General features: G+C 39.2%; 2 protein-coding genes and 1 pseudogene across 2 annotated transcripts; 2 read left to right on the top strand and 1 right to left on the bottom strand.

Annotated features, from left to right (window-relative positions):
* The first annotated feature begins 21,252 nt into the window (after positions 1-21,252).
* Positions 21,253-25,813, top strand: LOC116712234 (serine/threonine-protein kinase pim-1-like). Its single transcript, XM_032552117.1, has 9 exons — positions 21,253-21,307; positions 21,732-22,016; positions 23,153-23,248; positions 23,376-23,470; positions 24,141-24,188; positions 24,624-24,833; positions 25,175-25,352; positions 25,440-25,610; positions 25,722-25,813. The coding sequence occupies exons 1-9, from the start codon at positions 21,253-21,255 to the stop codon at positions 25,811-25,813; spliced, it is 1,230 nt and encodes a 409-aa protein (XP_032408008.1).
* Positions 25,814-36,057: 10,244 nt separating this feature from the next.
* Positions 36,058-60,708, bottom strand: LOC116712236 (uncharacterized; annotated as a pseudogene).
* A 31,022-nt stretch (positions 60,709-91,730) lies between these two features.
* Positions 91,731-96,404, top strand: LOC116711523 (serine/threonine-protein kinase pim-2-like). The gene is made up of 9 exons (XM_032550849.1): positions 91,731-91,785; positions 92,822-93,064; positions 93,922-94,026; positions 94,157-94,251; positions 94,963-95,010; positions 95,102-95,311; positions 95,760-95,937; positions 96,035-96,205; positions 96,313-96,404. The coding sequence occupies exons 1-9, from the start codon at positions 91,731-91,733 to the stop codon at positions 96,402-96,404; spliced, it is 1,197 nt and encodes a 398-aa protein (XP_032406740.1).
* Positions 96,405-144,179: the final 47,775 nt, after the last annotated feature.

Raw genomic sequence — 144,179 nt, forward strand, 5'->3', positions numbered from 1 at the left:
GCTGACAAACCCTGATGAATATTTCTTGCTCCTCGTTTTACCAGGTGACGGCTTCTCAGCTGTTTCCACTGCAAACTCTGATGTTGTGCGTTTGTTTTGACCCTGAATCCCCCCACTTCTCCGTAACGCTAAAGCTGCCATCATCTGGAGCTAATCAGAAAGCAGCTATGCCTATTTGACAAACATCAATAAGGATTGGAGATATTTTTCTATTGACCATTGACATTTTATAATGTACTATCCAGGCAATATGTATGGATGTTTATGCTACTTTATTTAGAAAACAAGAGAAATCGGACCAAATCCCTATTTCTTTCTATGCTTTTCTCTTTTTGTAAGTTTTAGAAATAACTGTTCTAAATTCAAAAATATTCTGTTTAAAAAAAAATTTTTTTAAGCATATATCTTTATCAAAGTGACTTGAAATTGGCAATATTATGTGTTTGCCATTTTATAGCGCAATCAACTTCTGTTGTCATAAAAATTCTACTTTGTATTTTAAGGGCTTGAAATTGGGCTTCTGTCGATTTAAGAAACTCCTGCTCTTTCTGAAACTCCGCCTTCAGGAAGTCATCACAACATGGCTCTTCTATTAACCCTGTAATGGTTTTACCAGTGCTGCACTGAGAAGCAGTAGAAGTATTAAAACCTTAGCAGATGAGCAGTTCCACCAGGTGTTTGCTAATTGCTTCTGGTTAGTCTGAAGGAGCTGAGTAGGGAGTTGCGGGGGACGGCTGCCCTGTGAGGCAGAAACTCAGTAGCTTGGAAACTGCAGCTATGAGGAGGAGCTGTGTTTTCAAGTCAAGGCTGGGTCCATCCAGATGTTTTGCACAGCTGAATGGTTGCCATTGGAGGTTAAAGGATTTCTCAAACATGCATGAATGAATCAAAGCAACACTTCATGTATGTTTTTGATGAGGAATAACTTTATGTAAAGCTCAAAAAGGTCAACTTGACATAATACTACACCTACAAAAGCAGGACACATAACAAACCGTGATTTTAGTGTATTGTTATACCCAAAGTATATGCATAAATAGTAGTGATTAAATAATTCAGTTAAAACTAAGTCTAATCTTCCACGTTTTTCACAAAAACATCTGTCGAACAGAGCATATGTTAGCCCATTTTATGTCGGCGCAGCTTTAGCTTAAGCTAGCAGAACTAGCCAAAGTGTCTGGAGCGAGAGCGCTCTAGCGCCTTAGGCCTACGGTTTGTACTAGTCTAATGGACAAAGCCCCCAATTATTTAAATTAGCTTGATTAATCACAACACATTTATGATATCTTTGTACTTTTATTCACAAACAATTGAATTTAGACAGCAAAATTTACACTCAGTACAAAGTATATGTGTGTCACCCTTTCAAAATGTGTAATGGAGTTTCTTCCCACTGAATAAAGAGCCGGGTGTCAGAATGTCAGGGCAAAGTGGTGTAATTTCCTTCTGAAGACAGATTCTATTCACTTCAGAATCAGAGCTAGAGCTGACAGAGATTAAAGCAGAGCCACAATATGAGTACAAACAAGTTTGACAATTATAGTGGTTGACACTGACATTGTTGCAGTCACAGATAAGAACAATTATGATTTATATTTTACTTAATGAACTATTTAAAGCACTCCCTTTGAGATTTGGTTTTGGGAATGAGGGGGGAAGAGTTACTTTCTCTTATTAACAACAATCACTGTGTAGAACAAGTGATTGCTGTAATCAATATAACAAGCATTAATACAATCAGAATATATTTAACAGTTATCAAAGAAATGCTAAATATTAGACAAAACATTCCTCAGGAAAAAAAAAAGTGAAAATGTTCTGTATTCTCCTTTCTGTATATCCTTGACAATTACAGTGTTTGGCACTTGTACTCACCTGTTCCTCTTACCAGTAAATGCTTCAGGTCTGTTTACTGACCCGAGCCACAGTCGAAACTTTGGAACCCCCAAACAGCCCAGAAAAAGAAAGAGAAAAATAACCTACCTTCGTAAAAAAGCTTTGCTTCAAATTCCTCTCAAGGACGTGGTTATCTTAGCTACTTGTGTACATTTTCTTACCAGACTTCCTCCTGTCACTCAGCTTTCCATTAATATGCTTATGGCAGTCTGGGAAGCCAGGTTCAGTAGGAAATACTTTTTGTGGCTTACCCTCCTGGTGGAGGCTGTCAATGACTGTCAATTGTCAAGGCTATAGGCCATAACATTTCCATAGCATTGCATTTCTGCATTAAAATCCTTTGTGATTTGTCCCATGTGAAATTTCATAATTTTTAACAAACTTATGCATGGAACTTAATTAGCTTGTGAGCCATAATATTCAACATTTAGAGAAATGTTTATTCCATCAGTTAGTGATATTGTAATTTATTAGCTTTGCTATTTGTGGATTCCAAAAGCATAAAAAAATTATGTTTCTGAAATGTGGCTGGGAATTTTTCCTGGCACACAGCAGATACACTCTATTGCCAAAAGTATTGAATCACTCATCCAAAACATTAAATTCAGGTATTTCTCTAACTTCCATGGGCACAGATAAAAACCAGAACCTAGCCAAACTGCGTCAACACACATTTCTGAAAGAATGGGTTGCTCTCAGGAGTTAATCCCAGTACAGCGCTGTGATTGGATGCCACTTAGTCCATCATGAAATATAGGCAACTGTAAGTGGTATTATAAAAAAGGGTAAAGACAGCAAGTCAGTCACAATGTGGGAGGCCGCATAAAATTAGAGTGGGGTTAGTGGATGCTAAGGCACAGAGTAAGCTCACAGAGACCCTCAACTTTCTGTAGAATCAATAGCTACAAACCAAAGTTAATGTGGACCTTATCCCTTTCCTTAAGATTCAAAGTCCTGGATGTCAGATTCAGTGCAGTAAGACACGCCTGCAGTGGACTTAAGACGAGTGGAGATCTATTGTCATGAAAAACAAATCACGGATCTCTGTTTTTTCAATCCAATTGGTGTCGTCTGGGTTAGCCACCTGCCAGGAAAACGGCACTTATTTGACTGCTGTAGCTAAATTGCCAGCCAACTGTCATGTTTAAAATGTGGCAAAAAAGAGAAAATGGGAATTATGCAAATTTCCATCTACTGGTTTGGAGCAAATCAACCTGGCTAAGGAATGTATTTTATCACATGTGCACATACGCATGGATGTAATAAATTTGAAGTAAAGATTACAAACTAGCATGGACCACATATATGAGAAAATGAAGATAGACTTCCTCTCTGAGCTGCAGGTTTGGACCACATATATGAGAAAATGAAGATAGACTTCCTCTCTGAGCTGCAGGTTTGGACTTTATAATCAGAATTTCGTGCCTCTAGTAAGGTATGGACCCACCACTGGATGAGAGCGTTTGCCGACTTTGCCGACTTCTTTGGCAAATGTGTTTCCATCTCCACTTTAGCACATTTACTCTTTTTCAAAAAAGCTTTTCAAAAAAGCCCAAAAAAGCTTGGGCTTTTTTGAAAAAGCCAAAGCTTTTTCCCTCGACATGGCTCAAAAGCCATGTTCAGGGAACGTGAAAACATTTTTGCAAAATTTAGGAAGTTATTTCAAAATGTTGTTTCCACCAACCTTTTCTAATTCGATACGTCGAATTGCACATGAAAAACATTGATGGAAACACACCTAGATTGTGTAAAGTTAGTATAGAGGGGATTATGATGTGGGGCTGTTCAGGAGTTGGACTCATTGGTACCCTAGCTCCAGTGAAAGAACTAACAATGGGACATACCAAGATATTTTGGATAATATGTTTCTAATTTTGAGGGGAACAGTTTGGGAATGGCCTCATTCTGTTCCAACAAGATTACCCAAAACTGCTCAAAGCACAGCTCATGAAGACATCAGCTGCATCTCTATGACAAATGTGTGCAAATCTTATTTAATATTTTGCTAATATTGAAAAAACACAATTTCACAATTGCAGTGTTTCCATTAAATAAGAAATTAAAATAAAATCACATTTGAATAAGCTGCTTCATGCAATAACTCATTAAAATCCATGGCAGCAACAGATGAAAACAGAAGACTTATTCATAATTCAGTCATCATCTATCAGCCAATCAGAGGAGACGTTGGCGTCTTATTCACGCACTGGAGCGACAAACCCCACCTACTTGGGAGGGGCTACGTTTTGGGGAAAGTGTAGTCTGTGTTTTTACAGAAGAGTTATGGATTCAACATATTGGAGCGACACAAATCTTTTTATGAACTGTGATGCTGTAAGAGCTCTGGTGGGGCCAGCTGGACGTTGTCTGAAAAAAACAAGCCATTACCTTCCTATTGCTTCCTGTTGTCTTCTCTGTCATTTCCAGCAGTAGTAACTTCCAGCTGCTGATCATGTGACTTGTGTGATGTGAAAAAATTGTTTCCATTGCAGTCTTATAAAATACATTTATTATCCACCTCATCCTAGTCCAAAAACTTTTAATAGATTTTTTTAAATTGCTGTGTTTCCATTAAGCAAATTTATTTTTATAATTTCAATTTTATAGTTGATGGAATCCAACTGAAGACTTTTGGGACTTTTTAGAGCAGAGACTGTGAGCCAGGCCTTCATGTCCAACATCTGTGTCTAACCTTATAAATGTGTTTCTGAAATAATGATTACAAAGAAATACTTCATGGAATGCCTTCACAGCAAAACAAAAGCTGTTATATCTCTGAAAGGTATCATATAAAACTTAATGAATCAAATGGGGCATCAATCAGGTGTGACAGGTAAATACATTTATGAAAACAGAATAAAACATTTGAACCAGTGTAGAGAAAACACATGCTCTGCCTTATCTGGCTCCAGTATCTTCCAGCCATAGATCCAGCCTCTTAGACCCATGGGCAAATGGCCATCAGGATAACAATTATCAATTCTGCAGTCTCTGCCAATGCTGCTGGAGATAGCTTATTGATGTCCTCACAGCCGAGAAGGTGCTGCTGGGGATTAAATGACAGATTGACAAGATCTTCACAGAATGCTAAGTGGTTTACCATGGCTTATGTTTGTTTATTTGCTGTATTAAAAAAATATGATATCAATTTCAGATGAAATTCAGTGATAATAAAAGAACTTTAAGAGTAGAAAAGGGAAAGGTGGGAATGAGTGCATATGAGTCACACAAACACTTCACCCTGAGTGACTCCAGTGAGATTAAAAAAACTTGACGGAGCATTTCATGTAATATAAAGTCTGGCAGGAAGTTATTTCCTTAACTGTGCTTATTGTAAAGTGAGTCATAGACTATTGTCACGAATCATCCCCGCATGCCCACATGGACAACAAACACATATAATGAGCACTCATCAGACATGAACGTTGAAGTGCCAGTACCAGTTGTTTTAAAGTCGGCATGGTGAGCTGTGTGCTTATTATGCGCTTTCTTGTCAGACTGTCCTTTGTGGCGCTTTGCCGGCATTCAGGCACACAGCAAAGGACGCCCATCTGCAACCTGGGATAATTATCACGGCCAATAAAGCAGTCCGATCCAGAAACAGTGGTGGAGAGTATGTCAGGTTGAGAGTCAGTGTCTGTAGATGTGCTACAACAAATGCAAAATGTTGAGGCTTTGCTTGTGTCAAAGGTTACCATTACAATATGTTGCTTTCTGAAAACTGCAAGGTGCTATTTGAGTGGTGAGTAAAATTCCAGAAAGCTTCAACCCAGCGTTAGGGTTTCTGCTGTCTTAGATTTTCGTTCTTTATGCACAGAGCTTTAGAAGATTGGTTTCTTTAGGTAGTAGATCAACAAAAAGTTGGGAATAATTGTGATGTAGATGGAAAATTATGTTTTGACAAGAAAGTGTTTAACTTTCTCAATTGGATGCAGAACTGGACTTTAACTAAGCAGTTATCCCGTCGCTATGTTTTGTTCTACCATGGGCTCCCAATATTCACAGAGGTTAGGGATCACAGCTCCTTAAAAATAGGTAAAATCTGCAAAAACTGGACACCACTTTTAAAACATCTATAGCTATCTATTTTCATAGTTCAAACACCAAATATACCTTAATATACATCAGTGTGATGTATTGATGTACCTCCAAGAACAGAAATAAGTGTTAAGAAGCTAACACTTATTTAGCGTCTTAATTAAGCTTATTTATTAGCTTATATAAGTTTACAGGCTTAGTTAAGCTAATACGTGTTAGCTTTAGTAAGCTAACACTTATTTAAGAAGTGTTAGCTTTTTAAAAAAGTGTTAAGAAGCTAACGCTTATTTCTGCTCTTGGGGTACAGCCAATCAGTGCCAAGCCTGGATTAGTTGTTTTGCTAATTCTAATCTCAGCTAGCCTTGCACATTGGTATTTCAGCTTCCCAAGCTACATTTTTTATTTTATTATTTTATTTTTTTTCAAAATAGGCTTAGGAATCAACTAATATTTCCATGGGTTCGAGTCTGGATCCAATGGGTCTGGGGAGCATCAGATACAGGTCGCATCAGGGGAAAAAAAATCTGATTTTGGTCACTTCAGGCAACAGTGTGAACATAGCCAAAATCTTCAACTCTTATACCATCTCATCTCAAGTTTTCTCATTTTAAGCAGCTACAAATGTCACTGAGTCCATGCTTTTCACTGTTCAGAGTGCTTGATCTGTCCATTTAAATGGCTAACAAATCTGTAATAAAGATTTTTGTTATATCTGGGGTAATGTCAAGAAATGGTATCATAAAAGCTCTTCTGTTCAGCTTTTCAATATTATTGTCCTTACAGTCTGCCTTTTGTCCATGTTTTGTATATAAAGATAATTTAAATCTCCAACCTGTTTTATGTAAAGCTGAAAAAAGGCACTGAATGAGGACCAAATGTTCCCCAGCTGAACTGACTGTGTTATTACAAGCCGTGGTTCTAGTTGAGTCATATATCTTTATCTCTAGGCCTGAATAAAAGCAGCTCTAAATAGAGCTGTAGACCTCTCCAAGGCCCGCTAATATCATTGCCTAATTTCAAGAGAATGGTTCTGTCATGTTTTAATTAGGCCAAAATGATTACATTCCTATTTAATGCTGCTGTAATATTTGCAGATCCGCGGCCATTAAAATGCTGAACCAATTCATTACTGCAAGGTGAAGCCTTGTACAATTAATGACTTTGGATTGTGCCGAGGCACAACCATAATACTTTCTTTTCTTAATGTAATCATCAAATGTGTCAAAAAAAATCCTTTCTGTTCTGTGTCAGTTGGTAAGGCGGCAATCTTGAGTGTGTGGCATTATGTTTTGATGCAGCAGCAAATGCCACAGAGACATTTGCTAAAGCATAGCTTAATTTTAACAATGACTTATTGATCATTTGGTGACAGATGAAGTAAAGTACAGTCACCAATTAGGTACAGTTGTGTTTGTGTTTTCAGAAGCAGGTCTAACAATGCGTGTTCTGCTCTGATGATCCCTAATGAGAAGTGAAATAATTACCTGTAAGAGCGCATAAAGAAGTGAACATCTTGTAAGTGCAGATATGATTTAAACATGAACACAAAACAAAAGATAATTATGTGGGCCGTGCTCACAAGGAGCAGACGCTAAACTATTGTTCAGAAACAACTCTGCATATTTCTTTTCTCTAAGCCTCTAAACAGTTTCATTTGAAAACATTCTGCAGAATTTGCTTTTATCATTTCACAGATCAAGAAAAGAGCTGAAAGACTGAATTGAATATGAATATGGAAATTTTTGATTTTACACCATTTTTGTCCTTTCCCCCATTTTCTGAAAGACAAAAACCTGACAATGCTTATCATCTGCCTTGTTTTCACATTGATTTATATTGTTTTTATGTATTTTATCTTTGATTTGATGAAATCACACCTTGACTTTAACATTTTGCCTCAGTATTTTGGCTTTTAACTTACCGATATAATAAACACTTCTTGAAAAAATTTCCATTCTGCTACATTTCTTAGTGTCTGGAAAATGTAGGTTGAATTGGACATGTGGTACCTAAACAGGCTTTAACAATACACTAAAACTGCTAGTGTACACATTTCAAAATAAAAGGCACCAAAGTTCACAAACTGCACTTTAAAGTTGAAGACTAATAGATCTTGAATTATAGGTGTTCTCATTTGCTCCATGTGTCACAAAAACAGCAATATGACCCAATATCACAGTAGAAATTCAGAGGCCATTAGCACTGTTGTAGAACCTCCTGATAATGAGAGCCATTTACAGTTCAAGCAGGTTCAGGGTTAATTCTTTGTACTCGGCTCCTCCTGTGCTATTTTTTAGATTTACAAAAAGATAAAGGAGCAACGGATTCAACCAGCTCACTTCAGCCTTTATGTGTGCAGGTTTGATGTGAAGAAAATGGTGAAAATTATGAACATGAAAAAGACAGCATGGAATAAAGTCCAAAATCAGTGCTCAGTGCTAGCCTAAAATATCGGCCCTTAATTTTAAAAATAAAATAGAAAATCCCATATTGACCTCTGGTGTTTATATGGAGTATAACTTTGCCATCCAAATCAAAATTTAGCTTGACATTTTGAATTTGCTATCCAAAGCTGATCACTTTAAAGGCAGAAGTAAACTGCCTTTGAACTGTGTCATCATTTGTCCAATGATGACACATTTTAGTGTTAAAACGTGTCTGTTTGGAGTATTTGTAAAAAAAACCTTTGGATTTGATCAGTATACTTTAATATCGTCAGAGGAAAAATGCAAAATTGTCGGACATGTTGACCAACCTGCTTTAATTAAACCAAAAGCTGTCGAATACCTATTGACACTTTCCTCAGACATTATTTTAATCATACATAAGAGATTGTCTTTGATTGGCTGCTTGCTGAAGTGCATTCTTTGGAGCATTTTGATAGGTTGTGGCACCAGACTCAATAAGGATATGAATTTGCTATTTCAAATGCAAGATAAGCTATTTTCTTAAAAATTCAGGATAATTTTCTTATAATTTTTGATTCATTATGTTTTTCTGAGCAGAGCGATTTTCTACACCTCATGGAAAATCTTTTGTTTTGCATTTAGCAGAAAATATTATTATTATTATTATTATTATTATTATTATTATTATTATTATTATTATTATTATTCCAACAGTAAGGTTCGGCTTTGACCTCAAATCAGTTTTATTAGCAATCACTTCCCAAATCCGATTACAGTTCAAAATGTAGGAAGTCACTGTGACACTTTGCTCAAATGAGACACTGAAATCAGAAGTACAGCAGTCCTCCAATTTCCTGCAGTGACTCTCAAAGCCTGTTCAATAAAACAATCTGCATCATCATCAGAATCATTGTCCTCTTTGGAAACTGTAACCATAACAACAGCAGCTATAATTTATTGTTTCTATAAGATTCTTTTGTACCATCCTTATGTACAGTGTAAAATATGCAAATGTCATAATTCACTATTATTATATTCACTATTATATTCTAATCTGCAGCACATGGGTATGCTGTCCTCTGTGTTTTAAAAATGTCCTGCCTGAGACAGTTTCACGCCAGACAGTCTAAGTGTATTCTGGGTTATGGGTTTTCCTTTGATCAACTGGTGGACTGTTATGGTTCTGCAGTTTGCGCGTGTGTGTGTGTGTGTGTAGGGGTGTGCGGGTGTGTGTGTGTGTGTGTTTATGTTCTTTAGTAAGATGGGTCACTGTCCATGAATTGTGCCAGTATGATAGCAACAGACGCTCATAGCAATCTCAGTTTTTTCTATCTGTTAGTGTTTCTTGCTACAATAGAAACATTTAGCGTGAAATGCAATTGTGTTCCAGCTCTAGAATGTTTCATTACTAAATATACACATTTATGTCGTCGTAATCAATGTGGCATTTCAACAACTGATTAAAGTACTAACGCAGAAAATATATAATTGTACCTCTAATTGAAGCTTTAGTAACAGTGTGGTTCCTGAATTCTATGAAGAGACACAACGAGGACAAACAGGTATAGGATGGAAGGATAATTTCATACAATACCATCATCAGTATGAATACCATTTGAACTGATATCAACTGGATACTTCATGATAGGTTTGTAGCAAACCTTATAGCTTGCTACAGGCATGTTGTTTCTGTTCGCTTTTAGTTGCGTTTGAGTAAATCAGGTAGAACCTCTCACATGTGGCTGTTTGGTGGTGCAGTGATTCGTTCTGTTACCTTATAAATAAGAAAATCCAAGGTTCAATTCAATCAGCTGGAAAACACTAAAATACATTCACTTCAGAAGTCTACAACATTGAGACCCAGTCCAACAAAAGTTTGTAAGTTGGAATCATTTCCATTGCATTATGGAATCCTTCAGCCATCGGGTCTACCTCTGACTTTTACTGTCTACATTTCTTGGTGTTCTTGGGGTGAAACCTGTTCAAATAAATGGTAAATGTCTTGTACAGCAATTTATCAAGTCCAGAGGTCCCCAAAGCGCTTCACACTACATTCAGTGATTCTCACCCTAATGTTGGTGAGCTACTGGATTACTGCTGGCGCCACCCGCAGACAAGGTGGGTGAAGTGTCTTGCCCAAGTACACCCCCACAGATTGATGAACCAGCAATCTATGAATTACAGGATAAACTCCGACCACCAGGTGGCGACGGTAGTAGTCATTGGATCTGAGCTGACCTAACTAATCTGTCAGACCCTATTGTGATGGCTGATAACAAACTTTGTAGAACAATAACAATAAAAGTTTACAAGTTTATGTCATCTCTATTTGATAAGAAACACTAAATGATACCTTTGCCGTCCATGCTGGGAAACTTCTGGGCTCCTTGCTGTCCACAAGGCAGTTAAAATGAGAAAATAGGAAAAATATAATCCAACCCCAACAGATAGGACGCTGCTTTCTTAATGGAATTGTTGATTCATTTTGAGTTGCCACGTAAATTCATATGGCCGTTTTCAGCCGGAGTAGTCAGGAGTCCTACACATGTGGAGAACATGCAGAGATTTTAAACCAGGACCATCTTCACTGCGTGAAGCAGCAGTGCTAACCATTATTCTGTACAATATGTCGATTCAGTCCCTCAACATCAACGTGGCATAGAACATTTTCTGTCAATGCAGAGATGGCAGGATCACTGTAGTGGAGTAGTGATGCTAATTATCTACTGGGATTTTCATAATCTGTTCTAACACTCACAATACACACTTCCACAGCGTAGGCAGGGCGATAGTGATTGAAAATATTCACCATGCTGTGCTAACTTATCCACATGACTGACTTTATATTCAACACCTGCTGTTGGAACGCATGCTCCTCCTCTTCTGTAATTATAGCCATTTCGTCTTTGGAGCTACACAGTGTTCATTCTGGGAGATTTGTCTTCACATGTTTTACCCATAGAGGAAAACAAATGACAGCGATCGCTCCCAGAATTCCTTGCATACTGGGCCACTTCAAGCACTGCTTTAGGGCATCAGAATTCAGATTATTTATTTTGGCTGGTCAGAGTCTTACAACAGCATACCCAATGTGAAAGTCCAACTGAAAGCAGAAGCCTCCTTCAGTTTAAATCATTCAACAAAAGTCAACAAGTCCAGGAGAAGAAAGATCATAATTCATCTGTGAGGAGCTTCCTCTGCAGGTAAAAAACAACTCTGTGCAACACAAATAAACTTACAATCCCAAAGACTTTTTCATTTTCAATTTGAACAGATATTAGATTATAATATCATAATATGAAGTGACAATGAACATTTTCAACTATCACAACCAGATAGATATGGAAATCTCATAGAACCACTTTCAGATGTAGGAAATATGTGTTGAATAATAAATGACTTAAAACTGGAAAATTGTCAAAGAAGCTTCTGATTGCCAAGACAAAATAAAAATCAGTGCCTGGAATAATCTTCATCAATGCTTTCGTCAAGACATTGCTTCAGCATTCACTTTTGTCTGCTTGTACAGTCCTGGTTAAAACTGCATAGTTTCCAAACTATGCATAGTATTTTATTTTAAAAAATGTTATAAAATATATTAAAAGAAACATGGTTTTTATATACTAAGGACTAAAATAATGATCAATTTCTGGTTTTATTTATTAAACAGACCTGGTGGTGCCACCATATTGACACATTGAAAGACAAAATGCACAGAACAGGAGAATTCACAAACAACAGTCATTTACATGACTGTACCTGGTAGAATCACATTTCCTCACAATAATGTGAAGCATCATGTGCTGTGCAGTCTTATAAGTGTCTCACATCATCATCATCATCAATTTATATAGCCACACATTCCCTTGAAAATGACATTGCTTTGTGACAGGATTCTGTTAGCAAATATTTTGGATTCAGACCCAGTGAGTACAGTTCCAAAATGCCCTTTGTCCACACTACACAGTGGTACTCCTCAGGGAGGTTTCCTAAGCCTCCTACTGTTCAACCTGTTCACCCACGACCCTACAGCCAAACACCAATATTACATCACTATATACCACTATAATACTGCAGGAGAGTTCATAATTTAAGAATTTTATTGGAGTGAGGATGCCTTGTTCTTTGCCTTTGTTGTAGTTTTTCCGGATACCCAGGAGTCACCAAACGGAGTGGGTAGCTCAAAGTCTGCCCTGTTTATTTATACAACTGATATTTCCTGCCACATAATTAAAGATAAATAACAACACACACAATCGTTCTATATATATTTTGCAATGCATCCAGTGCCCGACCTAAACAGATGCAGTGTGGCGTCTGCATCTGTTTATCTTATTTGCCAGTTGGGAGCAGTACGACAGACTGTAAAAGCAACAGTGAAATAACAACATGCCGTTAAGTTGATGAGGTAAAGGTGTCAGCAAACCTTTGCACACATGTAGCCAGCTGGTAGCAACATTAGAGATTTAAATCAGCTGTGTCTTCAAATGAGGCCCCTGAGAGCCAGGTTGGCGTGTGTGAGAGTGCGTGAACCCATGTGAGGCAGAATGGACTGCTTTTATGCCGCGGAGCACTTTCCCATTCTTTTCATCCATCACTCAAAACCCACGTTCACACAATGCAGATGCAAAAAGCACCTTTTCCATCACACATAGCAGGTCTGTGTTACAGTGTTCAGAATCTCTCTGCTCAACAGATGTACAATACGATGTGCAGCACGGATCCAATAATCAGCAGGGGTTTAAACGAGATCTTTAAATTTTAATGTGGTGTAATATTTCTCGTCAAATTTAAGTCTGGCTCACAAAGTGCTTCCCAGTTGATGTCAGGATGACTTTGTCTAGTAAATGTTAACTATTTTTATCAGACTTAGATATGTAGTTCTGAACTTTAGCTTAAATTTAGCTGAAGAATCTTACTTTGAAGTAAGAAAGGAAGTAAAGTGAAAGTACATTTGTCCTCTGGTGGGTATATTTTGCTTTTTTGTTGGTTTTCTTAGACACTGTTAAATGTTTCAGATGATCAATGAAAACAATGTATCAGAAAAAAATATGAATGAAAAATATGAATATTCAAGGTAGAAAAATCTATCAAACCAACTAGACCTGTAGAGTCACAGAATCCCTAAACTAAAACTTGTAGGGCAAATTAAAAGATCTCAAAAACGACTCCAAAATTAATCTTGGAAAAGCCACCACCAACACAGATGTTTTTTGTTTTTTTTCTTAGAGCACATTTCACATATTGGAACAAAAATGCAGCTTGGGAAGCTGAAATACCAAGTCACAAAAAAAACTTGTCATGCCAGTGACTAGCAAATAGCATGGCTATTGAGATAAATCAGAGTTAAGTTCTCCATAGTCGAACCTGGACTGAATTATTTTACACTGATTACCAACAACTGAAAACACACTTTGTGGTTTATGACACGCTAAACTACAAGCTTGTCATAAACCACAAACCAGGATTTCCTGGTTTTCCCAAAACAAATACATCATCACCTTTTGTCACTTTTATCGTCACTTTTACCAAAAGTGATATTGGCAACAAAAAAAGAAAAAAAGATTTTTGACATAAAATGACTTAGACCATTATTTTATATCTAAAGTCTTAGATTATTTTGCCATTTAATTTTTTATGTAGAACTGCATATCCTGAGCTTAATGTCTTAGTTGTCTTATACCGGCAGCATATGCTGCTAACATTTATCTGTTTGATTAGTAGATGCCCCTACCTCCTGAGCCATGTTCTTTCTGCTGCGACTTGTTTACAGCTGGTATGGTACATGCTTTGGTATAAACAGACTTTGATTAACAAGATTGAACAATGTACTGCAGATTGAGTTCCATATTCAGCATGTGTTTACTCAGCAGAATACTGCTTCAGTCCTGAATCCCTTAGTAAGAACCTGCATTAGTCAACCTCTGTGCTTTCCTCAGACAGACGATATTTGACTTTTTCCAACAAAATATGGAGCAAGTGTTGCACTAGAAGCAAACCTGACCCAAAGACTTAAGGAACAATTCAGTGGGATAAGGAAAGCAGCATGACTGCTGCTCACTGCGGCCTGATTGGCCCCTGGCTGAGCACCCCACCCTTTCCCCCCTCTCTTTTCCTCTTTCCCTGATCTTCCTCATCACTCCCGTCGCTGGACACCTTACAACAGGCCATAAACAATAAGCAGAGAGCTTGTCATTGTGCCCACCAATGCAGCAGCACCCGTCTCAGGGGGTCATCTAATTAATGCAGGAGATTATTGCCGGGCCCATGAGCCGCGGCTGGACCCCGCTGTCTCTGAATGGGGTCATTATGGGAGGTAATGAACAGGGTGAGCAATGGGTTTTGGGCTGACTTGGCGAGAGGCTGTCTCAAATGTCAAAGCCACAGTGTAATCATCACTTTGTCAGAGGCAATGGGGATGCACTTTATTTGTTTTTTTTTGCAGAACTAGTAGTGTGGAAACTGCATAGATGGAGTCATGAATGGACTCATCTGAGACGAGGGAGGATTAGACCCTGGAAAAAATGCTGGACTATAGGCTTTCTCTGCTGTGACTGCTGCACTGTAGCGGAGAGGTTAGCATCCATCTGAGAGGAAACAAGATGCTAAATGCAAGAAACACTGGTAGCTATAGCGACAAGTAAAAATTTCATGTGAACATTTGAAAAAAACATGTTCAGCAGTACAGAATCTCATGATATGAAATATTAGAATACAATGACATAAGATGCGTTTCCATTCACCATATAATTGTGCAATTTGACATTTCTAAAATAATTTTGCCTAATGGAAACACCCCAATTTCACAAAAACATGTTTTTTGATAACGCAAGTGTGTTTTGTTTTACAAAACCTCCATGGAAACACTTGTTTCACATCACGGGTCACATGACCAACAACCGTATGTTGCCACTGGTGCAAACAACGAAGACGAAGACAGAATGTAGCTGGAGAATGATGGCGTGGCGTGTGTTTTAATGACTTGTCACTTGAACAAACTGAGTCATGTGTTACATTTCTTAATCTTTCTAAGAAAAGTTTCTAAAATGTAAAACTTCAACAGACTTCACGCTTCCACAGGAAGAAATAATTTCTGAACAGCCGAGAGCCCAGACCTGTGAAAGAAGCAAACCGTAGATCAACAGGCTGACACGTCTTTATTGGCCTGTTGTCATAATGTGGCAACTCAAGAACTACTTCCTTTTGTAATTCAAAATAAGAGTCTCAAATACAGGGTGTTTCAATATTCAGCACCCAGAGCAGTGGCATGTTCTTACTTCACCAGACAGAGTTGCTGCCATTAACTTGTAAAGAGACACATTTCATTCTGGCCAGAAATACTGTGGCTACTTAAAATCACGACATCTCTTTGGACCCCCTACTGGTGACTGCTGGGATTGACTTCAGATTAAGCAGGAGAAAAAGTTCCAGTGTTTGCACTGGATTCCGCAATTCAGTGCTTCGTTAAAAAAACGATAGCCACTCTGTGAGAATGTTATGTTAACTGGCAACAAACAGCTTCCACAACGTAATAAGTCCAGGAAATGAGACTTTCAGTTCCAATAATGTCCTGAGCTATCTCAGCATATTAAACCAATTTCCAGCTGTTTCTCTACATGCCTCCTCACCTGGATATAACTCCTGGAGCATTTTGTGCTGCTCCAACCGACTGCAGCCGAATAATGTTCTAGATTAAATGAAATTGTTTGCTTTTTTTCCTTCCTGGTGAATTAGGTTTGGATGAAGGACACAAGTGGTCCATTGTTTTTGTTTTATTTTGTTAATTTTGCTGTAAAAAGCAGCAAGCAGTCACACATAGCCTCACTATAGACTACAGAGAAATAAAAATTCATTTAAAAGTTATTCATTGGAATTCTACATTGCATTATCTTTGCTTTACTTATCTTTGCTTTACTTAGCTATTAAACCTCAAGGATGCCTTTGAAGAACCCATCTCTTAGTATGTGTGCAGTAACTGCTGGACGTCAGAATAAGCAAAAATATTTATGCATGTTAAAATATATTTACCCAATGTTTTAGATTCACCACAGGGAGCATGATAAGAGGATGTTTCAGCGCTGCATAGCTCACCTCCTGACAATGAACCAGAAATCATGAACTCTTCACTTTCTTCAGTTCCTGGAAAACATGGAGTCCATTGGAAGATATTTTCCTTTGTCTTTTCTACTGGATTTGTCATGCACACAAGCGTAAAGCCTTTTCTATTAGGGGTTATGAGACCTATCCTGTTCTATAAGTGCTATTTCATTTTATCGCATAATTTTTTTCAATAAAGTACTAGAGTTGCATAAAATAAATCTGTTCAGTGGGATTGCAGAGATGAGGGCTTCATAAAGACAAAAAGAGGCGCTTGTAAAAGGAATCATGTTCTCGATTCGTGACAGTCCTTCTGTTTGGTTTGGCAAACATATACATCATTATACCTTCCTCAGTGTTTGTTGGTTGTGGGTGCAACAATGCAGAGGGTGACTCATTATGTTTTGGAGGACGAAAAGAAAAAGAAATCCTTCACTGTGTTTTTTTTTTTCTTTTTATCTGGGTGTTTTGGAAGAAACGATTCTGCACTGCTAGCAAAAACGCTTCTCAAGTCAAGTTCCTGTTGGAAGAAAATGTGCCTCCTGGAAGCAGCCATGCACTTTCACAGTCTGTCTCTTCGACAGACGTAGCTCAAACATTTTCATGTAGACTCCTTCACTGAGAAAGTTGTTCCTTAGTACAATTTGATTTCAGTTAGGTCTTTCAAATTTAACCTGAAAATCTTTTAGAAGCCTTTAGAAAGGAAATGCTACCTATAAACAGAATGAGGTTCTAGAACTTTAAAGAGCCCCATTACATCTGTCACAGAACATATTGGATTGGAAAATCTTGGCAGTTTTTTTTCCATAAAAGGGTAAATTAAATCTACAGGGGAAAATAGAAATATTACAATATACATGCTAAACTTAAAAATAATAAAGACAGCACAATTAAGTTACTTTAAAACCTCTAATCAGGTTGACTTTACTTTGTAAAACATTTTGTTTTTTAACATTGACTTTTTGATGCGGCTGCCTGGGGTTTTATTCCTGGGTTTGAGACCATTGCTGCATGTCTTCCCCCCTTCCTTTACTGTCCATTTCCTGTCTGGTAATTGTCAATGAATTGCCAAAAACTATCTTTCAAAAATTGTACTCGTCTATATTGGTAGGATCATCTTTTACGGAATGAAAGTTCAGACATTGGCTATGAAGTATTAAATGGTGCACTTCCATAAAGTTCAGATAAAATCAGTCTGAAGAAAACCAGTTCAGAGAGGGATCGGAACCAAACAGAAAACCTTTGTAGCTTTGAAACAGCAGCACAAACCATTCAACTATTAAAGGTCCACTTCTGTTTCTTATGATGTCCTTTCTTGAGATGTGTCCCTTTGTGTAGACCGGAGAAGCGCCTTTCCTCTGCATGTGCATCGTGTTGCAGAGTTATATAACAGTTTCTGTTGTATTCAGTCTGAAGGTTAAAGGCATGTTTGCAAAGTTTATGTAAGCTTATAAAGTACAGAACTTATATAACTGCAGTACTTACTTATTACAGTACCCACAGTAAATGAATTCTGCTGATGCTGATTGAACCAAGAGTTCTGTGCAAAATATATAAATCAATCTTAATTTATCTTCTGTTGACAGTTTGTTCTGAAGGCTTTCTGAAGGATGTCCACAGATTCTCTGTGTATTTTTTCATAGTGCAGTAATGGTGACAAAATTAGGTTTATTACACACCCAACAATAAAGTCAGCTACATATTTGATTATCGATACTAACTAGCAACTAATCATTGGAAAATAAGGAGAGTACTCCTCCCTTGTTAGCATTGGCTAGGCTAACAGCTAGCATGTTTCGGCTAGTCACCCATTGGTTTGTCTTCTGCTTCTGCTGTCTATTACCTTGGATAGGCTAGCATTATTATTGTTAGCTAGGCTAACAACTAGCATGGTGGTCAGGCATGCTAACAGTTTTCTTTTTCTAACAAAACTTCAAGAAAAATGGTTGACATACAGTAGTCTTAATACTGCACAATAGTCTTAATTTCTAAATTAGAACTACAATCAAATAGTGAGTTGTTGTTTTTCAACTTATTTCAGTATTCTTAGATGTATGAGAAGTTCGAGAACAAACGATGAGTCTAAAGCCCAACAAGCAGAAGATGAACAGCATCAGAAAGTCATGTCTTTATGAAATAGGAAGAAATCCTAGAGGACTGACACATAACCTAAGATGTATGTGATCATCAATTAAATGCAAAATTTGAAGTTATTTTAGGATCTTATATTTCTTGTCTATCACACTTGTTGCTTGTCAGTAAGCACTATTAGTGTGTAATGGGTTGTTGTCTTTTACAAGCCTTTCTTTTTAGCTTCATAAACAAACGGTCCTCTGGAAATGTTCTAATATACTGGATGTAAACTGGATCTTGGATTGTATTCAACTGATTATTTTATAAAATGGAGGAGCAAAGACCAAACCATTGGGAAGAAAAAAAAAGATGCCCCTCCAACAGGCCCCACAGGACCCCAGACTCTCCCTTCAGAAATCCCATGTGATCAAAGCAGAAAGCCTTTATCTGTGTGATGTGTGAAAGCCAGAGATGTCATATGAAAGCACTTCTAGTCCAACCCATGAGGAAAGAAAAAGGCAGTTGTAAATTTTTAAATAGTCTTGCACATACTTGTGTATGGCGGCCCTATAGCTCAGCAGAATTAGACATTAAATTCTAATGGTGAAAATTTGTATAGTAAACCTGAACAGATTTGTTAGTCAGCTACACACACTGGTCTGTGTGTAGCTGTTATCTTGTATGTATCCCTGGACTTTATAAGTGAACTTGACTTTCCCCTCCCTGCCTGCCTAATGCCTGCATCTGGGCTAAACGTCCAAAAGGTCTTGATTACGAGACATCAAAACATTTTTGTTTTGGTTTTACTGGGTTTCAGTGCTACATACAACATAGCTGGCCATAACTTCCTGAATGATAAATTAGAAAAGTGGCTGAAATTACTAATGTTCCATTCATTATCATACACCAGTGGTGTTCAAAGTGGATCCTGGAGAGCCGACATCCTGCATGTTTAATTTCTCTCCCTTGTTTAACGCTCATTAGAAGGCCTAAGAAGAACACTGACAACAGATGAAACTGAAAAAGATTGTTACCACCACCAGGGAGAGAACTAATACATGCAGGATGCCGGCCCTCCAGGACCAACTTTGGGCACCACTTATCTTACATGCTTATCCCTGGTGAGGTGAGGAGGGGTGCTGGTGCCTACGGGTCTATGGGTGGGAAGTGGGGTCGCCTGGAGAGGTCGCCAATCCATCTCAGGGCAACACAGAGACAGACAGGATCATGTACACACACACCTAAGGAGAATCTTGAGACCAATCAACCTGGACCATAAAATATTGTAGCTTTTCTTACAATATCTACAAACCTATTCAATTAATTATAATTTTACTAAATAGTTCATGTAGGAAGATTCCTCTCCTTACCGTCTATCAAGTTTCCATGCCTTTGATGAGAGATTCTGTCTTTCTTAGACAAGAGTTATGCCTAAGAAGGTTAAGGTTATTTTACGCTTGATGCAAGTACATTACACGCGCACAGTAGATGTACAGAATAAATGTTTGCAGCATTTCTATTCTGTGCGGATTGTCCGCATTGTGGCCCACATTCTGCTAGACTCTAGGGGGCAGTATGAGGCAACTATGGCAAGAGCACTACACTACTAAACTACATGTTTAGTAGTAAAAAATACAGTTGTCAGCAACATTGTGATACCTGTGAGCATGGCAGGCGTTACTGGCGGAATCATAAAGTCGACTGTCTTTGGGAACCTCCACTAAAACAAGCTCGTCTGCCATGTTTTTCCACATGGAACTGTCCACATAATTACAAAATTCCATAGGCATGCAGTGAGGAAAATTTGCTCCGGGGGGGCATACGGTATTGAGCAATGTTGTTGCTGAAATTACGGAATTTGACCGTGAGCTTCCACGTGGTGCATCAAGTATAAATCAGGCTTTAGAATCCCCTTTTTGGTAGAGTGAATATGAGTAAATATGGCTTGACACAAGGAGTTAGCTAGCTTCTTCATATAGCATGTCTAAAATGCCGCAACAGGATACATAAAAAAACTAAGAGACGCTTAACTGTGGTGGAAATCCTTCATTGACAGATTCCAATCATTAAATCCTTCATATGTGCCTCCCTGGTCAACCTGCTGTCCAGACTGCCACACACTGAACAGTTCTGATAAAATATGAAATAAAAAAATCATTGAACTACAGGCATAAAAAAAAAAAAAATCACAACAGAAGAAGGAGTGAAATAGTATTTTGAAAATCAAATACAATGCTGTGTAATGCTTTGATATAGCCAGATATTACATTCTTCCTAAATCTAATTTTAAAAAGGTTATGAAAAAACTTAGAATCATAATTCAAAATGAGCATAACAATTGTGATTTATTTAGTTTTAAATAAAGTCAAAAACAGTTGTTTAAGCTATTTTTAGTTTTTGCAGCAAATAAAAGATAAATACGATCTCTGTGTGGCTCCAACATTTGGGATTCATTACTCAAAATCTGGCACAGAATATTTGATTTTGGGGATATTTTTTTATTATTTATTTATTTAATTTTTTTTAATTCAGAGGGCTGCTAGGCAACATCACCTCCATTCTAACATTTATGACCAAAATTTGGAATGTTATTTTTGATGTCACACTGGTTGGTGTCAGAACCCAGCAATCAATTTGAGTTCAGTCTGTCTGGAATCTCTAATAGAGTGAGACTACAAGAGATAAAACTGCCAACACTTGTAGGTGAAGATCGACACTGAAGTCTACAAAAGAAAAACAAATGGTCAAAGAACATAAAAGGAAAGGAAAAATGCCGGCCCTCAGGAGACGACGAGGTAACTGAGTTCATGAGTTTCAGTAAAAATGAACAACAAATGGTTCATGTTTCAGTTTAATAGTTTTTATTAAATCCACATTACTTACATCCACATTACTATGTACTTAAAAGATTTAGAGTTTTTATCATAAAGTATTTCTGCTACTGACTTGTTTACTGTTGGGAACATTGGGATATGTGAGTCTGTGATAGTTTCACCCAGAAGCATGCATCTTGGTGAAAATAAGTTAAACATTCAACAGTTTGAATGTTTAACTTATTCAACAGTTTGTGTAATAAACAGTTTGTGTCCTGATCCCTGATCCCTCTGATCACATAAATACCTCACATAGAATTTATGTGAGGTGATATAAATACTAAATTTTTGACTAATTACAAAAAAAGAAAAGCACATTATTTTCCTGAGATCTCTCTCACTTTAGAGAGCAACAGCAGAGTGATGTCACCAAGCACAAAGTCTGCTGAGGACAGCAGACCAAGGAAAAGGAAAAAAGCTGCAGATGAGACCCCCAGAAGACGGATCATGGTCTCTCAGATGGCTGGAGCCTCCACAAGATGCCAGGTCCCAATCAGAACCATGATGAGACTGAGGAGTAATGCCACAAAGGAGGCAGAGGAATCTTCACCACCAGCCAAGAAGAAGAAGAAGGGACTTCTGCAGCGGGTCCTGACCAAAGAGCCTCCATCCTCCTGGGACATCAGCTCAGGTTGGCCGCTATGATGAAGCTATTTTTAGTTCACACCAGATCCTCAGCATGATTATTAGGATTCACACAAATTCAAAATTACTCTATTGATCCCAAAGTGAAATTAAATGTTGTAACTCATGTTAATTCAACATGAATTAACACAAGTTAATTAATGCGATGGCTGTTGGTAGGAAAGATTTACAGTAGCAGCCCGTATCACAGCATATTTAAAGAAGCCTCTGACTAAAGATGACAGTTAACTTCAGCATGTTACAGTTAAAGAGAGTAAAAATATCGCAAAGAATAAACTACAGTATTTTGTAAATGCATTCACACCCATTAAACACGTTTTACATTAGAATAAAAAACTTTGATTTTTTTTAATTGTGATTTTATGTGATATGCAGCTGTACATGAATACACACACCAAACGTCATTTTAAGTTTATGCCCTTCCTTGTATTGTGCATCAGAAGAAAAATCTAATTAGATATATTGAAGTTAGTGATCTTAACATGTCAAGAGGTTCAGCAGGTAAGGATAACTTTCTGAACCTGTTTAAGGGCACGTCCACACCAGCCCTGTTCAGTCTGCTTCAATCCAATTCCAGTTCGATTGCGTACAAAGTCCGGTTAGTTTGGGGAGGTGTGAATGCGTAATCAAACTTTGGTCCACCTACAAACCTTGGTTTGGTTGAAGTGAACTTTGGTGTGGTATGAATGTATATGTGAACACCAAGCAGACCAGAGACCACTCCAAAAGCAGGAAGCAGTGCATTCAACCAATAAAAACTTACGAGTCTAGTGCTGGCAGGAGAAATGACTCGTGGTCTTTTACCGATGACCACGAGAAATCTCAGAGTCAGGGAAATCTGACTCAACTCCAGTTTTGTTTATATTTTGTGAAGAAAAAAGTTGTGTTCAGTGACGTTTCTTTCAGTGGTTCTTGGTGCAGCGCCACCACAGGTGAGGAATGGACAGGTTGCTCAAAGTTAGTTTGACTCAGTACAGTGTGGAAGAGAACCACACTAGCTGAAAATGGAACAAATGTATAAAAAAAAGCCTGAGCCTTATGTTTCAATCTGGACATTGTTCTCTTTTGGTACCTAAATGTTAAAAGGCTAACATTATTTCTTTGGGTTACCCTCATTGTTAGAATCCAGCTCCAGTCCAGTACCGGCAGAGGACTTTGAGAAACTACTGAAGAGGAAGAAGATGAAGATGGAGGAAGAAAGAATGGATTCCCAAAGAGGTCAGAGTTAAGTAGTGATGGATTGGTAACAGACGCATTCACAAGACAGAAGTAAGGTGTGGTAATAATGATATCTGAAGTACCATTAGTGAATAGAGTTTTATTCTGATGCTTTGTGAAACTTTAGGCGAATTTCAGGAAAAGTATGTCGAGCTTCATCAGCTTGGAGATGGAGGTTTTGGATCTGTGTTTGCTGGATATCGGGTCGAGGGTAAATTGCCTGTAAGTGGTACACACAAACACGCAAACACACATTCACAGGTTCACTTGCTTCATATTTTTATTTAAGCCAGTAAGGGTCAACATTTGTAGAGAAGACATAAGGTCCTCAAAGCGGTGGAAGGCTAACAGCTAGTCAGACTGACTGTCTTTTTTAGCTGATTTTAGCCAATAGAAATGACTCAAACTGAAAATGTTCACATGTGTGGGATACAATTTTATTTTTATGGACATTAACCATGTACAGTTTCACGATAGATTGTTATTATGTTCATTATTTTCTCTGCCAAAAAAAGATGGTTGACCATCTTTATCAATCTGCCTGATTGGTTGGGACTCATCAGTCCACAAGGGTGGACTGATTAGTTATTTTTGTTAGATTTTGTTATTTTTAGTGACACAAAGGCATCAAAGTTTGTAGGTTCTGAACTGTTTCTGAGTCTTGCAGTTAGCATCCAGGTAGTCTCAGAGTCAGCTGATACAATTTAGTCACAGCTGAGGTGGATTGACATAGACAACAACCTCAACCAACTTTAACTTCAGTGTTTTAATATGTTGTTTAGAAAACTACTGCTGATAGCTTTACAGAATCTAACATTAGAAAGTACTAAATATCTCTTTAAGAATATTGCCTCTTTAACATGCTAACTAAAGTCTTGTTGCTATCTTATAGGTGGCTATCAAACACATCCCGAAAGACAACGTGGTCATCAAACATAAGGTAAGTGAGCAACAACATATAGCAGTGTTTATTCTTCTTAGTGGATTACAGACGCAAAGGGCAGTTAACATCTCTGTAGATCCCACACATTCTGGACACAGAGTGTTTAGAGTAAACTTTCACCTTGGTTGGTGCTACAGAACACTTTTTGCAATAACCAGACAGCAGAGAGTTTCTTTTCTCCGATGAACACAATGAACACCTTACAAGCCGTACCATGTAAGCAGTTTTTCTCTGTCACATCAAACCATCTGTGTGTTTAACTATCTATCTAAAATGTTGGCTACAAATACATGTACATGATTTATATTTCTCTTAAAGTTTGCTTTGAACACTTGAACATCAAAGTCAGATCATTTATTTATGTGCAGTTTTAGCCAGTAAAGCCACTCTGATTCTGATGGTGGGGTTTTCATGTTTGCTGGGATGTTTCAGGATGAGAACGGCAGAGAGCTGGCCATGGAGGCTGTAATCATGTTGAAGCTGAGGACTGCAACAATGCCGCAGTTGGCCATGGTGTCCCTGCTGGACTGGTACGATCTGGATCAGGAGCTGATTTTAGTGATGGAGCGGCCCATGTTTGCTGAGGACCTTCTGGTCTATCTTAAAGAGTGTGGAGGCTGTCTAAATGAGAAGGAGGCCAAGGTAAGCTGCTGGATGGAATTTTGGTGTACCTTAGAGGGTTGGGCTATAAAATATTTCAACTCTTTGCTCTTTGAACATTTCAAAGAGCAATGTTTGATACATCAGATGCCAAAGAAGAGTAAGCAAAGCGTGGAGTTGCTATTATGCATACACAGGAAGACTTGAAGCTGTTAATGAAGACAATGTTGTCTCCCAGAGAACCATGTACTGTACACTGAATTTTGTAGTTGTAATGAGACAAAATGTGAAGAAAAAACAGACTCAACAGATTCTGAAGACAAGGCACTGTATCTTATACCTGTATCTCTGCTATTCTTGACCATGCGATGTTTTTCCTTTAGATCATACTAAAACAGCTAGTAGAAGCAGCGCTCTACCTTCAGAATGTAAACATCTTCCACAGGGACATTAAGGTGGAAAATACCCTGATTGAGACCACAGCAGAAGGCCTACAAGTCTATCTGATAGACTTTGGTTTAAGCTGCTTTGATGACAGAAGAAAGCATGAACTACTGTGTGGTACGATTGGACCGTAGAACCCGGTCCTTTCTCATTTATTAATGCTGTTTCGTCTTACTGATTGTCTTATTCTTACACTCCTTCAAGGGACTCCTGAACACCTCCCACTGGACTGGTTCATGCACAACAACTACTGTGCTGAACCCACAACAGTGTGGCAGCTGGGTGTGGTGCTTTTTGAGGTGGTTCACATGATGCGGTTCAACAGCCACAGCTTCCTGAAAAACAAGCTTAAGATCAGCAAAAGGCTCTCCAAGAGTGAGACAAACTTAGCATAGCTCACAGCACCAAAAGAAAATCTGTTCTGTGTCGTTCTGTTGTGTTCCTCTGCCTCGGTTCATTGTTGCTGTTTGACCTCTGACCCTCCAGACTGCCAGGATGTTCTGACAAAGTGTCTAATGGTTGATCCTGTGGATCGTCCCACACTGGAACAGCTGCTGGGCCACCCGTGGTTTTCGTAGCTTACACACACACACACGCACACATGTTTATGGACACATACATACATCTACTGAATGCTTCACTTTCAAATTATAACCTTTTTGATGTTGGGGGTGGGTGAGCTAAACAATCCTTCCTTCCTTCCTTCCTTCCTTCCTTCCTTCCTTCCTTCCTTCCTTCCGTCCTTCCTTCCTTCCTTCCTTCCTTCCTTCCTTCCGTCCGTCCGTCCGTCCGTCCGTCCGTCCTTCCTTCCTTCCTTCCTTCCTTCCTTCCTTCCTTCCTTCCTTCCTTCCTTCCTTCCTTCCTTCCTTCCTTCCTTCCTTCCTTCCTTCCTTCCTTCCTTCCTTCCTTCCTTCCTTCCTTCCTTCCTTCCTTCCTTCCTTCTTTCCTTCCTTCCTTCCTTCCTTCCTTCCTTCCTTCCTTCCTTCCTTCCTTCCTTCCTTCCTTCCTTCCTTCCTTCCTTCGTGACTTTTGCTTTTCTCTGGACATTTACTTTGTATTTACTTTGGCTTCCTCCTCAATTCTACAAATCATCCATTCTACAATAGCTTGTAATTTCTGTGGTTTTCTCCGGGTGCACCGGTTTTTTTCCCTCTAATCTAAAAAAACCCCATCCATATTCGGTTACATGAAACTTGTACATCATGCTAGTGTAAGTATGTTTTTCTGGGATTGGTCTCTATGGTGCCTTGATTGTCACGGATGTCCCCATTCTGCACCCATTGCACAGCTCTTTGATATTAAACCGGATTGGGCCGGAACAGAGAATGGATGAATGGTTTGTTCATGGTGGTGTATTAACCTGGTGGACGTCCACATCATATTGGCCATATTGGAAAGATTGCAACACTCAACTTGTTACATGTTTTTAATTGTGCTATCTTTTATCAAAGTTTCATACTGGGTTGAAACTGCTTCCCGTGTTGCTGCTTGAATAGTAGGTGAGGTAGGTCATGTGGGGCTGGAGGAGGGGTCAACATCAATCATGTGGAAGTGGTGGGGGGGTTTGTTGTTGATGTTCACTCACCTCTGGTCCAATTGTCTTATGCTAATAAAATGGCTGAAAGATGGTTAGCTCCTTGTAGCGACACAGGTCAGGGGTCAAAGCCTGCATGCCTTGTCTGTCCGTTTGCAGGTTTCCTAGGTACTGTAGTTCACTTCCATAGTCCAAAAAGTATTTGTGATAGGTTGAGTTAAGTCTTGAATCCTCTCTTCTGTGCACACGCACAAACAAAAAACACGCATTCATACCACCAACATTAATGTAGGCACAATAACTTTTTTATGCATGTTTCAATATATTTGGATGTAATTGGTTTTATATGTGCATGTAAGTTTTTTGATGTATTTGTATGTATGTGTAAGTAGGTAAGTGTAATGATGTAGTTAATAGAAATATGTTTTCTGCTTTATGTCATTGTTGTTCCCATTGTTGTTACTTCCTTGATAACTCTTGTGTCAGCTGACATCCAGCTGAGATCCAGCTGGATGTTAGCTGGATGTTAGTACATCAGCTAACATCATGACTACATCCTCTCAATGTTTTTTTTATTTTTCAGATTGCAGATCTTCCTACCCAGTGTTCATGTTTGTCTCTCTTTCCTGTCCTCTCCAACCCCAGCCAGTCGAGGCAGACGGCTGCCCATCCTGAGCCTGGTTCTGCCAGAGCTTTGTCCTGGTAAAAAGGGCTTTTCTCTCCACTGTCGCCCCGTGCTTGCTCAGGACGGGGGATTGCATTAAAGTGAAGCTTTGATGCAATCTGCTGGTTTCCTCCCCTCCGTAGAATCGCCACCTTAACGTGGTGGAGGGGTTTGAGTTACCCCCATGATCCTGAGCTCTGAGTTGCCTGGGACTTTGACCTTTGGCGTGGTCACCCATGGCAACATGCCTTCAGAATAGGGGTGGGGGGTCACACCAAGAGCGATTCAAATACTTGGATGGAGTAAAGCTGTAGATGTGAACATCTGGAGTCAACCCCCTCTTGAAAGCAAACTTGGAGAGAGAGCCTTAAAACAACAGTAACCCCCTTCCACATGGATCTACCACAAGCAGGAAGGAACATTCAGGTTGGATACCAAATCAGCTGAGTTTAGCAAAAAGCAACAGATTTAACTGAATAATTAGTGTGTGATGATAAATATCATAACCTCCTATTTTAAATGGAACCTAAAGGAGTTTTCATGTTTTTCCTTTCAGTAAGGATCCGGAGGCGCCTGAGATGAAGACAAGGAACTTCTCATCTAATCCAGGTTCTGAAGACTTGCTCTTCTTCCACTCTCATTGGTGCTATGGCCAGCTGTTGGGTTCCCTTGGAGTCCAGATGTTCCTTCTCACCCACCTTTGATTTTGCTGATGTTGCTCAAGTTAATTTGGCCTCCTTATTGTTTAGTTGTATTTATTTTATTCCAAACTATTAAACACGGCTGAAATATTTGTTACTAATAAAGTATAATTTCTTAAGTAAAGCTTATTTAAATTGGTTTTGTAGTTATTTTGGGGGAAAATCCTATTCGGGACAGTAGCCAATCAATGGCTGCTCTCACTCAAAGCTGGTGTTTTAAAGAGTAAAGGTTTTTCTGAAATCTTAGCTTCTGTTTGAGTTTAAGCTCTCACTCCAGGTTTTCCCGTTTCTGGCTCACACATTGCTTCAGTCTTAATTCATGAAGTGCTCACCTAAAAGGCTGATGCACTCATTATCATGGCTTCTAACCTTGAAGATGTTCTTTTTCTTCAAGGGAAGCTGTGAATTTTTTTCCTGTCTTGTTGCTGTATAATGTGCTTTAAGCAGACATTAACCACTTTGCTTCCTTGTAATAACTAATTTGTTTAGGGCTCTTAGTGCTCTTCTGAGTTGAAAGTAAAACTTTAAAGATGGTAATATTTAAAATGAATCAGGAGTCCTGAGTCAAAGAATGGGGCGACATCATCATCACTCTAATAAATACTTATTTGAATTCTGTCAGTAAAACATGTTGGATCGGGTTGGATCATTTTAAAATATGGAATTTTAAAATGTGGAATTAGAAAAGATTGATGGGAATGACAAAACTCAAAATCACATTTTGCAAAACAAAAACTTTTACTCTTGCTTGAGGTGATTTTTGGCTTTTTCTTAAAAAGTTACTGTGCTAATGAAGAGATGGAGCGAAAAGAGTTCTGAAGTACCTCACATGACTGATCATGAATCATTAGAATTGCACTTCTTTCTCTACGTCTTCGGACAACATGTAGCATTGCCACTATTACTTGACAAACAGCAGATTACTGAAAACCTCTCCTCATTTTTCAGATATGTGGGTTTCATTCTAGTTTGCGACTTCTACTTCCTGTTTATTATAGTCATGCAGCATCAATATCTGACAAAGTTACTCTTTTTGTATTCTGTTTAATTGAAACCAGGCCAGTAGAGGAAAACACGGCTAATTCACTTTTTTTGTGACATTTTAAAGGTTTGCTCAAAATTCGCATGAATTGGTTGAAAAAATGTTCAATGTTTGATGTGGTCATGGTAATTAATTCCCAAGACTTTCCTCTGGGTTTTTTTAATTGGTTTTTGGCAATTTTTCTCTCTTTTTTTGCATGTTTTACTCCCTATGCTTGCAAATTTCAGCACATTACAGGACAATACATGGCCTGCAGACAGATGGTCTTTTAAGAAAATAATCCAGCAGAGAGATTCCACTGAGGTAACTCTTGTTCTTAAACTGGTTCTGTTCAGGTGCTTTAAAATTTTGGTGCTTTGAGTGACAACCCCACTTCCACTGCTTTGGGGAACCAATCATGTGTCATCAACAGTGTGTGTTGAGCAATGTGGTAGAGGAGCGTAGTACCAAGGTGGTTGAGTTTTCTGAGCAGAGCCTGTTGCTATTAATTTAACCTTCCACAGACCTGGTACACTGGTTCAGTTCAGTTTCAATATCTTAGCAGGACTTTGATGACTAACACAGAAGATTTGTATTTCAAACCCTGGTGAAAGGTTGAAGAATTATGATTTTACCCAATCACTAACATTTGGCTGTAATATGTAATGTGAAAGCTTCATGAAGCTTACTAGAAAGTGAGTACTGTAAACAACCCTGTAGGTAGCAGGGCTACAACATCTTTACCAGCAATAAAAGGTCTTATATATTCCTCACGCTCTGACTTTAATTGCTCAATATTTGAAAGTGTAATCAACACGGACTGAATGGGTTTGTTCACCTTCTCCATGGACATCACTAAAACTACAGGTAGACTTCTATTTTTAAACAGAGCAGAAACAAAAGTCATCGTTCACAACTCCTTCCTCTGTTCTCTTATTGGCCCAGTTGAAATGCAACTAAAGAGATCAAGTTCAATGGGAGAAATCTCAGACAGAACTGTAAAAAAAACCGCAAAACAGCTAAATGGAAGAAAACTGGACTTAAAAAACAGCAGCTCTTCCCTTAAAAGCCGGCCTGACCAAAAGGTTACATTGCAAAACGTTCAAAAGGGCAGTTAAGCCTTCATATACATATAATGTATCACAGTCAATTAGTCAAAAGTGCAGCTTCGCAGCAGGGCATTGCTAATTAATTGATTGTCTTGACACCTTGAAAGCAGCACCCAATCAACTCTCAAATATAGGACGTTCCTGAAACAGAGCAGAGGACGTTACTTTCATACTGGGGTTGTGTGACCTTGTCATTTCCTGGATTCTCCCAGTTCCTCACAGTCCCCATGATGCTGATTATTCAGTCCTGCAAGGTCTTTTTACAGTATGCCACATTTTGTTTGGTCAAAGTGGGACTCAGGCTTTTCATAACAGTGGCTCTGACAAAGCAGGCAGCTTGACTGACATGTCAGCTACCAGCAGCAGAAGGCCTGCATATGGATGGATCACTCTTAACTGTGAGTGTCTGACAGGCCGGCTGACAGCTACCTCTGATGTATTCAAGCAGCGCTGCCCCGTTACTAAAGCTGACACACTTTCCTCAAAGCTTGTTTCTGTGTTAAGGGCCAAATTGATTACAGTCATTCAAGTTTGCTCTTTTTCTTGTCCTTGAGGAGCAGTGTGTGTGGCGGTGGGTAGCACCGACACCGACAAAGGAACACACTTCCTGTTTGCATGTCGGCTTGGAGTTGTCTATATGTTCTCCTCCACCCTGCAACAGTTTTTACAGCTAATGCTGCTTCCTTGCGCTGTCTAAAACAGTCATTAAACACATATGGAAGGCCATAATATTCTCTTCTTGTTAATGTGTTTACGTTAATGTTGAATCTCATTTTTGTTCCTCTTGCCAATATCTTGAAACAAATACTTGATACCCCCACTAAAGAAATCTTATAAATGCCTGTTTTAATAGTTAAAACATAAAATATACTTGAACCCCTCCAGCATGTACGTAGCGCTGACGATCCAGTCAAATTTGCAGTACCGTAATTCCGCCACACGTTGCGCTATCTGAAAAATTCCAACGGTTTCTGAAAGGGGAGACATTGTGCTTTTCAACCAGTATAGAGTTATTACAGTAATTTCACCCGTGCCGTAGCAGGGAGTGAAATTAATCTGAGGGGCACGCTTTTAATAGACAGTAAATTGTGAAAATAACTTGATATTGAAAGATATTGAAAGTCCTAGTTGTTATGTATAAATGGGCAAATATATATTAAAGAACTGCGTACAATTAAAATAAGCAAAAACAGACATTTGAAACTTAGGTCATCAAGGGTTAAAGTGCATTGATACACACAGTTCAAATGTTCTTCGCATTAGAGAAGAAGCTAGTCTTCCTTATTCTGGCTCCTGCAACAATCAGTGCCTAGGAAAATGAATGGATTCCTGGACTGGCCGGCTAATAGCCTGTCAAGTAGCATTGTGCCTGGACATTTCAGTTTTCCAAGCAGGATTTTCTTTCCAATAAAAAAAATCATAGAACAAAGTTTAGTTATGTTCCACAGAAGAAAATCCATGAATGAATTGTCTGTGAAAGTTTGCTCCACTGCTTATTGTCAGCGGTGAGATCCAAAGCAACCTGAGCCAATGTGAAAAAGTAATTGCCCCTAAACATCATACGTTGTTGTGGCACCCTTAATGGTGGTTATGCGTCTTTTATAGACTTGGAAATAGAAAAATGTTAGTCCATTCTTCTTTATAGAATTGTTATAAAACACTGGGGGTTTTAGGAGATGATTTGTCTGTTTACATTTGTGCCGCAGAATGCCAATAGGATAAACACCTGGATGTTAACCAGGCCTCCCATAACGCTTTCCTGAAGTTAATCCAGTCAGCGGACCTGCTGATGTGCTCTGGAGCCATGCTTTGCTTCAAAACCTCAACATGCTTCTAAGAAAGATCACAAAACGATGGCGGGGATGATGATGAATTATTGCAGATAATGTTTTTTACAGAAGGTGTTGATGATTTCTACATATCTGGCAGTAATCAGACCTAGTTGTGGTGAAATCACTTAAACCAGAAAAATGTAGTTAATCACAGTAAATGTAACATTTAACAATTACAGCTTTTGTCTGGATGACATTTTTTCCCTAAATAAATGAAATCAATATTTGTTGGCAGTGTATAGGACAAAAACAGTGAACGACACAAAGAAATCTGAAAGGGGGCAAATACTTCTCACAACTCGGTAGGTGATCCACTGACTGAGCTTAGTAACAGAATTAGCTCTTCCATTAGCACATTAGCAGATTAGCAGTAAGCGCGCTCAACACTTGGGCTGACGAATCTGCTCTCCTCACCATGCCTTTCCAAATATGGATTCATCATGTAATATTTTCATGAATATGATAAACGTCTGTGATAAGATGAAAACCACCATAAAATATCGAATATCACAAATCTTAAAATGAATTAAAACAATTCTAGCATATGTAAGTAGTGAACCCCACTTTCAGCGGATTTCCCCCTTTTCTACTGGTTATAGAAAAATTACTTCCTCCAACACAACACACACGGTCTGACACATTCTTTCAATGTGCAGGAAATCTCTGCAAACAAATTTAGCATATAATATCGTTTTACATGATTGTTTGCCAGATCACTTCCTGACAAAAGCCATTCATAGCTTCTCTCAATCTCTCCTGCCGCCTCCTTCCCAGTCCACCCAAAGCTGCAGTTATTACCCCACACTGAAAAACGGCGAAGCGCCGTATTTGACTTTCTCCTGCGTTGTGTCTGAGCGGCTCCGGATTTCACACCCGTGTACGCGTCTGCGGAGGGAAGGATGTATATTCATTCGTGCGTCGCCGATTCTGGCAGGCGAAAGGAGAAAAGGAAGATGGAGAGACAGAATTAGGCCAGTTACTGGCAGAGCGCCCCGCAGCCTCAGTCATAGAGGCTGGGTGCCTGAGGAGGGACCGGAGGCCCCCCGACAAACCCTGACATCATCAGCTCCCGTTCCTCACGTCTGCTGAGACACAGTCACGCAGACACTATATTTATGCTGCCACTAATACACATGCTGCAGCCGAGCTCATGAGCTGGGCTGTCTGTTCGCAGCTTTCAACTGTAAAGCCCAGGTAGACTGAACTATCACCTTCAGTTTGTCATCATGAAAGGAAAAGGTGATCTGGTGTGAAATGGAAAAGATAAGACATCACACTGGCAGAAACTGCAGCAGCTGCAGCACATTTAGCTTGAAATGTGCCTGTCGCTCCTTTAAAGGGGGAAGCTTTTCCTTTTATGTTCCAGGTTCTGTCAGATATCAGGCCTCTGAGAGGAATCAAAGGAATGTTTTAGCTAAAATACAAAAATATCACATACGACTCTGAGTAAAACAGCACACACCCTGTTTAATTTTGGGATTTTCTTTATCAAAACATTAAAAGTTACCCAGTCCTCACCAAATTTGATGTGAAAACATGAGGACACCCCATTACAGTGGAGCCCCTTTATATGTTAACTGCCTATTTCAATAGTTTAAACACCAACTATTCCTCAATATGTATTCAACGCACACAGTAGAAATTGTTTTAGAACTACAGCCGAGGCTAACAAATACAGCCTCTCATCTTAGATCTATATGTGTTACGGTCAGAAACAAAGTGAATAATTCAGAGTTTCACAGAAATATCAACCAACACATGAAGGATTCTTCATAAAATTCAGAAAATTACTGATAACGCTGAACATCGTCTTTATGAAACTGTTACACAACAACTGAGTGTCTTCAGTCAGAGGTCACTAGCTGTGTTTCCTCTACAAATGTGAGGAAAACTTTGTCAATATTCCACTAATGTTGAAAAAACACAATTTAATAACTGCCGCCTTTCCATTCACAATTAAAATAATTTGTGAATAGGTTTGTTCATGTGATAATGTATATATGAAACATACGCACACACATCCCTATACATATATATATATATATATATATATATATATATATATATATATATATATATATATATATGCAGGTATATACAGTACAGACCAAAAGTTTGGACACACTTTCTCATTATTGAATTCAGTGAGAAAGTGTGTCCAAACTTTTGGTCTGTACTGTATATATATATATATATACCTGCATTTTTGTAATTTACCTTGCAGACAGACTGTTCCTATTTGATGGTCTAACCCAAACGTACATGGCATGTGGCTCTCCTCCACCCTGCCATCATTGTTCTCTCCGTCTCCCTGACTGGCTTGTTCTGTCACACATGGCCACATATCTAATTTCACATTACAAGTAGCAGCACAGAAAATTCAATTTGTTTTTGTTTCCCTGCCATTTAGTGCTATTTCCATAAAATGAGAGTGGCTGACATCCAAAATCAATGCCTGTTTCCAAACCTCCAAGACTAATGGGGTAGATAGCTAAAACCGCAAGTTAATTGTTCAGCAATGCCCTTGAAAATTGTGTGTCACTCTCTCTCTCCATCTCTCTGTCCCTTACCATCTCTCTTCTATTTACATTGCACTCTTGACTGCCACTTGAGGAATAATTTCATGCGGAATTTCTAATGACATGGACTTGGAATCTTAGCAGTCATGCTTAACTGAGCCCAAACTTGGACCTGGGTATTCCAAAATTCATAATTCATTCATGCTATCATGCAGGTTCTGTGAGTTTTCTGCTAAGAAGAAGAAATGTGACTTTCTGTTTGTCTGTGGAACAGCGTATGTTTTAGCCGTGCCAGGTGTAAGTGCCAGTAGAATGACTCTCAGACGATGTGCTGTAATTTTTCCTCTGCATCACAAATTAGCTTTGAAATAAGTGATCTTGCAGTAGGAATTGAACTGTTAATTACCAATTTGGTAGGATTAAACTAGCTTTATTAGGATATATATTAGCACAGTTATAACTGGAAAAATGAAAGTACTGTACTTTAAGATGTTTGGGTTTTTTGATTACTCATAATCATATCAAGGAGAATGCAGTGAAAATACAGACCGGACATTTCAGTCAGCAAAGTATATCAGACATTAGTGACATTTTGGACGTTTGTTGCTATGGATCATGTTTCGAAGAAGTGTCTCCTCTAGCAGCTAGGTGGATAATGCTAACATGTAAGTTGTAGCACTTCAAACTACAGTCACCCATTCACACACACGTCGGTGGTGGCAAGCTATTGGATAGTAACTTCAGCTGCCCTGGGGCAGTCTGACAAAACGAGTTGAATTGAAATGTCTTTTTATTTTTTGTTAAGTGCCTTGAGATGACATTTGCTGTGAATTGGTGCTTTTTAAATAAACTGAATTGGGATAGTAAGATTATCTTCATAATTTATACATGTATTTCTCACCAATGTGACAAACCTTCACAATAAAACATCTCTCATTATCCTTTCTGCTCATAGAAGCGTTGGGCAGATGGGCTGTGATCGGTCTCTTAATGTAATGACATTAACATTCTGTGATGAAACACATGACAGCTACCACTGCTACTACACTGGTAATAATTCAACCCTCTAGCAGAGCTATGAATGCATTGTTGCATACTCAAATACATATTTTCAAATTTAGCTAAATATTTTGAGACACAGTGTGCTCCCAGTCTCAAGTATCATAAACAAAAACATTGACATAAAATACAAGATTTTAATGTGAGTAAAATACAACAAAAGTTGAACAGATGTGGATGTTTTTCAATCCACTTTAAACCATCAATTTTGAAAAAAAAATATGTTTTTTAACCTTTGACCATTTAATTTTTTTATGTCTTTTCTTGGACGTCACACTGATGCATGAGTATAGCAGTCATTAACTGCTGCGCACCGTCAGCCATTATTCCCGAGCCCATGTATCTTCCCTCGGATAAGGCACGTGTGATTTTAATCAGCGTTTCTATTGGGAAGCTCTCAGAACACTCAGCCCCATCGCAGAGATGCTTCCATCTTCACCGTCTGGAAACACAAACACAACAAACAGAAGAAAAGTGCCACAAACCAGAAAGTTATGTTATTGATTTCATTCTGTCGTACGGTGGAGCTGTGTGGTGAGGTCCGTTTTTCACATAAATGAACAAACTCGACACTAATGTGGTTTTATCATGTTCAAGGTTTTCTCCATTTTAAATGGGAAGGCTTCAATAAGAGTCCATCAGCAGCAGACAGAAAAACAGTGTGTGGAGATGTGTGAATATATCATTCTGTGTAAATAATCCCTCTAAAGGTTCCATTTTTGAATCAAATTACTAAAATAAATAAACTTTTTATTATATTTTAGTTTATTGAGATGCTCCTGGATCAAACGCTAATTTGAGTGAATTAAAACATTTGTCAGATGGTGACAATTTGCTTTCAGCAGTTCTTTTCTTTTTTGGCTGTCTGTCTGTCTGTCACATTAAGATGTTTTGGAGAAGCGGCGCTCAGCCTCTGCTTGGCCGGATCACAGCCACTCTGATGTTTTCTGTTACACTAAAGGGATTTAGGGGGATTCACTGCTGCTAACACAACTTTTCACTTACAATAAATAGCAGTGGACAGCTGTTGCTGGGCAGTGGCCACGGTGCTGTCCTGCTGCTCAGGTTGCAGGACAGTAATCACAGTGGAAGCATGTTCATGGTTTGGTCATGTAATAAAAACATTTGTGCTTTAGTTTATATATATATATATATATATATATATATATATATATATATATATATATATATACATATAAATTTTACAGGTTCAAGTTAAGATAGTTTTACATTTTTCCCAGATACTTTTCTTTTATTGTGGTGTGTTGAATTTAAAAAGTAACTAAGTTGATGAAATGACACCATAACGAGTCTGAAGGGCCAGAATGTGACTTAATGACTCACATCACTGAGGATCCAAAGTTTTACTGTAAAGCTTTCTGTCTCTTGGTGAACCGGGCCATGGAAACGTCCCGTAACCCAGGACAACCTGAAAGCAAAAGCCTCAAAACTGAGAAGAAGAGAAGCAAAAGTGAGTAGGTCCAGTTTTATATATTCACACAACTTTAAAAACAAGTAAATAAGAAATAATCAAGAGAAAAACACTTTGAAAGCTTCTTTAATGAGAAATCCTCATTAATTCACGCAGAAAGCCTTTTAACGTAACAATCTTAGATGTTTTTCTGCTTAGAAAATTAGCAAGTGATAAAAACAAGTACAGTTAATAACGTTTATGTAATTTCTAATGGTGCCTGTGCGTATCATTTTTTATGCTTGTCACTCTTTGTACTTCCATATTGATTCTATTAAATGGACACTGTATCAATTTGAATTGTTTCACAAATAAAGAATTTGACATCTACTCATCCACATGAATGTCATTTTATAGTTGAGGTGTGAGTTCAATTAACACATGATTAACGTTACACACACACGCGCGCGCACAGGCATAACTACATCGGTTTATGTAAAAGTGGTTACAAAAGCATACTTTGTTGTTTCTATCCATCCGTCCATCACCTCATTCTGATTGTATTGTATGTGGATTGAACAAACCAGAAATCAATGTTTTGTCAGCTTGTTGATATTCAAAGAACTACTAAATTAATCTATTAAATATTGTAATAATGAGAATGTTTGGTGGTCTGTTTTCCCCCTCAGGCTTTAGAAACAGGAAAAGCTTTTAGTCGCATTGCATCCTGTCAGTGATTAGCATTTAGCTTCACCTTTTTGCCACAAATCAAATAAACTGCAGTTTTTCTGGATCTAACTTCAGACAGAATTGGTCTACAGAGTCTCTGTGGTGCTGCAGTTTGGAATTTGATCCCTGATCCCGATGTCTGTAAATCCTTACAAAATGCTGCTGCTTAAATAGTGGGAGATAAGCACTTTGGTAAAACAAGACGTTGGCACTAAATCGAGATCCTCTGAAACACCTCAACTCAACTTTTTAATGTTTTCAGTTTCAACAGAAGGTGTTTCTGAGTGATGTACAGAGCAAAGGCAAAGCTTAATATGCAGGTAAGAATTTAAAGTATTAAAATATTGAATATTACTGAAATATAGAGCAAAAAATAAATAAAAACTACATTTTTAATATAACATCTCCGTGTTAAAAAACAAGGTCTGCATAGCTCAACATCCCAACCGCAGTGGAAGAACAATGAATCAGATTAGGTAACTCTACAGAAAATGAGAAAACAGGAATATTGTGCTTTTTAAAAATAGCAGTGTCAGCACTTTCCTTCACAAATTAAAAACATTCCTACATATACTGAAAAAAAAAACCTTCAATCTTTAACTTTCCTAATAATTCCTGGCCTGATATTGAGCTTTCTGACCTCTGAGAACACCTGTGTGTATGCAAACTAAACATGTTCAGTTCACATTCATTCATAACTGCTTTAATTATCCCTGCAAAATGAGATGCCGTAGTGACTCACCTTATGCAGGTGTTGTTGTCAATGCTCATGGGTTTGGGAAGGAAGGAAGGAGCTCCTGTAGCTTCAAGAGGCCAGTTTGTGAGAAAAAAAATCTAAGTGTAATATCTAAGTTACATGAAAATACTTTTTTTCCCTTCCTAATTGTTCTCACAGTAGAAGGATGTTGATATTGAAGTTTGGATGCTGGAATGGTGTAGAAGAACTATTCTGTACAGAGCCCTGACTCAACCCTACAAAACACATTAGAGTCTTCTCAGCCAACATCACTGTCTGACCTTACTTCTGGAAGAGAGGGGACAAATTCCCCAAAGCACACTCCTAAAGCTGCTCTAAAATGTTTAAAACAAGAAGCCGTTACATCATCCCAAATCCTGCAGGTCAGCGGGGTTTGTGACTGTAGATGAGCACACAGCTTTAGTGAAACACTGAATCTAATCATATCTGATATGAGAAGGGGAAATAAACAACCATAGGACAAGAGTAGCAGTCTTGTTTAAGCATCAAAGGTTTTCAGGCTTGAGCCCTCATGCTCTGCAGTTCCATTACTCTGCCCAAAAATATCTTCTCTCACTCTAAACTGCAAAGACTTGGTGAACAGATTGCCATACACACGCTGCGGATTGAACTCTGCAAGACTCCAATAGCTCACTGCCTGAGGACAGAGCCAGAGTTTCAGCCTGGTGTCCTCATCTGTCCCACACAGAGCAAAACCAGCTGCAGAATAAGGAAGACGTCTGTGATGTATGAGGAGTCTAAATACATCATGGTTCTAATGAGAGGCAGGAAGGAACAAAAGAGATTCATTATCTGTTCTGACTGTTGTGTAAGGGCAAAGGTTTTCAACTCCAGTCCCTGACATCTGGAATTTTACATGTGCCTCTGCTTCAACTCACCTGAGTAAAATAATGAGGTTATTAGCAGGACGGTGGAGAACTTGACTGCATGCTGAGGAGGTGATTCAACTGTTTGATTCAGGTGTGTTGGATCAGGGAGACATCTAAAAGAGACATCAAAAGATTCTTGTGCAAGAGTGAAGCTGGAATGATTCTTGATCTGTAACTTATACCAGTAGGATGGTTTCTCTTTTATCCTGAGCGCGGTCAGGAACATGGCATCTGAAAGAGCTTTGCTTTGGGCCAGGAAGGCTACAGGTGCAGGTGCAAGGTTCCAACCTGAAGATCCATTGGTGAACACAGGCAGTAATCCTTAAAGGATTGACTTTCTCTTAGGAGTCGTGAAGCAACGGTTACATAATGGTCAGAAGGATTATATTATTGCAGAAACAGAATCATGGACATAGGAGCAATTCATTGAAGCCAGAAAGGACTTTTGGTAAGCCTCAAGGAGATTCTGGGAAATTAGAAGAGAAAAACATGGTATGAACCGGACAGGACTGTCTGGGTTGGAAACCTCAGGTGTTCAAGTTGACTGTCCAACAGATGTTGGGGTTCAACCTTCAGTACACACCAGAGTTGTTTGCAGCTGAAGTCCCATCGCTATGGAGATGATTTTAAGCGTTTTCAGAAAGTTTTTTTTGTCGTTGAGGCTGTGCATCCACACTCCTGAAGGATCCCGTCTTTGGGAGACCAGAAACGATCATTTTTGAAAAAAGGGTTCTGAAGAGGAAAAATCTCAAACGGAGTGTTTCATGTTCCAGTGAGGCCGTGCCAGCTCCATCTCTTTTGTGTCTCATTGTTACAAACAAACATTTGGTGTTCTGTGTTTTTTGCATCATTCCGTGGCAGTGTTAAAGCTCCCCCAATTGGCCCGGCATACCTATTACAACGTCTTATGTGGCATTGGGTCCACCTTTCTTTTTAGTGAAATTAACCATGTTGTTCTCTGAGAGAGCGGAGCCTCAAGGTGGGGTCGGATTGGCCAGTTACTTCAAGTAACAAGGTGTCTTGTTCATAAATGAAGATAGGATAAACTGAGTTATGAATAGAAGATATTTAATTGAATTATACTGGTATTTACTGACAAACAGTAGTAAAGAATAAAAGTTGATATCACAGGTGTCAAGTTGTGAACCATAATAATACTTCTACCTCAAGTCTAAATTCCATGTATTAAAGTTGGAGGATTCTCAAAATCCCCAACCTCCCGATCCAATGTTGCTGCCCTCCATTTCTCACAATTTAGTAAATTTAAAAAAGTCAAATATGTTTCACTATAATCCTCGTCTTTACAGGCTGCCATGTGGAGTCATGATGAAGAAAGTTGTGTGTAGAAATTCCACTTAAAGACACATTTAATGCATAATTTCAAAAAAGTTCCAGACTTTTCCTTCTGCTAGCTTCTTCATAAAATGATTATTATTACTAAGAGTGATATAAAGCCGACATCAGCACTATGGGTCTTGTCCAGTGAAGTCAAACTGCTGGTTGTTGGCAGTCATTTCACCGCCACATCAATACAGTCTTTTTTAAAGGCATTTGTGTTCTTCTTATATGCAGCAACTGCTCCAAATAACTAATGTTTCACAATGCAAAAGCAGCTCCCCAAAACTGAACTTGAAACTTATAAAAGGGTACATTTGGCAGGGAGCTTGCATATCTAGCAACCTCTGGTAATCAATACAGCGTGCATGTAATTAAAAGACTGCCTCAGCAGGCTTTCCACTCAACTCAGTGGGCATTTTTCAGCTGAGAACTCATTTAAAGACAGCAGAAAGCAATAGAAGGAAAGATATGAATTCTGGCTTCGTTAAAAAAAATGCTTTCCTCCCCCAATGTTTGAAGAGCTGATTAGACAGCACTATCTCTCGCTATAATTAGATATGGAAAAATCAAGCAGTCCATCAAAGCTGGACTCAAGAACTTACCCTCTTATGGAACTTTATGTCAATTTCTAAACTTCAATGACAGAAAGAAAGAGCAGTGATATGTTGTTGCTATATTCTAATGACATAGGAGCATCCTACACACATCCTCTCACACACATAGAAATTTGAGATCTTATATATGTCTATCCATCCATTTTCTATACCTGGTGGTTTCTATCCGGCCTGCTTCCATGTATTCACTTATCATTTTATATGAGAGAAAAATCTTCAAGGTAGTGGGTAATTGTGAGTGGGATGAAAATGATAAATGCTTTTGAAATTTTCACCAGATAAAAATCTGAAAAAGATCAAGTATCCGATACTTTGTGGGTCTATGTGCTCCAGTTGCACTTGGAGGGCAGATCTTTCCAGATCCAGTGGCTGAACTTTCTTCCCTTTCTTTAAGAGAAAGGTTAAGATCAGTTGGATTAGACAGAGACTGTCTGTGAACAGCAACTTTAATTTCCTGCCAAATATTCCCAATCGTAGAGGTGATTAACTCCAGTCCTCATTATCTGCTCACTACGTTCACACAGCAGGGCTTGATACTCAATTCAGATTTTTTTTGCTGAAATACACTTTTTTTGTGGGCGGGGGAGCTGGGAGAGCATTTACAAGGTCATTCATGGTAGTAATTAAATGCTATGGACTCTAAGGTTTATTCAGCAACAGATCAGAACAAGAGAAGTGGTGGGATTGTGATGTGATAAACTTTGATGACACAGACTCTTAATATTATAACTTTCAGTTATTGTTTATGTCATGTCAGTACTTATTGGAATATCTAATAATGACAGGCCTGATTTGTAGAATATAGTTCATTACATTTTAGAGAAAAAACATTTTAGTGGCCGAAACACAAAGACAACACATGAACAATGGCTAATATTATCACACTGCATGTAACTTTTGTATTTGATAAGTTTTGCAGCTTCCACTGAAAGTACATTTGTAGTGTTTTTAGCTGAGGGAGATGATGTTGACTACCTGAGTTCGTGGGTGATGAAGGCGTCCAGAGAGCGGCAGCGTCTACTGTAGAGGTGCTGAGGAAGATGGAAGGGGGTGGGCAGTAGATCTTCATGAGGTCCACAATAATCTCCGCTGGCTTCACAGCATTTAGCTCCAGGTTGCTCATCCTGAACCAGGTCATCAGGTTGCTGAGCTCACTGACTCCTCCCCCTGTGAGCTCAGCCCAGTTTCTGCCTGCTTCCTGGCAGGCAGAAACTTTGTGATCCGCCTTTAGGTGTGATCAGGAACATTCATCTGGTTAGCCTGTCCTGGAAAAGGCTATCTACCTACAGAGTAGAAGGGCACCGTTAGCAAAGTTAGGAAGCTAACTCTTAAGCACTAATCATAAACATTAGCTCCGCTAACAACAAAACGCTATAGCAACACAGTATTTTACAAAATCTATCAGTAAAATACCATAGCAACAGCATTTAGCAGAACCTAGCTATAAAGTGCTATACAACAGATATAAATGTTGCTATAAGTTATGAAAATTAGCCAAAATAGTGCTTCCAATACAATCCATGGTTTGTTTAGAATCTGTGAGCATATTGATAACTTGGTTCCATTAAGACCAGAAGGTCAACAATGGGCTGAACTTCCTCCCTGCCTGTCTGCTGTATTCCTGTTATGATCTGGTGTTAATGGTTGTAATGTTCTCTAACAAACCTCAGAGGCCTTCACAAAACAGCTGGGTCAAACTACATAGAGATCAACTAAGGCACTTAGTATCAAAGTTGATTGTTGATTTTATTTAGGGGTATCACAGTAAAGAGAACTCAATACCAATTTATACACTTTGCATGTTCATATATGTAAATGTAACAATCAGCATCTTATAACTTCCTTCCACTCTGCATTAGTCATGCGGTCAACATGACAAAATCTGAAAACGTTGAAGCAGACTGAAGAGATTTTTCCAAGAGCTCTATCTTCAGATACTTCTTGCATCTCATAAGGATGAAATATTCAAACATCCATAGAAAATCTGCAGTGTTTCTGCATGATGATTACTGGAGAATTGTTGGCTAAAACCTTGGAATACAGAATTCATCTAAAGTATGATTCACCTCTCAGGTTTTTGTAGAGATTCTTGTTTTCATTCATTTCTGTCTCTGAACCACCTTGAGGTCCAGTTCATCGGCTGAAGGCAGTCATTTTCCACTCCTCTCTACTTTTGAAGTTTTGTCTCTTGTGCCTCTTGTGGCAGGCACTAGAAGAACACTTTTAACCAAGCAAGAAGATTAAGAAAATGTTCAGTTTGTTCAAATCCTACAGCTTGAGCATGGACAGGGGTCAGAGCACACACATATACACACATGCCCACGCACACCCACACGCAAATGGGTTGAAGTTATGGACTCCAACCCATTTGCAAATAATTTAATATTTACCACTAATAAAAAGCGTTATTTTTCATATTCTAATTGATTAAAACCATTAAAGGCAAAAAAAGTTGGACTTTAGGCAGATTTTAAAGATAATTCCAGCTGTAAATTACAAGAAAGTGAGATACAGTAATAAAGTTTAGAGTGACATCTCCATTAATATTGTGAACATGTTTGACCACCTGGCAAAAATGTGGCCCTTATGAGTAATATTCATGTTTCATACTAAATCATTATTTGCAATTAAAACATGACAAAAAGAGAGAGAACATTTTTACTCCAAAAAACTTTATTACATGCTTTAAACCAGTTTTAAAATACCAGAAGTCCTTAAACCAACTCTTAAATCTGCACTTAATATGCAAAATGGTTTTGGAAGTCATATAGTTTTCAATCCCAAACTAAACTTTTTATAAAGGTTCCATAAATTCATAAAGGTTTGAAAAAAAAAAGAAAAATCTGGACTATATATTTATACCAAGAACATATTATTTTTTTCTTTTGTGTACAGTTTTGTTCTTCAGATAAATAGATTCTCTTGAGATATTTATTAATTTCTACTTAAAACAATTTAATAAATCCTTATGTGTGGTTGTAGTCTAGGACACTGCAAAGGAGAGATGGAGGCATAGCTTTAATGATTTAAACCTTAGTATGTCAGTCACTCTTCATCCTGTGTGATGGAGCTATTTTAGAAAAGACGAGCGAAACCCTGGTCCTCTGATCAGCCTCTACGCTTACCACAGCTGATAGGAACAGACCTCGACAAATGATTTCTACAAAGTATTACAGTTGCTGAATATAAATGCTCCAGTTTTCTGTTTGTTTTTTTTTCTAATTCAAGATCATCCCCTACATTGCTCTATAAAGAGATGAAGGTGGTTTTATTTAAATGTCAGAAGCTAAAGGGGTATGAATACTTCTGTCCCACTGCAGGCCACAGTAGCGCAGCATTTGTACTTCAGACCTGGTCTGCCACTCAGACAGCCGATCCGGTCAGTCCGGTTCATATGTTTCACCCAAAACTGGAGCGCCAGCAGCAAGAAGGCTGACTCAGCAGATCTGCTCTGTGAGCTGAATCTCTGCTGATATGTGAGCGCTAGCAGCGGAGAGGGAAGTAACTGCCATTACTGATACTTGCTTTAATTCAGTCGGCCATTAAGAATGGAGATAAGCTCATTATTGGAGGTACTGATAGGCTATTAAAGGGAGAAGAAGACGTGTGGGATCAGAGTGAAGGTATCCCAGCAGAGATTTAGGAGCTGAGACTGAGGCATGTCGTCCCCAGCCGTGTTTACAGACATCGGCCCCTCATTAGGGTCTCTAACCAGGTGGATTCTACACTCGTTGAAGGAAATATGAGGTTGGGGACCGGGCTTGCTCAAACCGTTTTGGGACCCTACGCAGATTTTCATTTGGGGCCCCCCCAGTATCAACAGGTCAACACCAGATGCTTCATCATTCCTAGGCTACTCTAAGTGTGTGACATACCCACTATCATCAGCTTCGTTTGTAATTAGCTTATATCATATCAGTGTTATTATGGCTCTTAACTTTACAAACAAAAAAGTAATAGATTTTGAAATGCAGAGTGGCATCTAAATATGGCTTATTAATGTAACTATGGGAACGTAATATCAGCTGACAAACACGAAATTTACAGTAAATAAGTTAACCAGCTTAATATATTTTCCTGGAAAGGAAAAATATCTTGTATCTTCTACCTGCTCCTTTTCGAACAGATAATATAAAATTGCATGTCACTTGGGCATGATAACTTGTTTTAACTTTTATTTTATTTTTCTTCTTTCTTGATTTTACTTTTGTCTGTCCTAAATAAATAAATAAATAAATAAACAAACACAGCTTTGCTTCCATTACAAATGGACGCAAAACTTTGTCAATATTCTGCTGATGTTGGAAAAACACAATTTCACAATTACCGTGTTTCCATTAAATAAGAAACACAATTAATATCACAGATGGCTAACTTTGTTCACGCAATAAGTCCTTAAACATGCTGTGCCATGATCTTCTAACTACTTCATGTTGTCTTCTTCCTGGTTTGCGCCAGTGGCAACATCTGGTTGTTGATCATATGACTCTTGTGATGTGAAAAATATATTTCTGTTGCACTTTTGCAAAATTAACCACATTTGTTTCAGCCAAGAAATCTCACACCATCCTAGTGCCAAAACATCTTTATTGATAAAACAATGTAACATTTGTGTTGTATTAATTATCTGAAAAACCAAGATGTCTGTTAGGGACCAAAAGAAATGCTTAACGCCACACCTTCAGTGATGTTTTGCTTGGTTTAGTTCTAACATCCAGTAGCAATAACTCTTGTCTACATCTTTTGCTCTATTCATTATTTTTTCAGTGAGTACAAGCACCTTTTTATAAAGTGTATGTCTCTAATCTTTGGTTCCGACTGTAAAAGCAATTGTCATCTCCACTTTACTGGAGAAATGAAAACGATCAGTTTTACTTTCAGTCACTTCTTCTTTGCTTTCACTGGAGTGCCTAGCTAAAACCCAAACAGAGATTTTATATGTAAAGTCCTAACAAGGGAACACCCGTTAAAAGGTGGCCTCCTTCATGCAGGTGCTTTCATGCTTTGGAAACAGAAATAGACTTCTTCTGACAGACTATTCTCAGGATGCTGTCAGCTCTCACCCAACCTCTGACTCCCCAACCTTCAAACACAATCCTATCCCTCTGCCCCATCTTGCCCTCTCCACTTCACACCAGCTGTCTCAATAACTCCTCCGTTCTCATACATCCCTTCATCAGCTGCCCTTTCTTCTTCGCCCCTTTTCCCCTCTTTTACTTCCCTCAGGTTTTATCTGCTCTCTCCAACATATTCTTGAAACGCAGGTCAGCTGGAGCGGCCGTCTCATTGTGCGCCAAAAGTTTGATGTATTACAGTAGCTCCCCCCCCGACCCCGCCCCTCACACCCTGTCTATTTCAGACCTGAAGAGCTGACACAAGGGGATCGGTGTTTCTAAGAGGGTATGCTGAAAAAAACTTTTTTTCCAGCTCTCCAAGTCTTGGTTGTAACTAATTAAGTTACAACTATCTATGTTTTCTTTTCCTTTTTATAGAGATAGAGTTAGAGCAGAGCCTGTAACATCGTAAGGTGTTGGTTGGTGCCCGTCGTTGCAGACCTCATTTAAAAATAATATGCTGAAGAATTTGCTGCAGTGATTATATTATCCTCCTGCTTCAAGGTCCGCATTCAGGTGCAGTCTTTCAACTGTCAGAAGACATAATGAGGTTCTGTTGCATGGTAGAGAGCCTTTAAGGAAAGATGAAAAGCATAACTCTTTGAGGACACAAACGGTTTGAAAAAGTAAATCCCTCATTATTAAAGACCAACTCTGTCATTTCTGAAATTTTATTTATATGTCTTCCTGTGGACTCATGTATATATTTATAGGCTATGTTGCCAAAAGTATTCACTGACTCTTCAGGTCCAGGACATGTGGACACCTGCGGATATATACATACAATAGTTCAGCATGCAGATGTAATATTTCTTCTTCTCTTTTCAGAGGTCGTGGGTGTGGCTTATATTCAGGTGCGCTCAATAGTTCAGAAATTAGTCCAAACTTCATGTGGCCTTCAGATTATCTCAGAAACAGTGTGTAGAAGCTTCACAGAATGGTTTCCATGGTGAAGTGGCAGCATCCAAGCCTTACATCCCAAAGTGCAATGCAAACATTCTATGTAGGTCTGTTAAGAACAGCCGAGGCGTGTTCTCTGGAGTCATGAGTCACACCACTCTGGCTGGCAAGCCAATGAATGAGTCTGGCTTTGCTGGTTGCCAAGGGAACGACACTCACCAGACTGCATTGCGTCAAGTTCAGCAGAGGGGATTATGGTTTGGGGATACTCTCAGGAGTTTGACTCAACTTCTTGGTTCCAGTGAAAGAAACTCTCAGTGCAGCAGCGTACCAGGACATCTTGGACAATTTCATACTTCCAAGTTTGTAGGAAAGATGTGGACATTTTCACATCCCTGCACAAACCAACCTCTGAAAAACTGACTATCCTTTTTTGTTAAAAAAAGGATAGTCTGTAAATACGTCATGAACTGACGTATTTACATGAACTGTAAATACGTCATTCCCAAAGCAGCTTTGGGAATGATACTTCCCAAAGCTGCAAACAGTTAATAGTTGAGAGTTGAGAAGTTCCAGCATCTGAAGGAATAAATAAATGGTTAGACATCTAGACTGAAGGACTGTCATACCGGGACCAGATGTGAAGCTAGCTGAAAGTACTGAAGGCCAGAAAACATGCTGGGATCCAGAACAGGAAGCTGCTGCTGCTGAAATAAAACGATGCATTTTTAAGAGTTCCAAAACTGAATAATTTACTTCTTCCCACTGCAATGTGACATATAGTCCTACTTTTAAAAATGTATTGTCTTGCACAAAAAAACTGTTTAAATAATATTTCCAAAAAATTAAAATAAACATCCAGAAAAAAAGGTTAGCGTGAACTGTATCTTTCCTTGGCTTGGAAATGTTTTTGGTGTCATCTCTGTAAATGTCAGAAAACTGCAGCAGTAATGAATGTGAGTAAATGATGGCATCAGTTTTTCTCTGTGTTCTCTCTGATCAGATTGTGCATGGCCTCAGTCCGTCTGCATGAAGGCGCCTCCAGAAAACCAATAAAGGCCTAAAGCCTCTCTCCTAACACAGGAGCAGTAAATACGTCACAGCCCTCCAATGATGCATCCCGTCTTTGACTCTTCACCCTCAGGTGAATCAACATCACTTTTGGTTCTGGCTCTGATTTGCACATCCCAGCTTGTCTGGCTGCGTTTCTGGCTCCGCTGCCTGATGACATCAAACTGGAGCTGAAAACCTGGGAAAACAGTTAATAGTTTCCTGCAAGTGCTAAAGCGTTAGAATAAAAAAGTGACCACTCCCCATCGTGGTGGTTCTCATCCATTACGTGAGGACGTTGATGCAAGCTGACAGGATTAAACTTTGCTCGTGGATTTGCTTCTGATTATGCCGGGAGTGGACCCTCTGGTGCTGAGGGCCGTCGTCCACAGGGATCAGCACACTCAGGCTGCAAGCCTCTTATATATATGAAAGATTCAGCGAGGCCTCCTGCGGCCTCAGCCTCCTTCAGGAAACCCTCTGGAGGCTTGCAGCCCACATTTTTCCCCTTTTAAAATGGTGCAGTATCTTTAGCGGCTTTGGGCAGAGCCTGCAGGCAGCGTGACTGAGCTGAAAGATCCATGTTTGTTGCTCATGGGCGATCAGTGACCCTCTCTGCTCAAGAGCAAAACCAGCTTTTAACAAGTGGCAGAGCGGTCCTCCTGCTTCGTTTAAAGTTAGCTACAATGTTGGTGTATAAAAATGGTATCAAAAGTGTCTGATGAGTTGTGTACAGGAAGAAAAATAAATCAATGCGGAGAAGGAAATAGGTCTATGAAAAACATCAGCAAATAAAGGCTGTTTGGTTAGAAAAAATGCAGTAAAAGAAGGACATGGAGGAAAGTAGAGGTCAACAGGCAAACAACAGGAGCAAACCGAGAATCCAAACTGGTGTTTGGGTTTGGCCAGTTTTTAGCTTAACTGGTGACATCTAGGTTGGAAACACCATCACACTATCATTTTACTGCCTCATGTTAAGGGTTTATCTTTAGGTGTATAGCTTTCGTTTTAACTTTTACACTTTAATGTTTCAGAGCAACACATTTTAACGTAAGACAAATAACGATAACAGATAACAACAAAATTCAACAACAGTTTTTACTTGATATTGTCATTTATAAAAGTCAGTAGTCATAGAAACACTGGCACGATGGAAGCTTAGGGTCTATTAAGAATCTGGTGTTGATATGTTGGTATGGGGGGCCCCAAATGGAAATCTGCTTAGGGCCCCAACAAAGCTTGGGCCAGCCCTGGTTCAAGTGTATCAGGAATCAACACCAAAAAACACGAAAACATTTCCAACACATTATTGATGAGCAGCTGTCTGAACACTAGCGGTGGTTGATTAGCTAATTTCATGACACCTGTTACGCTTTTTGTCTGTCAGAGTGTAGGTGTGTAGGCTGCTTTATTTTAGTATTAACTGAACTGAAACACACCAAACTGCACAGCATGTGTACATGCTGTCAAGGTAAAGCTAGCAGAACTGACCTAATTTTCATTTTCTCTTTATTTTTTTCAATAAAACCTTTTCCTGACCTGTGAAGTGTGACTCCCCTTAGACATGATTATTAACTGTTTTTAGTTTGTTATTAGCTTGCTATTGGCTGTTTTTAGTTGATACTAGCTGTAATATTAGATTGTTATTAGCTGATTTAGCTGTTGCAGTGTTGATAGTTAATAGCAAAACATTGTGTCCGTTTTTCAGATTCTAGGGGTGATGGTGTCATTTTCACGACCACTGATATTTTATGTAACTTGTGTGGCACACAATAAACACCTGATTTCCAATCCTGTAGTATATATATCATTGCACACACTGTTTCATGTAATCACCGCAGTTTTACATTGGATGGACGTCCCACCCTGAAGAAAGAACTGTTATAATAAATTACACCCATGATAGTGAAACGTGTATGTAAACATGTATCCTATGTTTTCCTGCATGTATATTTCTGTATTTTTTTATCTTTGCCCTTTAATGCCACTATTGTGAAGCAATAGCACAGGTAATATGTAAATGAGCGTATCCTGTAGTGAGGGCAAATGTTGCTCATGGAACTCATTGTGCTTCTGAGTGAGACACCCCCCTCAAGGCAAATCAGATCTCCCACAGCGCACGTGACATGCAGCGCAAACATTCAGAGGCAGAACAGCTTCAGACATCATGTACGGCCGAGAAGCAGCTCTCAGTAGTAAACATGCCTGAGCATAATTGTTTGTGATCTAAAAGATCCTGCATCAAATATGTTTTTTTATTTCATCTCTCCTGAGATTATTTATGACAAAGACATAAAAGCTCAAACGAGATTCCATCAGAGAAACGACAACTTCCAAATTCCTGTTCTGAGCAAGAAGAGGACGGACTCAGTAGGACGAAATTTACTAGTCATTGACCAGTCTGAAAATTAACAGACTGAGACCAGATTGCCAATGCAACATGATGACATAGTTCATATGCTTTTTAATGCATCGCATTATTATGAGCATTTCTCTCTAAAGGTTTTCATCACATGGAGAAAATATGAATCAGTATTAACTTGGGAATGTTCCTCAGAGTGTTGAAGTGAACTGTTAGCACGAACCAGTTATTTCCTGTATGAGATAAACTTAGAACTTTATCTCACACAGGAGATGAGACAATGAGTTTTCATTACAAATGTGAGCAAAAACTTTTTCAATATTCCACTTATGTGAAAAGAATGCAATTTCACAATTGCGGTGTTTCCGTTAAAAAGGAAATTAAATCAAAATCATGAATAAGCTGTTCACGCAACAAGTCATTAAAAAACATGCAGCACCATCAACCTCCAAATATTTCCTGTTGTCTTCTTCTTTGTGGTTTTTGCCAGTGGCAACATCCGACTGTTGATGTTGGCACTTTTGCATCAACAGCAAAAGTTTTGCATGATTTTTGTGATGCAAAATACAGTAAGTGTTTCCATTGCAGTTTTGTGAAATAAACTAATTTTGATTGAGCCACAAACAAAAACTAAACCAGTGTTTTATCATCAAAATGACCATGTTTCCATTAAGCAAACTTAAGTTTGAAATATCAACTTCTGCAATTATATGGTCAATGGAAGTGCAGCTACTGTCCACAGGATGAATAAAAAGGAAAAGAATTAAGGTGCTGCAATAGCTCCACTCCTAAATCTAGCCCTAAACCTGATGGAAATGTTCTGCTGGAACCTCCAGAGAGAACGTTAACAAATGGCCCCAAACCTCTCTGAGCCGAAGTGACCCGGTGCAGATGGCTGGGGCAGAATTCCTAGATGAGAATATTAATACTTCAGGGTATCCCAGGCTGGGGTGGCTCTACAAGCTGCTGATTCATGGGGCTTAGTTTGTTTTCCACCGACACTTTCTGAATTTAGCTGCTGGTAAATAAATAATAACCCAGTGCAATATGTTATTGTTATTCATCTGGGGTTGCAGCTATCCCTTTTCCCCCACCCTAATTTTTACTCTGATTTAATGTTTAGTGCAACATTACAGCCTGGCAACAAACGTATGAAGTGCTTTCATCTCAGTGACAGGAACATGGCTCATTATCCCGTACATCCAATGTTAGAGACTAGGACTATTTTCATCTAACGTCCATGAGATATTTATGTCATGAAATGACAAACTGATATGACTAAAAGAAAAAAATATAAAAATTGAAGAATCTGATCAGTTAATTTGCTTATGGAATTTTTAGCATTAACTTTCAAACTGGAATTGTTATATTTATTCTGTTTATGACTAGGCCTGTCACGATAGCAAATTTTGCTGAGCGATTAATTGTCTCAAAAATTATTGCGATAAACGATAATATTGTTTGAAGACCTTTTTACACTGATTTAATGGAAATGACATAATAATCCATGCGATTTCTTGCCAAAGATAGATACACTTTATTTTCAAAAGAACACTAAACACTGGAACTGATAAACAAAATAAACAAAACAACCAAAAACGAAAATAAAATGGTCTCCATTAACAAAAAACGCACTTGAAAAAAAAACTAAACAACATAAAGCCAAAGTGGAAATAAATACTGCATTCAATCAAAAGAGTGCAGATTATGAAGTCTGTGTACTATATTGCCCTTCAGTAATAATTAGATTTAAATAGAGAAGATGGGCACATCGACTACCTGATGCAATAATTCACACTACATGATTTTTGCTCCTATTTTTCCCCTTAAAACAATCTTAGAACGTTGATCTTTCTAAGATTGTGTGGTGTGTTAAGGTAGATCGTCGTTGCCGCTCCGATCTAAATCAGGGATTTTCCCCGACTGGGCGCTTTAACTACACCTGTTGAATGTGACAGGTAGCCAATCAGAAAGCGCGGATTCTCCTCCGCGCTTTCTGAGGGGAAATTACGTCGGGGAATCCCAAACAGCTGACACGACGCAACCCGAAGTCCAGCGGACATTGGAGATAATATGTGGAAACAACATTAATGTTTATTCAACATGCAAAGAATATAGAAATGACAAGAGGAGGAGTTGGAGCGAAATTGCTACCGCAGTTGATAAACCCGGTAACTTTTCAGCTGTTCTTCATTAACGTGACGTAAATAGGTTATAATGATTTTTCATTCAGTCAGGACTGACACTAGCCACATGCATTGCAGGTAGATTGTAGTAAAGCAGTGATTAATGCCTGGTTTTAAAATTAGTTCACTGGACTTGTAGCCATTATTTTGTGCCCATTGTTGGACACCACACGGCAGGAACGAACCCGATCTAACCCTTATACCTAGGATTTCTGTCGGCTAATGTGTGGTCTGTCAGGGTTTGAAAATGGGCCGATCGTGTAGTGTGCTCTGGGCTTTACACTGAGGAAATGAGGAAGGGAGGAGTCAGTGGGGAGCACCGGAGTTGAGCCTTTTTTTCATTCAGTGTCGTTAGCTGAAAGAGAAAAAGGCCGGAAGAGACGATAATGCCGATAATTGAAATGACGTCGATAGTTTTAATTTATCATACGATTAATCGATGTATCGTTTATCGCAACAGGCCTATTTATGACGCTGCTTTTCATCACTATGATATGAAATGGATATGCTTGTGTTCAGAGAACCTGAGATTCATACAGCATAAATACAATATGTCCACTATAATCTGTGAAGAGGAAAAGCAGAAGTTTCAGAAACCACACAGAGATCCTCCATGGAGAAAGAAAATTCACAATTATGGATGAAATATCTTATATACTTAGACCAGATTTACTGGTGATGATGGAATGAATGTAGATTTTATTATTTTTTTAAAATACATGTATTGTTTGTGAGGTTTCAGACAAAAAATATCTACCTCACAGATAAGATAGAGCCAGGCAGACCCTGTGTGTTTCTGACCAGATGTTCTCCTCAGTACCAGTCAGAGTTACCGTAATTAAGAAGTATTTGCTGAGTCCTAGTCTTCATTAAAGTTATTAAAATCAATCCTGATTGTATACTTGAAGTCAAATAACACACAGATTATGGTCTACATTAGTGTGATTGTATTTCCCTTAACTCACTCACTATTAACATCACAGCAGATCAGTGTCTGCTTTCTTGGCACCAGTAGATATTTTATCCAGAGACGTTTTCTTTCTAAATATCCAGTATGTCTGACTCAGCACTTACAGATTCCAATAAATGCATTTCTTCCTCCCTACTGACAATCTTTTCAAATGGCACAGTTCTCTGATGTGCTAGGCTAGAGTTAGGATTAATACTGAACTTTGTTCTCACAATACTAATGACGAGTGTGTCAGCTGATCTCTGTGCAGCTCCTTCCTGCTCCAACCATTGTCTGGGCGAAGCATGCGACATGAAGGTGCAGCAGCAACATTCTCTTTTTAAGATCATTATGAAGAATACCTTAGAATAGAAGTACTTTATTCATCCCAGCAGGGAAATTACTTCGCAGTTACAGCATAGAGACAAGACACAATAACAACTACCACTGAGCAGTAGTTGTAGATAAAATAAAAAATAAAATATAAAATGCTATGAATTGTAAAAATATTAAATGCTGTTAATAAAAATTAAAAAAAAGCAACTTAGAGCAGTCCTTGCAAAGATTCAAAAAATGCAGATATGTATATTTAAATATATGTACAGCAAGTGTGCCACAGTGCAGTTGTGCAAAATTGGACTGATTAGTGCAGACAATGATTTAGCTTTTATCGTACAGTGAGATGGCATGTGGCAGGAAGGATTTCCTGTATCTGTCCCTACGGCAGCGGAGCTGGAGCAGTCTATGTGAGAAGGTGCTCCGCTGTCTGTCCACTATGTGGTGGAGAGGGTGCTGTTTATTGTCCATAATAGACAGAACCTTCTTCAGTGTCCTCCTCTCCACCACAGTTTCCAGGGACTCCAGCCTTAGTCCCAGTACAGAGCCAGCTTTCCTGATGATTTTGTCCAGTCTATTAGAGTCGCTGGCTCTGATGCTGCTTCCCCAACACACAGCAGCAAAGAAGATGGCACCGGCAACAACACTGTGATAAAAGGTCTCCAACATCTTGCTGCACACATTGAAGGATCTCAGCTTCCTTAAAAAATAGAGTCTGCTCATCCCCTTCTTGCACACAGCATCAGTGTTAGATGCCCAGTCCAGTCTGTTGCCGATTACAACTCCCAGGTATTTGTAATCCTCCACCTCCTCCACCACTTCCCCTTTGATCTTCAGTGGCCGTGAAGGTGTCTTCTTCCTTCTGAAGTCAGTCACCATCTCTCTGGTCTTACTAATGTTGAGCCTCAGGTGATTCTGCTCAGACCACTCCACAAAGCTGTCCACCAGTGTCCTGTACTCCCCCTCCCCTCCATCCCCTATACACCCAACAACCGCTGAGTCATTAGAAAACGTCTGTAGGTGACATGACTCAGAGTTGTACTGGAAATCAGTGGTGTACAGGGTGAAGAGAAAGGGAGAAAGCACAGTTCCCTGTGGAGCTCCTACGTCACTGACCACCACATCAGACAGGACACTGCCCAGACGGACAAACTGTGGCCTGCCTGTCAAGCAGTCAGTAACCCAGGAGATCACTGAGTCGTCGACACCCATCCTCCGCAGCTTCTCACCCAGTAGCAGAGGCTGGATGGTGTTGAAGGCACTGGAGAAATCAAAGAACGTGATTCTCACAGTGTCTCCTCCACCATCCAGGTGCGAAAGTGCTAGTTGCAGCAGGAAGATGACGGCATCGTCAACTCCTAAGTGGGGCTGGTAGGCAAATTGCAGGGGTCTAGAAACGTCCTCACCCGAGGCCTCAGCTGGGCCAGGACCAGTCTCTCCATGACCTTCATCACATGAGATGTGAGAGCAACTGGTCTGTAGTCCTCTGGGTCGGATGGCCTTGGCTTCTTGGGAACAGGAACCACATGTGATGTCTTCCACCGCAGCGTGACTCTCTCCAGCCTCAAGCTCAGGTTGTACATGTGTGCCAGTACAGGGGACAGCTGGCCGGAGCAGGTCTTCAGGGTCCGTGGTGTAATGCCATCAGGTCCTGCAGCCTTCCCCTGGTGTAATCGCTCCAACTGTCTCTTTACCTGGCCTGTAGTCACCGTTAGCTGGGGGTAGGTGTTGTTGTCTGCAGTGGAGATGGGGGAGGAGGGGGAGATGGGGGGCTGAAGGAGAGGTGGTGTGCAGGAGAATGCCGGTAGGTGGATTGAACAACTTGGGGCAGTGTGGATGTGTGCACAGCAAAAAGCCCAGTGTTAATTTAACTCCCACAGAGTTGATTTTAACACTTTTTCAGTGTTTATATAGTCCACACTCTTCAGAGTTAAATTAACACTTTCAATATAGTTAAAATTTTAACACTTTATCAGAGTTACTTATTTAACTCCCAAAACAGGGTTCATTTAACACTGTGGGATATAATGGATAACACTGATCCAAGAACAAAATGTACCACTTTGTTAGTGTTGATTTAACACTTTCAAGTGTTATTTACTCCAAAAAAAGTTACTTTATGATTATGATTAATTATAATAATTATTAAGAAAAACAAGTTGACACAAGTACATCAATTTTGAACACTTTATTTTTGCAGCTGTGTTTCCAACATTTTAAATTGTGGTACGATGAACAAGCATTCATTAGAAACGCCATAAGAGTTTTGAATATCAAAAGGCTTATGAAATTTAAGTTTTCTTTACTAAATGCCTTTCTACACTTTGAACAATCCTGAAAGCATGATGATGATCATCAAATGTTTCTGTGAATAGCTGTTTAGATAACAAAAGAAAGGTATTGTCAACTAAAAGTACATCACTTATCTGACAAAACACTGGCATCTCATCTTGAATTGTGCTGCAAACAGCAAGTCCTGGTCTGTATTCAACACCCTCAACTCTAACCCAGCTGGTTGAAAAAACATCTCCTGATGAAATCATTTGAAGCATTTCTTTGTTGACCACATCTTCATCTTTAAGTGAAAATGGTTTGAGAGGCCCATGCTCATTTTCTTTAATACTTATTGTTTCTCAATGATAAGCTATGGCCATCTGATGCTTTTTCGCAAGTGATTTGGTTATATTTTTAAAGTTTTTAAAATATTCTTTAAACATTTTGTGTTTAGCCTCAAACCTCATAGACCACATATGTAACAATGGACCTATTTTCCTAATGGAAGATGGATAGTGGATCATAAAATGATGCTTAGATATCAAATTTCGATGTGAATATAAGAACTTAAAGAGTCTATGGTGTTCAACAATCAAATGCTTCAAATATATCGTCATATCCATAGTGAGAATAGGAGAAAAGACAATGTTCACAAAATGTGCTTTGAATAGCTCATCAAATGCTCCAAGAGAACAGTTTGTCTGGCATGGGATGAGGCACTTATCCATGACGATGTAGAAGCTGTCAATCTTGCTTCTCTGATGCCCAACAGCAAGGAGGTATGGCTGCAGACCCTCTTGACCCCGGAGATGCTCCTCTAAACTGCACCATGACTAAAATTAAAAAGATATACACCAAACATAAGAAACAAAACATACAGCTTTACGATACGTTACATAAAAAATAAATTTAAGTATGCCCAGACATCTTCAAAGCTGTCATTCAAACATCTGTATTTATGCATGTCTATAAAAGGAAATAGACAGATAATTTTGCATATTTTAAATTTCAATTACCTTATGAAAGACAACAAGTCTCTCAACTGCATCACTTGCACTGATTTTTGCAGACTTCTGTCCTCCTGGTTGCGGTGGAAGGAGATGTAAGAGAAGTAACAATGAGGCCATTTCTTGGTCATAGCCTGAGGACAAATTTATAAACGTTTTAAGATATAATATCAGAACTTTATGAGTACTCTGAACAGTCAACTATCTTCAGAGATATCTAGGTACTTACTAGATGTGTTAGCGAGGTCATCACTTTGAAGACTTTCCGCTGACTGCACCAAACTTTTCAACTCAGGTGTAGAAGTGAAACGCTTCGCCTCCTTGATGACATTTGGTTTGAAGAACACATCTCACTTCTGCAGCAGTCTGGATGAGGTTTCTTCACTGAATAGAAGACTGAAGTCTTGATCAATCTTTAATAACATATAGAAATCAAACCATTATAACACGGTAAAAATCCACATTTAAAGACTTTAACAACTCACTTGAACACTTACCAATCCCTTTGTGTCCAGGAACCTCTTGAATGTTGTCAGAATATCATTTCTTCCACTGGCATCTTTAATAAGCTTGTGACGGTGCTCAAAAGTCTCTTTCATCTTCTGAAAGATCACGGACCTGTCTGTGGTGTGGTTAAGCAGAGATATGGCCGCCTGTCAGGCATTCCCATCAAGCTGTTTTTCAACAATCACAATTCTCTGTATATTTGGGCCTCCAGATGAAATGTAATTGGTGCTACTTAGTGGCACAAGTGATCCTCTTTGAATCTTCCTTAGGACCGTTTTAAGACGCCATGAAATGTATCCAGTTCTGCTTGCTGCGTCATAAAAGTGCTCCTAAAAAAAAGAACAAAAATTAAATGCAAAATCACAGTTTTGAGTCACAAAATAAAAGAGCATGTTTGATTGTAGAAAAAAACAAACAAAAAAAAAACATTACATTGCCTTTTTTGGTGTATGGATCCTTGAGGGATGGGAAGAGTGTCACTATTCCAAAGGCATACTTCTCTCTGATTGCTTTAGTGGGGAGGTGCCTAACAGCAGATTTTAAATTGGTGATTAAACATTTTTTCAATTATTATACATAAATTAAATAGTGTAAAAACAAACATACCCATGTTTATCAATGATGTCAGCCACCAATATGTTCACCATTTGTCTTCTTGTGGCATCAGTTAGTGTTTCTGTAGTTTCATACTCCTGCAGAATTTCTTCACCACCAGACTTGCTTTGTAGGACACCTTCAACCAGCTATAAAATTAATAATAAAAAAAAGGAAAAAAAACAGGAAATATGCAATATGCAGATTACCAAAATATGACAAAACATGTCTGGGCATACAAAACAGAATTTAGAGGCAGACAAAAAATATTGTTACATTCTTAGCTGACACTGAGTTATTAGGATTCTCAGTTTTTTGCTTCTTGCGTGGTATCTCATCCATTAGTATTGTTGATGTTGATGCATTTGAGTTGAAGCTCGAGTCAGACTCAGAAGCAGATGACCATTCTGAGAACTCTGAAGGAAGAGACAATAGACATCAGTGACATTCTTTGGTAAAATCTGTATAACAGTTGATTTGATTTAGTATCTCACCATCATAGCAGAAAACCGTCAGTACCACATTGCCTTGTCTAAGGAGGTCACTGAATATTTCTTCGTCAACTTCAGTATCTGTTTGGATGTAACTTTGCCATCAGGTGGCAGGCAAAATCGTTCAATGACTGAAAAAACGAGGCAAGATTTAGAGCCTAATTCTGTAATTAGCTGGATTTTTTAAACTAACAGTTACTTGATATTGATCATGTGATTTGTATGAAACATATTAATGAAAATACAATGGATTACTCTTTTTACTTACCACAAATGTGAAAAATATGTGTTAAATAGACATACATTGAAAAGAATAATGCCCATGCCCCACACAGATGTTAAATAAATAACAAACCTTTCTCATGAAACTGATTAAAGTCAAACAGCCCTTCGACCTCCTCCAACTTCACATACTTTTGAAGGTCGCCATACTTTACATGGATCAGCATTTTATTTAAGCATGGGATAAACCTAGACAAAGCAAAATAAGGTATAGGTCAAGAGTTCACCTCACTGTAGTTCCTCTGCTATTTGTGGCACGTGACTTTGGCTCATTGATGTTCCGCGGAAGCTAATAGTCGTTACCTCTTACATTCACAAGGCCAAAATTATCATTTTAAACGGCAAAAAAATATAACTATATTTTTCACGAGTTTGAAAAACTCGTCCGACAAAATATGTTTTGTAAGAATTACCATGATAATATCAGGTGTAAGTCCTACTAGCTACCACATGGGCTACTAGCTAACACGTTGTGTGAAATTGTTGCAAAATGGACACATTCAGCTGCCTTTCAATTATGTGGTAGTTAGTAGAAAAAGTCAAATCACTCACTCTGTCAATGTAATAGTGCTGGACAAAAGATTTTGTAAGTTGGACACTTACCGTGTAGAACAGGAGATGAACAAAATGGAGCCGTGTTCAGATTGAACGCAAACGAAGACTGTGAAGCAGAGGGGAGGAGCTTATTTTCCTCCCAGCAGAGTTGATTCAACACCAACACAATCAACTCTGCGAAATAACTCCAACACACTGGGCATCATTTAAATCGCTAAATGTTAAAAAAACACTTAATGAGTTAAAATTAACTCTGACACGTTTAACCCTGAAATTTTAACTCTCTAGTTTTTGCTGTGTGGGGGGATGGTGGTGGTAGGGGAGTAGCAGGAGGTGAGCTAAACCTGTTGAAAAACTGGTTAAACTGGTTTGCTCTATCCAGGCTCCCAGATGTCTGTGTGTCTTTCCCCTTCAACCCATCGATGTGCTTCATTCCTTTCCACACATCTTTCACACTGTTCTGCTCGAGTTTAGACTAAAGCTTCCTCCTGTAGTTGTCCTTGCATGTCCCCAGTGTCTCTCTGAGTTCACGCTGAGCTCTCCTCTGCTCCTCCTTATCTCCAGACCTGAAAGCTATCTTCTTTTTGTTTAGAAGTGCCTTCAGGTCACTGGTAATCCAGGGTTTGTTGTTGGAGAAGCAGCGCACGGTCCGGGCTGGCATGACAGTGTCCTCACAGAATCGGATGTAGTCCGTGATGCAGTCAGACATGTTGTCGATGTCCTCCCCATGAGGCCCACAGAGCACATCCCAGTCTGTCGACCCAAAGCAGTCCTGCAGTGCCTCAGCTGCCTCCTGTGTCCACCTCCTCACCGTCCTGATGCGCACAGGCTGCCTACTCACTAGAGGGACATACTTGGGAGTCATCCTTACCAAGAAGTGGTCCGACCTGCCAAGGGGGGGCAGGGCTGTGGCGCTGTATGCATCTTTGGCATTAGCATACAGGAGATCCAGCATTTTGTTTTCCCTGGTGGGACAGTCAACATACTGCTGGAAGTTGTGTAGAGTTTTGTCCAATGAGGCATGGTTAAAGTCACCTGTGATGACCATGAAGGCGTCCGGGTGTTGAGTCTGGAGTTTGGCTGCGGTAGAGCTGATGACGTCCTAGGCCACCGCTGCATCAGCAGATGGGGGAATGTAAACAGCGATCAAAATGGCGGACATAAAGTCCCTTGGTAAATAATACGGTCGCATTCCCACAGCCAGAAGTTTAATGTCCGGGCTACAAATCTGTTCCTTCTTCACGTTAACATGACCGGGATTACACCACCTCTCACTCACATAAAGTGCAATCCCGCCGCCCTTCTTCTTCCGACTCTTGGAAAAGTCCCTGTCCCCCCGCACCAAGGAAAATCCAGGGACCTCCACGCTGTAGTCCGGAATAAGCGAGTGTAGCCAGGTTTCCGTGAAGCAGAAGATACTGCACTCCCTGTACTCCTTCTGGGTCCTAACCAACGCCGTGAGTTCGTCCGTCTTATTCCCCAAAGACCTCACGTTCCCCACAATAATCGCCGGTACCGCTGGTTTGTGCCGTCTCCTCTTCTCCCTCCATTTAACTCCAGACCTGCAGCCCCGGCGTCTCCTCCGTAACTCCTCTGGGACCACAGGCCTGTCTCCGGGCAGCAGCAGAGGCTTACACAGCGCAATCAGCTGTTCACGCTTATGCCGCTACTCCGTTCGGCGAGGTTCTCCGTAACAAAGAGTAGAAAAAGTAGCAGAAGAACGCAGAGAACAGCGACAGAACCACATCCAGCCATTGCGGAAAGCTTAACTGATGATCTATGGGTTCTTTAAGCACAGATCCTTAATCGGTTACAGCGAATGTACACAGATTAACACACACGACGAGATCTGCGTCTGCAAGCAGCCAGCTGTGCCGGCGCCAAAAAAAAACAAAAAAACATCCTTAGAAAGTTATTTAAACTACTTTGAATAATTAATTGAGAATACTGTACTGATAACTAGGATCAACTGGACTTCACTCAACAGGTTGTTGCTAGGTAATGAAAGTGAGTGAGTTAGTTGATGCCACCGACCTTGCTTAGCTGAACCATGAGAGATTGAGCGGATAAGTGTTTCCTCTGGCTACATCCCCCAGAATGCTGTTTGGTTCTGGATCAGAGTTCAGTGAAATTACTGAGTATCCTATTGAACTTAATATCTATTGATATTGATTATGTGTTTATTGCGATATGTATTGTTATTGATTTTTCGCACCTGGATGGTGGAGGAGACACTGTGAGAATCACATTCTTTGATTTCTCCAGTGCCTTCAACACCATCCAGCCTCTGCTACTGGGTGAGAAGCTGCGGAGGATGGGTGTCGACGACTCAGTGATCTCCTGGGTTACTGACTACTTGACAGGCAGGCCACAGTTTGTCCGTCCTGGGCAGTGTCCTGTCTGATGTGGTGGTCAGTGACGTAGGAGCTTCACAGGGAACTGTGCTTTCTCCCTTTCTCTTCACCCTGTACACCACTGATTTCCAGTACAACTCTGAGTCATGTCACCTACAGAAGTTTTCTGATGACTCAGCAGTTGTCGGGTGTATAGGGGATGGAGGGGAGGGGGAGTACAGGACACTGGTGGACAGCTTTGTGGAGTGGTCTGAGCAGAATCACCTGAGGCTCAACATTAGTAAGACCAGAGAGATGGTGACTGACTTCAGAAGGAAGAAGACACCTTCACGGCCACTGAAGATCAAAGGGGAAGTGGTGGAGGAGGTGGAGGATTACAAATACCTGGGAGTTGTAATCGGCAACAGACTGGACTGGGCATCTAACACTGACGCTGTGTGCAAGAAGGGGATGAGCAGACTATTTTTTAAGGAAGCTGAGATCCTTCAAAGTGTGCAGCAAGATGTTGGAGACCTTTTATCACAGTGTTGTTGCCGGTGCCATCTTCTTTGCTGCTGTGTGTTGGGGAAGCAGCATCAGAGCCAGCGACTCTAATAGACTGGACAAAATCATCAGGAAAGCTGGCTCTGTACTGGGACTAAGGCTGGAGTCCCTGGAAACTGTGGTGGAGAGGAGGACACTGAAGAAGGTTCTGTCTATTATGGACAATAAACAGCACCCTCTCCACCACATAGTGGACAGACAGCGGAGCACCTTCTCACATAGACTGCTCCAGCTCCGCTGTCGTAGGGACAGATACAGGAAATCCTTCCTGCCACATGCCATCTCACTGTACGATAAAAGCTAAATCATTGTCTGCACTAATCAGTCCAATTTTGCACAACTGCACTGTGGCACACTTGCTGTACATATATTTAAATATACATATCTGCATTTTTTGAATCTTTGCAAGGACTGCTCTAAGTTGCTTTTTTTTTATTTTTATTAACAGCATTTAATATTTTTACAATTCATAGCATTTTATATTTTATTTTTTATTTTATCTACAACTACTGCTCAGTGGTAGTTGTTATTGTGTCTTGTCTCTATGCTGTAACTGCGAAGTAATTTCCCTGCTGGGATGAATAAAGTACTTCTATTCTATTCTATTCTATTCTATTCTATTCTATTCCCAGATCTAGCCGTAGAAGAAAATTTTATGTAAATATTTTCTGTATGAAGCAGCTTAGGTCTGTGAAAGAAGCAAACATTAACATACAAAACACTACTTTGAAATCTCAAACTGAGGCCGATTAATTCCATGCAGATGGCGGCGCCTCCCATGTGGTGGCTTCCTCTTTCATTGTGATGCCATGTCTGACTGTGGAAAAGATGTTTCACCTCACAGAAGATATTTTTCTTCCTGCGAGATGACTTACAGTCAACAAGATTCCACCTGTCAGCGTGACATTTCTGCCTGGAGAGGTAATGACTCCACCTGCAAGAATGATGCCCCTGCCTCCTTCAGTTGACTTCCTGCAATCAACATTAATACCCCAGAGCCGAGGCTGCACTCACTGCACCACTCATCCTGCAGTACTTACTGTTTTTGCTAACATTTGTGCGGATAAAGCTGTTTTAAAAAAAATAATAATAATAAAATTGCCTTTGTGTGAACAAGACATATTTTAGCAATTGATATTTGTGCCCACTGTGGCGCTCCCACCATGAAGGTGTTTTTCATGCTATGAATCAGGTGTGCTTTATCTCTCAAGATAATGCTCCATCGAGCTTTTAAAAAAAATCACACAGGATCAAAATCATCGTATGACGTTATTATTTCCTTTTCACTGCCACCCAGCTTGACAATGTACCCGTAAGCATTTCCATCATCTGTTCACCATCTTTACTGCAACGCCTTCAGCTATAATGTCCACATCTCTCCTGCCTCTGTGAAAAGGTGACAAAATTAGAAGTTATTTCATCACCATAGGAATCAGGCACAACAGAATTTAGCTGTGCCAGAGTGATGTTCAAAACCATTATATTTTCTTCAAAACAGGCTTTTCATGCAGTTTTCCACCATTATTGAGAAGATGCATAACATGTTGAAATTACATACCAGGTGATGCAGTGATGCTGCTGGTGTTTCTTTCTTTTTTTCAGTGTATTGTGTTATTATTGTCATGTATTATTTAGGAGAAACATATTATTTGTTACCTCAGTTCCACCAGATACCATAAAGTAAAAAAAAAATCAATGTACTGGAGAAACTGAAAATGTTCCAGTGAGAGCATTTTTTATGCTCTCACAGCATTATGTAGGAATTGACACTAACTGCTTGAATTGACTTTCTATAGAATTTGATGAGGAATATTTTCTTAACTGCAACAGGGGGTAGATGTGTATATATTTTTTAGTTCAATTCAACTCAGAAATACATTTTCTTTTCATTGACTGCTTGTAAAGTTAATGTTAAAATTAGTTATTTTTAAATAGTTATGTACAAGTCTTTTATTGACCAAACTTTATATCATTTTGAAGATCTGGCAGTGTCAACGTTTCCAAAAAAAGACTTTCAGGCTTCCTTATATCTGCCAGGCATCAAATTAACACCAACACCCAGCATTCAAGCAGCCCATGGAACAATCACTGGTGGTCATTTTCTACCTTTGTCAGAGGAGCTAGCAAGCTAGTTAGCTTGATACGTCATATGTCAAAGAGAGGTAAGTCGAGGCCTAATCTACAGCTCACACAGGTTTCACTGTCTTTTCCCACCCAGTTGAATCAGCTTGGACTGTTTCTCTCTAGTGAGTACGTAGCTGTTAAAATGATCCTAGGATATGAAAGTGAGTAGCTCAAACTGCAGACATGCTACTATTTTGAAGTAGAAAAGGAAGTATTACTTGAGCTGTTATCTTGTGTTAACAGAGTCTGCTAACAAATTCTCTGTATAAGTTGATTGTACTTCTGGAAGTGTCTCAATTTAAGCGGTAAATGGACAAAATTTATACAACGCTTTTCTATTCATCCTGACCACTCATAGCACTTTACACATTTACCTTACCACACTCACCACCATGCACACCATCCTCCATACACTGATATGCAGAAAAGTAGGTAACCTGGTGTCAAGGGCCTTGTCCAAGGGCATGTCGACATATAACAGGCAGAAGAAGAAGGAAACAAACTAAGTAACAGTAGTAGAACTTATTGAAAACGGTAGGTTGAATTGTACAGATGGGGCAACTGCAGACTATTTCTACCCACTGAGTCAGTCACTCAACCTGTTTGAGACAACCAGTCATTTTCAGTATGTTCTACTAACAACCATATAGTCATTTTAATATGATGTGATCATTAATCAGTATCAAACACACACCACCTCTTCTGAACTAACTCTGCTTAACAGTGCCACCCACCTTTTTGGAAGGTTGCCATGGTTTTAGGTGACCACCAGGTGTCTCTGTTCTTGGTAAGACTAGAGACTTGAAATGATTGATCTGTGTAGGCACAATTAGACAGAAAGCTTCCATGAAGCTTTATGCGCTCGTCACTACAAACTAAATGCAAAGGATTTGTCAAACACTTTGAGAATACTGTGACTGGCTGTCCACCTCTAACAGATTAATTTGGCAGATGCTTTGTAGCTCACAATAGGTCCTAAATTAAAGAGTCTGGACTTTATAGACTTTAGTAGTTTTATTGGAGCTGATGTTTGTGTCACAATTTTCAACCTACAATTTCCAGCTACCTCCTAACAACACAGTTTACTGATGTCTGTTGTGGGGCTTCAGTTTATTGCAAACCCCCGGCTCAGTTTTTAGTACATTCAGACATCTGCCAAATACAGAACTCTTTTCTCACCAGCCTGTTGAGCCACCTGTTGGTTTTGACCATTAGGCCGTTGCCACAGCAGCATAAAGCAGGATACTAGCCATCACATGCAATCTGTGCAGCAATATGTGCTAACTCTGATCGTGTGTCAAAGTATCAGAGCCTCTGCAAGAATCAGGTTGCTTTGTGGCTTTTTGTACAGTAGTTTGTTCTTTCCGGTGTAGTAAACAAAATGGAAGTGGAGCATCTTCTGTCACATCTCTTGACACTAATTTCTTGAAGTAAACTCCTTGTAGCAGGTGAAGTTCAGTCATTTTAGTCAGCATTGTCTTTCCATCCAGAGGCCCCACAGACTCAAAATGCTGCTGGATGGTGCAATGCAACACCACTTTGTTTTACTGGTTCAGAGTGGAGATTTCCCCAAGAACTGCATGAAAGCTCTAACCACTGCTGGTGATCCAGCTGGCTTCTGAGATACTAATGAAGAAGCAGGCAGAAACGAAAACACAGCAGTCTCTTTCTTGCAGGTGTACAAAAAGCCTGTGTTCAAGTAATGTTAGGTATTTCTAGAACTTTACCACTAACAGTAAATGTTCTGTTGTACTGGGAAGAGTGGCAGATGAAGCCAATAAGACGTTCACAAGGTGCCTGGGTTTCTACCATGCCACAGTATCACCAGTGTGAAGGGAGAAAAGATGCCAAACTAGTTCCCTGATGGGCCCTGTGCTGCATTTCACTCTGCCAGAGACAGTTCCCTAATCTGACAAGCTAAATTTAGTTTGACCGGATGTTTATCTTCAGGATTGTCAGAGGGGTCCATTCCTATCCCGTCCAACTTGTCTCTTAGTATGAAGGACTAGACTGCATTGAAATCCAAAGATAACATTCTCACATTGCACCCTCTCTCTTGGTGCAATGACAGTTTTGGCATTTTACAGACTTGTTTGTTGCAGGAAGCTATACTCTATAACACATGTGTCAAACTCAAGGCCCGCGGGCCACATGTGGCCCGCTACGTCATTTTATGTGGCCCTCTTCCCCCCACCACCGTTTTACATCCCCATTGATTGACTTCAAATAAGTTTTGAGCACGAATAGACTACAAACTACATCTCCCATAATGCCTTCCGATTCTTACCAGCCAACATTACGGCTTCTCGCCACTAGAGTGCAGCAGAGTCACCTCAAGCTGATTATTAATTTTCCCAGCGAATAAAACTGAAACGTCAACAAGCTAACAAGCTAAAGAGCGAAGTTCCATGATGTTTCAATCCAGGACTTTTACCGTCTACTGCCCCCTGATTTGATGCCACAGCTGTTTTGTCCATGTTTGGAAGCACCTATCTGTGCGAACAGATGTTTTCAAAAATGAATTTAAACAAGACCAAGACCAGATCGCGCATTACTGATGAAAACCTACACGCCGTTTTGCGGATTTCCTCAGCACAAGAACTAAAACCAGACATCGACGAACTGACCAGGGGAAAACATTGGTAAGCACGAACAAACTAAATTTAAATAGAATGAATGTAAAACCAAAACTCAGTATACTGGAATATGCATATAGTTTATTGATTTTGCTTGTTTTGTGTTTATTTACAGAACACAACACAATGAGGATGTGTGAGTTGGTGACAGGGTGAAGAGGATCAGCTTTGTGTTCAATTACAGGCAACATCACCTCATTGTTTTGTTCTCATGTGAAATACATGTTCGTTGTGTAAGAAATAGCGAAAAAGTTTTGTGAATGAAGTTGAGAGTTAATATCAAAACTTGTTTTTATTCTTTGTCTGCTTATCTTTAAAGCAGACAAAGATTAATTTTCCCAGCGAATAAAACTGAAACATCGACAAGCTAACAAGCTAAAGAGCGAAGTTTAGCTGAGCAGATTAAAAATACTGAGCATATTTTTAAACTGCTCAGTTTAAAAATATTGTAATTTTTAAACTGAGCAGTAATTTTACATCCATGCAAACTCAAATGTAATATTTAAAACTTGAATACATAAAATCAGTTATTTAACAATATGAGGTGTTTAATTTATTTTTAACATTGTATTTTCATACATTTATGCTAGTGTTGCCCAAGTCTAGTTTTCCAGACCTATAACTCTGCAACTTTAGATGCGTTCCTTCTCTAACACACCTGGATCATTGACTCATTCATAGGCCTCTACAGAACTGAGTTGCTGCTAATGAGGGAAGTCAACTTTTTGTCTGGGGTATGTTTAAGCAGGGACGCATCTAAAAGTTGCAGTCTGGAGGACTGCACTTGGGCATTCCTGATTTATACCCTCAATGTGGCCCGTTGAGGGTGGCCAATATGCTGAAGTGGCCCTCGGTGAAATTGAGTTTGACACCCCTGCTCTATAACATAAATGTTGCAGTGAATGGGGAAGTAGCCTACAATTGGTAAATCTGAGAATTCAGGTGGTCTTTATACAAACCCTTGTTTATCATGATTCTTCTATTAGTTTCTCTCAGTGAATCGGCCTTAAAATAGGACAGTTAATCTCTGCTGAGGTTTTCAATGTCCTCAATGCAAAATTCATGATACCTTTGATAAGCAGGCTCTTCTTGTTTCTGATTTATTTTTGTCATATTAAATGTTTCAGTTTATTAAATTTTAATGTCATATAAACAAGGAAAAACATAATGCAGTTTTATGCAGGAATATTGATTTCATGTTTCATGTTAAGCACCTTAGAATTGTTGGTCCAAGTGGAACCTCCAGTTGCAGTTGTTGATCTTCTTGACATCCCTGGATATAAATTAACTTAGTTTGTTTTTCCAACAGATTTGTCAGAGACATTTTAATCATGAAGTTCTAGATGCAATTTACAGAGTTACACATTTAAAACACACAAAGAGGGTTCTGATGATTCTAATCCAAAATACAAGGTCTGTCCAAACCAGATATAGTGCTGATGCAAGTAACATGTCAGAAAAATATTCCACTCCACTCGCATTAAGATGTTTTCCTGTCAGAATGGCGAGTTATTTTAAGTCCTCTTGAATACCCAACGCGTCACCCTATTCCAACTGTTCCTAAATGTGAGACTTGCCACAGGACACAGGAACCCACAATCTAATTATCATTGGAGCTCAGTACACGCACATCATTACAAACTGCTCTCTAATCTGCTTTTTAATCTACAACTTCATTCTGCCACCCTTTGTCATAAAGACCTCAAGATAATAAAGTAAGTTGCGCTTGAGTGAATCATTTCAACAGCTGTCTAGGAACCTAATATCTTCCCATACGTATTAAAGAGCACAATGAAACAAAAATGTGTTTCTCCTATCCATAGATATTGTAAAGACTTCAGGTGAAGATCAAGAGAGCACTTGGAAGGAAAGTAGAGATGTGGCATTGATCAGGCACAGCCATAGTTACCCCGGACATTTTTCAATCTCCCAGCAGGTGTTTTCAGACAAAACATTTCCCAGGGGGTTTGCACAAAATGCATTTGTTCTGCAACGGTATAATAATAGCAAATGGGGTTAGGGTGGTGTTTTACCAAGGTGGTGATTTGATTGTGATGTTATTTACCCCTTAACTGTCATGACACCAGTGTCCTCATGGACCCATTGACTAACTTTTAGACGTTTTGAGGGTGACGGTTATGGGAATAAAATATTTTAAGTTGGTATTAGTTTGTAAGTTAGCATCATTGTTTTGTTTGATCCTTATTTAATGAAAGTATGAGAAGCTGCAGTATTTGGTATAGGTCTTTTTTAAATAATTGGAATATCTTTGTTTAAATGATAAATACTTGCCAAGGTGTCTCTTATTGCTGGTGTAGGAAGGATTAGTGTTAATATTAGCTGTTTCAATGTTCTTGTATAAATTGGGTTGAGAAGAGCTTCAGTCGGGGAAGCGTCTGATTCTCAATGGGTTGGAGTTCAGTGTGAACTTTTCCTCTAGATTGTGAAACAGTTGCACTGATGGATGCAGACTGTAACCAGTTGTAGTAATTTTAGGATATGTTCTCAGTTTATATTTACATTTAGTAGTGTTCATTTTTCTAAGTTTGTCAGTGTAGGAAAGTAAAAAGTAACACTGTTGACATTTTATTCTATCACAGTGTCCAATCAGTGATTTTAACACTTATTTAATGTACTTTTAAAACTCTTCTGGTTTTAACATTATACACCACAGAAATGTATAATTAACAGTAATTGGTGTAAGAATTTTCACTCTGTCAAAAGTGTTTAATGCTGCAGCAGTGGTCACCATATAAACTCTGCATGAATGTTCATTTTAACTCTGTGTTAAATCTGTGCTTTCAAATTTGCTGTGTTAAAACAAATTAAGCAGAATCTTTGGTGAGCGCAGTCAATAAGACTACAACACTAATCTTGCAGCTAAAGCAAGAAAGGTGACCATTTTGTAAAAACAAATTCCTTTTTGCCATAGTACAGTTACAGTTGGTGAAAAAGGAGGTTATCTAATTTATGCATATGTAAATAATACTTTATGTCCCTAATTTTGACTGCCTTGAGTTATTCCAGAAGATTCTAAGGCTCCATCCATACAGAGAGAATTTTAGACAAATCTGCAAAGGTTTCATGTTGTTCAAGCTGAACGTCCACACAGCTCCGGCGTTTTGGGAGACCAGAAACGATCACTTTTGAAAACAGGTCCCAGAGTGGAAAAATTTCAAAAACGCCTATTTCATGTTTCGGTGTCTATTTTGAAACTATGACATTGAAGCTCCATCTTTCTCTAAACATGGCGTTCTGTGTTATTTAGCACTTTCTGTGGGAGTGTTACAGTGCCACTAATTGGCCCAGCAGTGCTGCACCCTGTTATAGACAAACTGTTCTTTTTTTTAATCATATAAAAATTTGTTGTGTATGTATTCATGTGGATGTGGCCTTAAACTATAACCACATGTTGACAAATTTAATATTATAATAGCTGGAAATATGAACCTTGACCTGGACGCCCATGTGAATAGAAGTTACTCAGTTCATACCCAGCTGTGTAAATCTAGTCATGTTTTTAGAAGCACCTGGAAACATATGAACATGGTAGATACCTGCACATTCTTCTCTCTCACAGATAGGCTGACTTTTTTTCCCTCCCAGTATACAGGTTTTATTCCCCTATTGGTTACATTGTTTTGCACTCAAAACCTATTCCAACAAATAAAAACAAAAGTGTAGCATCCAATTTTAATTTCTGACCACATCGTTTCTTTTACTCTGGTTATGAAGAAATCTCGGGATGTGGCAGTAAACAACCTGGACTCAAATTTGCAGCAGCTGGAACAAACCTACCAACTCTCCTCGTCAACAGAATTACTGACCAGAAATCACCAAATTAAAACGTGAATTCAACTCTTTGCTTGGCAAACATGTCTGCCTGACGTTTTTGAATTGGGTCATAAGTCTCACAAATTGCTGGCAAGATTGCTTAGAGAAGCATTGCAAACAATACTGTCGATTAATGACAAAAATGGGCAAACAGTCAGAGACCCCAACAAATAAATGAGTGCATTATGGATTTCTATTGTAATCTCTATTGTAATCTGGTTGAGCTTCTAGAGCTCAGCCAGGCTGGCGGTAATTGAGGACCTTTTGGAAAAATGTAATCTTCCTAAATTATATGATGTGACAGTTGCAGATTTGGATGCAGGCTTCACGCCAGATGAGGTCAAGGCAGACATTCAACAGCTTTCAAATAATAATAATAAAGCACCTGGGATGGATGTCTTTGGGGTGGAGTTTTGTAAGGTTTACACCTCAAAACTGATGTGTATGTTTAATAATTAAAAACTGACTGGCTCATTACCAGGTTCAATATATGACAATGTAATCTTATTGATTTAAAAAAAAAAAGATCTCGATTTGCAGTTTGTCACATCTCATCGACCTATGTTTGTCCTTATTGGCCCTGTCCACATGGAGACAAATTTTAGGTGTATCCACTAAAGTTTTATGTAAGTTATTCTGCGCATCCACACATATTTGGCATCGAGAAAAAGCAGAAAATCAATTTCGATTTCATGCTTCCATGTGGCCATGAAAGAATGTCTAAGTAGTGTGGAATTGTACAGGATTCTAACTTCAACCTCGCTAATGATTATAGCAGTAGTTTCTTGCAGTACAAAGCATTTTTAAATGTTGCATTCATTTTTTTTTCTGCTGCATTAATGGTGTAAAAGCTGCTGGATTATCTTAGATGCTAATTTTTTTTAACAGTGTACTTTTTCAGATCTCATGGTACCAGATCCTGTTATATACCCTCTAGATTCTTCACTGTATGTGTTCACAATGTTCAAAAAGATGAGCTATGAAGTAGAAATGTATTTCTTTTCATGAACAAACCTTCAGTGGAACACATTAGACCATGGACAATAATGGGTTGATAGATGCAACAATACCTTCCATTCTGGGACTTCATTGTTTACAAGCCATGTAGAAGCTGACCTTCAGACATTCGATACCCGCTTTATACAATTTCCAGTATATAATAGAATCCATATGTTTATAGCTACATCATATTCTAGAAAACTTCTGTATTAATATGACATTTGTGGGGAAAAGGGTCTGGTGTCTATCCCCAGTGGTCTTTAGGTATGGGAGTCCAGGGCTGGTTCTTATATTGAAGTATATATTGAAGAATATCAAATTGCATTTGTTCTATTTTTTTTATGTTTTGAATAATTCAGAAAGTCAAGTCTTAAGTGAATTATTCTACTCTGAACATATTTAAATTTAGATTTATTAAACCTGCAAAAACACAAAAATGTCTTCTTCAGTACTTTTTATAAATTAGGACCAATTGAGATGTGTGGAAAACACAATATTCAGACTAGAACTAAGTTAGATGCAGAAGAAAGGGTTCAGCATTATGCAGGAACTGAAACTTAACGGCTTCATTTTGCTTTCCATGGGATTTGATGTCAAAGATTTTCTGAACTGCAACAGGAGGTAGACGTGTATATTTTTTTAGTTCAATTTAACTCAAAAATACTTTTTCAACATTTGAAGAAAAAGTCAATACATTCCTTTTAAAGAAGTTTAATTAACAGGAGACAGTGAAATAATAAGGCTCTTTGCTTTTTGCTTCTGCCTGTTCTTTCTGCCAGCGCTATACACAGTAGATCATGGTGGCATGCTTCACTTTCTGCCATAAGGTACTGAAAGAGAAACTTTCTATGCAGTAAGATACAACAGAGAGGAGAAAAAAGAGCAATATTCAATGCAGCTCAGGTGTCTGGGGTGAAGAGAAGCACCCGATTTGACTTCTTTTCGTTGACAGTGTGAGAAAGGTCTGAGCTTGAACATGCTGCACTCTGCTTGAACATGACTGCAGCTTTCCTTTCACTTGGTATTAGAAAGAAAATTGGAAATGGTTGTGTAGAACTGTATGGAATAAACCTTAAAAGGGTTAATGTTAGTACATAATGATCAACCATCATAACACAGATAAAATTGGTCAAATGAAACAAGAGGTGAATATTCCAACTTTAAGGCTAAAATAAATGATACATTAAGCAGAGTCTACTTATTATATGACCTACTGGTGGTGTGACGATTCAGGTTTAATGCCTTATAAAAACAGTTTGATGTAATAAAAAATGTCTCATACGTATTACTTGATTACTAATTCAATCTATAACCTAGAAAGAAGATCTCAGTGGGAGCCATGCACCACAATGCTGTGTATCTGTTTGGATTTATAATATAAGAAATAGAATAGATTATCAGTCAGAGGTTCAGTACAGAACATGAGTCAGCAGTGGTCCACTCTGTGGGCCACTAAATTATATTTTACATTGGAAACATGTACTGTATATCTAATGTTATATGTCAGTGTCAGTAAAGGGTAACATCATGAAGCATCATGTGGACAGATTGAGCACCCTGGTAAGAGCAAGGTGAAGTCTGGCAGTTTAGGTACACATGGAGATGAGCATGGTATATTTTAGTAAATGATTGACATCAAATGTCCACAAGATAGCATGTAGTGCCACAGAAAATGTTGTGGTAGGTATGCTGGACCAATGAGTGGAATTGTAACAATACCAGAGAATCACACACACACACACAAAAGACACAGAATGGCGCCATGTTTGGTATTAGTGAGAATGAGGCAGATGTGGGATATGAGATGGAGTTAAGACGTCATTGTTTTGTCAATCTCTCGTAGCAACCATTCAGCTGTGCAAAACACCTGGGTGGGCCCAGCTCCGCTTTCAAGGACAAAGCTCCTCCTCAGAGATGCAGTTTACAAGTTACAGAGTTCCGGCATCACAGAGCAGCCCTCTCTTGCAACTTGCAACTCCCCCACTCAGCTCCTTCAGACTAGCCAGCAGCATTTAGCAAAAGCCCGGTGTAACAGCACATCTGCTGAACTTATTATACGAGCTACTTCTCACTGCAATGCTGGTAAAAACGTTGATAAAGGGTTAATAGAGGAGCCTTGTTGTGATGACTTCCTGAGAGTGGAGTTTCAGAAATAGCAGGAGTTTCTTAAAGAGACAGAGGCCAAATTTCAAGGTGCAAAATTACACCAAATTCCTTTTATATCATATTAATGTGTACACCATTTTTATAACATTTTAAGGTAACAGTTCCTTGATTGTGCAATACCGTGACACTGTGTGCCTGAAAAATACATGCCATTTTAAATTGATTTTAAACCCTTATAGATACTGAAAATGATCAAGTCTTTTTTTTACTTTGTAACAGCATTCACACCAAAGAGTGTTGTCGTCAATGATACTATTGTTACTTTAAATGGTGCGTTCGCTGATCTGAAAAAGATTGGATATTTTCAGCTTCCAACCAGCTGGGCAGTAGTCTGCCCCAATCAAGCTAAAGTTGGTCAACTCCAGGAAAATTTCCCTTGAAAAACATTTCTTGGAAAATATTTAGTGTGACGCCAAAATCTACAATAGAGATGTTCACCTGCTATATACAAAAGTAAAACACAACAGCTGATCTGTTTGGACAGCAGAACAGTCAGCAGCCAATACAGTTTCCATTTCACAGAAGAAAACAAATTTACTGAATTAATCAAATAATGTCAACATCTGCAAAAGTCTAATAACTAACCCTCTTGGCTCAGCAGAGATAAAAGCTTTTTCCACATCCTGTTAGGATTTACAATTTGAGACTCAACCTTTGCACAAATGCATCGAAACACATAAACATCAAGGTTCACCAGCGGAAGAGAGAAAAAGTCATTATTCTGGTAAATATGAAATCCCAAACATGCCATTCAGTTTTCCCTTTCCTGAATCACCCATCGGCTGATTTTATTTATATTACTCATGTTTGTCCTCTGTGACACCAGCTTGAGTGAAATAAGGAGACCGCATTTACATAATGTGTCATTTCATCTCAACACTAAGATGGTTCTTTCCTATCTAGCATTTTATGACATCCATTTACTTTCGAGGCCTCAGCAGCTTGACAGAGCGGAAGCTTCCTGTCATGGAGGAAGGTTTCCTCTTGTAGGACCCATTGTTCACCAAGTCACTAAGCTCACGTTCAGACATTAACCTAGATTTCCCATAGAAACAACAAGAAAATTTGTAACATCAACCAGCATGATTACATGTTACACAAAGCCAGAGAGGAGACAGAAAAATATCAGTTATTTTTTAAATGGCTATTGAATGTGGAAAAAGGTATGCCTCACTTCTTGATGTGAATCATCAGACGTTGTGTCAATGAAAGAAAGACCGTTATAAATCACCAGATTTTTGGATTAAAAAACTTCTTTTGAAGTGAAATTGTCCACTTGGTTTTTGATGAAAGAATTTGAATTAATTAATTACTTTATTTTCTCCTGTGATTAAATATTTTATTGTATTGTTTTAAATTTGTTTACAAAGATTTTTTTAGATTTATATATTGAACTATACAAATAATACAACAAAAATAGTACCAAAAAGAAGGACATGGACGTTAAATGACATTAAAAAAAGAAAAGAGAAGAAAGCTGGGCATAGAGTTATTCAAAGCACTGGTGCATCACTTTTACCAATATCTCTATGAGTTATTAGAAAGGCGGCGGGGTGTAAAGTCATGTGACTTTGATCAAAAATCAATCTGGAGCGGTACATTCTCTTTGTTAGACTTAATTGCATACAGTCCTGTTGAGAAAAAAGGTCCAGAAATGGCTGCCAGATTTTTTTTTTAAAGGACTTGAGTTCAATTATTTTTTTAATTTGAAAATAAATATACACTTCATTAGACAAATGTAACAAATACTGAAATAAGCACAAGAACTGTTAGATAAGCTACTCTAGGCTGGAAAAGAGGTTAATATGCAGACAAGTTTTACAAGCTTTTCTTCATCCATTAAAATAATAATTCAATACAAGTTGTCACAGAATGGTTAGTGGTTATGAGATTACCACTAAATTACACTGTTAGGTAAACGGTTATTAGGGAACTGGGATACTGGTAATACTGGTGTTCCAATATCATGTACATACAGGGCTAGTATTGCCGATAAAAAGACTAATTTAATTTTTTTACTTTATTATCACTGAATCATTTGGTGACTCAATTTCCATTAGTTGATTATGATAAGTGTTTTTCTTATTAAGTATCTACAATAGAAAATGTAGCAGTATAGAAATTATATTATTTCTCTTATTCACACAATTATTAATTAGGATAACCTGTATATAATCTAAAAATTAACACTCATTCCTTCAATAGTTAATATTCAGCCATATTAATTTTTCATGTTTGAGATATATATTTTATATAACTGTGTATTTTTGAGTTCCACTGAGATTCTATTCCAGCTGCCGGACTGGATGATAATAAAATTGCGCTCATGGGGGAATTAAACTGATTGTATTTAAAACGTTTTGAGTGCAAACATTACAAAGTATGAAATCCTGCTGTCAAATAAAAAATGTAAGCTCTTGACATCGGGCATTTTAATTCCTGCATATGGCTGCATGAACTCTGCGAGGAAGTTTGAATGATTTGCTAAACATATGAAAGAGAAACTCATAGCACTAGTATTGACTAGTGTTATGAGAGACACTAGTATACCAGTATTGGTATTGGATACTGTCGATACTCAGTCTGGTATCGACAGCATCGGCATTTAGATACAATAGATGTTACAATGGTTACAATGGATGGATGAAACTACAATCAAGTTGCAATGTTTGTGAAAAATAACACTTTTGTCCCACTGAAGACCTTTGGTCAGTTCAGTTTGAGGAATAAATGTTACTTCTTGATCCATCCAAAATCATTCTGCCTGTGACTGCTGCTGTGTCTCTGGGCAACACAACCTCATTTTCTGTCCTTTAAAAAACTTCTTTTCTGCTGATGTTTTTCTGCTTCATTCAAGGCCAAACTCAATATCTTTAGAGAATGATAGAAACTCCCAAGAAATGGGGGCCAATACATACAGCAATTCTTCATGTATTAAAAATTCCTATCAGTCTTATGAATAAAACATTGCTTTCAGCACACTAAAGTTGATCAAAAATCAATCTGGAGCAGTACATTCTCTTTGTTAGCCCTAATTGCATACTTTACAGCAAGGTAAGAGCAATTTCTTTTAGCAATATTTTTATCCTCAGAATCACAATTTTGACACATCAGGTGGAATTTGAATGATGTTAAAATTGTTGCAAGATACCATATATAGACAAACATGAAATCTAAGAAATACTGGATGGCAGATTTGAACAAGAGAATCAATTGCTGATTAAAGAGTTAGAGAGGCAGTATGTAACTTTTATAAACAATATGTGTTTAAGTATCACCATAGTATGAGAGAAAATCTGTGAAAAATCTGAGCTCCTTTGCCTCTTCCATTTACAGAAATACACATCTCAGTTAGAACCAGCCAATCAGAACCAGGAGGAGGGTCTTAGTGCTGTCAACCTCCCCTTTCTCTCTGCTACACTACAGCTTCTTTCCCACACCAGAGCCAACCATAAAAGTTAGGCTAATTAGCATAGCCACCAATGACGGCGGATAAAGGGTTTTCCTGGAACGATACATTGTTTTTCCACCATTAGCACATTTAGCATCGAGGCCAGGCTTCGAGGCATGTTCCGACTAAAAAGGGGGCGTATTAGATGAAGCCCTGCTTCCATGCTTGTGTCATCTTGCTGAAAACCATGTGACTGACAACAAACGATGCCTCGCATCACCTGGGACACGTGACTGCTTCATTTTGCGTGTCGGTTTTCAAAATAAAAGCACGATAAGCCTTGCTGCTTTATGCGTTGTTGTAGGTCATTTGGTCATGCATCAGAGGATAATATTTGTCTTCTGTGGCCAAAATAAAAGGAACATATTGATCAACATATTTGATGTGTATTGATGATGGCACTCATCAAAATGTAATGTTTTCTCAATTGTCGATTATGGTGCTTTTTTATGACTTTATATTTTAGTCATTTTATGATGTAAAGCTCTTTAAACTACATTGTTGCTGAAATCTGCCACACAAATAAACTTGATTGATTGTCTGCGAGTGTGGTAAGTATCGAGTCCGATGCTGTTGTTCTGGGGGAGGGTGCGCCGCAGTACTCCGATGTTGTTTTGTTACTCATTCTGCTGCAAGTTGGCTCAATTTTGACACGCAAGACGTAACCGGTAAAATCCGGTTTAGGATTTTAAAAATAAAAGATCCGGAAGTAGTTCATTATTTCTTGCGCGGACCGGTACCGGTCCCGTGGTTGGGGACCGCTGATCTGAGTAACAAGTTTCAACAGCAGATGTCAGTAGTGAGGAATGAATCAAGTAATGAACCTTTTTGGGCAAAGCAATGGACTGGGAAGCTTCATTGCTTCACAAGGCTTCATTTGGCCATCACTACTTCATTGCTTCATGAGGCTTCATCAGCCCATCACTACTGAAATGTTTGAAGGCTTTGTGTAGATGTCTCTTACCTCTGTCTCTTCCTCTGCAGGGTGTTCAGGCTAAAAGATTCCCTGGGGGCCTGAGCACCTATTAAAGGTTCCGGAAGAGACCAATGCAGATGGAAGAGGGGGTGGGGGAGCAATAGAACTATGTGTAACGGGTACCGTAGCGACAGCACCGCTGTTGACAGATATACTCCTGAAGAACAGGAGAAAGACGAGGAAACGGCTTGTTAACCTCAAGTGTCATGCAGCAATTTATTCAAGTTTTACATCCAAACATACTTGTTGTATTGAGTTTCTTTCTTTACAGTTTATATATTCAAAGTTCAACCTTTTTAATACATTTCAGTGTCCATAAGTGACAAAAACAAACATCTTTTAGCGACAAAACAAACATCTCTTTCCCAAACACATATCCACTCATTCTTCTTCTTAGCTTTCTAGCTGTTTATCCCAAATGAAACGCATTAGACAGTGGTTACATTAACCAGCTACTTTTTAACTTAAGACAGGACTGCATTTGACCTTCAATAAACTAAAGTCCTTAATAGAACCAAACATCATTTTTAAAGTCGCTTTTTTTCCATCCTGAATCCTAATGGTAAAAGAACTATTTTAACACTGGTGGTGGGGACCTTACAAAAGCCAAAACAGAAAAATAGACATAGAGTTCTTCAGTTTCTAACGGTTATTCCAGCATAACCTGAAGTGGGTGAAGCGCATAACAGACTTGGCTAATGGCTAATATTAGCATGTACACCGTGCGTAGTTACTTTCTTCGAACACAACGACACAAAGTCAAAAACTGAATAACTAATACAGTACATAACTATTCCAAATACGTTCACAAATATTCCAAATACGTTCCAGCATGTCTAATTACTGGATTAAAAACCTATCCGCATATTTACCCACCTGAAGAACAGGAGAAAGACGAGGAAACGGCTTGTTAACCTCAAGTGTCATGCAGCAATGAGGGAAAATACAAGCAGGACACCAAAACCGCCACCCGCCCCCTGCTGGCGTGGAGTAAATGTTACAGAGCACATTAAAAAAAATATAGAAAAACTCTTCTCCAAAATAAAGTACAGAACTTGTATTAACAATTTCAAGTCATAAACACAATGTCACACTTTTGTGGTCGCCACATATGCACTTTACAAATTTAATGTTATATTTATAGAAATTTGTTTTTAGAGGTGCTTAAAATTAATATTATTTGCTTACATATATTATTCTGAAGATTTGGTTATTTTTGTCAAAGTTTGTTTGTGTGTATGTATTTTGTTTTACCCTGTTTTCTTGGTGCGTTTGTTAATTGGAGCATTCTAATAGTTAGTAATGAGCACTCCTATTACAGTTGTCTCTTCATGGGTCCATCTGGTAGCACAGTTGTGATTTCTAGGAAATTTCTTTAAGCATATTTTATATTCTGGTTTTTACTGTAGTTTATCTAGGCTGACTTATGTAATATAGAATTGCAAGTGTAGGGCGTGCCGTGGTGGCGTAGGGGATAGCGCGACCCACGTTTGGAGGCCTTGAGTCCTTTACTTTAGGGACAACACTACAGAACACACTTGTGGATTATTGATGCTGTGATTGTTTCTACACATGCTTCATTGATTAAAACCACAGTTACCTCCTCTCCTTCTCTAACAGTGAATACAGCAATGGCGGGGTTTATCACTGCAGATGAAAATCTAACTTAGCTGGTATCTGCATCACATCAATGTCAAGCTGCTCTGGGGTCTTCCATTAGGAGTACAAAGCTGTGCTCGACAAGTCGTTTTCTGTTAATTATCTTATCAGTCCGAACCATCTGGATTTTATACTTGACACATAGTGTAGGCAGCAGCTGGGCAAAATAAAGCCTTAAAAAGATTACAGGGTGGATTTACTGGTAGTCTTGGTAAATTAAATTTACTATTTGATCAGGGATGGTCGAATTTAATCGACAAAGTAAAGAAAGCGATATGAATATCTCTCTAAATTGTTGTAGAATGGACTGATGTCTTTAAAAATGCCTGTGATTGGTTGGTGATCTGCCAAGGGTGAAAACTGCCTTTTGGCTGTTGGCTGCTCAGAAAAGCTCTAGCCATTCACTGAAACAATGCAACTAACTCAAAGATGAGACAATATCACCCAGGGTCAAAAAAGATAAGATGAGAATTTAACTATATTTTTAGGAAATTAAGAATCAGCCATCATAAAAGAAAAATGTAATACATTGGGAAACTGAATTGACTTGACTGAAGCCAAAAGATGCAGCCCACGGAAAAATACTTTAGCTGAGCAGCGATCCATGTTTACATTGTTTTGTCCATTAAAAATATGTGAATGTATATTGTATGAATAAATCACCCATCTTCTGTTGTTGGATTGATGACTATTGTATGGGAAAATGATATTTATCCCTCAACACAACTGGGAAGTCTTTAATGAGTTTTAAATGCTGGTAAAGGTGACATTTTGATGTCTTGTGTTTTAAAGAGAGAGAGAGAAAAAAATTATACTAGCATCAGTGAGCATACATGCTGGAACTCAATGTGACATAGAAGACATGTTCATTCTTACTGACATCAACCAGTGAAGCCGAAGAAAGGCCTTTTGTCTTTTTTCTTTGTGTAATTCATCTGTGAGGTCTTAATAGACCCCATTCGTCCTGGCCCCGTCGTGCTGTCCAAAGGAACTGCATGTAAACTGCATACGCTCTTGTCTCCATGGTGCTTAGGAGTGACAGATTGGACATCCAGCCAGGAACCCTTACACGTCTTTGGGAACCCTTACACATGTTTGGGAACCGGGGGACTTCAGATTATCTGACACATTTGTTTGGGACCCCTCCATGCCTGGCGACATTGTACGACCTGTCAAATGGTTGTCACTTTTCAACACTGTTAGCATGGAAACAATGCAGAGAAGTCTGAACTCCGCACGGATGGGATGGAAATCTTTCAGCATTGCACAACTGCAAAATAACGAGACGGGTGTATCTCCTTGGTACTCAAGTTCTGCCTCTTTCGTTCTGCTGTTCAATATTGGAAGAAAGCCAATCTTAAGCGCCTGGGTTAGGAGGAGGAAACTGATTCTTTGTCCCGAAGGAGAACGTAGGTGCTCGGTCTGTCCGCTGACGAACCCTACGCTGTCACATTTCTGCCCAAACGCAAAAATGACTGTAAATCTATTTCTTCCATTTCATTTTTGAGAAAACTTTTACTTTGTGGTTTTGCTACACTTTAAAATTTAGGCCCCACAATAATGCACATATGCTATATTGTGTATGGGTCATCATTTTTTTGCAGCAGCATTTTATGTCTGCATGTTTCTGTTACCCTGATTTTTTCTAAAATGTGCCAAATATTTACAAGAAAGCATGTTAGATATACATTTAGATGTTTGCCATCATCCAAATAGAAATATATTGAAATGCATTAAAGATATTATTGTGCACTTTGCACACTTTTTTGGTGACACATGCTCAATTTCATTGTGCCCGCAGTGCAGCATAATAGACTTTCTCAACAAGTTTCAACTACAAAAGAATTATCTTTCTTAAATGATTGACAGGAGTAAACATTATTTTATTATGCAATTGAATCTGATAAAACTATTTTTCTTATTTGATATTTTCTGCATATTCTACATATCCCAGTTGTAACTTGCCACCCTGTTAGAACGTTAAGTTTTTGCCTTGTCATTAACCTATCTTTTTTTGTTTATGCAACTCAAGGTACAAGAATCGTTACTTGTTAGCAGAGGTGAAGGATGAAGTGAAACTGCTCCTTTTGGCCAAACTTGCAGAGGGTGAGACCAGATGTACACCTGTGGATGGGAAGCTTGTTGCAGGAACATCCTCTGAAGTAGAGCCTTCTGACATAAATGTACCTGCAGCCAAAAGGTGTAGTCTACTGTTTGCAGTACATGAAATCTTGAAGGAGAGCATGGATAAGAACGAGCAGCTGGCCAGTCCTTCAACTATACAGGTGCAGAACTACTTATCTGAAGTTCCTATCGGAATGAGCCAGGACCCATTGGCCTACTGGAGGCTCAATGAAAATCGTTTCCCTCATCTTGCTCTTCTTGCCCTAACCTATCTCTCTGCCCCATGCACAAGCACTGAAAGTGAACGCTTGTTTAGCTTGACTGGACATGTAGATGAGAAAAGAAGTCGTCCGAGTGATGAAAAAGCAGAATTGCTTTTATTCATCAGGAAAAACCTGCCACTAATGCTCAGGTGACTGCAATAAGTATGTGAGATGATAATGTTATTATTACCCATTGACTTTTTGATATATTACACATGCTGTACTTTATTTTTTGTAGAATGTTTGACTTTTTGAAGCTTTAGTTTGTAAGCTTTTGCAGGTTATTGTTTAGATGGTTTCTACATTTAAATTTGACACAAAGCTGCTGCATTTGGGGATTTTCTTTTAAGTGGTTAGTATGTTCTTGAAGGACTTTGACCCTTTGATTTTGTAAAAGCAAAATACTGCTGTGCACTTTATTTTTGGTAAGAGCCTTAAAACATCTCTAATCTGATCTGTTGTTGAAGTTTTGTTTTTTGAAATGTAAAAACTCGAAAGACTAATGTAGTCTAAGTTTGTTTTATTTTTGTTAGTTTGCACAAAAAATCTCAAAACTTTATTTCTATGTCAACGCTCTACCTCATGGGCTGTTAAAACAATTTTATATTGCTTCAAGGCTATTGTTCAAGGGTATGTTTTTTTAATAAAATAAGATTGGAACATTGAAAGTGAATTGTGATCTTGTAGCATAGTGTTGCTTATAAAAAAAATGTAAACATTGGCATCGGCCAAAATCAGAATCGGCAGGTCAGACTTTTTAAAGATCGGTGATCAGAAATAGGCCAGAAAACTTCAATCGGTGCACCCCTAAAAAAATTAAGAATTAATCGTAAATTCACTACATTGTTGAATTGTGGACAGAGGGGCCGAACAGTCATCCAGAGGGCCACAAATGGCCCCCAGGACACACTTTGGACAACCTTGGTTTAGAGAAAAGGTCATAGTTAGGCTATAAAAATGAATGGAAAATCAACGCAAAATCCTTGTGAAGATAAAACGATATACGACTGTAATGTCCAAAGTAATAAGAACAGGGTGACGATGAATGATCATTCAAACAGGACAAACACGAGAACTTACCCAGAGTTAACAACACTTCTATTGTCTCTCAGGAGATCCCGGCTGCCTCAGCCATAACTTTGTGATTAAACTCTCCATGGCTGATTACTTTGCAATAACGGTGCAATGGGAAGGCAGCAGATGAGGCTCATGAAGGAAATAAGATGAGATTTCCTAACCAGAAAAGGCGGAGCACTGGAGCTTGAAGGCCACGCTCACCCTGGGGATGCTGGGAGATGTAGTCTCAGTAACAGAGAAAGGAACTGCTCAGGCATCACATGTAGTCACAAAAAAATCACAGATTCTGATTCCAGAAAGCCAAACGGTAACAAAAGTCATTTGAGTTGCTAAAAAAAAAATCTGATTAATATACAAAACTATCCTATGAAGAATTAACGTGTAAGAATGTTAGGAGGAATAAACACATGATTCAAAACAAATCACTGTTGTTTAGTAATAATTGAGCAAATAAAAACCTTCTTGGAGAGACAGAAGAGCTTATTAATATACAAACCTTTCAAACAGCATTACCTTGGTGGTTTTACGTCAGACAACGCTGCAGCAAGTAAACCCTCAAACAAGAGACAAGAGTCCTCATTTATTGGCTCTCTTTTCAGAAATTGTATGGTATTAAGCATTACGTGTTGCAAACCCCATCTCATCTGGGATCTTATTTCCTCAACCAACACAAGATATTGCGTGGAAGAAAAAATTATATGTGGTTTTTAAGATTTTTTGCAGACAAAAGAATTTGAGGTGTGTGTTCTATATTTATTTTGATACCCCTAAATAAAATCTAGTGAAAATCATTGCATTTCAAATTCTCCTTATAAGCAGATAGAACCACCTGTTCTGGAGCGTATTTTCTAAAGGACTAGACTTTTAAGGTGTTTATATTAAACTATACATTAATTATTTGTACTTTTGTTTTTACAGTGTTTGTATATTTCTGTTCCCTTTCAAATGGAGGGTTTCCTGAAAGCCTGATTATGGAGCGTCAACTGAGATGGTCTTTAAGGGTGTGGTGGAAGCAGCGGTGTCCTCGGTGTCCTGAAGGTGCAGCGATTTAATCAACTGAAAGAAAAGCCCCTTAATGGGTTCTCACATCCAAACACTGTTGGATGACAATATTGATTAGAGGCACACATTAATCTCTATCAGCTCACACTGGAAATTACTGACATGATCTGGGATAAATGGTCTCAGTCTGAAGCATTCAGTAAACTAGTACGCTCATCATCACTTTAAAATATACTAAAACAACTTTCAGTGATAAGTTCTTTTCTATAAATATTTTAGGCAAATGTCTCTTTTTCTTTCATTGCAAGCAATTAAAATTTTAACAAAACAAATACAGGAAACAGAAAATCATGACTGAAATGTTTCCAACAAAAATTAATTCATACAATTTCATCAAAATGGTAAATTCTACATACAGTTGAAAACAGACGTGCACCGTTTTTTCACTGCCTAAAGTTAAATCAGGCTAAGCTTTTCTTAATTTTAGTCAGTCAGAATTACCAAAGTTATTTCTATTTGCCAAATGCCTCTCACAAAGAATATGTGAGAGATATATTAACTAATATCTTCAAAATCATAAGTTTACATACATTTCCTCAGTATTTGGTAACATTGCCTGTGATTTGGTTTCTATTCACTGTAAAATTGCGCACAAATTATAAAAACTTTTTTGCGTTAGGATGAGGTGATTTTTCAACAGTATTAAAACACTTTTCTCACGTCACACGAGTCACGTGATCAACAGCCAGATGTTACTTCTGGCAAAAATGATGAAGAAGACGATTGTAAAGGAAACGCTTCTGATCTGTCTGAGTTGGTGCAAACATTTTGGGTTTCCTTCCACAAATTTACAATAATCTTCTGGAGTTTTGGCTCCTCCTTAGTTTCATCACTCCACAGGACATGTCTCCAAAAATGATACTGTTGTGCCTGTGCATTGCAAATTGCTATCAGGCAGTTAATTGTAAGAACAAGTGAAGCTTACTGTGGGAGACAGGAACGTACGAGAATTCAAACACTGGTTGGAGCCTTTACCAAATTTAAGTATTATGACTGACTGGGGTGTTGTTAGTCACAAAACCTATTGAAGGGTATAAATACACCCACTAGCCACTTCATTGTGTACACTTGTTCAATCACTTTCAACACAAAACAGCATCTTGGCAGTAACTCCACCAAGATAGCCCTCTAGACAAGATGACGAGGACTCAATAGAGTTCAAACCGAGTATCAGAATGGGAAAAAGTGGATTTAACTGACTTTGAATGTGGCATGGTTGTTTCTGCCAAGCTGAAGTATTTCAGAAACTGCTGGTTTACTGACTTTTTCACAAAAAACATCCCTCAAGTTCAGAGGATGAAAATATGGAAATATCCACTGAGAGACAGTTGTAAAGTCAAAAATGCTTTTTTGATATTAGGTCAAAATAAGATAAAGTAAACACTCACTCAAAAAACCTCTGATTACCACAAGTGTAAGGAGAATATCCTCTCAGAACTTTGAATCAGATGATCTACAGCAGATTGTCAGATGAACAATACTTTAATGGAATACCATTGCCTGATCTGATGAGTCTATTTTACCCGCTGGTGTAGAAGTGTAACAGTAAATGAGATATTATCTTTGTATATCTTGGATCCCTTATTGCTGGCGAAACAAATTTAAACTCCACAACCCGGGTGAAAAATGCTGAGAATTGTCTCTATCCCTTAGTGACAATGTGCCCCTCTGACTTCTAATTCCAGAAGGAGGAAACACTCTGTCACAAAGCTTAGATCATTTCAGGTTTTTGGAAGAGGTCAATAAGTCTATTGTAACAGAGGTCTGAGTTCTCACTTGACTGTCACAGGTACAAGTCCAGACTTGATGACCTTAGCTGCATGTCTTTGCCCCTGTCTCACAGCCATCAATCAATTAGTCAATGAATCTATCAATAAGTCTACTGTACTGCACTGTACTTGGTGACCACATTAATTTCAGCAAAGCCTTGTTGGGGTATGGTTCAAAGGGAGGTTGACATCATGGCTGTGCGACCAATAAGAGCCTGACAGAATTGTCAACCTGGACCAAGACCCCTGAGTAGGCCTGTCACGATAGCAAATTTTGCTCAGCGATTAATTGTCTCAAAAATTATTGCAATAAACGATAATATTGTTTGAAGACCTTTTTACACTGATTTAATGGAAATGACATAATAATCCATGCGATTTCTTGCCAAAGATAGATACACTTTATTTTCAAAAGAACACTAAACACTGGAACTGATAAACAAAATGAACAAAACAACCAAAAACAAAAATAAAATGGATTCTCAGTCTCCATTAACAAAAAACTCACTTGGAAAAAAAAAACTAAACAACATAAAGCCAAAGTGGAAATAAATACTGCATTCAACCAAAAGAGTGCAGATTATGAAGTCTGTATATTATTTTGCCCTTCAGTAATAATTAGATTTAAATAGAGAAGATGGGCACATCGACTACCTGATGCAATAATTCACACTACATGATTTTTTGCTCCTATTTTTCCCCTTAAGACAATCTTAGAACGTTGATCTTTCTAAGATTGTGTAGTTTGTTACGGTAGATTGTCGTGGCCCCAAATCAGGGGTTTTCCGGACTGGGAGCTTAACGCAGCCTGTTAAATGTGACAGGTAGCCAATCAGAAAGTGGGGATTCTCCTCTGCGCTTTCTGAGGGGAAATTACGTCGGGGAATCCCAAACAGCTGACACGACGCAACACGAAGCGGACATTGGAGATGATATGTGGAAACAACATTAATGTTTATTCAACATGCAAAGAATATAGAAATGACAAGGGGAGGAGTTGGAGCGAAATTGCTACCGCAGTTGATAAACCCGGTAACTTTTCAGCTGTTCTTCGTTAAGGTGACGTAAATAGGTTCTAATGATTTTCATTCAGGCAGGACTGACACTAGCCACATGCATTGCAGGTAGATTGTAGTACAGCATTGATTAATGCTTGGTTTTAAAATTAGTTCACTGAACTTGTAGCCATTATTTTGTGCCCATTGTTGGACACCACACGGCACGATCGAACCGTTATACCTGGGATTTCTGTCGGGTAATGTGTGGTCTGTCAGGTTTTGAAAATGGGCCGGCAATCGGCGACAGCTTGTGTGCGCTGGGCTTTACACTAAGTAAAATGAGGAAGGGAAGGGGTTAGTGGAGAGCACTGGAGTTGAGCCTCTTTTCATTCGGTGTCATCAACAGAAAGAGAAAAAGGCCGGAAGAGACGATAATGCCGATAATTAAAATGACGTCGATAGTTTTAATTTATCGAACGATTAATCGATTTACCGTTTATCGCGACAGGCCTACCCCTGAGGAATATTTTCAACACCTTGTTGAATCTACCCGTTACTAATAAGGTCTGCCTAAAACAGCGGATAGTTAGGGTACCTTCAGGTCTGGAAGAGTTATAGTGTTGTTGGGGAGGGGAATGTTTGAGTTTCCCTTCTGAGCTTAACTTTCAGTGCTTCGTCTTGCAAAAGTGGTAGAAAGCCCATGGGTAGAAACACTGACCTCAGGATGACTTGGCTGGAAGACCCAAGGAATGCTTTTCTTTGCAGTGATGTTTTAGTTCAGTTTGAGGTGAAATTCAAAGCTTGTCTCCAGGGAAGGATCTGACGTCGGTGACAGCAGATTGTGAAAGCGGAATAATGCTCTGGTGGAATGAATGCAGCCACTGGATCTGCAAATACATATATTTAAAGATGGAAGGAAATGCAAACAAAAAGAGTGGTTAAAGGTACTGGCCTATTTTCCATTCAGAAACATTATTTTAGTGTAATTTACCTAAATAAAAACCCAGAATGAGTCAATCTGTAACGTTTCTTTAGATACATTTACTGGTAGATTTTCTGACAGTTATCATTTTTGTTTTATGATGTAGTGGCAAATTCATTATGAGAGAAAATGAATTAATTGTAAAACACCTAAAAAAAATGTGTCCTGGTTGTTTTGTGTGAAATATGCTTTTGTTTACTTACAGAATGCATACAAGAAGCGAGAGGCGAGGTAAGTTTACAGAGCTCAGCTGGAACTTTGAGTGACTAAACGTACAGTAGTTAAATTACCATGAAACATGATGGAATCGACTGAAGCCTCAGGCATAAAGTGTGCAGCTTCCACACTAAAACCTGGTGTAAGGACAAATTTAGAAACCAAAAAAGTCACATGCGGCTCCGCAACAGCGGCATGTATAAATGTTGAGAAATTATGCTCAAATTTGCATAAACATTAGCTCATGTCTTGCAGAAGTCTAATGTTTCCAATCTCTGAAGTCCATTTCTTTAAATGCAAAATCAATCTACTCAAGAATAGAAATATTACTCAAGTAAAAGAAAAAAAAAAGTACAGTGCAGAAAAACTATTCTCATAAGTACCTTTTTCCCCAAAAAGTTACTCAAGTAAATGTAACCAGTATTACCCACTTTTGAACATAGATATTAACAATATAGCCTATTCTTTTTAACAAGCGTACTGTGATATATTGGCACTAGCTAGTCATCATTTAGCTAATATTACCTGCATCCAGCAGCATTACAGCAGCTCGACTCACTAGGCTAGCTTGGAGGAAAAAAGGCAAAGTTATTTGCCTTTGGCTGGTTTGCTGCCATGATTCTAACACACACCAGTCACTGCACTGCACCACCAGGTCTGCTGCACAGGCGATAAACAGGCGCGAGAATCTTAGCGCTCATGTTGCGTTTAAAGGCGGCTCGGAAAAAACACGTGTTCACAATGGATTAAGCAGTTGTAACGGCTGAAAAAGCTGCAGGAAACAGAGGACACAGATACGGGAAGTGCGGGAGCCCCTACTGTATCAAATAGAGATAGGAATAATAGAAAGTTGACCACTTTGAAATTACTTGTTGCTGAAAATATGCTATGAATAAAATTACCTTACCTTACTCTGAGGTCAAAAAGAAGAAAAAAAACCCCTCCAGCCCAGGAGTGGTGACATGGCTGACTCTGGAGGCAGGCAGTGCCCGCCCATGCCACAGGGCAGTAGCAGTTTTTAATATGGGCTTTATGGGCAGTTGCCCACGGTGGTATCAGAAAGGGATGGGGTACCCAAGAACTAGAAAATAAAATATATCTAATCTATCTGTTGGCATCTGAACAAGTTTGCTACTACTTGCATGCATGTGTAGTAGTTGCTGGTGAGAACTGGGAGACTACACATGCAACATAATTACTTGCTTACCTGAGCATAAAGTTAAAACGAAAAATATCACTGAATGCTGTTATTTTTTTAGGAGACAGCAAGGGTGAAATTGTTTGTTAGAGGTGGGTGTAGCAGCGCTTTTTGTCAGCTTCTGTGTTTTAAAAATCCAGTGTCTGGTGATGTAATCTTACCATTTTATGTAAAATCGGAAGATTACACAACCTGCACGCTGGAGTTTTTTCCAAAGGTAAGAACTATTTTATTAATGCCTTTGCTAGACATACTTGATAGTTCACCAGCATCTAGTCTAAAAAGGTAATATATACATTTCTTAAGAAACAGAAGGGTAATTTTGAAAAGTATCCCATCTGTTTTTAGGTCATTTATTGGCCTTAACCCAGGAAGGGGAACAAAAGCTACAATCTGCAAAGTGACATACAAAATACAGGATGACTTGTGCAAAAAAAGAAGACAGCAGTGAACCCACATGTCTCCACTCTCCTCTGCAAGTTCATGGACTACCAGCAGAACTTCTACAATGGTAAGATCACACATTTACACACATTCAGTTCTCTCTATGTGCTTTTTGCTTAAACACTCTCTCCCTCTCTGTCGCTCTCCCTGTATGCGTTTTTCTCTGCCTCTGTCCCTCTGTATCTGTTTTGTCCATTTGTAATAGACTGACAGGAGGACAGACACAACGAGCAAAGATCAGAGAAAGATTGTCTGTCCACCAAATCTGTCCTTTTCATCCTGTCTTAAATGTGGTTTAATGCGCTGTTTATTTCATGTGTTAAAACATTTTTTTATCTTCTAGAAACCCTTTGAAGATTTCAGGAGATATTCAAAACTGAGCCTTACTGAGTACTCATTCATGTTGGTCTTGTTTGGCTTTTCAAGCTCTAAACTTGCCCAAATGTTAAATTGTACTATTAGGATTTCTAAAAGTGGGTCAATGGGCATTTTATTTCACATAAATACATAAAGAAGCGTATAGCTTTCAAATAAAATACCCATATACAGTGTATGTCCCCTAGAGGGCTCCGTAGAGATTCATTGCTCTAAAATGTTTGATTGTGGGTATTGTTCTGTGTTCTGTAGGTTAGGTTTAAGTATGAGGGCTGCTAAGCAACATCACCTCCATTCTGACTTTTATGACCAAATTTTGGAATGTTATTTTTGATGTCACACTGGTTGGTATCAGAACCCAACATTCTATTTGAGTTCAGTTCGTCAGAAATCTCTGATAGAGTAAGACGTAACTACGAGAGATAAAAGTGGCAACACTTGTAGGTGACGTAATTGATGTTCAAATCTACTGGAAAAAAAGATGTTCAAAGAACGTAAAAGGAATGAAAAAATGCCAGCCGTTATGAGACAACGAGGTAAAAGAGTTCATTAGATTATCAACATATGGTGCATATCTTAATAGAGATGATTATAGATTTAAAAGATTGTTCATTTTAGGTTCTGATTAGTATAATTTTGAGATTTAGAGCTTTTATTATTAAGAATTTCTGTTACTGACTTGCCTGTTGTTGGGAACATTGAGATGTGTGAGTCTGTGATAGTTTCACCCAGAAGCATGTGTCTTGGTGAAAATGAGTAAAAGGTGAACAGTTTGTGTAATAAAGTATATGATCAGATATCAGCCTGTGAGGTAATTTAGAAATAGAGGATGATGTGGACTTAATGTTTTAACATAACATTCCATCGCTATTGAAATAACGATAAAAGTGGTGATAAGATATATTTATTTCTTATTTTTTTAGGTAACTTTATGACTGTGACATTAGCAATGTTTCCATTGACCATATAATTGTGTAATTTGACATTTTGAAAATACATTTGCTTCATAGAAACACATCAGTTTAGAAAAAACTCGCATATCAAAATTGGTTTATTTTGCAAAATTGCAGTGGAAACACTTTTTTCGCATCACACGAGTCACATGATCAACAGCAGGATGTTGCCACTGGCGCAAACCATGAAGAAGAAGATGACAGGAAGTAGTTTTAGGACAATGGCACTGCATGTTTTTTAATGACTTTTGCATTAAACTTATTCACACATGATTTGATTTGTGTTTCCTATTCAACGTAAATACCACAAGTGTGAAATTTAGTGTTTTCTGCACTTACACAATATGAACAATATGAAACACTGCTCTTTAAAAACCTTCCCACTTGTAATGCGCTTCTTTAGGGCACCTGTTGCATAAAGACGTGTGATTTTTAATGCTAAACTGCACACAGAATTAAACATCATTAATTAAAATTTATGACAGTGAAAAATCAGAATTCTTATCATTAGAAGAAATATGTCATGATAAATAATATAAGTGCCCACCCCTATCTAGTAATACTAAATATTTGACAAATTGCAAAAAATAATAAAACGATTTTCCCTATGTCACTTTAGAGAGCAACAGAAGACCAAAGAAAAGGAAAATATCTGAAATTGAGACCCCCAGAAAAAGGCGAAGGGTCGCTGACATGGCCGGACCCTCCTCAAGCTGCCAGGAACAGATGAGGACGAGGAGGATGGTGGAGAGAAAAATGAAAGAAGAAGCAGAGGAACCTTCACCGAAGGCAAAGAGGAAGAAAATGGAACTGGAGCAGGAACAGAGCAAAGAGTCTTGCTGTTCAACAGACGTCAGTGCAGGTTGGCTTCTTTGGTGAAACTATTGTTAGTTTCCATGCAGATCCTCAGCATGATTATTAATATGCTGCTTAACAATAGCATATTAAAGTTAAAGGGAGGGAAAAGAAGAAACAATACTTTGTAAAAGTATTCATGAATCTCACATTTTTACATTACACTACCAAATGTCATTTGTATTTTATGTGTTATCACTATTTGCATCACTTAAATTCCTATAAATCACACTGAAATTTGGGACAGAAAATGCTCTGTAAAAATACCTTTATAAGCCACTAAGTCGAATCTTTCCATCAAGACGGTTTTTTTTTCTTAAAGCAAGTGAATGTTAATATGTTCATGTTTCTACGGGTTATTCCCACTGCTAAAGTGCCAGCTCAGTCTTGTCAAGTCAGGACTTGAGATTTAACCCTGTAAAGCCTGAACTATGAAATACTTATCAGAAAACTTAATTTTTGATCTGGATTACTTGTTGAATCTTCTGACTTCAACAAAAGAGAAAGGTTAACAAACCGGGAATTAAACCCTTTGACGGCCACATAGAGTACAGAGGCCTTTGAACATGGGTCTCACACTTTACTCCGTTACCTTGTGTAACATGATGTACAACATCTGATAAAGCTGATGTTGGTCCCAAAAATTGTCCCAAGGGTGGAAAATCTTCTCAAAATGGGCCAAAAACTGCATAATATAGCTTTAATTAAAGGTCTGTTTTAGGAGAAATTACGATCCATGATGGCTCATTTGTAAACTGTACACATTTGGTTATATACATCAGGTTTTTCTGGAATAGGAAACACACTGAAAATGTAGAGGTCAGAGAAACCCGTATATCAAACATGACATGTTTGACATTACAGGGATCAGAAAGAGGAATCCGAAAAGGAACATGGAGGATTTGGAGAAACCGACCAGGAAAAGGATGAAGATGGTGATGGAAGAAGAACAAGAGGATTCCCAAAGAGGTTGGAGTTTATGTACCCTTAGTTTTGTAGCATAACCATTTATTATAGGATAGAAATAAGATGTGGTGATAATTAGATTCAAGCTTCAATTCTGGCACTTTGTGAATTTCAAATGTGTTCATGTGTTTAGCTTCATTCCTGCAAAAATACGTTGAGCTCCATCTGCTGGGAGACGGAGGCTTTGGGTCTGTCTTTGCTGGATATCGGATAAAGGGTAAATTACCTGTAAGTATTACACTCTCTGACACAAACGCACACAATTCAACTAAGAAATCCACACAGTAATTTTTAGATTCTTTTATTATCTACATATAAAGTTAAAATCAGATAGTTCTCTTACACGTAGTAGTCAGTAGGCGGTGCCAGACTTTGTACAGTGAGTGGTAAAAGCCTCAGACAGAGTTTGTGGCAGTGTTCTCAGCTTTACAACGTCTATATCATACTGTACGTTGAAGCTGCTTGTCAGAAGTTAAGAGAAAATTTTATAATCAACTGTGAAACCTGAAAACGTTCAGAAATGTTTTCAGAAACACTCAGAAAAGGTTTCTGAGCGGAACTGGATGACTCAACATATATAACTTTGGTATGGAAGCATTGCTGTTGTTGAGCTACAGAACAGAAACCACATTTTCTCAAGGTTAAATTATACTAAAATAGAGTTGTATCCTACATATATAAGCATTTTCAGTTTGAGTTGTTTCTATGAGCTAAAATCAATTGAAAGAGATTCGATCTGACTATCTGTTAGCCTTCCAATAATCTGAGGATTTTAGCTCTTCTCAACAAAATCTGACTCCTACTGACTTTTGATAGGGAAATTGACTGATATCTTCATATAAAAAAATGAAAAGAAAAATATGTATGTATATATATATCCATCCAGTAAGAAAATTACCTCCCTAACATGCTAACCAAAGTCTTGTTGCTATCTTATAGGTGGCTATCAAACACATACCAAAAGACAAAGTAGTCATCAAACATAAGGTAAGTGAGAAGCAGAATCTAGTACAGTTTTTTTTTTCTAAGTGGATTCCAGATGCATTGTGGGTTTTGCCTGTTGGTTTGGATGTTTCAGGATGAGAATGCCAGGGAGCTGGCCATGGAGTTGGTCATCATGTTAAAACTTGCAAGTGAAACAGTGCCGCATTCAGCCATCTTGTCCCTGTTGGACTGGTATGATCTGGATCAGGAGCTGATTTTAGTCATGGAGAGACCCATGTTCGCAGAGGACCTCTTGCTCTATCTTAACGAGCGTGGAAATTTTATAGAGGAGAGTGAGGCCAAGGTACCAATGCTATACCCAAACATAATAATAATAATGCAGGAAAATTACTCAATTTCAACTACTTAATTATAAAACCCTTGAAGAAATTATGACTCAATTATGCTCAAGTTCCTGCTGTCCTGATATCCTATCCACACATTTCTTTAAAAAAGTCCTGCCTGTCATTACAAATAATTTGATTCAAATAGTAAACTCATCGCTTCCATCAGGGGTTTTCCCCCAGGCTTTAAAAACAGCAGATATCAAACCACTGATAAAACAATTGGACAAATCATTATTGTAGAATTACAGGCTGGTCTCCAACCTCTCATTCATCAGCAACGTTATTGAAAAAGCTGTTTTTAAACAATTGAATAGTTTCCTATCGACAACAAACCACTTTGATGTCTTTCAGTCTGGTATGTAAATATGGGTAGTTTCTGACTGTCACATTACCTTCCCATCTTAGGTCATACTAAAACAGCTGGTGGAAGCTGCTGTTTACCTTCAGAATGCAAACATCTTCCACAGAGACCTAAAAGTGGACAATGTCCTGATTGACAGCAGTTCAGAAGACAAACAAATCTATCTCATAGACTTTGGATTAAGCTGCTTTGATGACGGGAAACAACATGAACTACTCTGTGGTACGACTGAACCGTAGAACTCACTTCATTCTCATTTATTAATGCTGTTTAAAGGATTGTTTTCTTCTTTATGATCTTATTCTTACACATCTTCAAGGTACTCCTGGTCACATCCCGCTGGACTGGATGGTTAACAGTACCTATAAGGCTGGACCTACAACAGTGTGGCAGCTGGGGGTTGTTCTGTTCGAGATGCTCCACATGACGCGGTTCAACATTAACACCTACATCTCAAACAACTTGACAATATGGCATTGGCTTTCTGACGGTGAGACAAACACTTGTCCATTTATCTAACAGTACATATGTTCTGTCTCATTCTATTTTGTTCCTTTGATTCTGTTCATTGTTGCTGTTTAACCTCTAACCTTCCAGACTGCATGGATTTTCTGTCAAAGTGTCTAATAAGTGACCCCGAGGACCGTCCCACTTTGGAAGAGCTGCTGTGTCACCCTTGGCTTTCGTAGACTATACACACATGCACACCCCAACACACACACACGCACCCCTGCAACCTTAACTTTTTTTGTTAGTAGTTTAATCTAGTCTAGGCTGGGCTGTTGGGCACTATTAAACTTTAAAGGATTGGGGTTAGGGTTAAATGACACAAGTCGGTTAATTTGGCAATTAATTTTCTTCCACTACTCAAAACAACATCCATTTTAGTTTCATTAAAGATTCAAAAAGGGTCGGGTGCAATGCAGTATGGGTGGTGGCCGAAGGCGGGGGACCTTGGCGGTCTGATCCTCAGCTACAGAAGCTGGCTCTAAAGATGTGGAATGTCACTTCTCTGGTGGGGAAGGAGCCTGAACTGGTGTTAGCTTGAGAGGTCTATACAAGCGGCCAAAATGAGTTTTCTCCGCAGGGTGTCTGAGCTTTCCCTTAGAGATTGAAGCTCAGTTATCTGGAAGGGACTCAGGGTAGAGCTGCTGCCTCTCCATGTCAAGAGGAGCCATTTGAGGTGGGTTGGGCATTTGGTCAGCATGCGTCCTGGATGTCTCCTGGTGAGGTGTTCCAGGCACCTTCCACTGGGAGGAGGCCCAGGGGAAGACCCAGGATGTGCTTGAGGGTCTATGGTTTGTGGCTGTCCTGGGAACGCCTTGGGATTCCTCCTGAGGAGCGAGCTCAAGGCGGCAGAGGAGATGGAAGTCTGGGCCTTCTTACTTAGACTGCTACCCCCGTGACCCGACCACAGATAAGCGGAAGAAGATGGATGTAATAGATAAAGATTCAGTTCAATTTGTTCTTTTTTTTTTTACATAGTGCCAATTCAACACAAAGGTCATCTTGAGGCACTTTATGGAAAACATCTATATTACATCTGGTTACGTTCATTAGGAATTCTTACCACCAGACCTTGGCCTCTGTTCACTATGCAAGCAGACACATTCACACATGCATAAACACATATTTTTTATGTATATATCAGTATATTAAGCAAGTTTGAGTTTTACATGGATGTACAGTACAGACCAAAAGTTTGGACACAACTGTGTGTCCAAACTTTTGGTCTGTACTGTATATATTTCCTTATGCCTCTGTCTATAAATGTGTCTGTAAATTTGTACTAATACAAATATATATCTATATTTTGTTGTTGTTGTTGTTTTGTTACTAATGTGTCCATAGTTCATCTCCCTAATCAAAGTTGTTCTCTCTGTGTTTTTTCCAGATCTTCCCTGACCCAGGATGTGTGTGCGAGTGTGTGTATGTTTGTCTGTCTCTCTTTCCTGTCCTCTCCAACCCCAGCCGGTCGAGGCAGACGGCCGTCCATCCTGAGCCTGGTTCTGCTAGAGGTCTCTTCCTTTGAAAGGGGAGTGATTCCTCTCCACTGTCACCCCGTATTTTGCTCAGGATGGGGGATTGCATTGATATAAAGCTTTGATGCAATCTGCTGGTTTCCTCCCCTCCGCAGAATCGCCACCTTAATGTGGTGGAGGGGTTTGAGTACCCCCATGATCCTGAGGTCTAAGTTGCCTGGAACTTTGACTGTTGTTGGGGTCTTCCATGGCAAACTGGCTTCAGAGAAGGGGGTCACACTAAGAGCGATTCAAACATCTTGATTCAGTGAGACAACCTGAGAATTGTGAACATGTTCACTAATTCATCTTGTTTGAATGATGTCTGGTGGAAGAGCTACCAGAAAGCATTTTGGGCAGAAGAAAATTTTAAAGAATTATAGATTAAAGATGTGATTGGTATCTACGTCAAGGAAAGGGTGTGCATACAAACTTGCCCCAGTCAAGTAGCCGCCCCTACAGCTTACTTTACTTCACTAGTGACATGGCTTCACTGTTGGAGGCTGTGAACTGGTGGAGAAAATTAATGTAGAATAAACTTATTGTTATGTGTTATTAGTGTTGTATACTTTTTTGTGTTGCTAAGCTGCTTGAATTTAAACAGGCTGCTGGGCTTGAGTGACTTTAAGGGTAATTTCTGTTGCCAAGCTGCAAAATGGAGGACTACTGTAGAATGCTGTGAAGTGCTTGAATTCATCTGTGTTGTTTTTTCCCTTTGGTTTAAAATGGTCCTATATTTTTGACCGTTTCTGTCATTTTGGTAGTCTGTGTCTCCTGTCAGAGCTAAAAGTAATGCTTAGCATACACGTACAGTACAGACCAAAAGTTTGGACACACTTTCTCATTGAGAAATGTGTCCAAACTTTTGGTCTGTACTGTAAGTGTTATCAGATGCGAGCGAGAGCAACTGCTAACGCAATATAAATAACTTTCCAGCTGGAGCACAGTGCACTGAATAGTAGCACTAGGCAACTGACCTCCATTTATTACAATGTAATAAATACTATTGTGTTTTTATTCCTAAGAGTAAGAATAGTATTTATTACAGTGTATTTAAAGCTGCAGTATGTAACTTTTACAAAAAATATTTTATTCAAATCTCACTATGTTGTGACAGTTTGTATGAGATAGATGTGTGAGAAATTGGGAGTTCCTTTGCCTTCTCCCAGCGCTCCCAATGCTAATGAGAAACAACCAATCAGAGCCAGGATGAGGGTTTTAGCACTGTCAATCAGCCTCAGCGTGGAGCTGCTCTCTGTTGTGCTGCAACTAGCATAGCCTGTTGTGAATGCTCAGGCTAGTTAGCATAGCCAAAAATAATGACAGATGAACAGTTTTTCTTTAACAGTAAGTTGTTTTAGCACATTTAGCAGCGAGTACATGATGGCGATTGACAACGCTCAGTCCCTCGTCTTGGCTCTGGTTGGTTGTTTTTGATCAGGAGCGATTCATTTATTCAAATGTCAATAGTAGCTCAGGCTGCTATAGAAGTTACCTAAGGGAGCTTCAAGGATGCTTTGAGGCAGATCATTTGCCTCCTTGATTTTTAGTAAGCAAGTTGCCCAAATTATTGAGATTATCATTTTAGCCATTTTCAACAATTTTTAAAGCTGATTCTGGAAATATTGTTTTAGGTGACTTTTAATTTGCACATTGACAAGCTTTCTGGTTTTTGTGTTTTTAGATCTTTCTAAGCTTTGTGTATTTTAGTCAACATGTGACACGCCACAAAGACCATATTGTAAATCCTGATAAAACTCGAGCCTGTTGGCAAACATTTCCCCAGTTTTAGGTGAAGCTTTGTTCGACCACCGTAGGTTCTTTTTAAATCTACCATTACAGTATTGTTCATCAGCGTTTACGTAGGAATACACTCCCACACATTTTCCTATGTAAATTCAAGAATTGTGAACAGTATATTAGAATATTATTAACAGCTGTATTATTTCTGTTAGAGAGGGGTTTTTTTTTCCTTTAGGTTGATATGAAAATGGAGAGTCTGGCAAAGGGTTAGGAACTGTGAGAGCCAACCGGGAGAGAAAGTCAGCAATGTAGAAGAGAGGAGTAAAAATATAATTGAGATAAAAATAAGGAAACTGTTGCCACAGTAACACAGACTTGTATGTTTTTTTTTTTTTGCAAATATGCTGAGAACTTGACATAAAAGCTTTGTCAAACTTATTATGGGTTTCTATGCTTTCTTTATATTTTAGCTTTAGCTGTAGGTAAGACGAATAAGCAATAGAAAACTTATTTGGGAGACAACGTCAAGTATCCTTTATAGACTCAGGATTCCCAACACGGATTCCCTTTTTAATTTCATTTCCTCTTAAGTGAAAGTGTGGGAGTTAAAAGCGACGTATCCATTCAGCTGCTGCGTCATTCAGCAACCGTGGCCTTCAAGGCAACCAGAACAGACAACATCCTCCAAAGACCTCAAAGGCTGCATCGAGTCCCCATGAAACGAGTTGGTCTAACTTACCGTGGTCTCCATGGTTACTTGATGAGCTGCTTCTGCCTCTCACGATGGTACTTCTGACAATAGAAAGTCATTTTATTTCCATAGGAAATGTCAGAAAACAAAAATAATAAGTTTCAATCAGTATTATGTAAAGTATTCCAATATGTCCTAATGAATACTAATAAACCTTAATTAAATTAAGGTTTATTATATGTCTATATTAAACAGACTAACAATAAGATAGACTGTAAAAATCAACTTTGTAGTCATGTCTTTTCAAAAACTTTACTACTGATAGAGTGAGACTAGTTACTTAAATAATAAAATAACTGTTAATTATTAGACTTTTAACACTTTTAAAACATAAATTTAAAGAAACATTTTTGACAGGAACTGTCAGGTTCTGGGGTTCTTGATTTTTTTTGTTTTGTTTTCCCCTTTCTCCCTCTGCTGCTACTCACCATTCATCCACTAGATGGCGCCAAGCCGTCCTCTTTTCAGAGAAGTGTGCCGTCATTCTGCACACCAGAGTTTAACCATCTCATCAATCCTGGAGTACAAGAGGAGCAGACTACCAGTACTTCGACGTTGAGTGTTAGCCTACTAATGGTACTCTGAGCCCCTTAGAGCTAGTCTCTGTGTTCCTCGTAGAATTGTCTCCTAGTGATTTCTTTCGTTGTTTCCTGTCTTCAGGTGTTTTCCTTGAGTCGCCCTGGATCCTCCTTTGTGAAGATCAAGCCTGGTTTGTGGACCAAGCCTCCCTCGTGACGCCGTAGAACTTACCTACTGGTTGCCCGAGTTCCCACACTCACCTTCTCTGCTGAATTACAAGTCTCTCCTGGATTCCCCAACTGGCTGTCGCGCCGCTCCTCTGTCTCCGCTCCACCCGAACTTACCTGTCCGCCCTCCGCCGCATGTCCTCGTTGACTTCCAGATTTTCTGTGGCCAAGCACTGGATCACCTGGACCGACAAAGAGACCAGGACCCCGAACTCCTCAGGAACCCACTCCAAACAGATATCTTCATCCTCACAAGTAAAATCAACCCAGTTTACCCGCTAGTACTCTGGTCTCCGACGACCGTGAACTGACCATTTCCTTGCTGTGTTTTTCATAGTGTGCTGACCGCGCCGTAAGCCTACCCCCTCCTGACCAGACCGGTTCACCCTTATCCCTCCTGTCTTTCAATAAATTATCATTTACTGATTTTCGTCTCTCCTGTGTGGTGTTCTGCATGTGGGAAAGATAGTTAGAACTAAACATGACAGAACACTCAAGCCAACAAACAAGCCCAGCAGACGCTATCAGGAGGACGTTATCTGAACAACATGCCCTGTTACAATCCCATGAAACTGCCCTTAGAGAACTCGGCACACGGCAAGCCGAAACTAATCGCCGACTAGTTGAACTCACTAACTTTCTCCAAAGCTCTGTTCCACAGTCTTCGTCTCCTGATCCCGCACCGGTTTCTGATCCAGCCCAGTCTGTTCGGCCCACGTTTGCTGAGATCCGACCTCCTACTCCTGAAAGGTTCTCTGGCGACCTGAGCAAATGTAATGGTTTCATTTTACAATGTTCTATAATTTTCAATCATTCCCCTCAAAGTTTTTCTAAAGACAGCGCTAAAATCGCTTACATTCTTTCCCTACTATCCGGGCGGGCTTTAGACTGGGCCAAGGCCCGTTTCCCTTCCCCCGCCAATTATGGTTGCTCGTTCGAAGATTTTCTAAAGGAGTTCCGACAAATATTCGGTCAGGACTCGGATAAATCATTTAATTCGCGTGAACTATGGAAAGTCAAACAGGGTCAACGTACTGTAGCAGATTTTGCTGTGGACTTTAGAATAAAGGCCGCTGCTACTAATTGGAATGCAGTCGCACTAAAGAGCGCTTATTTCAATGCTTTAAATCAGTCTATCAAAGATGAGCTCGTTACCCTAGACGAACCCGCGACATTAGAGGATCTAATAAACTTAACAATTCGCCTCGATAATCGGATCCGGTCTCGTACTAGGGAGAAGAACCGGGGAGACCCGCCGGCAAGATTCTACGGGGGCGTTACATCCACTCCAGCGGTTTCCCCTCCTCAGGCTTCCCTGGATCCCGAGCCCATGCAGGTGGGACGGACCCGGCTCACTCCCGAGGAGCGTCAAAAACGCATCTCCTCCCTTCTGTGTCTTTATTGTGGAGCCTCTGGACATTTCATTGCCCGCTGCCCCGTCCGGTTAAACCCCCAGGTCCGCCAATAGAAGCGAGGAGGCTGGCGGACCATTTACAGAAAGAAGATTCTCCTCGCCTGTCACTCCCTGCCACTTTAATTTGCAATAACCAGTCGGTCCCGTTGTCTGTCCTTGTTGATTCGGGCTGTGAGCAAAACCTCATTGACGCCACTTTCGTCCAGCAAATGTCGATCGAGACTGAACCTCTAGCAGTCCCTCTTCGAGTTACCTCCATTGATGGCAACACCCTTTCTCAAGTAACGCATCAGACGAAACCGCTGCACTTAATCATTTCAGGAAACCACAGTGAAATTACCTCTTTTTTTGTTTTTTCCACAGCTAACTCACCTATAATCCTGGGTTTTAAGTGGCTCCAACAACATAATTCTCACATTAACTGGTTAGACAGACAGATTGCGTCTTGGTCCATTTCCTGTCATTCCTTCTGTCTCCGCTCAGCTGTTCCTCCAGGTCCGCCACCGGCAGCACCACAGGAGGCAGATCCACCCGACCTGTCGATCATTCCATCCGAATATCATGACCTAGCTTCAGTTTTCAGTAAGTCCAAAGCCCTCTCTTTACCTCCTCACCGTCCATATGACTGTGCAATAGATCTTCTGCCCGGTTCTCCACTTCCTTCTAGCCGCCTATACAACATCTCCAGATCTGAACGTGAAACAATGGAGAAGTACATCAAAGAGTCTCTGGCTGCCGGCATAATCCGTCCATCCTCCTCTCCCCTGGGGGCGGGGTTTTTCTTTGTGGGTAAGAAAGATGGTTCCCTCCGACCCTGTATTGATTACAGAGGTTTAAATAACATAACTGTTAAAAACAAGTATCCCCTGCCTCTGTTATCCTCCGCTTTTGAACCAGTTCATGACGCTATCATTTTCTCCAAGTTAGACCTTAGAAACGCCTACCATTTACTCCGCATTCGTCAAGGAGATGAATGGAAAACTGCATTTAAGACCCCCATCGGCCATTTTGAATATCTGGTAATGCCGTTTGGGTTATCCAACGCTCCGGCCTATTTCCAAGCTCTCGTCAATGATGTGTTGAGAGATTTTCTAAATGTCTTTGTTTTTGTGTACCTAGACGACATTCTAATCTATTCAAAGTCCCTAGTGGAACACGAACATCATGTCCGTTTAGTCCTTCAATGCCTCCTGGAGAAGAAGTTATATGTCAAGGCGGAGAAGTGCGAGTTTCACAAAGCCTCTGTTTCTTTTCTTGGGTTCATATTAGAGGGCGGACAGGTACGGGCCACGGAGGAGAAGATCCGGGCTGTATTGGAGTGGCCGACTCCCGATACACGGAAGCAGTTACAACGATTCCTTGGTTTTGCCAATTTCTACCGTCGGTTCATCCGTAACTACAGCCAAACAGCCTTACCGTTAACTGCCCTCACCTCTACCAAGACCCCTTTCAGCTGGACTTCGGAAGCTGAAGCCGCGTTTAGGCAACTCAAGAACCTCTTCGCTAATGCCCTTATATTCATCCAGCCAGACCCCTCTAAGCGGTTTATAGTTGAAGTCGACGCATCGGACACCGGAGTAGTGGCTGTGCTTTCCCAGGTTTCCACTCTCGATCATAAGACTCACCCATGTGCCTTTTTTTCTCGCAGGTTGTCCCCCCCGGAGCGCAATTATGATGTGGGTGATCTAGAGCTTTTGGCCATCAAACTGGCCCTGGAGGAGTGGCGGCACTGGTTGGAGGGAGCTGAACATCCGGTGCTGGTCTGGACAGATCATAAAAACTTATCATACCTCCAGTCTGCTAAGAGGCTTAATCCCCGCCAGTATCGTTGGTCACTGTTCTTTTCCAGATTTAATCTCTCCATTTCATACCGTCCAGGGTCCCGTAACATTAAGCCAATGCCCTGTCCCGTATCCACTCTCCAGACGACTCGGAGAAGGTACCGGCTACTGTCCTTCCCCCCAGCTGCACAGTGGCAGCTGTCACCTGGGAAATCGAGGACCTAATCAAACAGGCCCAACTGTCTGAACCAGCCCCTGACTCTTGCCCTCCTACCAAGATTTATGTACCTACCTCTGTCCGAGCCCGCTTCCTTCAATGGATCCACGCATCCAAGTTCTCAGGACATCCGGGTATTAGTCGAACCATTTCCCTTGTCAATCGTAAATTCCGGTGGCCTTCAGTGCACAGGGATGTCAAAGACTATGTCCTAGCTTGCACAGTCTGTTCTAGGAACAAATCATCCCATCAACATCCGTTTGGTCTCCTTTGACCTCTCCCCATACCCAAACGCCCCTGGTCTCACGTTTCCGTTGATTTCGTAACTGGATTACCACCGTCCAGGGGTATGACCACGGTTCTCACCATTATTGACCGTTTTTCCAAGGCCTGCCACTTGGTTCCCCTTCGCAAGTTACCTACAGCTTTCCAGACTGCTCAACTGTTAATTAAACATGTTTTCCGCCTGCATGGAATCCCGCAAGAAATACTTTCCGACCGTGGACCCCAATTCATATCACAGGTCTGGAGAACTTTCTGTCTCGCATTACATGCTAAAGTTTCGTTGACATTTGGTTTCCACCCACAGACAAATGGCCAAACCGAAAGGATGAACTGGAAACAACCCTCCGCTGTTTTACCTCTTCCAATCCATCGGACTGGTGTCAGTTCCTTCCTTGGGTGGAGTACGCCCATAATAGCCACGTTTCTGCTGCTACAGGTCTGTCCCCGTTCGAAGTTTCTTTAGGTTATCAACCACCACTACTCCCTGCCGAGGAGGACAATATCGCCGTCCCTTCTGTTCGTCACCATATCCGCCGCTGCCAGAGGATTTGGAGAGCCGCTATCCGCAACCTCAACAACACGGCAGAGCAGAACAAACGCCTGGCCGACCATAAACGAATCCCGGCCCTCGTCTACACTCCCGGCCAGAGGGTGTGGTTATCGTCCCGTGACATTCCCCTCAAGTCCATGTCCAGAAAACTCTCTCCCCGTTTTATTGGTCCCTTTGAGATCGAGGCCATCGTGAATCCATCTGCTGTTCGGCTCCGCCTCCCAACCTCTCTTCGCATTCACCCCACTTTTCATGTCTCTCAGATAAAACCCGTCCAGACCAGCACGCTGTGCCCTCCTTCCGAGCCCCCTCCTTCCGCCCGAGATGTTGATGGCCATCCAGCTTACTCCATCCGCCGGATCGTAGACTCCCGTCGGCGAGGTCACGGCTGGCAGTACCTCGTCGATTGGGAGGGCTACGGTCCGGAGGATCGCTCCTGGGTTCCTGGTTCCTTTATTTTAGATCCCTCCCTTATTGCGGATTACCGATCCACGCTCCTCTCCTGTTCTTCTCGGCCGCCAGGTGGCGACCGTTGAGGGGTGGGTACTGTCGGGTTCTGGGGTTCTTGGTTTTTTTTGTTTTGTTTTCCCCTTTCTCCCTCTGCTGCTACTCACCATTCATCCACTAGATGGCGCCAAGCCGTCCTCTTTTCAGAGAAGTGTGCTGTCATTCTGCACACCAGAGTTTAATCATCTCATCAATCTTGTAGTACAAGAGGAGCGGACTACCAGTACTTCGACGCTTGAGTATTAGCCTACTAACGGTACTCTGAGCCCCTTAGAGCTAGTCTCTGTGTTCCTCGTAGAATTGTCTCCTAGTGATTTCTTTCGTTGTTTCCTGTCTTCAGGTGTTTTCCTTGAGACGCCCTGGATCCTCCTTTGTGAAGATCAAGCCTGGTTTGTGGACCAAGCCTCCCTCGTGACGCCGTAGAACTTACCTACTGGTTGCCCGAGTTCCCACACTCACCTTCTCTGCTGAATTTCAAGTCTCTCCTGGATTCCCCGACTGGCTGTCGCGCCGCTCCTCCCGAACTTATCTGTCCGCCCTCCGCCGCACGTCCTCGTTGACTTCCAGATTTTCTGTGGCCAAGCACTGGATCACCTGGACCGACAAAGAGACCAGGACCCCGAACTCCTCAGGAACCCACTCCAAACAGATATCTTCATCCTCACAAGTAAGATCAACCTAGTTTACCCGCTAGTACCCTGGTCTCCGACGACGGTGAACTGACCATTTCCTTGCTGTGTTTTTCATAGTGTGCTGACCGCGCCGTAAGCCTACCCCCTCCCGACCAGACCGGTTCACCCTTATCCCTCCTGTCTTTCAATAAATTATCATTTACTGATTTTCGTCTCTCCTGTGTGGTGTTCTGCATGTGGGCAAGACAGTTAGAACTAAACATGACAGGAACATGTTTTGTATTCTCCTTCACTTAATATTTTTAAGTCCTCTGGAAAAAAAATCACTAGCAGGTATTATATTATTCTTTAAAACCATGAAAAATGTTCTGGCTCCAGATTATTAAAGCAACAACAATCAGGAATCACATCTGTCTTCATCACCAGACTCTCCATGTTTTTTATTGGAATGTAATCAGGATTTTTGGAGTCTTTAACTGAGCTGCAGTATGTCGTTTCATTTCATGAACTGTAAAAAAGAAGAAAAATGATATATGAGTAGGTGGAAAGTAACCCAACTAAAGGAATTAACTGAAAGCTAAAGTAAAGTATTCCCATATTTTTTCATTGCTGTTATATATTATATATATGATATTTATATATATCAAATGTATATATCTTAAAATAGGATTTTAAATGAACATAAAATATATTTATCTAAAATAATTAAATGAACTAAATCGACTAACCAGATGATTAGTATTTATTTTATTATTACAGTATATGACACATATAATTTTTTTTTTGTACAAATTAGTTTATTGTCCAATGTGGCATATTGTATATGCCACAGTGATATTTGGCTAACCTAGATTTTATTTTCAATGTTTTCCTGAAGTGCAGCACTTTGTTACATATGTGGAAGTTGAACATGAATAAATATGGAATGCTTTGACAGGACTGGTGTCTTGCAGTAAGAAGGACTTGGTATGGATGTTGGTTCGAGCCCTTCTGCATACTGTGCATGTTCTCTTCTTACATGCACACAAATGTCACATGCATGTTGAGAAAACTGACAACTCCAAGCTTGTCCCTCCCACCTAATGCATGTGGGTCATCATCAATGTGCTGCTCTGCTGTGAAGCATCTTCATCATTTCCTTACACTCCAACCAGCACACTGAGAATTCCTTCTGCATTAAATATTTGTCAGCGGTTGGCATATTTCCACTAATGTACTAACAGCAGAGGAAAAATTGCATTTTTTGGCTAACGTTGAAAACGTTTAGGGCACCTACCTCCCCCTAAGCTACTTTTTAAGAATATATTCTGAAGCTAATTTAGATGGTTGTTTTGTAAACTTTCAGTTGAATGAACTTTGACATCTGGGTTGAAGTTTTGGTAACTTCCTTAGCACTGGCATCACCTGGAAGAAAAGTTTTCCTGTTGGAGAAAAACATCCTCTGAAGGCCTTTTCGGGCATTCGTAAAGCTCAAACTTCAGCCACATGTGACATTTGGTGCTCTTTCATGGTTTGATATTCGCTGCTTTAATTTCAGTATCTATTGCAATGTTTTGAGACAATCTTTTTGAAGATATAATTTATTTTTTTCAAAAAATGTGCTCAACAAATATAATTTAAATGGTATATTTTCATCTGTGCAAATACCATAGTAGTCAATAAACATCTCTTCCCAGCTAAGTGAAGTTTTTTCCTAAAATTGTAAGGAAGGGAGGAAAATGAAATCTAGAACTCCAAAGCATAGATCTTTCTGCTCTTGCGGCTTGTCAATATGTTCTAATCATTTGTTTTCTATAGTGCCCATTCCTACTCAAAAGAGTTTGAAAGCTGCCACTGTCCAGTAAATCATCATCACAGCACACTACCCATAAAGCAGTGTGGTGTCACCTAAGAATTCACAATTTCTTTTGTTTACCCAATTAAAATACTTTATTTTACAGAGTTAAATAAAAACAAGACATTGACATGTGAGCATTTATTTCATAAGACCTAAATACTTAATTGGGTGTCCTAAATTTTTTGCATGAATGCATAGGAAGTGTGTGTTGTGCATCACTGATGGAAACTTCTTCCACTACCTCTAGTTTATGATGCAGAACTGAAGAGAAGCTTAACAAGCTCAACTTTTTTTCCCCCCACAGGCTGCAACTTTAATTTGCTGCATCTAATCTACTGTCTGTTCTAGTCTTAGCGGTGCACTTTTCAATGTTTGTTCAATCAACGAGCTTGCATTTGTAAATTAGACAAGGAGGAAACATTTGCTGCAATGCTAATGCAGCTCTTGTGTTGTGTAGCAGCTCTTGTCTGGCTCAGTGTGACTGCCAGCTCAGTTTCTGACACAGCACTGATGCTTCCTGATGAAACGGGCAGAATTAAAACACGAAGCAGAGCCTCGGAGCGGTGTGACGCTAAACTGATGCTTCAATTGTAGGGAATCTTCACACCAAGCAACATAAACAATAGAAGACCTGTGCTCTGAGATGCAAGATGTGAAATGATATGTTAAATTTCAACTTTTCATATTTAGAAGATATTCAGGCCAATACATTGTTTTACATTTTTAAAGTACTTTCAAGTCTCTGGCTCTGCATGACTTTCCTCTTAGTGTCTTTACTTATTCTCCACAGCAATGACAGCTATACTCCATCTCCAAGGTATAGCTGGCAGTCTCTTACTTATTCAGTTTGACTCTGATCAGGAGCCTTGATCAGAGTCTAGCAAAGCTCCTGAAGCTTGCAGCCATTCACGTCTTTAAAGTCACCCCCCCACCCCCCATCCCTCCATCCTGCACAGGACTGACTAAGGAGAAAAATGATAGGAGCACACCGCTGCTTCTACAGCCTTTGTCCTTTTGTTCTGCATACGCTTAGCAGTTTTCTTCTACATAAAGTCTTTAATTCAGTTTGATTCAGTCATGTCAGTGGCTGCATAGCCAACCTTTTTTATACAGGAGGAGTTTGTAATGCAGTATTTAGCGACTAATTATCCTCCAAGTGTCCAAAATTCACATTTTATTATTTTTCACTGCAGTAGATGCCCACGCTGGATGCAGATGTCAATGCCCAAGATCCTGAAAGTCAAAGAAGGTTTTGGAGTACTTAAACTTTTTATTAATTTGTAATTTAACCATGAGAGAAGTAGAACTGGATTATTTTATCTCTAGCCATCTGTCTACGTTTCTCCCTCAGACTGGCTTTGATGACAACATTGTTCTAAGAAAATTCACTTTTTTCTTTCTTTATGATAAAGCATTTTAACTGATTAAAGACCGTTTCTTTTACTGATGTTATGACTAGTTTATCAAGCAAAGCTTGAAACAGTCTTCTGAGATTTTTTTTCTGATTTTTAACTGGAAAAGGCTAGACTGCCACCTCTGAGTTAATACAGGGGCTTTTTATGAGAGGAACAATAGGTGGGCTGGTGCCATAAAGATCCCACTGTGGTCTGTGAAGTCAGACCCTCACCTTTGGCCATGAGCTGTGGATGATGATGATGATGATGAGACATTAAACCAGCAGATCAGAAATCCAGAGGCCTTCAGGTTCAGGTGTTTTGGTGAAGAGCTCAACTATTTGGGACTCTTTAGAGTAGCTTGTCTAAAGAGTCAAAGAGGTTAGTAAAAGTGGTTTGGGTGTACTGTAATGCGACATTAAGTAAACTTTATTATTCCCAATGGCCAACTTGTGGGTTGGGTTGCTGCCTTTCAAGCACTAAAAGTAGTAACAATATTTCTCAGAAATTCAATAATACCAAGGCAAGAGAGTGATTTATTCCAACTGAATACAGTTCATTTTTAGTTCTCAAATATATTCAAGCTGGCAGCAGGCTATTTGTTAACCACAGGCAGGAAAATCAGTTTTAGCAGCAAAACTGGAAAAGAAAAATCAATAGACCATCTGACACACTCACCAACATACTTATGTTAACAAGTACACCCTGAAGTTGTGGACATTATAGCTTACATCTGACTTTAGAAAACTTTGAACCAGGTGATCTGCAAGATGTATAAAGTCACTAAAACCTTTGTCTTCATAAACTAGTCATGGTTGGTGTTAACTCTTACAGAATTATTTCAAAAATAGTTTGAGTAGTTATAACTTTTCCCAGTGTTAAAATTACTCAATTTCTTGTTGAAATACCTCTGAAAAGAGTTAAATGAACACCAATTCTGATAAGGACCAAATAGACTTGATGCCTGACCAAATGCCCGAGCCACCTCAACTGGCTCCTCTCGATGTGAAGGAGCAGCAGTTCTACTCTGTGTCCCTCCCGTATGACTGATCTTCTCACCCTATCTCTAAGGGAGAGCCCAGACACCCTACAGAGAAAACCCATTTCAGCCGCGTGTATCCGCAATCTCGTTCTTTCGGTCATGACCCAAAGTTCATGACCATAGATGAGGGTGGGAACGTAGACCGACAGGTAAATCGAGAGCTTCTCTTTTTGGCTCAGCTCTCTCTTCACCACGACAGACCGGTACAGCGCCAGCTTCACTGCAGACGCTGCGCCAATCCGCCTGTCGATCTTCTGCTCCCTTCTTTCCTCATTCGTGAACAAGATCTTGATATACTTGAACTCCTCCACTTGGGGCAGGACACCCCTTCCCCCCGATCTGGAGTAAGTACTCTACCCTTTTCCGGCCCAAGTCCATGGCCTCGGATTTGGAGGCACTGATTCTCATCCCAGCCGCTTCACACTCGGCTGCGAACCGAGATCACGACCTGATGAAGCCAACAGGACCACATCATCCGCAAAAAGCAGAGATGCGATCCTAAGGCCACCAAAACGGATCCCCTCAACACCTTGACTGTGCCTAGAAATTCTGTCCATGAAAGTAATGAACAGAATCGGTGACAAATGGCAGCCCTGGCGGAGTCCAACTCTCACCAGAAATGAGCCCGACTTATTGCCAGCAATGCGGACCAGACTCTGACACCGGTCATACAGGGACCTGACAGCCCATATCAAAGGGCCCGGTACCCCATAATCCCAGAGAACCCCCCACGGGGCTCCCCGAGGGACATAGCCTTCTCCAAGTCCACAAAACACATGTAGACCAGTTGGGCGAACTCCCAAGCACCCTCCAGGACCCTGCTGAGGGTCCAGTGTTCCATGACCAGCACGAAAACCACACTGCTCTTCCTGAATCCGAGGTTCGACTATCCGATGGACCCTCCTCTCCAGGACCCCTGAATAGACCTTGCCAGGGAGGCTTAAGAGTGTGACGCCCCTATAATTGGAGCACGCCCACCGGTCCCCCTTTTTGAACAGGGGGACCACCACCCCAGTCTGCCAATCCAGGGGAACTGCCCGTGATGTCCATGCAGTATTGCAGAGCAGTATTGGCTGTGTCAGCCAACACAACCCTGCAACATCCAGAGCCTTAAGGAACTCCGGGCGGAGCTCATCCACCCCCGGGGTAATGTCACCGAGGAGTGGATGTTTCAATTACAGCCACAGCATTACAGCTGTTGAAACAGCTTTTTCAATAATTTTGCTGGTGAATCAGATCAGCCTGTAATTCTGCAGTATTACGGTTCATCCAGTCAGTGCCAATCATGGATTGTTGCACACACCAGCCAATAGTGCATCAGGTAGCATTGTGATGAGGCAGCTCTGCTTTCCAAGCTGCACATTCTTTCACGTATTTTCAATATGGCCACGGAAAAATCTGTAGATTTTCTGCAGATGAATTTGGAGTTACATTAAACAGAAAAATCAGAGAACAGGTGAATCGACAACTACAGAACCATGGGGGTGTGGAGTCTTCTGTCCTCTGAGAACAGAAGGTAGAGAACATTCTTAATGTGATGTTGAACATATGCTTGTAAACCTGCTTGCTTATTGCACTGGGCTATAAAATACCAAGAAGGGATTTGGAATTACTGACAGTTTATGTAAGGAGGACGTCTCCAGGGTTATTTTTTGCTCTGTATCAGGTATTCCACTTTAGTGATGTACCAGAATTGCCACCTATAATAGGATATTTTAAGAACTGTGTAATTACACAACCACACACTGTCAGTTACTTGACAAATAGCTGAACTGAACTGTGTGATTGTGTGTGTGTGTGCTGTGAGAGAGGAGCTTGTGATTGGAAGTTAATTTAAATTGCAGCTCTAACAACAAGGGTGCATTACCTTTAACAAAATTACAAAGTTAATTAGAAACAGGTACATTTGAGGAATATATTTAAATTGCTGATGCGGTGTCACATGGAGTACCATGGTTCCAACTCAGCTTTCATTCACAGAAAATAATTATGACCACATGCAGTGTGACTGATTATGTCCACATTAAAATGAGCCATTAATAAAAACTGCTACCACAGACATAATAGGATTTTGATTAAACTCATCAATTTATTACTTTAGTTTGTTTATAAGCACCGAAGGAGTGGTTGGACATTACAGGGCACTTCTCTTTGAATTGATTTGCAGACGCTCTAGTGTCATTACTCTTGAAAAGGCAATGATGGCCATCCATTCGTCTGTTGGCCCAATAAATTGGATCTGGGTGAAACATCTCTCGGAGGTCGATTACATGACATATGGTGCGAAGCTTACAAAGGCTGCTGAAAATGAATTATTTCTCTTCGTTCCAGTTTTTCTACTTTCTGACAAGGCTAGAGAATAATGTGTACATCTGAATTATTACAAGCCGCTTACAATGTCGAAGAATTTTATTACATGCATGTAATGTCTTGAAAGAATCTTTAGACCCCTTAAACATTTTTTGCATCAGGTCACATTCTAACAACAAACAAAACAGTATTTATCCACAGAGTGGAAACAAAGTAGATTGTTTTGAATTTGCTTCTGTGTTGACCAAGAATGATGATGCATTTTGTCCCCTCGTCAATATTTTGTAGAAAATAAAATTGCTCGTGAAAGACAACAAGACACTGCACAGAAAAAAATGTTTCTTTAAACCAACTTTCAAAAAAATTAATCCAAATGGTTACAGCTAATTTTATTATTTTTTATTTTCTTTGAAAATCAAATTACAATTTTACTTTGAGCAAAACTAATAAAACTAGTTGTTTAAGTTGGTTAAAAAAACATATTTTCAGTGTATTATTAATCATTTATTTTCACTCTTTGAAATGTCAGGGTTTTTTTTTATTTGTAACGTTCAGGTTGTTTGTTTATTGTTTTTACTATTCCAATCGTTTCACCCACAAAAGTTCTCATATGCCTGTTCTGTATGTGGTGCTGATTCAGATTTGTATCCGATTGTTTGATAATTTTAACATTTTGGATCGACTGAGAGAAACTAATTCAGTAAAAAGATTAATCTACCAAAATTAAACTTGTGCACACCATCTATTTCGAAGTGTGTAGTTCACATGTGACAAAATGAAATGTCCCATAAGATTAATGATAAAATATAATTTCATAATGGAGAACCAGTCCTGCCATAATTAAGAATAAACACAGAAATAGACAGCATAATAGATGAATTACTTGCCCATTAAATAGTTTCTCAAATGAATGAGTGAATGTGCCATTAAAGCCCCAGACTGACGCTGAATGCTGGTCTGACCCGGCTTACGAAACCTGGGACCTAACAAAACCTGGTCAATATGGCCAATATATCAATCACCATAGTGATAGTCCTTTAAAAGTTAAATTGTGTGTTGTCCAAGGATGATTTTACTCCTACGAGTTCAATTTCTATAAATGTCACTCAAAAGTTTTCATTCATATTTCATGTGGACTGAAGAGATAGAATATGTCTGTTATTCCGGGATGATGTCTTTCTAAATTAAGAGTAAACAATTCAAATGTCACTCAACAGTTTTTTTCATATTTAATGTGGAATTTAAACACTGCCTGAGTAAATATGGTCGCTCCAAAACCTTTCCAAGGGATTTGTCTCATGGATTATTTTCACATTACCCTCACCATGACTTTTCTCTTCCTTTCATGCAGCTGAGAAGTTGAACCAGAGCTCCTATAGGCAGCTGCTTCTATAAAACATTCAGCATAATAATGATGAAAGAAGGAACGACAAGTTGCACAATGCATTTATTGATCATTTAAAATGCTTGTCTGTGCTGCTCTCCCTGACTGTGATGGGTGAAGCTGTGGCTCGTCATCATTTCTGCCTATCGCAGCTTTAGTTGCTGCAGTCATCCAATCCACACTGCCCTACATATGATTTATGGGACTTAAATGATTTATTTAAACCTGCTTCCAAGACAAATGGTAGATCAGCACATCCTGTTGCCTTCAGTAATACAATAAATTTAATAGAGTGCTTAGATATTACTACCATGTGCACATGCCAGGTTTCTGTCATTGTCCACCACTTTGTGCATGTAATGTGTTTTGTAGAGCTTGAGTAATCGGATTATTGTCATGTGTCTTTGATTAGCTCAGATGATTTATTTTCAGTTCAGCTATGATGTTTCCTAAAACCTAACCAAGTTTTTTTTTTTAAATGAATGGAGCCAGGAGATTATTATGCTGATTTTTCTGTGGAATCTAACTCCAACTAATTCGCAGAAAATTTGCCTATTTCTAGATTTTTTTTCCCCCCTAAATTATCCAACAGGAAGTATAGCTTGAGGAGCTGATATACCTAGACATAATGCTACTTGACACGCTATTGGCTGGCGTTTTAAAGCAGCTAATCTAGCGTCGCCATTTACTTTCCTTGATGCTGATTGGCTGCTTCCTGAAGAGGGGAGATTAGTAAGTTTGTAGTTTTACTTCTTCAGCAGTAAAACAGTCTTTAACTAAGTTAACCAACATGAAGTGTAAGGACGCTTTCACACGTGATAATCTGGAAAATTCTGTTTGATGTGGGATAAAAATTTAATCATTTGTTTCATTTTCAGCTGCTGTGGTTCTCTTTCACACTACACTGTGTGAAACAAGCCAAACACTTTGAGCAACCTGTTCCACTACTCGACATTGGGGGCGCTGCACCAGGTACCACTAAAGGAAACAACATGAACACTTCAGAAGAAGACACTGAGCACAACTTCCTTCTACATGAAGCATCAGATTTATCTGACAGGTTTCTCTTTTGTCTTTGGCTAAAAACCACGAGTCCTTTTTCTCACTAGCGCTAGACTAGCATTTTATTTTGTTGTATTTACCCAGAATGCCCTGTACTGTAGTCTGCTTAATGTTTTTGCAGCAGTCTCTGGGCCGCTTGGTGTTCACTTATGCATTTGAACCGCACCAGAGTTCACTTAAACCAAACCGAGACTGAGGTTTTTAGACTTACCAGAGTTCACTTTTTTGGTCCGCAGTTACATTATAGATTCACTCCTCCCCAAATGAATAGGGCTTTCTAGGCAAATGAATTAGAATTTGATAAACATAGACTAAACAGGGTGTGAATGTTCCCTAAAGGACTAAAGGTCTTAGTAGTACCTCAGGTGTCCCAAATCAGTAATCAGTGTTGCAGAGGAAAGGTAAATATCCAACATAACCACAAGGACAGTAACAGTGTTAATGCATATTAAGGTCTCTACTCAAGACTTTGGGCCCCATAAGGAGCAGTGAGTCCTCACAATGTAGTATTTATCAGACAAATAGCCCTTACAAGGTGAGAAATTCAAAAGTACACACACACACACACACACCAGCAGCAGTGTGTTATCAATGCTCCATCCATTAAAACTGTGTCACAGCCGTAATGGTAGCACCTATAGGACAGACGTGGCTGTAGCCACAATCAGAGTGACAGCCATGTTGTCCCAGGGCTGCTGTCAGTATCAGAGCCCGTCTGTCTCAGTCTGCCAGTGGGAGAACGAACAGCAAGGGGAGAGGAAACTATCTTGTCTACTTTTCTTTCTGGATTCTCCTGCAGTGGAGCTGACGGTGATGGGACGGTAACTGAAGTGGTCCTCTGTCACATTTCAAGTCAGCTTTTTTCCTATTGCCCAGAGGCAATACGTTGGAGCTTATTGGAAGTGAATATTAAATACCAGTTTATATACAATTTCATTTCCATTTCATTTCAAAATGAATTGTCAAAAGCACTATATTTTGTTTTAGCAAGTCATAAAATATTATTTTAATAAAAAATGTTTTTCTTTTTTCTTTTACATTTTGGAAACATCAGTCGTGAAAACTACAGAAGTGTTTTACTGCCAGATCTTGGAAATAAATTTAGAAGCACTATCTTGTGATAAGATTCAGAACTCGTTAAAATGTTGCTACAACAAGACTTCTATCTCATTAAACCAAAATTTATTATGTTTCAAACAGTAGAACAGCAATAGCTCTTGAGATTTTTAGATGTGATCTAGAGGAAACCAGGTGAGAAGAAGGAGGATCGTATCGAGCCACTTTGTGCGTTTTTAACAAGTTGTAGTCTGACAGAGGAGCATATATTTACATCTCATCCAGGGTATAAATGGTTGTTTTTGACAAATTTTGATTTGTCTCTTTGCCGCTTTGCTCTACCGAACCACAGAAGACCAGGCTTTTAGCTACATAAAGTTACACATCAGCAGCAAAAAGGGCCATCTGCAGTATACCTGTCTTTATGATTTCCGAGTTCACGGAATGATTGCACAAGAAGATGACGAATAAAGAGTAGGAAGTATAGACAGGTGCAGGGGAATCAGACTGGAAACATCAGAATGAAATTTCAAATTAATTTGATTAAACTATATTTACTATATATAATTCATATAGTAAAAATTGTATGCAATTTACACAGCATAAACACATTTAAATAAATAGAATTCAATATTTAAATTATTTTAGCAGGGAAATTCAGCTGTAAAAACATCAAAGTAGCAGGACATCGAGGCATGCAGTTTGTGTAGGTTCAGACAAAGATAAAAGTATTAAAAATATATTAAAAGGAAAATTAAGAATAGGGCTGCATAGTGGCACAGTTGGTAGTACTGTTGCCTTGTAGTTTGATTCCTGGCCCAGGGTCTTTCTACATGGAGTTTGCATGTTTTTCCTGTGTATGCGTGGGTTCTCTCCGGGTACTCCGGCTTCCTCCCACAGTCCAAAAACTTGACTGTTGGGTAAATTGGTCTCTCTAAATTCTCTTTAGGTGTGAGTGTGTGTGTTTATTTATGATTGTCTGTCCTGTTTGTCTTTGTGTTGCCCTGCGACAGACTGGCGACCTGTCCAGGGTGTACCTCGCCTCTCGCCCTAAATGTTCACTGGAGATAGGCACCAGCACCCCTTCCAGCCCCATTAGGGACAATGGTGTACAGAAAATGGTTGGGTGGATGGATTTTACTTTAATAGAAACCATTATATTATATATAATATTGCCTTATGTGATATAATTTTTTCCAGGACAACCTGAACTTTATGAATTTACACTTAGTATTTACTTTTGGACTTACTGTGGCTGCACTTTGGACCTTGAGTCACAGAAAAACAAAATCTGATTTGGAAAAATGTAAATTTTTTCACTGTGAAAATGTCAAATGTTCACAACAAATGTTTTTTATAATTTAGAATTACAATATATACTGTACATTTCTTAAACTGATGTAAAAATATTTCTAACAACACAGTTTTACAACATTATTAGCATGAAAAAGAAGGCAATTCCTCATTCGTTTGTATGTAATTTTTGAAAAAACATCATAGGTCAAAACAAGATGACAAAAAATGTGTAATTGTTTGGGGGAACAAGGTAAAAAAAAGGTATTTTGGACTATAGGAAAAACCTTGGCTCCCAGAGTTAGGTGGCTGTAAGCTGCTTACTACTAGCTGCTGGGGGAGTGGCTCTGCCTCACCCCGTAGTGATCGACTCCTTGAAGCTGTTCAACGCCGCCATTCCCCTGCTTGGATCTCTGAGTAGCTGCCTCTCAGACTGTCAGGATCTCGTCGTACTTTCAGTCTCTGATACTCTTTGTCAGTTACTAATATGAATGATCGATCAGCCATCGTCATCATGACAATCCTCACTGCTGCTGCGGGTTTCCCCTCTTTGTCTTCCGCCACTGCATGCTGCGTGTTCATTCTTCACATACTCCTTTATATACAGAACAGAAACCACTAAGCTAAAAACAAATTACTTAGTGGATGCCACCGATCGATCCAATATCCAAACTTTGCATCAATTTCGCGATCTCACTGCTTTTGCCGCTCCTCCGTTCACGCCTCTACTCCGTTTCCGCTTCTCTTTCACCGTAATTTGAGTAACTTTACTTAGTTTCTTAACAAAATACAGCTCATAATTATTTGTTTAAGATGTGAGATTTGCAAAAACAAAGGAATCAAATATTGCGTTTAATTATTTACGTCTCCTGTCACATTCCCAGAAAAGCCAGTTTTTAACATTTCTCTGACATTTGGAAAAATATGGTATACTTATTTTAGGATAACTCTGGTTTTACTTGTCCTATTAACACAATTTCAAAACAGGTGTGTAGTTTATAATGTGCACTTTAAGCACAAGTTGAAAGTGAGACTGAGGGAGGCGGAGTCTTACATCGCCGCAAATCAGACATGTAAAAAAGATGCGTATACGCGTCCAGAGGGTTAAATGAGAAAATTTCTCGTTATAACAAGACACTGCTACTGAATGTATTTCCAGGCATTTCTATAAGCTCCATCCATCCATCCATCCATCCATCCATCCATCCATCATACCCCTTTGTCCCTAGTGCAGTTGGGGGAGGGTGCTGGTGCCCATATCCAGCAGTAAATGTGTGAGATATGTCAGCTCCACAAAAACCTGCTAATTGAACTATGTTTATTTTAGTTAACAATAGTCCAAAAGAAGTTCAAACCCAAACAGCAGCTGCATTTCCATTGACCATAAAATTGAAAGTATGAAAATATACCCGCCCACTGGAAACATGTTTTTCGCTAAAACGTTTTTGCAACAGGATAAAGTGACTTTTCAGCCATATCAAAATATATGTGTTTTACAAAACTGGAATGGAAACAATTTTATTTTATTTTTTTTTTGCATCATGAGTCACATGATCATCAGCTGGATGTTACTACTAGTGAAAACGGCAGGAAGTGGCAGCAGGATGATGGTTTGTCTTTGGTTCTTTCAGACAATGTGCAGCTCCATAACTCTTCTGTAAAATCACCAACTACAATTTCCATAAAAATGCCCCATACGTAGCCGTTCCCAAGTAGGCAGAGCATGTCACTCCAACACCTAAATAAGATGCCGACGTCTTGGCTGGTAGATGATAGACGAGCGTTAGCACCATGATGAATAATGTAACATCCAACCCTGCCATGATTTTTAATGACTTATCTCTTGAACAAGTTCATTTACGTGTGATTTTTAAGTAATTTCTTATTTGACGGAAACATCAATTGTGAAATTATGCTCTCACAAGATATAATAGAATAAGATTCACGCACATTTGTGATGCAATGCACTTTTAAAACCAGGATTTGGAGAATTTTGATATTTAAGATATATGGGTTTGATTAATAACCTTTCTAAATAAATATATTAGGTACACAGTGTGGGGCATGAGAGCGCTCTGCAAACAAAGGCACCATTTGTTTCAAGAAATATAAGTTCTTGGCTTTCTGTTTTTAATCAATTCATATGACATACAAAAAAATTTCCACTCTCTCATAATAAGGTATTTCTGTGTAGAATTCGGAGGACAGGGATTAATTTGAAATAGGGCTGTAACCTAAAAAATGTGTAAAAGTGAAGTTGTGCGAATACTTTCCGAATGCTCTGTAAATAGAAGGTACATGACCTTTTGATCGAGGATATCCCAGAAAAGATGCTCTTACACTCTCAAAAAAAGCCCTGATCTTAGCAGGAAACGGAGTGGAATAAAGTGTGAAAAGATCAGTTTATGCTCCCAAAGTTAATTGGTACAAAATCTTTTCTTCCCCTGTGCAATTTCTTCTGATTTCATGTGTGAATTTGCTTTAGGCTGCTCCTTCATCCGTTTGTTACCGTGCCTCTCTGCATCAAATGTGGCTTCATTTATAGATAACGAGGAGTCAAGTGGAGGTTCTGCCAAGCAGATAAAAAGGATCATTTGGCTTTCATGCATTTCTGCTGCCTGCATGACTTTTTCAGACTCTGCATGTTGTGTGCAAAATATGCAGAGTCTAGTAGATCGCACGGTCTTCTGTCTATTGTTACACTTGAAAGCGGGATCAAAAACCAGGAGGCGTAGCGTGATCCCAGCAGGGTGTGAGGGGCCAGGCTGCGCAGCGAGGAAACAAAGCAGCCTCATTAATCCCAACTGATTGAGGTTTAGTATCTAAATTACAGGAACAGAGATGCCCCAGCTTTTACCCAGTTTGGTGAGTCAGGAGCAGCCTTTAACCCCCAGGATCCTTACTTTGCTTTTCATGATTAATTAACGTAAAGCCACCCTGTATTTACGGCGTGTCCAGATGTACTTGATCATTTCACAGCCAATGGTAACCTTTTGGTTTTGTGAGGATTCCTCATGACGGATCAACAAAAACAGGCGGAATGATACTTGGCTTTTTTTGTTTTTGCCTATTATAAAACTGAAAACTATGACATGAAAGCCACTTTGTAACCGATGGTACAAAGTATGGAGAGGCTTAGCAGATCAGACAACATTTGCAAGTCACTGTAGATTCTTGCAGGAGTAAACAACCCAAGGATATGAAGAGATATTTCAGGTTACAAGTGGCTGATGTAAATCTGTGAATGGAAACGTGCTTGTAAATTTCTAACAACCTGTCTGAACCCGAGTGTTCAGACAGTGAAGCCACGGTGAAGCCGCTGACAAGCCTTTGTTTTGGCTGTTTCATCGTTTGCTCTCTATAAAAGCTGTTCAGTAAATTTGAATGGTGCCCTGGGAACTATCTCTGTGGTATTTGAAGGTTATAAAAAATATTAACTAAACTTTAGGTGCCAACACACATATGACAACTTTCATATATATATAATATTTATATAATATTTAAAAAGCTATAACAGTTGTTGTTATAAGTGCCTGTGATGAGCCAGTGATGTGACAATCAGGGTTTACTCCAGAGGCATTTTCCTCTGGAGTTAATGTTTAGAGGAAAATTCCCTGACTGTCATGAGTTGCAGTGTAGATGGTGAGGCAGAATGCTTGGAGACCCAGGTAGAGGTGAATAATGATAATTTAATGTAAATAATCCAGAATTGCACAGTCCAAATCTCTAGCATCACTGCTGAGCGGAAGCTGAGGCTCAACACAGGTAGCAATAGAGAACATGAATGGACTAACCTGACACACAGCAGAACAGACGCCAAATGAGACGAGGACCCGACAGAGACACAGGTAACACTAAATACACAGGAGGTAATCAGGGAATGAGACACACCTGGGAACTAATCAAGGGGAGACAGGACAACACGGAGACTCAGACACAGAGAACTCGAAATAAATACACAGAAAAACACAGATCACGACACTGACTGGTTCCAAATGATAGAAAAGCAACAACAGGTTCAATGACCAAATGCTACAACCAACTGATATGCAGAACCATTTTTGAATGTAAAACATGTCAAGTCTAACTAGATGGGTAACAGTGGTAGAAAACCACACCAGCTGCTGCTCCAGACACCTAACAATGGGAAACTAAGATCACAAAGAAGTAACTGAACAAACTTTGCCTTTGCTTTATAAGTTACAGTTTATTTCATGAAATCCTTCCATTTTTCATAATTTTGCATTTTGGTCCTTTTGGACATAAAAACATACAAGTGTTGTAACAAATGACCCTGTGATTTTTAAAAAGATTTTTATGTGACCTCACTTCAGTGATTCCTGTACTGTCAGTAACGACAGGCATCTTGATAGAGTGCTCCGTTGGGATGTTGGAAATTTGTTTTCAAAATTTCTATAATTTCACACATTTTCTGGCCCAATGACAGCAGATCATAAGCCGTGGCTGAAACAGTTTGGCTTTATTAATTCCAATTGCTGGTTTGCTGATTGGGAAGGTGTACACAACGGAGACCGAGAGGGTTTATGCAACGTTCCTCAGACATAACTATCTGCTGCAGCTCAAATTGATTTGTGGCTGATTCAAACCAGGCCAGTAAATTCAAACCAATCTAGTAATATATTTTGTTTATTGGTTGAGTGGAAGATTCCTAAACTACCAGGCATTTCTAAAGGAAAGTTTGTAAGAACAAAACGGAGCCAAAAGATGCTAAAAAACCCAGCTAATGTTATTACTGCTGTGACTGAGTTTCATTTACGGTGAGAAATACCACTTTGATTAAAACAGGAAGAAACTTCTAGAATAATCTTCCACACTGACTGTGGTCATCTGATGAGACCAACTATGACTTGGAGATCACAGACAGAAGCTCTGGCCCAGAAGTGCTCTCTATGTTAAAGAAGAAGAGTTGATAGTGGCAGTGGCTCACACAGGAGACAGATATTAGGACAACATAAGCCAGTCTAACTGGGCTTTATCAAAAAGGAAAGTTTAATACGCAAAAACTTTGAACTCATTCCGGGAAACTAAAGGATTCTACTTTTTGAAACGGGTGTTCAATATGTCTGGTTTAAGGATCAGTTGGATGCAAACCTAATGACCAACCTGATGTTTTCAGGTCATATTTTGCCTGGGGATCAACCACTTATTTTCAAGGACTTGGAAACTAGCTTGTAATATCTATTCTATCGTGTTATTATTTTTATTTGATTTTTTCTGGATTTCTGGTTGCTCTATCACAACTATCACAGAAAATAGCCTTTCTACTTTATGAGAGAGAAAACCTACAATATCAGCAGGGGATCAATTAATTATTTCCTCCACTGTGTGTCATAATCATAAGGGTGGCCACATGTAGCTTAACCTGAAGGTACGAGAAAAAGAGAGAAGACAACCAACAGGGAGAACTCTGAAAGTTAAGTAAAAGTGAAAAACGAGGATTCTAATGAATTCCGGGTCGCTTTCTTCTCGCTGTCCTTGCCTGCTTCCTCGACCTCCACTCTGTAACCTGTGGAGCCGCTGACAAGCAGCTACAAAATCTGCTTTGATACAATCGCTTTCATTCAGACACTCTTCCTGGTAGACAACTTCAGCTGGCTCCCACTTCTGCTGCAATATTAATCTCGCCGAAGCCTATTTGCCATTCGTTTTGATCTTGAAAGACGCAGTCATAAATAAATATATGTAGTGGAACAGTGCATAATGCATGGCAAAAATGAGCGGGTGGCATGACAAGTGAAACCCACTCAAAGGGGTACTTGAAACAGACGAGATAATAGAGCGTGCTCAGATGTGCTCGCAGCTTGGCCTGGAAGAGGCGCGCCCGGGTCGGCAAACGAAGGAGCCGGCGGACGCGGCGTTTAGGTGACCTGCAGCGTCTCCTCTTCAACGGCTGGAGCTCCACTGATTTGGGTGCAATTAGAGTCAGTGCTGTAGGACAGAGATCAAATAGACACACACACACAGACACCTCCCCCCACACACACACCCATTCAAAAGTCCTCACAAGTCCGGTCTCTTAACACCACTTGACTGAAATTACTGGAAGCTAATTTTCTATACCATTTTGAACACTGAGTAGTTTAACTGTTTACTCCATAAAATCCGTACTTACTGTGTTCAGAAACATTTGGATGTTTTTGGATATTATGTTATTTCTCTCAGAGAAGTCATGTTTTACCACATATTTCCCACTGAACTTGAGCAGCTCAATAACTTGTGGGGTTCCTCAAGGCTCTGTTTTGATCCAACGCTTGTGATATTTCATAAAATAATAATAACATTTTTGTTGTATCACTGTTTACCCCTCTGATTGATTGGTGACAGGTGAAGGTCACCAATCACCAGCCAAGACACACCATTTGCATCCAACTATTCACGCTCCGGTCCCATTCCGTCTACGGACCACCAAATTTAATGAGATTGAGTATTGACATGAGAGTATGTACAGTAGTCAGTAAACACAAAGCTCCAGTTGCTGCTTGAACAAGATCACCACTCTTTAAATTTTTTTGAGGTTCTACCTTGAGTCACTACACTGCTTTTTATGTGAGTAAAACATTTTAGTTTATGTTTTTCCCAAAGCAGAAGCATTTTACTTTACCAGTGTGTGTCATTTCCTGCCTCACTCATGACATTCTTGTCAAATTGCTGCTGGGTTCTGACCAAAATTGAGGTTTGCACACAGGAACCAGTCTCTGCACTGGATTGTCCAGTGAGATGCATGTGGCCAAACCAGTGCTACCCTTGCTTTGATCGTTGGTTCCGCCTCGCATTGTTGAAACTTTTTTTGGTCTATCCTTTTCTCAGAATGATCCTGGTCTCAGATCTCAGACGGAAAAGTGAGAGAGCAGCATAGCATAGCTATACAATGTACAGTCCCAAACTTTCCAAGGATACCAGAACTAGGAAACTTGGTTAACATGGCTAACAAGCAACCAAATGGATATTATTGGAAAGTAGGTACAGTATAATTATTTAATTAAACTACCCAAATTGAAGGCAGTCAGCTAAAACATGTCTTAGTTTTAACAGGTTGGAAACTCAATTATTTTTGCATTAGCCATTTCAGTGACTTTGTGTTTCCTATAATAGTATTTCAGAATGCTGTAGTGTTAAGTCTGTCCTGTTATTTTCTGTCTTAATAAATGATTGTACCCTGCCTGACCCTTGGCTGCCATTACAAAGACACTTTCACTTCTGATTGTAATCATGATGAGGTTCCTTTTATAAACGTGCTTCATAGCTAACTTTCTCTTCCCCTTAACTTTGTCATTTTTAGAAACTGGACATCTTCAGGCCTTCAGGCCTTATTCATGAAAACTTCAGACTTTCTTGATTATGTCAAATCTCTAAAGATAACTGGCTTACTTCAAAGTTTTTTGGATTGTGAGGAATCCACAAAGCATATTCTGTCTTTGGCAAAAAGTCTGAGGTCTCTGACCTGTTGGCAGTCAGGTATGTGCTGTATTGAACGAATCAGTTCTTTTATGGTATTCTGAAAACTTTTGTAAAATCCAAGTTAAAGTCTGCAACTATGTTTTGCTTCTTTGTCACCAAAGTAGCTGAGCTTCAGCAGCCTAATAGAATTACTTAGCACACTAACATTGTTTCTTCACAATGAAAATACAAAAAAAACCCCACAAAAAGTGACACTGCTGCCATCTTTGAGAAAACTGATAAACAGAGTCTCTTCTGATGGAGGGTTAGCATGGTTCTGTCAGGCAGAACTGGGACTTTTACTGTCTCTGTCCTCCTTTTCATTATTTGGGCATTTCTGGTACGGACAATAAACAACTGAGAGCATTGTTGGATAAAAGACTGTGATAAGATTAATTTTGGATCTGATTGATCCACCCAACCAATTCTGGATCCTGGATGAAACTGTATTTCATCCAGGATAAAGTGTCCATTTAGTGTTCATCCTTATCATCTCAGACTAATCAACAGTCTCACTCAAACCTTTAAGCCTCTGTTTAAAGAAAACCACACACTAATTCTATTGTATGTCTGAAAAAATGGAAATAAAAGTGTTTACTCAACACCACAATGAAATGAAATGGCACCGAAAATGATGTAATGTGCATGCCAGGCCTTTAGGAGGCGGTGAGACTTTGGATAACACTTTATTTGACGGGTTGTGAATAAGACTGTCATAACACCGTCATAAACATGACATAACACCTGTCATGAACATGAGTAAGTCTTCATGAATAGTTATGACTGCTGTCATAAAGTGTCAATTGGTAAATCATGACACCCTTAATACAAAGTTGACATCATTCAAAATGTCTTTGTTATGACAATTTGACATTAACCAATAAATCATGCTCTGACATAAATTTGTTATAAAAGTATTACTGATTAAACTTTAAAAATTATGTAGCTTTATGTTATTAAAGCTAAAGTTTAATCAGTAATACTTTTATAACACATTTATGTCAGATCATGATTTCTTGGTTAATGTCAAGTTGTCATACCAAAGACATTTTGATTAAAGTGTTACCAGACTTTGTGAGGAGTCACCCCAGCTGCACACCACTAACAGAAGAAGAAGACACAGCAAAAAGCAACAAGCACAACAGCTATTACCGGATAAACGAGGAGCCAAAATGGGACAAAACTTTGGCGTTTTGCTGTTCCAGCATTGTCATGTAAACAAGGTCTGTCATGATCTTTAGGCGTTTATGTTTTGTGTTTTCGGTTTTGGATTATTACTTTATTTATACATCTTCTTAAGCCTTGTTGTTCTTGCCCGTTGATGCTCCCGGTTATGTTCTCTCATATCAGAGTATTCGTTTCTCCTGTTCTTAGTTCCCCTGTGTCCCTTCTCTGTTTTCCTGTCACTATTTCCCCCAGCCTGACAGCCTGCTTCTCGGCACAGCTGTTGCCGATTTCCTCATCCTCCTCTGCCTCAGCCTGGTGAAAACCAGCCTGTTGTTCTACGCTACACTTCGTCCAGAGGGTTTGGACCCTTGGCTATCGAGAAATGATTGCTTCCTGGAGGTGCGGACTCTGTTGAAGTTTTACATTTTACCCAGTCGCTAATGTTTATCCCACAATGTTAACGGCATCATCAAAAATAGAGGAGTGTAGCCATGTCTCTGTTTGAATTATGGCACAGCAATTGCTCTTCTCATGATCTGACATTATATCCACTTTTAAGTACTTCCTTTTGTTCTTCAAAGACTATGCATAGTTTTAAACTGTTGATCATATATTACCCTGCCATTATTATACCAGAGGTTTTCTATTGTATTAGCCTGTATAAATGTCTTTTCATGCCTAAAGAATCCAATGTTTTCAGGAGCCATTGTGGCCACAGCCAAACTGCCGCCATGACAACAATCATCTAATTCAATATTTTTGAAGTGTGGCCAACATTGGACTGAATGACTTTGTTCCCTTCCTGTGCTGCCATTTCTAAAACTACAGAAGACTATGACTTATAAAGCAGCTCAATGGGAGAAATCCCAGATAGAGACAGTAAGGCAGTGGCCAGGTTACCTCTGCCTGCTCTGGTCGGCCTCAGAGTTTAGAAGTTTCTTCTCATTGTTCTCCACTTGTTCCTTCTGTTGGACTCTGAGCTCATTCTGTATGACGTTACCTGATGAACACCTGCACTTTTTCTCTGTCGGTGTTCAAAGAATATTACTGCTTGGCCTCCAAAGGCAAAATGTTCAAAAACTGAATTTCAATATTCAGTATTGTGTATTTTCCAGCCACGATCAAATCTGTGTTACTTTCAGTTATTGTGAAAATCTAATTTAACTTTTTAATGTCTGTATTATTATAGTTAATACCTGTTGTAAATTAAAGTTATCAAACCTCCAGTCTGAGTGTGAGATGTTTTGCAGTCAGACTGGCTGCAGGTGGATCAAAAGCTGTTTTTGCTGTAAACAAATTCAAGTAAATTTTTTCAGATTCCTTTGTAAAATAAAAGTAAAAAAAGAGATGTGTTTCACCTCCCTACTACACAATTATCCTCTACTTTGTGTTGGTCTATGGCAGAAAATCCTAAAACAAAAACTAATAATTGGCGGTTGTAACATGAGAAAACATTTGGCACTCGGTGTAAAATTCCAGATGCCCTATCATTCTTCCCGCTAATATTTGTGAACATCCTTATGACACCAGAGACGTGCGCCTCCTGAGCAGCCGGCTCCCTCGTTTCCCACAGAGAAACAAACACAGCTGTGTGTTGAGGCTGTCGTGGTGGATCACCGCTTTGTTGCCTGCCTGTGATTATCAAACCCACTCTGGTTTCTATTTCTGCCGTGCATTAACCTTTGGAATCATAGTGTGTCCCTCAAACACATTCAGCTTTCCTGTGACATCAGAAAGCAATGCAAATAGTATAGTTACCTCTTGGCACCATATGGGGGTAATTTGTGCATCACAAGCCCAACTCCTTCTTTGTTGTGTGGCGCATGGTAATTTGTGCTGCTGCTATTCCTGTGGTACTTGTGAGGCCGACGCACAGATGTCAGGAGATCCTGCCATCGTTTGTTACAAGAAAGGATGAGAGCGTTCTCTGTGGAAGGGTACGGAGGGGGAGCAGGGACACTAAGCTAATATCTAGTGTTTGTTTCTAGGGGAAAAGAAAATCAGAGCAGATACAGTAAATATTGAAGATGAAGAATTATGTTGAAGGTTTAAGAGGGATGAATGAAAGCAGAAGTGTATCACAGAGTCCTGGCTCTGAAAGTGGTACACAGGAACTGATGTAGAAGTTTGGGGGCCCTGGTCAGAACCCACAGCTGTGGCAGTAGGAGAAATCTTAACTCAGGGTTTGAGGTAGTCGTTTTGTTCTCCATAAATGTACTTTTGTACATTGTATTCCTCCACTTCTTCTCCCATATTGTGTTTGATCAAACCCTGCTCCTTTTGAAATCTACAATCATCTCTGTTATTCACAATCAAGACGAGATGATTGCTGCCACACAATGCTACAAATTGCTCCACCAGCTCTCTGTACTGACCTTCTGCTCATGTCTTTTAGACCCAACGATTGCAGAATATTACAGGACGTGACTTGTGCTGGATCATAAGTGTACACAGCGAAAAGAAATGGAGAGAGACCTGTGCTGCTGACCACTGGGTTCCTTCTGTCTCTCAAACTGGTCTGTTTGTCAGTTGGTCAGTAGCTGTGTTTCCACTACAAATGTGCACAAAACTTTGTGGATATTCTGCTAATTTTGAAGAAACACAATTTAGAAATGACGGTGTTTCTATTAAAATAGAAACACAATAAACTCATTAAAAATTATGCTGCGCCACTATTCTCCAGCTACTTCCTGTTGTCATCTTCTTCTTTTCTGCCAATATTAACAGCAGGATTTTTTATGATGAATTTCGATATGGCTGAAAAAAAAAAAAAACCTCATCCTAGAGCCAAAACTTTATAAAGCTTATATATATATATATATATATATATATATATATATATATATATATATATATATATATATATATAAGCTTTTTTGAAATTGGTGTGTTTTTATTAAGCAAATTTATCTTCAAAATGTCAAATTGCACAATTTTCAGGTTAATTAAACTCAGCTAATGATCTACTGTTGACAGTAACACTCTTTTCAGCTTCAGCCTCTATCTTCAAACGGTCTTTTGTTTACGAGGTTGATAAGCTCATTTCAAAATGAACACATTTATCTCTGTGACACACAACTCATCTCCTTCCAGAGCTGTATGCTAGCTCAACATTTCCATGTTCTCTACAGCAGTGTATATATTGTTGAACACGGCGCCTGCCGGCTGATTTTCCATTATGTCACACAAGGACTCTAAATGCTTGAGGTGTTGCCTTAAAATATACTGAACAAAAATAGAAACGCCCCATGTCAAATATTGCTGCCATGTGGAGATGACAACTGTAAATGAGCATTTGTGAATTTGTGAATATTTCTCTTGATTTGTGTATAATTTTTAAACCAACTTGCGGTCAGTGAGCAATACTCAGTGAGTTGTTTTATTTCTCAGTGCATGGGTGGGGCATGTCCAGTGTGTGATCAGACAAAATGAGCAACAACTGGACAGTCCTTGGACTGGGGACAATGAAAGGCCACCCCAAAATGTCAAATTTTGTCAAGTCATAATGCCTCAGATGTCGCAAGTTATGTGGGAGCGTGCCATTGGCATGTTGGATGCATTGGTTATCTGGAGCCTGATGTTTTTCCTAATGCTGCTCTGCCGTTCTAATTAATGAAGGCTGCAGAAGGTGCCCTCCTGCAGCGCAACAAGAGAACAATTAAGGAAGAGTGTCTTACAAATAGATCAATTCACAAAATCATGCTACTGTACAAATCATGGCCTCTGCTGACGGGAATTTTTCTCCCAGCATATCCAGCAGATGTGCTCATGTCAAAAATTATTTCACCTTTCACAGAAATCAATGGAAAAATCTCTTTCGCTTTGACATTAAACAAAATTCTTTTTTGTGAAAAAAGCCAACAGTTTTTGATTGTGACTGATTTGTAAAAGCACTAAAACTGCTAAAACATCCAAGGTGTGAATACTTTTTTTTAAGCACTGTATGTATCAGACAAACGGCAAATCTGCACTAATCCAAAGCCTTGTGCGTGTCAGTTAAAAGGACCTTGATTCATAGCTGCTGCCTTTCCATTTTCTTCTACCTCAATATTCCTGGAGCCATACCTAAAAATGATTAAGTAAAAATTCAGCGGCGTGCAAAAGTAATCCGTAACTGCATTTTGTTGAGTAAATGCACCATAACAATGTCCTACTTGGGCTGTACTGCAGGCTAAAAGCAACCATTGAAAAGTTATTGCGTTTAATTTAGCTTGCTTCTGTGAATGGCTCATATCAATGGCCCATTATGGGCGGAGGGAGGCTCTTTCTTATGAACTTGGAACGACTGAGGTAGACCCTATTAGCAAATCCTTGTGCATTAGTCACCTTGCTAGTGTGAAAAGACACACATAGATCAATCAACACCTGATGTTGAACTGAAAGACTCCTGGCAGAAGTTTGCCTTTTGAAACAAGATAAAGTTATGGTTCACTAAGCCTAAAATAAATAGTTTGAATCTTTGAGGTAAGTCACGTCAGTCTTGTATGACCTCTAAGAGTGAAGGAAGCAGCTAATGACTTTGTACAACCACAGTTGTTATTATCCCACTGGAGGGATAATGCAGGTGTATGCAGGTGGAGCCCAATGCACATTTTCTGAAAAAAAAAAACAAAAACAAACTGTCCTCCTGCCACTTCCTGCTGTTTGCGGTAGAATTAACACCTGGCTGTTGATCACTTGACTCATGTATCCATTGCAGTTTTGCAAAAATACTGTACATCTATTTCTATAAGGATGAAAAACCACCTGATCCTAGCACAAAAACTTTGCATTAAAATTACTGTTTTGATTTCTTTCAAATGGCCATCTTTCCATTAAACAAATTTGTTTTCAAAACTTTTAGTAATTGTATGGATGATGGAAATGTCGCTCACACCAGCAGAAGTGTTGCTCTTGGACTTGAACTAAAATAATTACCTAGACGTCATTTTGTATCAAGATGCAGACATTCCAAACTGACCAGATAAAGGGTCCAGTTTAAGATTTAACTTAGTCATAAGAAGCTCAGTTAAGCTAAACTCTCGAAGGTCAACTTTATTGGTGTAGAACATTTCAGCAACAAGGCAATTCAAAGTGCTTTACCTCATAAAAACATCATACAGTCATCAGTTATGAAACAAGCAACAAACATAACATTTGGTCAAATGTCATCATCAAAACCATTAAGCATCAAAAAAGTTGATCAACTTACTGCAGGTCAAAGGCAACTCTAAACTCTAAGATGAGGTTTTAGCATTCATTTAGAGGAACTCGGTGTTTCAGCTGTTTTGCTGTTTTCTGGTTGGTTGTTCCAGATTCATAGTGAATAGAAGCTTCATTTAGCTTCTATATGTTTGGTTTTGGTTTTGTTGATGCAGAGCAGAACCAGAAGACCTGACCTCTTGAACTTCGAATTAGCTTTTCCACATGAGCTGAAACTGTGCGAGCTCACAGGAAGTGAAGGTGGTCTGAAGTCAGGGATTGTAACAATGTGAGTGCTGAGGGGCTCAAGGTTGCTCGCCGTTTTTAGTTAACGGTTCCCCGAGCTTCTGCTGCTGTTACATTACTATTTTATTGAGCTGAAGGTACAAAGGAATACCATAAAATCTATATTCTAGTAGAAATGGCTTCACAAATAAAGTCTTTCGGTTGATTGGAAGCGCTTTGCTTAGCGTCAGACCTTGTTCGTGGGTTCATTTAAATCGTAGTTGAAGATCAGTGGTTAAGACAGGCAGGAACAATGACGACCATGGCTCAACATTTTACATGCATTCTTAAACCCAAGCTTTCAGTTTCACCCCCGGCCTATGGAGGAATGGAACTGAGAGTCATCTCCATATCAGGAGCCCGTTTTGCTTGGCTTTAGCTCATTACTTGTCCAGACTGAAGCAACCAAGGATGGCATCTCATATCTGTGTGACCTAGGAAGTGTCAAGTGCTAGACATACACACGGTTCCAAATCATAAAACGCTTTCTTTCCCCCTCCTTCTTCTTCCAATTCTTCTCAGAAATAGAAAAACAGATACGATATTACTTCTGGTGCCGACATGAAACTTAAATAGTCTGTCAGCCTGGATTTGTATTCATACCCTGCCTGCCAAGCGCACATGAAATAGATACAAGAGAAGACATAATAGAATATTTTTGGTCTCTGCCTTTCAAAGTAGATGGAATAAACACCGAGGGCTGTGTGGAAAGGAGGAAGAGTGAATTCAATAGCGGGATTTTAATATCTGAGAAAAATAGTAAACACAAGCTACGCCAGTTTTGAGAGGCTGTGTGTTTTAATAATTTCTTTAATGTGCTACTTTAAGCATCATCAAACTGCTTTATACGCCAACAGAAACAGCAAGAAGCTCTCAGCCATCATGAGCTAGAGCTGCAGGTGAATATAAAGGAACTATTCTTTACTCAGTTCAGTTCCTTTGTGTTATTTTACTGATTCTTTTTCTTGGCCTAGTGTGTCAATGTACTGTTGACAGCGATTGGACATATCCTTGCCAAATAAAATACAAGAGTTTGGTGTCAACATTTATCGTCACCGCAGAGTGAATACAAAAGGTAAAATGTCTCTGATTCTGTAGCATTTATACTGTCCAATGGAGGGAATTGAAAAATAACTTTATCGAACCTTTGGGGGATATTGTCAGAGCATGGGGCTTTTTGAAATCAATTTAGCTTGATGGTACACAGTTTCAAAACAACATCATGACTACGTGTTTCTCCACAACAGCGAAAGCTAATCTTGCTCACACGCTTTGGCAGGAGTTTTTCCAAGGTGACCTCAAAAGGAAATTGAAAGGTCAGAGAATTGTACAGACCACATCCCAGCATGGAAACCTCAATATGCCACAGTAGCATGAGGATCTTACACTTTTACCTGGGCCAGAATGAAATGCAGGGACATTTTTTAAATGCACATCTTTCACATTTACCTGTATAATATTACCAGCCATGATAATCTCCTGACATTTTTCTGTTCAAACAGGGCTATGAACATTCAGGCAGGTTTGCAACAACCTAACATTGAAGTTTCACCCTGATGTGAAGTAAGATCAAGTTCTTATTCTACATGTACTGTAGATGTTTGATGCTAATCATGTGTTTTTAAGCATTGCTTTTTTTAGACAGTGATACATTAATAAAGTAAAAAAAAAAGACTCAAAACTATATCTACACCTTCACATATACAGTATGTCCCTTATGAACTTACAAGAAAGTAGCATTTTGTAACAGTGCTGTAGTTCTGACTGAATATCTGACCACCATTCTGGACAGTAAAAGTAGAGCTTAAACACCAACAAGTTGTCAACAGGAATACACTTGGGGTTGTGGGCAGAGACATTCCAGAGGTATAATGTTATACTAAATATCTGTTCATCTCGACACTATAACCAGATTGATCCACCTTCCTACATCAGTAAGTGGTTTCTTTATTCCCTGGTGTGAGCATGAGTTATGAACCATAACCGCCTGCAAATAGATGAAATCCGCAAACTATTGAGACATCCTGTAAAAACATCCAGAACTTCCTATTTGAATGGTTCAAACATCATATACACCTTAATGTGCAATAATACGCAAACTGTAAAATGTTTTAGCAATACAGTCTGACTTATCTCTGCCATTCAGCACCAGAGAAACTTTCTGTTCCTAATTTAGCAGCTTTGTAAACGCCGGCCAACAGGATGTCAACAACCACTGGGTCTAGGTATTTTAGCTTCTTGAGCTGCAGTTTCTTTTTCAGATCATTCTGAAAAAATTCATAGATTGGCAAATTTTCAGAGAATCGGCTGGAGTTACGTTTCTCAGAAAGATCTGTGGACGTGTGAATCTGTGAATACTGAAGCGTGAATAGGTGGAGGTGCGCTGTATTTTGTTTTGAGTCTTGGCAGATGATCTACGGTACAATATGACCCCTACTAAACTCTAGAGATGCACTGATCCATTCTGTCTCAATTTTTTTTTAAATTAGATGGGGTATTTTTAACAATGTGCCCCATCCATAAGGACAGAGCTGTACAGTCTAATTCCATGTTTTGTGCTCTGGCGTCTTGTTTTATTTATTTTACAATAAATTTGGAATTCCTAATTGTTCTTTCTGAGCCATTTGAAAGAAGTTTTATTGCAGTTTATTTTACATGTTAGACCAAGACAGCCACCCTCTTGTTTTGATCAGTTTCTTTATTATTTATTTTCCATTGGCTGGTCTATTCCTAACAGCACTGATTGAACAAATTAAAATTGTTTCTACATGTTTGACCAAGCTTGTGAAGCTAGTGGTGTATTTTAGTGCTGCGCTGGTGCAGAGTTAAATTTGTAATTCAGTACGTTTATGTCTGTGTAAAAATATATTTTAAGTCAGTTCAGCTGTTTTTCTGTATCAGATCAGTGTCAGCTGATACTAAACCTGATAGATATCTGCATCAGTATTGGAAGTGCAGTAAGTAAATCGGTGCATCCCTATCAAACTTCATCAGTTACAGGAGAAACTGGTTAAAGCGTCATCCTCTGTCAGATGCTCCAGTAGCTGTCTGTTTCTGCACCACTCCCTCCGGCCCTCCGAAGCGGCCGCTGCTGTAAGCCTTCTGCTGCCGGTTCAAGCAGCTTCCTGCTAATCGTTTCTGGTCTTCATAAGCAACACTCTCCGTCCAAACTGGAGCATTCATTCTGAGTGGTTGTAGCATCTAAAGTAGCAAAATGCTCATTTTAAGCTTGTGGTTGTGGGAGAAGACTATGAAAGATAATTTAATCTTTTTGAACTGTTTCAACGATTTTAAACCCGTTTTGGGTCGTCTTCACTTTTCTTCCTACTAGGAAAATCTCTTCCGTTCTGCTGAAACTCTGCAGTATTTCTTATTTATGATTTTTTTTGCACCAGCATTGCTCTTTCTATAGTTCCATAAAATATTCATCAGAGAGAACGGACTGGAGGAACCATACAGGCGAGGACGCGCTCGGCAACAGAGTCGTCCCCCAGACAGAGTCACCCCGTCCTCCTCTTGACCCCGGCCCGCCATACGACCCCACCGTCCCCGCTGCTGAAATAACCACCCCCATTCGACGTCTGATTAAAACCTTCAGCTGATCAAATCAGCCTTATTTATTCACAGCGCCAGAGGCCACGCGTGATTGGCTGAAAACTGGCATCAAGCTGTACTTGATTAGTGATGTCTGATGAGCTTCTTCCCGCTCCGGGTTTGGGAGGGGGTGCGTCTGTTGATTTGGGCTGATGAGACTTAATCATGCTAATCAATGGGATGAAGGAGACGGTTGCAAGACAAATAAGTGACTGTCTCTTTGTAGCTGGGCGGTTTTCATGCCAACACTCAGAGCATCAGCTCCATTTAAATTGATTCTGATTATGTAACGTGTTGATGGTTTCACAACGCCTATTAATACCACTGATGAAACTCCTATAATAGACACTTAGATTTATTTTTTACCTCAGATTGTTGCACATTACTTGACTGATGTTCAATTGTACCTTTAGAAATAATAAAAACAGAAAAAAGCATGCTTTTCTTTTTTGTATTGTTTGCCGTTTATGTCTGAGGGGGAGAAAACTCTCGATCATGTTTACAGTGACATAAATCCACATTTTTCTGTTATTTCATTAGGCCAGTTTTTAAACATGCATGATGACTGAACGCTGAGATGGATCGGCTGAGTTTTATCTCTGATTATTGCAGATGGTTCCACAGGTAGTCAGATGGTGGCCCGCCAAACGAAGCGAGGAAAACAAAACAACCAACAATTGAGATCGCTATGAAAAAACGTCTCACTATTTTACTTAAAATAGTTTTACATCTATTCCAGACATGTGTCTTTGTTAACTTTTTTTTTATATATATATATAACTTCTGTGTTTTTTAGTTTCATCTTTTTCAGCCTAAAATGCAATATAAATCAAACCTAGATGACATGGAGAAAACAGGCATAAAGCTCTGTCTTAAGAATGCATTGAAACTACCTGAACATTTGCCTGTTTTGTCATTTTACCAACAAAAATCCAAGCTTATTTTGTTATGAATTGCAAAGTGAGAGCATGATGAATAGTTCGCAAAATTTTGATCACTAGAAATATGAAAATGCTTTTGTTTTCATATGCTCGGATAACTGTAAAGTAGGGTCAGGACTTTAAGACCTTAATTTTGATTCATAAATTACAAGTCATTTCAACACAATTAATCTTTTTGTCTGCTTACATACAATAATTTCAAAGGTGGAACCTTTGTATTCATGGGTTTCTGGTAAATGTGACGCACTAGCAACACGTACCAAAAACTTCAATGGACGACGAAGCTGGTTCTCTCGGCCCACTGGTTGTTCTTTTCTGTTTCAGAAACTGATCTGATTGGACACAGGGAAAGACTATTGTTGTGTTCAAGTTATGCTAAAAGGAGTTAGCCAATCAGCGAAGCTTTTCAAGCCTAAAATATTCTCAATGCTAAACATGTAGCAGCAGCACAGACGTCCCCAATTTTAATGTCAGGGCTCAGACCAGATTTCTAAAGAAGCTCCATGAATGATCCAGGAAGGCTTGCAGAAACAACTGAAGAACCTGTATCTTTGTTGTTGTGCTCATATGTCTACTCATTCAGTAATATTTTGTAAGATGAGTTTTTGACTTGAAAATACTGCTTTTTATGTTGCTATATAGTTTTTGATTACAGTAAAATTCATTAATCACAGATCCTGTAATTAACTCAATCAAAAATTGAGTCCCCACCACTTCTGACGCAAATCCAGTTCAACCAGTTGATTTTATTTTATTTTTTTAAGACTTTAGGTGTATAAAACTGCTGAAGCAAGACCACATAAAAGTTGCAGATGTAACTGAAGTGAACATAAACAAATATTGTGGTTTTCAGATTCCTGGTTGTAAAAAAAATCTAACTCAAATAGTCCATAAATTCCTTTCGCTAAACATTATAGACTATCACATGCTTTTCCTCCTGTGTTTCTTTCATAGTAAATTGTGAGATTTTCACTCAGTTGTCCAGAACTGACTGTACATGCTTTTCAGACACATGTAGTATACAGATGTTGCTCCACTTTGCCCTCAAGCAAACACAGTAGAAAAAAGAACGTTAGTTTGTCAGTGGTCAGTGAGCAAGGAGAAAACGGGTCAAAGTTGTTGTTTATTTGACACGAACAGTAATTTAAAGCTGCTGTGTGTTCTGGCATGCAAGAATATTAGACAGAGATCAGTCAAAGTGTTTGATGTGGAGTAAATGTTGATGAAATACTATTGTAGTGGAACAACATTTACATAATCCCGGTTCTCAGAACAGTATCTCAGCAGCAGAAGTGCACATCCCTTTGGATTCTTCAAAGCACAAAGTCTAGCCTGGATTTTACAGGAACCCCCTCCTGCCCCATGCTAACTTTTCAAGTGGCTAATTAGACCCAGTTCTCCTGAAACAGACTGCTGAAGCCTGCTGTAATGAAAGGAGGTGTGTGCCAAGTGCCAGTCAAAGGTACACTGTTAAAGACGAGTTAGGAGCGGCGACTGATGTGAAAATAATCAGAAAAATGCACATTTTAGTTGTTAAAATATTCATCCTGACCAGCTGATTGATCTGAGGATGTCAAAAATAATGGCTGGATTTGAAAGTTTTGACCAGAACTGTGGCACTTGCTGCTTCACAAAATATTGTTAGAAAAATGTGGCTTGAAAGAGCCGTTACGTAAAGCTACAAATAAAGATGAAGTTCAGAAAGAGGCGCTGAAGTTTGATTACTAATTCAGGAGATCAAGGTGGAGCTGCGAGAGAGCTCTGTGTCTCGCTGCGCTGGCAGATGAAGAACAAGATCAATCCTGGAGTGAACTTTGAGGTGTTTTCTTCTCGGTGGGATGATTAAAGCATCTCCGTGTTTCTCTGCTGACTTAGCTGACATGGCAGCAGAAGAGATATCAAGAAAAATTCTTGGCAAACTATAAGAGTTGGATGTGGATCTTAATAGTTCCACAGTGTTTTTTTTTTTTCAGCGTATCACTGCCAAAAGGGAGAAAAGAAGCTGGAGAGGCAGACATGTTAGAACAAACACTTAACCCTGAAGTTCAGGTCCTCCGCTCAAACCTATCTGATCTGTTTCAAACATAGAACTGTGAAAGAGTATAAACCTCCTTACAGGTCGCTTTAGTTTTGTTGATTTTCTGCTGTGCTTAAATCTTTCAGGTCATGTTATAATCACACATAGATAACCTGTTTTCAAATTATATTTATTAAAGAAAACTGACCTGAGTCTATATGAAAAACCTATATGAACACAAAAGGTTAATGGTCCAGCTGCAGTGATGCAACAAATAGCATGAAGTGACAATATCACAGCCATTACAATTACACAGCAGGCTGAGTAGAACTGAGGGAAGCTTAACAGTGGAAACAATAAATATGGAGCGTTATGTATGAGAGAAATCCAGCAGCCAATTCAATCTGCTCACCTTTCCGTCTGCTAAAGGTAGATTTTCCTCCCCACCTTTACTACTGCATTATTTGATAAGTAGAAACAAATTGAAAGAGTTTAAATACATATATATGATTGTTTTAGACCAACTATGGTGTACTTATGAGTATAAATTGCATGTTTTACTTAAAAAGTGTCCTGAGATAACATTTGTTGTGAACTGAATTGAATTACAGGGAGCTACATTGGACCAGGGGAAAAATAAATCTTAAAAGCCCTCAAGTTACAATCAAAACACTTTAAAAAGTATTTTGATGGTGACACAGAGAAGACTGAGGCCTGCGAAGAAGACTGAGTCGCTTCAGGCACACCTTGAGCAATATGGAGTGGAGCTTTCAGCTTTCAGCACTTCTCACTGAGCCATGCATGGCTTTAAAAGAAGAAAAAAAAATTGATAATGGGACACCAGCAGTAGGAGTCAGAGCCAAAAATGGCTGAACTGTGTGTTCTGAAGGTGCTCAGAAATGAGAAGCAACAACTTTTGGATGGGTTTATAATAATATACTGACTGCAGCAAAGTTTAGATGTGTGGGTTTGCTGGATCAGTGTGTGTATTAATGATGTAGAACACAGGCTGCTCCATCATCATGATCATGATAAATTAAAAAAAGTGTTGTAATTCAAATCTTTGTTTCCTAAAATGAACACATGACATCACTCTAATTTATTCATTTTAAATTCAGAAGTGCATTGTGATAACAGGGTCTTTCACTATAGCTAGACTACTTTAACAACATCAGACAAAATACAGCTCTGGAATGATGAGTTTCTCTGATTTTATGTTTTATAGTTATATGTTTGAGTAAAATGAACCTTGTTCTTTTATTCTATGAACTACTGGCATGTTTCTGAAATTCCAAGCAAAAATTTAGTATTTATTTGCAGAAAATGAGAAATGTTCAAAATAGCAAAAAAGACAGTGCATTCAGAGCTCGAATAATGCAAAGAAAACAAGTTCACATTCATTTAGAAACAACAATACTAGTGCTTCAACTCCAGAAGAGTTCAGAAATCAATATTTGGTGGAATAACCAGGAGGTTTTCAGTGGGGTTCAGTGCAGTGGGCTCTTCATTTTTACCAGAGCTGTATGAGAAAATGGTTGCAAATTAAAAAATAGAAAATTATGTCAGTAATATCCCTACTGAAATAGATCCTATTTTAATTATTATGAACGACTATAAAATGAAAGCTGAAATAGCTCCATGTGTGAGTGTGTGGCTGAGCGGTCACACACTCAGTCACACTGGCATTATGTCTTGACTTGTTACACACTTACCAGACGGAAGAAAAAAATAGTTCCCATCAACCCTGTCTCATGTAGGGAAGATCTCAATAATTCAGTTACTTTCTATCGTGCTCTTGTTTAGACACACTGTCTCAAATGACTGGAGTATTGAAAGTACAGATACTGGGATTTGAGAATCAATCTTAAGACCTTAATGTCTGTCTGATATCAGAAGTAATGATATTTCAGTATCAATCCTCAGGTCATCACTACCAGATGATAGTGATGACTGCTGAAGGATTTTTGCCTGGCCTCAGCGGTTCCTCATCCCGTCCTGGACGCACATTTTATCCTAATACCTCTGACTTGTAGAAAGAGGACTCCAGTCAGGCTTCAGAGGTCCACTAACTTCAATTTAATGTCCTGGACTGACAGAGGAGTTTACAAGACTACAAACTGGAAAGAAATATCTTCCTATCATGTTACTGCTGTTTGGAGAAGTAATTGTAAGCTAGCAGCTCTTCTATCCCTGTTGACCTGCATGAAGCTGATCTCAGCTCAGATCCAAACTGATCTGTTTTCCATGTTACTCTTAGCTTCATGCACTCCAGCTGTCAGGGCAGTTATCTACAGCTATCAGCTCCCTGCAGCCTTTCAGTAATGCTCCATTGCCCACAATAACTTGGTTCTATCTAAAAATAAAATAATTTTATTAATCATAACAGGTATCTCATATTTTTCTTTACTGGATTCTTTTTCCACCTCAGATAATTTGGGGAAAAAGTAAGTAGTTGATTATTTCAACCTTCAGCAGAGAGAAGAGACGGCCTCTGTAAGGACGGAAGACCTCCCACTCCAAGGAGGAAGAGGATGTGGTGATTTTGAAAGAGACAATAGATAATCTGAGTCACAGGCTGAGATATTGCATATTCTGGAATTCTCACACTTGATGAATGTTTTTTAGAACATGTATTAGTCATTTAATCAGTTTAAATCCCTGAAATTCTTCAGGCTTTTTCTCATAAAACGTGTGTAAGAAATTTCCAGAATAAAACGGAAGCATTTCTAAGTACACACACTGTTCAGATACAGCAGGATCCTCAACATTAACATTATTGATCTAGTAATACTGTAGCTACATGATAACATACGGGAATTATGTTGTTTGAACAGCGTAGCTTTTGTGTTACAATCTAATACCTTTTATATGTTTAACTTCACGGAGTTGATGATGGTTGTAGTTGATGCTTAGACTGGAAATCACACACAGCAGCATGAGACATCAGCAGATGGATCTGAACCCATAAAGAGTTGAGCAAAGACAAAAAAATAAAAATATTTGTGTTTTTGAATATTAAATGTTTTATGTTCTAACAAGAAAATTTAAAATTTAAAAAAATCACCTTCATATAAAACAGGATTTTTTGAGACTGAAAATTCTGCTGTAGCTTGATGTACAGTATAAGTATTTTGCAATAACGTAACAGTATTCTGAACAAACATGAGAAGTATGTCATTGGAACCTTAAAGTTATGACTTTATAATATGATATGGAGCCATTTTTATCCCCTGTTCCCTCACTGGCAGCTCAGCGCTGCCACAGTTCTTTGTTCTGATAATTGCTATTTTTCCTTTCTTGTGTATCCATGCTTTCTGCATCTGTTCCTTCTCAGAGGAAATTAGCAGCGGAGTTGGCTGGGACTCTGTCATCATCCATTACACCAGCAGCTGTATCCCTGTGACCTCCATTCACAAGGGCTGATCATCCGAGTTGTGACTTGGCACATGTCTGTGCTGAGCTACAGCTGAGTTACAGCTAGCGCTCTATTCCAGCTCACTTCTAGTCCTGGTGTGTGTGCCACACTCCTGAAGGATTCCTTAGCAAGTTTCCAAGTAGATAGTAATAGTGATATGAAAAAGCTCCACACTTTTCTAAATTAATAAGCAAAACCTTTTGGAAAAAACCCCTCTTTAATTCTTGTGGGACTGCCTTGATGTTGATACCATTTGTAGCCATTTTATCAGCAAAGTGAGCAGAAGCCTGTCAGTGGGAACAGGAAGTGGAGAAGTTTCCTGGTGATGTTTTAAATCTGCCGCCAGAAATGACAGCATAACTGAATTCAGCTGCTACAGCAGACTTGACCAGAAATGTTCCGATTCATTATGTTGTCGACTTCTTGTTTACTTGTTTGAGGTTTCTGTAAATGTTGGGTTACTTGTGGTGTACCACAGGGTTTCGTGGTTCTCTTCATGTTTCTCTTTCGTTCAGTTTTCTGCAGCAGAGTGCCGTGGGGTTTCAGTCAGGGCCTTCAACAGACATCAACTATATCTGAACAATACACATGATGTGCAGGACAATGCAACATCTATGCACCACACCAAACCACAGGCATCCAATAATATGACAATAAATACAATATGCCAAGTAAAGCAAACAATAAGCCCAACATTGCATATATCAAGTAATATTTCAATGTATCTTTTAACAAAATACACAGGCAACTGCGTACAGATTGAACAGTCAGCAATTTAGCAAAACATTTCTTTGTTCCCCAGTTGAGCTCAACATCAATCCAAACTGCTCAAACAGACTTGCAAGAAAAACACCTGCAGTCCTCAGATAAATAAATAGAACATTAATGTAACATCAATTATGCTAAACTTTACCAGTTTCATCATAAACTGAAAGTGAATCAGACAGGCTGTGTGTTAAGTTTCCAGATTTAGCTTGATATTTGCTCAATCCAATCTTTTAAGAGTTTTGCCACTAACAATGGCAGTAATCCTTTTGTCTCCAGCTGAACTCAGTCCAACCCTTCTTTTCACTCTGGACTGCAGTGATTGCTAACTCTGTTCTTTCCCTCCTTTCTATCATCCCTCCTGTTACCGATGGCTGCAGGCAGCCAGAGATGTTTGCCAAATAAGATGTCTTTGGATTCAGCTCAGGGGAGGTTGTTATGAAAATACACAACCAAATATAATTTCTGTCGAGCCAAGGGTCCATTAATTTGAGCTTAAAAGTGAATCTGTTTGCAGCAAGCTGCCACAACAGCGCTTCCCTGTTTCAAATAACTTGCAGTCCTTGGTAATTGCTTTGTGCCCTGAGTGGAATGGATGCGAGCTCATGATTGAATGCACAGTAGGCATTGATCAGAGAAGGGAGGATATCTGGAGGTTTCTATGCAGAAATAATACTTCACTGCTGCCAGCTGAGATAATTCTCCAAACTACGCAAATAATCAACAATTAAGATTACAGCTCTCAGGATTGACTTCCTGGTGTGAAACTGTCGGCAACAAGCTGCTTGATTTTTTCTGGGGGAAGGATTCATATGCTTACTGTTTAACCTCATAAATGCACCTCATAATAAAGCTTGATTTTGTATTTTCTTCTTTCTGCTTGCTAATTTTGCTGTTTCATTATGGTGAGGCAAACCCGCAGCAGGGCCTCGTTGTATGGGCAGTGGCTCCGTTGTGGCTCTGAGGCTGATCAGGGTGAATTCAAACACATGAAGGCTTCGCTGTGGGTAACATTATTCACCACTGAGTCACAGTAGAAAACTGTTGTTCCTTTGAATCTGATCAGTGTGCAACTTCCTGTGTGGAGTTGGCATGTTCTCCTTGTGCACTAGTTGGTTTCCTCCCAGAGTCCCAGAGTAAGATCTACTGACTGTGTAGTGGTGATGATCTTTCTGGGGTCTGCATGTAAGGCAGGTATGGCAAGATAAAATCAGATATTTAAAGGGGCGGTACTCAGGCCTGTCACCATTACAAATTTTTGCTGGATGATAAATTGTCCCAAAAATTTGAATATTGTTGTTTTGAGACCATTTTCAAGTAACATAATAATAATAATAATAATAATAATAATAATAATAATAATAATACATAATTAAATAAATAATAATAATAATAATAATAATAATAATACAAGAACACATTCTCAAAGATCAATAAACTTTACATTTTAATGAACATTTAAAGAACTGGAAGATATTTTACATATCCAAAATAAATAAACAAAACAGAAACAACAAATAAAATAAATTATGAAGATTCTGTAGGCAAAATTGTCCTTCCAAAAAAGTCCAGCTGAGACTAGAGCACCAAACAGAAGACCAAGTTTAGTAGAAAGA

This window comes from Xiphophorus hellerii, chromosome 21, assembly GCF_003331165.1.
Source record: "Xiphophorus hellerii strain 12219 chromosome 21, Xiphophorus_hellerii-4.1, whole genome shotgun sequence".
Lineage (NCBI taxonomy): Eukaryota > Metazoa > Chordata > Actinopteri > Cyprinodontiformes > Poeciliidae > Xiphophorus > Xiphophorus hellerii.

Coding starts and splice junctions, on each gene's coding strand:
- LOC116712234 (XM_032552117.1), top strand. CDS start 21,253: ATGGTCAAAGAACATAAAAGGAAAGGAAAAATGCCGGCCCTCAGGAGA. Junction 22,017..23,152: donor CTCCTGGGACATCAGCTCAG/GTTGGCCGCTAT, acceptor CCTCATTGTTAG/AATCCAGCTCCAGTCCAGTA. Junction 23,249..23,375: donor AAGAATGGATTCCCAAAGAG/GTCAGAGTTAAG, acceptor GTGAAACTTTAG/GCGAATTTCAGGAAAAGTAT.
- LOC116711523 (XM_032550849.1), top strand. CDS start 91,731: ATGTTCAAAGAACGTAAAAGGAATGAAAAAATGCCAGCCGTTATGAGA. Junction 94,027..94,156: donor ACAAGAGGATTCCCAAAGAG/GTTGGAGTTTAT, acceptor TCATGTGTTTAG/CTTCATTCCTGCAAAAATAC. Junction 95,312..95,759: donor TAGAGGAGAGTGAGGCCAAG/GTACCAATGCTA, acceptor TTCCCATCTTAG/GTCATACTAAAACAGCTGGT.